The sequence below is a fragment of the Anolis sagrei genome, chromosome 2 (assembly GCF_037176765.1).
Source record: "Anolis sagrei isolate rAnoSag1 chromosome 2, rAnoSag1.mat, whole genome shotgun sequence".
NCBI lineage: Eukaryota > Metazoa > Chordata > Lepidosauria > Squamata > Dactyloidae > Anolis > Anolis sagrei.
In genome coordinates this window covers 94343417-94465312 of record NC_090022.1, presented here as the reverse complement: position 1 = coordinate 94465312, position 121896 = coordinate 94343417, and the positions used below count along the sequence as shown (strand labels likewise).

At 39.2% G+C, this 121896-nt stretch overlaps 1 protein-coding gene across 1 annotated transcript; it reads right to left on the bottom strand.

The window, feature by feature from the left end:
- Positions 1–505: 505 nt before the first annotated feature.
- On the bottom strand, positions 506–71623 carry PDLIM4 (PDZ and LIM domain 4). The gene is made up of 7 exons (XM_060765233.2): positions 71325–71623; positions 52995–53146; positions 38937–39021; positions 6956–7134; positions 5014–5171; positions 2992–3112; positions 506–2072 (listed from the first exon to the last, which is right to left on the bottom strand). Exons 1-7 carry the CDS (start codon positions 71415–71417, stop codon positions 1868–1870), a joined length of 993 nt encoding a protein of 330 aa, XP_060621216.2. The 5' UTR covers positions 71418–71623; the 3' UTR covers positions 506–1867.
- Between the last annotated feature and the right edge of the window lie 50273 nt (positions 71624–121896).

The following is a 121896-nucleotide window of genomic DNA, read 5'->3' as shown; positions in this document are numbered from 1 at the left end:
TTTTGGGGCCCAAAGTATGGATTGTCATATGACCCACAGATAAGTTGAGAGTAAAACTTAGAGGCACGTAACTAACAAATATTTTCTTCTCCCTCAAAAAAGGCATAGAGATGCCATACTTAAGGAGAAGGAGAGCATCCGTTTACATGAGGAACACCCTACCTTTGTTAGGGATCCACCAAGGCAGTGACAAAAGGCATAGGAAAAACAAATCTTGACCTTTGTTAGGGATCCACCAAGGCAGTGACAAAAGGCATAGGAAAAACAAATCTTGACCTTTGTTAGGGATCCACCAAACCAGCATTGTCATCATCTGTTTCCAACACTGACAAATGGAAAAGTTGACCCAGGTTTTTTTTTATTTGATCCCCCCTCCTCAAAAAGTCATATATAAAATATACACAATAAGGGAAATTGTCTTAAAACTTGTTAAGGAAAAGAAATCATTTTTTCGTTTCATCCTAGGTTGAATGTAGATGTGCGGCACAAAGTTGGATACTCTAAATCAGTTTTAAATGTAACGAGAAGTTGTTTATTGAATGTATTTATGATTGGCGTCTAAAACCTTTTTGTTCCAAGGAAAGAAAAGAAATTCAGGTGCTTACATGATTAAGTACCAAAGCAAGAGATGTCAAGATATTTCAGAGAAAAGAGAGAGAAATCCAAATATTAGCATTCTGTGATATATCTTTTTTTTTGTTTTGTTATACATGTACATTCAGAGCATATCAGTGGCTTACATATTTACAGTATACCAGGGATGGAAATTGTAAAGGCCTCCAGATATTCTTGGACTGCAATCCTTAGCAACCTTAGGTAATACAGGTTGTGTATTTCTGTTTAACAACATCTAGAGGGCTGCACAATTTTAATTCTTGCATGAATTTGTCAAGCTTGTTTTGTTCAACAATTAAGGTGACATCTTTTGAGATTTGTGTTGCATGACCTGGAAAGAAACCAGGGATCAATATCATATTCTGTTATGATCTCCAGGTTATTCATTGCTATCAATTGGTGGGAAGGGAGTACCCATAGGACATCCAATAATGGCTATTCATTACCCAAGAATGAATGAATGGTTGGATCACTATTGTGGAATGAATCCTAATGGAAATCTCTGCGGCTTGATAAAATGATAGAATATGAATGCTTATTATTAGGTGGAGGATGTAGTGGTGCCAGAAAACTGAAAGAGGGACTTTCTTAAAGTACTGTACAAAATGTAACAAAAAGTCAATGACTGTAAAAAAAAAAAACACATTCAAAAGACTTTACTTATAATCTTATGAGGAATTTCACCAGATTTAACTGGCTAGCTATAGCCAGCTATGCAATTAAAATGTCACTAAACGTGACCTCAAAGTTTTATCATCCTGGAGGCCACAAGGCAATATTTATGGGATACCTATATTACTGAGAAGAAGGAGGGAATGCAATGCTTTAAAATGTCAATTTTGTTTCTTAAAGTGCTTTGTTTCTTGTGAGCTTTTCAACAGTTTTTTAAAACTTTTTTTAAACAGGACAGAAAAAAAGAATACTGGTGGTATATGAAACAATGTTTTAAAAACTATATTTACACAAGTTTTGGACTGGGCTACAAAAGAAAATATCTGCGGTTTTAAAAAAATACTCTAACAACAACACAGTAACCCAAAAGCAAAGTGTCAAAAGGAAAAAAAAAACCCTTTTCAGAGGCTTTCAGCACTATTCCCTTGCGATTCCAAGTGTAAACCATTTTATCTCTGGAAAGACATTTGACTAAGGCTTGAGTAATCAGCGTTGATTACAGCCATACTTTTCAAACAGAGCCTGCGCCTGTGGGTGGGTGTGCCACCTTTTGACCTCTCTGGGAAATTCGAGCATTTATTTAGACGAGTTCAACTTTAGCATTGGGATAAACAGCTACCACATCATATCCTTCTGGTGGCTTAACCCTTTCCTTGGCATGTGTTTCACAGTACAGCTGTCCCTCAATGAAGAAGTAGCCCCTTTGCTTCAGGTTGAGGCCGCAGTCGTCACACATGAAGCATTCTGGATGGTAGAGCTTGTCACGGGCTTTCACTATTGTGCCACTATCAGAATGCAGGAAAGAAAATGAGATTAGCAATGTAAATATTGAAACAGCATTAACATATATTGAAAGTTATATTAGCTTGCATTTTATAAGTTCACACTGCTACACCACTCCCCCCTGCTCACCTGCCTCATCTAAGATGATTTAAAGTGATCTAGAATTCAATACTTTTTAGAAAACCAACAAAAGCACCTCCCCATTCTTTCAAATGCATTTTCTTTTTCTAATACAACAGAGTCTCGCTTATCCAACATAAATGGGTCAGCAGAATGTTGGATAAGTGAAAATGTTAGATAATAAGGAGGGATTAAGGAAAATCCTATTACATGTCAAATTGCGTTATGATTTTATAAATTAAGCACCAAAACATCATGTTTTACAACAAACCAACAGAAAAAGCAGTTCAATATACAGTAATGTGATGTAGTAATTACTGTATTTACTAATTTAGCACCAAAACATTGCAATGCATTGAAACAGCTGTGGATCTGGGCGGGAGGCAGACTGTGTTGGATAATACAGAATGGTGGATGAGTGAAGGTTGGATAAGCCAGGCTCTACTGTACAAGGAATTATATAAATTATGGAGCTGTGCTACACTGAAGCTCAGCACAAACAAGTCCTGTGCCATTCCAAATATCTTGGAATAAACATTAGAAGCAATATGTCATTTAAATAACAAAGAAATTCTTTCTTATATGGGGTGGGCAAGAAACTAGATGAATATCAAAAGCTTGGGAAACACACATCACAAATGTGTTCCTACCACTGCATTTTTACAATGCATGTTGTATTGTCTTATACAATATACACAGATTGTACAGTAGAAGATCAAACATCACGTGTTCATTATGTAGCTTTGCCAAAGAGTATACAATATTAAACTTTAAGGCTCTTGAGAAGCTCAATGTACTTACACGATTCCATTGCCACATCTGGTGCACTCAGGGAGCATCTGTAAGCCAGACATAGCTCCACCCAGTTTAGAAACTGGAGATTTAACATGTCTTGGACTTGCCAGTCTGTCATGCTTTTCACCTGCCAAGAATTCAAGGCAATATTTTAAAGTTATATACTTAAGACATGTGGAATGTTCCTAACATGCAAAACTCTGATCTGATGAAATTACTATATTCTTACATTCGACAGCTAAAGGTAGGTATCACATGAATTTCCCCCTTCAGTGCCATTGGAATGGTGAGCAAATTTTAAAGCCATACTCATTGGAAAAAAGCTTAAAATCTTTTGCTGCATAAGGCAAGTAAAGCCGAGCAATAACACTACTAAAGTGCATTTTTACTGCTTAGGTGATTAATTTGTTTTACTGTATGTCATGACTCTGAAAGACCTCACATAGTCTGTAACATAAGCAGGCAGCATGTTTGAAGCTAGCTCTCTGTAGTTAGGAAAAAAATTGAGAACGGGGAAAAAGGGAAAACAATGAAATTATATACAATGATTTTAGTACTCACATAAATTTACCCTTCAGCACCTTCATCCTGATCTGTAAATGCAGGTTGGCTATCATATTCCAAACATTTTAGTGAAGGAATTGTTCTGGGAATTCTGTTTTCATAACATTCTTGCTTGGATACCTGTTCAGGCTGATGATAACCAACTTGTATTGGACAGGGGAACTAAATTCAAGAACTCTTTCCCTGAAGGGTTTAGGCCCTGCCAAAATAGCCAACATCAACTATGTGATCAATGGATGAATGTGTAAAATGCACACTACTCTATATATCTCTTTCTGTACTGAGCTTTAAGACCCCAACGACCACACAACCATTAGATAGTAGGGTAGATTTTTCCAATATATCAGGGAAGGTTTAATGAAAGTGCTTCTGTTACAGCTATTACTTTAGTGAAGGCACACACAAGAGCTTAAAAAGTGTAACTGGAAACAAGAGTTTTATGAGTGTTTTTCTGTTCTTTTTTGTGTGTGCATGCCTCGCAACCTGTATTTATATCCCTCAATTAAGCAAGAATATGACTTTGTAAAGAAGATAAAACAATCCCAAACATTCTTTGCTTTATAGTTTTTGTAGGGTCATCTTTCACAACTGAAGGGCACTAACCAAGGTAAGCTATGTTTCCTTACAAATCCAGTGTCCCCGGAGGGAATCCTTATTTAGAGACACAGGATGCTTCTGAGTGTTAAAACAAAGAGACTAGAACAGCAAGCATTGGGTAGACCACTGTGCAATTCCAGTTTAAAACAGTAGCAGCACATAGCTTAACTCTAGGTCATCAAGCTGCCATTTTCATAATCTGAATGGGGTACTCTTTAAGTAAAATTTAAGAAATGAACACAGATCTTCCTGTACCTAAAAGATTAGATAATAAGGAGATAATGATCCAGTAGCAAGGATAGCTCCAAGGAAGAAGTTAATCTGACAGAGGTTTGAGGTGAACAGAGGTGTCCAGCCTCTCCCCTTCATAAACTCTATTCTTGCTTGCAAAGTATGACTTGAAATGTCTTTGACTGGAAGGAAAATCTTCTCAACAGGGTAGAAACCATGCTAATCTTTTAGGTACAGGAAGATCTGTGTTCATTTCTTAAATTTTACTTAAAGAGTACCCCATTCAGATTATGAAAATGGCAGCTTGATGACCTAGAGTCTCTACCCTGTTGCACTGGAGCAGGAGATACTTCAGCCTTTGGTGAACCAGCTCAGACAAAGCACTCTGTTAGGGTCCTCTCCATGGGTTTCTGTCCATTATCCTCAAGTTTAGTGTAATTCCAATGCAATCCAGGCTCTAAATTGTATTTATTGATCTATGAGAACAATTCAAATGGTCTTTGTTTCAGCCCTACTGGCCTAGATTTGATTTATTTTTGAATGGAATTTGACTTTCTATTTATGGTACATAACTGTAAACAATTTTGAGTTTTAAAAAAGAGAAATATTTTGATATAATTTTTATATATTCCTTACCATTCTCTCCAGCTTCCAACATGCCCTGCAGATATCGGAAAGATCCTGACTGTTTAGGTTCTGAAACTGGTCTTTCATAATCTTGCAGCATTTTGTAAACATCAGAGTCCAGGTCAATTCCATTTCTGCTTCTTGGTAGGGATCTTAAAGGGTCAGCACTGCATAGAGCAAAGGAAGGTCAAAACACTATTGAATAAAGAGGAACAAATCTAGATTTCATAAAAAAGAAAATCCTCCATGATAATAAAAAAATTCCAGAACTTTTTGTTTAGTTCGACAACTGCTGTTTGCCCATAAATGAACCTTACTTTCTTCATACATGTTTTTGTTAGTTTCATGTAGAGCATTTGCCAACAGTATCAAAGGCAGGTGTCTATTCAAAAATGCAACTTCTTTATTTAACTCAGCCTTGATTCAGAAATTTAGTATTGCCATCTGCATGACAGTGATCGAGAGAGAACCACACTGCAAATGCCTGGGACTATACAAATAGTCTGTGTACCATGAAAACTGTTGTGTAACTCAAGATTTTCCATTTTTCTGATTTTCAATTTCCCGATACACACAAGAGGTTGTGTGGTGCTACATGTGCAGGTTACAAATGATTATAGTTGGTTTAAATATACTGTCATGTAAAGCATGTTACAAGACACAAATGACAGAAATGGATTGTACAGATTGAATCATTTCCTGCCTTGAGCCTAAATAGTAACTGATTACAAAAATGTGCATCGTTGGTTGTATCTGAAAGACCCTCCCTAGGCCTGCTTTTAAAAAAATGCATCTGGAGACTATCCAAGTCTGGTACAGGAAAAAGCAATAACATTACAGCACCTTAACGACTAAGCAGATTTTATTTGGTATAAGCACTTTGCAGAAAGTATCTGATAAAACAGACGTTTTGCAGAAATGTGTGTAAAAAATAGTCTAAGGACCCACAAAATATTTAGTGTTTAAATTATGTAAGACAACGATAATGTGAATTTACTTTAAAGTTTTTTTGCATCTTGTTTTCAGTTGTTCTTTATGTAGACTTATACACAAACATGTGAATGTTAGGGTGACGTACCTTAGCTGTATAAACTATTTTACCAAAATATGCTATTTTAGTTTTTTCACAAGTTACACAGAGATACACCCCACCCCAAATTTTCCAATATTTATATCCCACCTTTTTTCCAGCATGGGAAATATTAGCAGAAATTGCCTTTATTTGGGATACCAGTTCAAAACTACTGATAACATCATAGGTCTCTAGAACATAATGTGTCCAGAGGAGAGTGACCAAAATGATAAAAGGTCTGGAGAACAAGCCCTATGAGGAGCGGCTTAAGGAGCTGGGCATGTTTAGCCTGAAGAAGAGAAGGCTGAGAGGGGATATGATAGCCATGTATAAATATGTGAGAGGAAGCCACAGGGAGGAGGGAGCAAGCTTGTTTTCTGCTTCCCTGGAGACTAGGACGCGGAACAATGGCTTCAAACTACAAGAGAGGAGATTCCATCTGAACATGAGGAAGAACTTTCTGACTGTGAGAGCCGTTCAGCGGTGGAACTCTCTGCCCCGGAGTGTGGTGGAGGCTCCTTCTTTGGAGGCTTTTAAACAGAGGCTGGATGGCCATCTGTCAGGAGTGATTTGAATGCAATATTCCTGCTTCTTGGCAGGGGGTTGGACTGGATGGCCCATGAGGTCTCTTCCAACTCTTTGATTCTATGATTCTATGATTCTATGATAAGCCGTCTCTTGTCTTAGGCTCTTCAAAATAGTTATCATATTTGGAATTTGTGTGCACATCTGTATGCATGAGTTTTTTTTTGTTACAAAAACATAACTGGGGAAAGTATTTAACTCCCTTGCTGATAATGTATTCCTTCCCCCCAACCCCACATTGAAGAGGTATTTGCAAAAGCATACCCACTGTCATGTCTGGCTTAGTTCTCCTACCTTTGAGGAGGTGTGATATGGAGACTACTCATCTGTGAAGGTAAACTGGGATCTGCATTGTTATTTGTATATAGCTGTGTTGGATTGTTATACTGCACGTTTGATATCTGTCTGTTGTCTGTTGGACTTCCTCCAGGTGAAAAGGTTGGGGTTCTTCGGTTTACAACAGGCCCATTATCCTAAATAGAGACAGAAACATAGGTTTGGTAGCATAGTTTGATCAATTCCAATATTAAGCAACTTCTCACATTGAATGGCAACCCTGTATCTATAGTTTGTGTGCATCATGTCAGCTGCTAAAATTCTTTCATTCCATAACAGATATCCTGCCTACTGGAAGATAAGGAACCAGGACAGAAAGATTTGTTGTATGGGAAAGAATGTAAATATATATTTGAGGCATAGAGAACTGTGTTAGGTGAATTTTTGCTGCTGCCTGCTGCATTCATTTGTTATGATGATTAAAAATTAACAGTTTAAATCCTTTAAATTGATTAAATACATATTCAAAGCTAAAACCACAGCACCCCTTGACTTGGTTGAAATAAATATTGAAATGTTTAAATGTAAAATATTTTCTGGATACTTGAATTATGATACCAAATCTAAACAGGAATAGCTAGGATTCATAAACCATGGGAAACAACATTCTTATGAATTAATGCTGATGTGGTACTCTAAGCATGCAAACAAGATACTGGGGATAGGATCCTGTTGGTGAATTACTATGGCATAAATCAGACTAAGCACCATTTCAGCTTGTTTTGGGGGTTTCTGTGAAGAATTCTTTACTGACAAATAATCAAAATTCCCCCTAAATCAATTTCTTTAAGAAACACGGTCCCATACAACAAAGCATTTCCATGTCTTTGGAGAGTGGGTGGATTGGCAGAGACACTGGCTGTGTTGCAACAGGCATCAGCAGAAACTTCCTGGGTCCTTGGGATTTCTCTGTAGTGCATCCAGGCTCCAATGACACAGCATTGATACTATTGCAGGGGCAATATCATTTAAAAGGGGGACCCTGAAAGTCAAGGAAGGAAGTCCATAGGCAAGTTTACAGTTGAACATTGAGAAAACAAAAATAATGATGACATATCATTAACATAATTTAAAAGAACACAGTGAAGACATAGGGCATAGTGAAAGATTTCTTATAACTTGGTGCAGCCATAAATCAAAATGGAACTGCAGTCAAGAAATCAGAAGACTGGGATTTGGAAGGGCAGCTATAAAGGAACTAGATAAGTTTCTCAAGTATAATGATATTTAATTGAATACCAAGGTCAGAATTGTCCATGCCACTATATTTCCAATGTCTATGTATGGTTGTGAAAGCTAGAAAGTGAAGAAAGCTGATAAGAAGAGAACCAACTGCTAGACATAAGTTCTGTGGATAATATAGACTGCTAAAAAGACATATAAACATGTGTAATGCAGATCAAGTCTGACAATGTAACTGTTGAGATGTATGTAACTTTATGTGTCGTAATATTTACCAAGGAATGCCATTTTATTATGAGGGAGAAAATCTCTGGTATCTTTTGAGCACCTTCTCAGGGAAGAGATTATTTGGGAATGTGTGGGAAGTGAAGTACAAAGCTAGGTAGCTTGATAGAGACCATCCAAATTGTGAAACCCCAAAACATTTTAGGAAGGACCTCTATTGTCCTATAGCACTTTGTTGATCTCTTTTTCTATATACTATTATATCATAGACATCAAGAGATAGCATCTCTTGTGCCCATTGTTTCATGCTCAATGTGTCTGAAACTGCCCAACATTTAAGAATAAGACAGCTGGCCAAATCTTAGATAGGTTACAAAATGTCAACATTCCAGTCCAAAATGTCAATAGCCTCTCCCAAAATCAGCTGCTTGGTGCTAAGGAAAAACACAGGCTGTTTTCTGAAACAGTTGAACATAATTGCATTAGTAATACTAAATGGATTCCAATGTACTAGAGTTCTGAACTATCCAACATTGCTTTCCATTAACTACTTCCCTGTATTCTTTATTTGTGTCTTCAGCCTTTACTCCTGTTCTAAACATGACTGCAAGAAACAGATCTATATCTTAGGGAATCACTGAACTTGTCCAGTTGAAATGTGAACTACAATGCATTTCCTGTAAATTGTGACATAAATTATGACTTTATGAATCAATTACTATAATATATGCAATGTAGTTCTGCAGCTTCCCTATTTGCAGGCTAAATAGCAGATTTTGAAGTTTAAAATCTGCCCACGAATTTTCCTGGCATTTAATATCTACATCAAGGATTACCACAAATCCCACCCAGGTTAGCCTCTGAGGTCTTCTGTCGCGGTCCCTTCTTCTGCCCACCTTCTTGGAGGAAAAAACCCCCCACGTTTTTTATCAGTTCCTGAATCCTACTATTGCATCTTCTGTATTTTGATGTTGGTTTTCCTGGTAGTCATCGTTTATAGTGTTGTTATATTTTTGAATCTGAGATGTGATTTTTTTATTATGTTCTGATTGGAAACAGTATCAGGGCAAAAAGTGTTCCTCAGATCTAGGGAACCAGATGAGAATAGCAAGAAAATATTTGGTCCATGAAAGTGTTCTCTTTTTTCTCCTGTTTGCATTTTGCTCTTTTTGTACTTTCTAAGAAAATTTCCTTTATCTTTTTAACATGCAATTCTTTTGAATCTGAGTATTTCATAAAGCTACTGTAATATTTAATTGGCTATTCAATTATTGGTCCCCAGTCCTTGGAAATACGGATGTCAATCAAGTCTCCAGTGTAACATATTTTCTTGACACCTTTATTATGATACCAAACCCAAATGGGAACAGCTAGGATTCATAAACAATGGGAAACTCAGTATTTTTATGAATCAATGTTGATGTGGTACTCTAAGCATAAAATAAGACAGTTAGGCTGGTGAATTACTATCACATAAATCAGACTAACAGTATTTTAGCTTGTTTTGTGGTTGCTGTGAATAATTCTTCAATGACAAATAGCCAAATCCCCCCAAACCCATTTCTTTAAGCAATACTGTCCCACAAAACACAGCATTTCCATGTCTTTAGAGAATGGGTGGATCAGCACAGACACTGGAAGTGTTGCAACAGGCATCAACATCTATAAAACTATAGTTAGATCCTCAGTCTTAAGGATTAATTAATCAGACATCTATAAAATCTCAGCTGAGGTTTTCTAAAAAGGAAAGGACTATCCTTTAAAGATTAGTTTTGGTCTTATGTCTTGATCACTTTATTTCATTTCGAATTGAATGCAACATCTTTGTTTGCAAAAATGTAGCAAAACTACATACCCCACTCACACACCTAATGTGTATTCCTTAAACAGATAATATAAGTATTGATGAGCCTAGAAAAGACAACCTTTGCACAACTAGACACAATTTTAGCAGGATCACATGCCATTCCACATAGCTCTTGACGAAACTGATTATTTGATCCTCTTCAAACTGGATCTGGCCTGGAAGAGAAGCCAATCCTAGATGAGATTAACTGATTTTGAAGACACCTAGCTTGGGTATACCCTTGGAGTCATCACTATCCAGGGAAAGTTGGGTTAGAAGAATGACAAACAGTATCCTCTAATAGCTCAAGCTTCTATACTAGTGGCAGCAAAGACACAAGCTAAAACAACAGTAATAATAAATATCAAGCATTACACTAGGCCTTTTAAAATCCCTAGGTAGAAAAATGGCAGGCTGGTGTCCAGGGATAGCAGGCTCACTGGGGTGGTGTTTTCCCCTATCCATTGGATGGCCCTTGACTTACCCACTTGTCATATCAAAACCCATCATTTTAGCCTCCAATTCTGCCAAATGAGCTTGACATATACAAAAGTATATATGGCATTGTAATTGACTTATGGCCAGAGCTAACCAGGCCAATGAATAGGGAAGATCTTTCCACTGGTGCTGGCAGAGGGTGGATAAAGACACATTTAGATCCTTATCGCCCCTACCCCCACCCTTATTCAGCTTTACTTATATCTGGAAAGCTGAATGGCAGAGCAGGTGATCCAAAACCTAGAGTACCATTAAGTTGTTGGTGCAACTTCTCCCAATTTGTTTCATAGGAAGGTACTCGGCATGGGACAACAACAACACAAAAGCCCAGAAAAACTGCCTGTTGCCCTAGCTCAGGCATGGGCAAACTTGTGCCCTCAGGGTGTTTTGGACTTCAGCTCCCACAATTCCTAACAGTGGATAGGCTGTTAGGAATTGTGGGAGTTGAAGTCCAAAACACCCAGAGGGCCCAAGTTTGCCCATGCCTGCCCCAGCTGGTGTGAGCAGATAGTTCATCTCTTGGTCATCCAGTGCTCTATTTCATCACAGGAAAGTTTATACAGTAGATAATATGAGTTTTTCCTGTAACTGTGCATGTTTCTAATTCTAGACTGTAGAGGTTACAAAAGAATTGAAGCTTTCTACCTTTGGCAACTCATAAAGGAAGATAAAAGTAAATGTATCTTATAGCAGTAGTAACACTGGCAACAACTAAATCATTACATCAAAAAGCTGAGTTAAATGCTATATCTGGAGACTTGTTTTATATTGCCTGCTGCACTGGAAGCTACTGGATTTCCTTTCAATAAATCGTTTCATTAAGTTCTATGTCCCATAAGTTTTACATGTGTTTTGCAGCATCTAGCTTCAAAATGCTGTCGGTTTCCAAGAGGGAAGAAAAAAATTTGGCACACAATTGCGTTGCCTTATTTTTGCTTAAATTGAAAAAAGATTTGGGTGTAGAAATGCAATTTCCTTTGTAATTAGTATTAGTGAAAGCATTTGCCATTTTATTACAGGATAATAATCTTTAGGAAAGAAGTAAAAACAACAAATTAGTGAAGTAAGAAAAGGGATGTCTCAGTACATCCAGAAATATAGGTAAATGGAAGACACCTTTCTCTCTCTTGAGTTTTTTTTTTACTGTAAGCCTGTGTACTAGGCCTGGGTGGTTTCGTTCGTTAATTTTGTAATTCATTCAATATTCGTTAATTTTAGCAATTACAAAACGATTACAAAACTTATTTTTAAACCCGGAAGTGTTTTTAAATATCGAAACAGCATGCGCCAAATATTTTTGTATTTCCGTCCATTTCGGAAATACGTAAGATGGCTACTGGCTAGATGCTTGCTGGGAGCTCCGGGAGCCAATCAAGTAAGCTGTTGTGGAACACTTTATTTTGCCAGGGGCGCCGAGAGTGAGGGAAGCTATCAGAGGCCAGAGGGACCCTGCTGCTGGTGGTATCGTCGAAGCATGCTGCTCCTCCTCCTCCCATCCTCCTCCTTCTCCGTCTCCAGCAGCAGCAGCAGCAGGGTCCCTCTTCCTCCCCGCCCCCACCGAGCGGCGCAGCCTGCTGCTCTTGCCCCGCCCCTGTGGATGGCCCTTCCACTGCTGGCGCGCCCTGTCACTCCAGGCTTGACAGGGAGCCAGGGGCGGGGACAGCTCAGCTGGCCACCACCCCGCCAGTCTCCCTGGTCATGGGGCCTTCCGTTCCCCCCCCCCCCCCAATCCTCCGACCCTTTCTCTTCCTCCTCCTCCTCCTCAGGCCGCGCCGCTCGGAGATGCCGAGGGCGAGGGGGGAGGAAGAGGAGGAGGAGCGGCAGGCCCGGTTATCAGGGAGACTGGTGGGGTGGTGGCCAGCTGAGCTGTCCCTGCCCCCGGCTCCATCTCAAGCTTGGAGTGACTGGGCAGCGGCAGCAGGAAGGGGCATCCATGGGGGCGGGGCAAGAGCAGCCGGGGGCGACCTCTCCCGCCGACCTCCTCCTCACTCCACTCCCAGCCACCCACTCACCGTGAGTATATGGCAGTGCAGAGGGAGGTTTAGGGCAATCTGCACTGCACAACTACATGATCCAGAATACGAATGGCAGGGGGATGTACAAAAACAAAAAAAAAACCCAGAGTTGATTGGATTATCACAGGGCCCTTCCAGGCAGAACTTATATCCCAGGATCTGATCCCAGGTGTTCAGTTTATCCCAGATTAAAAATTAAAAATTAAATTTAAAAAATATTGAAAAAATATTGGAAAAAAAGGGCGCCATCTTTACAAAATGTTTTGTAAATATTAACGAAATTTCGTAAATACCGAACTTTTTTAAGGGAAAATTTTGTTATTATTTTAAATATCGAAACAAAAAAAAAACCCCAAATACAAATCGATTTTAAAAACAAATTGTTCCGTTGTTACCCAGGCCTACTGTGTACATTTACTAGAAACAAGCCTCAGTAAATTCAATGGGAATTCCTTCTTCATTAACTTGAAGAGAATTGGACCCCTCTAGTTAAACCTTACTGTAGTCAATGGTACATCATACTGTATATACACAATGTGCTTACTTGTAACCATAGTTCTTTGAGTTCTTTGAGTAGTTTTCTTTGAATGCTACTCACCAATGGGTTAATTGAGTTTGTGCAGTGCAATTCAGAACCCCCTAGAGCTCTAAAAGATACTTTTTGGTGATAGCCCCACCCACCATTCCAATGGTATATAATGAGCAAGTGCCACCATTGCCTTGGTTTGAGTTCTGCTATGGCAGAAACATAACTGTAAATGTGTGAGGCATGGCAAGTTAGGAAAGTGTGTGTGTGTTCTGAATTCACAGAATATCAACTCAAAGAACTACAGTTACAGGTAAGGAACCCATGCTTCTTCTTCATGGTTTTTGTGAATGCACACCACTACCAAACAGGAGGAGTGCGACATGCAGGATTGGTCAAGAAGAATGAGAGACAAGAACGTCAAATAACAAGATCTTTACTGACCAAACCTAGACATGAAAAGTTCTAAAGAAAGCCTTTCAATATAAATAAAGGCTTTACCGCTCTTTCCTGAACTTAAAGTATCAGCAAGTAAACATTTCACTTTTGAATATCAAAAATAACGTCTTAATCAAATGAAAATGAGCAGCACCAACTGTCTTCATGGGTAAGAATCAACATTAAAACAATAGGACAAATTATACACAACTATAGTATGTGAAGTGCCACATTATTTATTTATTTATTTATTCACGCCATTTCTATCCTGCCTTTCTTCACCCGGAAGGGGACTCAAAGCAGCTAGAAAGGCATACACTGTAGCATAAAATGCTACAACTATCAAACAGTCATCTGAGAAAAGGGCAGTACCTAGAGGTAAATGACGAGGTTGTAGAACCTGACACAGCCCCATAAGGAACATTACTTAAAGTTACAAACACTGAATGGCATACAACAGTAAACAGCAGTCAGGCAGCGCAGGAGAACAAAACAGCCCAACCAAAGGCAGTGTGTCTATTAGCTGCTGAGTCCACTCTATTGTGAACTCTTTAGGTGTCTAATGGAACAGAGTCCATTAGATGGAGGTAAAAGGACTTGACATCTAGAGAATACAACTTTCTCTCAAGAAGGGAATGGGAAGAAGGTAGGTGACACAACATCCATAAAAAACATGCCATAAAACAGCCAAAGGGATGCTGGAACATGGAACAAAATGCATCATCTTGCAAAACAGAGCCACAACAACAAGGATAGTAATGTGGATGGAGGAGCAAGGAAGATGCATGATAAAGTCTATGGAGACCATTGACTAAGGCCAAGATGGGATAGGCAAGGGCTGCAGCAAACCCGCAGGCTTTCTGGATGATTTTTTTTTGTCTCAATGAAAAACAAGGCAGGTGTGAACAAAGCATTCCACCACAGGTTACACACATAGCCACCAAAACTCCCAAGACTTCAAGTACAAACCATCATGTTCAGCTAGTTGACTATCATGACATAACCACAACACCTTCTCCTGGCAAGGCCCTGCCAGAAAATACCATTGATCTTTCTGGAACAAAAGCCTGTTCATAACTGGATAGGGGTAGGACACCCCCTCCCACATACAGGTCTGAAGAACTATTGTGAGTACCTTGACCAGCTTGCCTGCTTTTGCTTGAAGACTGTTATACTATGTTTACATTATATGTGTTTACATTATGCACATGGCAGAGAAAAAAGTTTCAATGTGAATGTCAAAGCTTATGCCCTTCCTCTTCCAATGAAAGAGAACCAACATTCCACAGGGTTTTTACTACAACAAGGACCCACCTTAAAGGCAACGACAAGAAGCAGATGCAAGAAGCAATCTCACAACATTACCCCCTTGCCCAAACTGGTAGTCCCTTCTTGTATGTATGGTGCAAGGTATTAAGTAGCAAGAGGAATGCAGGGCAGCAGAATGGTCGTGACCATTTTTAATAAGGGCTTACTATATAGGTCTCTGCAGAGAGAGTGGTGGCCATTTTTAATTAGAGCAAAGAGCTTCTATAGTGCTCTATTACCTTATCCAAGGAGTGGATGCTGGGGGCTGGCTGGTGGTATGGTGGTGTTTAGGGAGGCCTATTTTAGTAAAGGTTTTACTACCATCTTTTTTCACCAGGTTGTAACCTTGCTTTATTGTTCGCCACCCTCCATACCCACTTGACTAGTTCACTTCTGGGTCCTTTTGATGCATGAAAAGCATTGACTCTTATGTATTTGGCAGCTCCCAGTTTTCTAAGGAGCATGTCTTGGTTCTTGGGCTATACAAATTACAATGTTTCCAGTAATACAAAACAAAGTGGACATAGTTCCTTGGACAAGTATCTATACACTCAGTATCCAGTTCAGAACCCAAGGAAACCACAACCACAAAGGGTTTATATCAAGATGATGTATCTATGAGAATTTTTAGAACATGAAGCCTAAAATGTGTTCCAAATATGAGGAATAATGAATGAAAAAAAAATCAAGGAGAAGGGAATTTTGGCTCCAATCATATCTTTTAGCCTCAAGAATTTTTGTTATTAACATAAAACAGCTCATTTCCTTAAAATGGAAAGTCCTAAATCAAGAAACGGAAAATGCCACTATGGTAAAGTTCGGGTTTGTACCCCTTTTATTTAATATTTTTAAAGATGATGAAAAGTGTTCTGTTGTGCGCTGGGCCTGTAACAGCTGTCTTTTCTATAGGACATATACTTTAAGCCCAGCAGGAAGCCAGGGGGCCTCAAAGAGAGGTTCTCAGGGATTTTTCTGATGTGATGGTCTTTAGAGTCTTTAATGATACAACAACGTCTTTATTATGGAACAAACAATAAATCTTCAATGGTTCAAACAACACTTCAAGGCTTTCTTAATCTAGCCCTCAATGGGCTGGTACCTGTCTTTAATGAACTGTACTTTCTCTGTAAGAAAACCCTTTTTAATCTCTCCTAGGCTGTCTATTATCTATCCCTCATCGGTGTGGAACCTACTACTGATTCCAAATGCGTCTGGGTATCGAGTAGACCTACCAGCCGAAGCTTGAAGATATTTCAGCTGGAGTTCCGTGGATCTGTAATGCTGTTCTCCCTTTGAGAATTCTTAGAAAACTTCAGGGCTGTTCCCTCTGATGCTGTGAGGCTGAGAGGCTATGAGCTCTCAGCCAGAGCTTTTGGGACCTTTCTCCTAGAATTTCTGTTTCCGTATCCCTGGATATTATTGAGAAAGGAAGCTTTTCTACGAGACGAGCTGGTCTACATCCTATAGCTTAGCTACCTTGTGTGAGACTGCCCAAAAATGGCTCCTTTCCCTCCCAGAGCCCAGAACAAGGGGCGGAACCAAAGCTTAATTATGATGGACAGGAGCCCTGCCCTATGACTGCAAAACAGATAACAGAAAGAAAATAAAGTTGGAGCTCCTGGTACCAGCACAAAAAGTTTCCTATAATTCAGACACAGCAACTGTCATAAGACAGAGACGTAAGCTTTGCTTTACTATTAATAGTTAATCTTTTAAAAATATTTATCATCAGCACTCCACTGGGTGCTAATATACAATACACATTAGCAGACATTGTGACATAGTTACTCAGCAGGAAGAACAAGAAAGAAAAGGCACAGAGGAAAAAAGGGTTTATGACAACAGAAGAAACAAAGAGGAATAGGACAGGGTTAACTATTGTCCCCAAAGAAGAACATAATCTGGTTCTTATTATGTTGTGAAACATAACCCAGAGGAATGTGTGTTTCGCTTTTATTAGAATATTTAGAGTTTTACAATGAACTCTGACCCACTTGGATAAAAGACGTAAATATAGGTTTAATACTCAGTTCTTGTGGGTTTTTTCGGGCTATATGGCCATGTTCTAGAGGCATTTCTCCTGACGTTTCGCCTGCATCTATGGCAAGCATCCTCAGAGGGTCTGGTTGCAATTAGTACAATGGGTTTATATATCTGTGGAATGGTTGGGGTGGGGCAAGGAGCTCTTCCCTGCTGCAGTTAGGTGTGAATGTTAGCTAATCACCTTCATTAGCATTTGAAGGCCTGCCTGAGTCTGGGAAAATCTGTTGCTGGGAGTTGTTAATCTGTGCCTGGTTTCTTCCTCTCTGATGTTTAGCTGTTAAAATTTTAGAGTTTTTTAAAACTGGTAGCCAGATTTTGTTCATTTTCATGGTCTCTTCCTTTCTGTTGAAATTGTCCACATGCTTGTGGATTTCAATGGCTTCTCTGTGTAGTCTGACATGGTGGTTGTTGGTGTGGTCCAGCATTTCTGTGTTCTCAAATAATATGCTGTGTCCAGGCTGGTTCATCAGGTGCTCTGCTATGGCTGACTTCTCTGGTTGAAGTAGTCTGCAGTGCCTTTCATGTTCCTTGATGCGTGTCTGGGCGCTGCGTTTGGTGGTCCCTATGTAGACTTGTCCACAGCTGCATGGTATACGGTAGACTCCTGCAGAGGTGAGAGGATCCCTCTTGTCCTTTGCTGAACGTAGCATTTGTTGGATTTTCTTGGTGGGTTTGTAGATTGTTTGTATGTTGTGTTTCCTCATCAGCTTCCCTATGCGGTCAGTGGTTCCCTTGATGTATGGCAGGAACACTTTTCCTCGGGGTTTAATAGGTTTAATAATCCCTAGGATTCCTAATTAACATATGCAACCTGATCTTTAAAGCATTTGCAAAGAAGTTTTAGTAATAATTCCGAGTCTCACAATAAAGGGAAGATATGTACTCTTTAAAAATACTGCAAAGTAGTAGAAAACATTTCATCTTATGTACTGTGAGAATGATTTACCATGTCTTATGGTCTTATTTAATGTAGAATCGACATAAGCATAATAACATTAAAGTTTAAAAATGTTTGACACAGAAAGATGGGAGTGGAAGATTGTCAGTCTAAGGGGAATCCTTCTGGAGTCATTATTTCAAAAGATCTTATGTCATGGATTTGCATATAAATCCTTTTTGTTTTGGCAATTGGAAATACTTCATAGTTTTATTACCAACAGTGAGATTTGAAGGCTGCCCACATTATGTCTGTTTTTGCTTTCTCACCACATTTCTAAATTCTTTTGATGGTGTCAGTTATGTTCCCCATGCTCAGAAGGATTAATACTAAGTATTAAAACTATTTGGAATAATAAATAGCACCTTTTTCTGCTCCACCTTTATATACAGTGCATTAGCTTTAGCAAGTGCAACAATAATTTGAACTTTTTTCTGTTTTCTTGTCCATTGCTATTTTAGGCTTCCTGTTTCCATTTCTTTCTCGCTGTCTCTTCTAAACAGAAAAAAGGCTTTATCTGTTTACTTTGAGGCAATAGTCACTAGAATCTAATGACTGCTTGTCTTGAATCTACTGTCTCTAAAGCTAGAGCTATACAAAACCATTTGGCTGAATGAAAAATGACTGAAATCTGAAGAATGTATTTAACAAACAATGGCTTTCCTCATTCTCCAACCCATCTAAATTTGGTCCGAGCTATTCTTCTAAAGGATCAGTAAGCTGTAAACATTGTTTTCAGACTTTATGCCTTTCCTCTGAGTCCTTCCAAAAGTTGGCATGATGTGGAATGAAAAGGGCTTGGGTGGCATACAGCTGCTCCATGTTTTTTCTGCCGACCTCATCAGATGGGGTATTTTTCAGTGGAATATGCTGGTTCACCTTCCCTTGTGCAATGGACTCTTCTGGCTCTCAAAACACATTATTGAGCTACTTCCGACAAGGCTACATTGCAAAAGGAAGGTGAACTGGCTTATGCCACCATCACAGCAACACAGGAGGCTTCATAGAGATTGACGGCGGGAAGCTGGGAGGCGGATGCTTCCCCCTCATGGGATGAGGTAGGGAGAAAGCCAGGTGAGACAGGGTGTGGGGTGACAGGCACCGCCAGATTCGCCATGATGTGTGGCGATTCCAAAGGCCAGTATGATGAGGTCCTAAGTGTGTACAAACATTGATAGTGGGTTGATGCCTTTGGGGGCTACAACTTCCTCCACATATTACATCAACTTCCACTCTCATTTCAAACCTCTTTCCCTCTGTCTTAAGTCGACTGATAGTTGGGATAATATTGTAGTTGTTGCTCTCACAACACACTGCTTCTTCTATAAGCCTGGGGAAACATAGTTATTGTATCCATCACAGTTTTTAAACAGTATGTCTGTGATCAACAAGTTATTCTGAGAGGCAAACAGAGAGACAGACTTGAAGAAACGTTGGGACACCATTATATAGGAGGTAATAATTTTCATTTTGCATTACAAATTTTTGATCTTATTCAAATTGCACAATGACAAAAGTTAATTGAATCAATCTCTTGTTTGGATAACTGTCAAATTAAATAAAAGAAGAATAAACTCCCAGTCCAGGAAAGTATGGTGCAATTCAACTTTCCATGAGAGCATTCACTGTGTACATTTCTAGTCAGAAAAAATAAATCCCTGCAAGAGACAAAGCTCAGGAAAGAAATTTACAATAATGTGAGCTGAGTCAGGGATTATATACACTCCTTATTCGCTTTTACAGAGATGAATTAAAACTGTATAGGCTTTCCCCCAGGCACACATGAAATACTCCAAATTAAAACAATGTTTATATGATCCTTGAAACAAAGCAAAAAACAAAAACAAAAAAACAAGAAAAGGTAATTTACATTTGATTGACCACCATGCTCTCAAAATGAAATGTATTTCAGTTGTGTAATTCTTTAAATGGAAAAATTACCAACAGGCAAAAGTCAACTCACAATTTAGAGCCAAAAATGAAATGTCCAATAACCAGAGGCAGAAGCTAACTAGATATAAATTACTTGCAATTAATTTGCTTTAGTACTAACTAGGTCACAACTAATTTGCACTATGTTAGTAATGCAGTAAAGGATAATTTCATTTAAATTTAAACTCCTATTTAAATTATTTTAAAGTTACTCTTATAGTAAGGCATTCTGGTGTTTAAAAAATTGGAACATAACGATAAAAAAAAAATTCAAATTGCAAACAGTTGCTTTCAGAAGAAACTTTCCAAACAACCATCTATAGCCTTCTGTCATTAAGGCTCCTTTTGTTGGTCTTTGTCTTGATTCACAGCCTTCTCAAATCCGGTGCTCTGCAGATGTGTTGGACTTCAACTCCCATCAGTATGTCCAGCTATAGTTCAGCATGTCTCCAGAGCATCAAATTGGAAAAAGTTGTTTTTCATAACTGTATTCTTTACATTTTGCCATCTGTGGCCATTTTCATTTTCACATGGAAAATGAAAATGGAGCCTCAAGGTGTATTTACAGAACTTTGAACTGCAAAGCCAGATATATCAGAAACACACACACACACACACACACACACACACACACACACACACACAGTGGAAGTTATATCTTGGCTGACAGATTTGATTTGGGATATTGGGATTTCCTTGTTTAGGCGGGTGTGAAAGTTATAAAATACATTTTTCAGTCATCTATGGTTTCACCAATGAAATTAAAACCTGCTTTGTGTTGTCATTCAGCAGCTCAATTATAACAGAAGTATAGTGTGTTCCTGCACAATTTCAATTTCATGTAATCAGGATATTAGCAAGCCTGGTAAAAATCTGAAAAGAAGCAATACTGTGGCTGCTTTTTCAAAAGACTGACTTTGTGGTAAAGATGTATCAAAATATGAAAGCATTATGAAACTAGCTGATCTCAATCTTTCCTTTCAAGCCAGATTTTTAAAAATATAAATATGAATTTTAGCCACAGTTTACTGTACAGAAAAATGATGCAGCCTTTCCTGGTAAGGAATTACCCATGGTTTGCAGTGGTCATGGGAACAGCTGAGCCCATGCTGAATTCATCCATGGTTTTTCTGCCAAATCAATCACATCACTCTGCTGCCAAGCATTGAATTCACCATTAAAAATTGTAGTGGAATGTGCCTGGTGGCATGGCATAAACCAATCTGGACAAAATTCAATGTGTGTCAAATGTATGTACACTACTGCCCAATGACTGTCCAAGATGACAATTACTTGTAGTAATTGTGGGTTTGCAGATAGTTATGCAGTAGTTCTAGCATTCAGTGAAGCCCTTTATGAAATATCCTGATACGACTTTTTTGTGTGTCAGGAATAACTTGAGTGTGAGTCACTTCTGGTATGAAATAATTGGCTGTCTGCAAGGATGTTGCCCTGAGGACACCCAAATGTTTTACCATCCTGTGGGAGGCTTCTCTCATGTCCCTGCATAAGAAGCTAGAGCGGACAGATGGCAGCTGACCCTGCTCCCCGGATTTGAACCGCTGATCTTTCAGTCAGCAGTCCTGCCGGCACAAGGGGGGGGGGGTTTCCTTCCTGATATGATGCATGTATGTGATAAATCAGCAATATTTTGAATGAACTTTCTGAGAAAAAACATTGTATAAACAAGAACTGCTACCATACTTGAGAGGATCACTCACACAACTTATTAAAAAGAATGCAGAAAAACAAAACTGATACTAGTTTATTCAATTCCCCAAAGAAGCCTAGCTTGAACCCCTAACCCTATTTGGACCATTGTTGCAGCTGGTAAAGCTAGACTAAATTACTTTTTATCTCTAAAAAATATCACTTGGATGCTAATATTACGAATAGTGTTGTAAACTGCCTTAATGTGTAGTCTACAAGAATGTTAATTGCCGATTCTATTAAATTTAATGGGTTGATCATGTTATATGAATGAGCCACAGGAAACTGCAGATTAGAGGCAAAACACAACCATTCATTTCTTATTTAAAACTAACCACAGTTCCTTGTTGCTTCTGAACTTCAGAAACTGTAGTTTGTTTACACTACAGTATGAACAAACCAACAACTGAAACCATACATTCCAGATATATAAACCCCCACTTGCCTAGTTTCCAACAGACCTCACAACCTCTGAGGATGCCTGCCATAGATGTAGGTGAAACATCAGGAGAGAATGCTTCTGGAACATTGCCACACAGCCCAGAAAACACACAACAACCCAAATTGAAACCATAGTTTGATTCTGGCTTGCTTTTCTTCAACATGATTCAAACTAGCCCTGGTTTCTGGAGTTTGGGTATCATGCAGAACTGTAGTCAGTTGAAAACCAAAAGTGATGCCTTAAACACAGAAGTTAGTTAATGGAAAAAATCATTTCATATTATGTCCAAGTGGTGACGTAATGTGCCAATGAGCAATGGTAGAGGTGGTCACCTAAAAAGCAACTATATGAACATAGCTCCAGTAAATAAGCCATTTGCATGGAGCCACTTATCATATGTCTTGGATAATTTTAATCATACAAGCAAGTTTCTGTGATGGGTTTGTAGAATTGAACCAGATAATACTTCCTGAAAATTGTTACATTCTACATAGCTGAATATAGGTGAACTGAGATCCTGAATGTTGGAGAGAAAAGTAATGTTTCTTACAGTAACACTTTTTGCCAAACAATTTTATTACCCTCTTTATTTTTTGAAAGCATCCCAATTGTTTGGCATTAGAAATATTTTCCTTACAATAAAATGAGACAGGTTCTTTCGTGTCTAGCTGTTGGCACCTTGGGTGTTTGAAGATTAAGCTTGGCATGTTTTCAAACAACAGTGAATATTTAGGTTCATTTTTGTTGGGAACATGCTGTCTGAGGAATGGTGACTGTTGGTCAAAGATATGCAGAGCTTTCAAGCAAGTGCTCGATCCAGCAAAAAAGCATAGTTTCAGCTGGGGCTTTCTTTTCTACACAGTCTTAATAATTAAGGTATATCAAATTCTTCACTACAGTAAAGGTGCTTGTAGTTATGGTTTCAGTATTTATTTATTTATTTATCGTGTCATCTGCAACCAGAACATTGTACAGGGTTAGTCAAAATGCATAGGCCAATAAGCCATTCAATTGAATGGCAGATTGGCCTATGCATTTTGACTAACCCTGTATTACATTTCTAACAGAACAAAACAAACAAACAGATAAAAAAACACATACACAAATTTTGCAAACTTGGTAGCTGATTAAATGTCCTTTGACCAGTATCTGGCCACTTGGAGTGCCTCTGGTGTTGCCGCAAGAAGGTCCTCCATCGTGCATGTGGCAGGGTTCAGGTTGCATTGCAGCAGGTGGTCAGTGGTTTGCTCTTCTCCACACTCGCATGTCGTGGATTCAACTTTGTATCCCCATTTCTCAAGGTTGGCTCTGCATCTTGTGGTGCCAGAGCGCAGTCTGTTCAGTGCCTTCCAAGTCGCCCAGTCTTCTGTGTGCACAGGGGGGAGTCTCTCATCTGGTATCACCCACGGATTGAGGTGCTGGGCTTGAGCCTGCCACTTTTGAACTCTCGCTTGCTGAGGTGTTCCAGCGAGTGTCTCTGTAGATCTAAGAAAACTATTTCTTGATTTAAGTCATTGACGTGCTGGCTGATACCCAGTGTGAGAAATATACAGACATTTATAATGGAAGGGCAAAAACCAACTTTTTCAGTAAAGATGTTTAGTTTACCACCTGGAATGTCACAGTTCTTCACTTTTGCTTTAAACAAATCTGGTGCATTTATTGGATGTACTTTGAATTTTACTCTCTAGGCAATCCCATACCCTAGAGCAGTGGTTCTCAACGTGTGGGTCCCCAGATCATAGAATCATAGAATCATAGAATCAAAGAGTTGGAAGAGACCTCATGGGCCATCCAGTCCAACCCCCTGCCAAGAAGCAGGAATATTGCATTCAATGTTGCTTTGGCCTTCAACTCCCAGAAATTCTAACAACTGGTAAACCGGCTGGGATTTCTGGGAGTTGTAGGCCAAAGCACCTGGGGACCCACACGTTGAGAACCACTGCTCTAGAGGCACTTTGTTGAGGTGATCTGGACATATCATGGCAAAACATGGTGAATGGATTGCTCTGTGGTATGGCACATGACAAGTCTTTTAGCAGCTGTCCTGGCTTCTGGTTCCCACTCCCTCCCCAGGCTGGTTCTTATTTAAATAAGTTAGGCCCAGGATATTTGAAATATAATCTTCTTTCACATGAACCTGCCCATAATTTAAGATTTACACCAGAGACTCTGATGTACGTTGCATTGTTAAGAGAGCCTTGGTTGGTGGGATTACAGCATCGGCCCAAAAAGGTGGAACTATCCTTTCTAGGATGTTGGATTGCCTTAAACTTCATTTAAGTTTAGGTTAGCCAATAAAGTGTTTTGTTCTTGTATTTTAGCATTAGTGTATTTAAATATCTGATTCCCAAACATGGATTTTTCTGATATTGTTTAAAAACTTCTGTCAAAATATTCAAATTGTAAGCTACCTTATATGTACGGTTTGTGCTGAAAACTTTGTCATACTATATCTAGCTCTGAAAAAACCTCTTGCTAAACAGTTTTCTGTTATATGCAAATTGGAATAGTCTGATTGCCACAAAAAGCCAGGTTTAACAACTTTAAACAGTGCTTGAAAATGTACTACATTCTACATTCAATGTACTACATTCTAATTGCTATTGCACAACCCCTAATGCCACACCGGTGTAAAGCTCTCAACATCATAACAATTTTGCTGAACACAGAAATGAAAGGATCTGGTTTTCACAACAATGTTGAAAAGGCAAGTATTTAGTGGCCTCAAGACATAAAATGTATGAAAAATGTTCGTTTTCATAATAACAATAGGACTGTTTCTTCCACAATAACCTCAACAATTGATTACCCATTGGCAGGCATCTCTTACATCTGGAACAGAAGGTGGAAATGTCAGAACAACATTATGAAATCCAGGCAAATCTGTAGTGTGTTAGCTCTTAAATGCATGGTGTCCTGCCAAATACTGCATGCCTTGCAAACACTGTCTGGTTATCCTTTCCAGGAACATGACATGCCAAGTCATACTGAAGACAAATACCAAAAAACAAAACAGTAGCTGTTCCATGGCTGTACTTTCAACATCTATTTACCAACAGATCTTTTTGTCTTGAAGGCAATTTTCATGTCACCAGGAGATTTCAAAAAATTCTTGCCTTTTGAATGGTGGCATCCATTTATACTTGTTGGCTGCAACAACTATCATGAGAGGGCAGTTTTAGGTGTAGATGAATACTAGTGGTAAATCAATCCCTCTTTCCCTTCCTAAAGTAGATTGCCAGAAAGTCCTGTTTCAACAGATAATTCTATTTTCTTTTATGACCTTCTCATTGGCAACGGATACTTTGCTGGGGTTCGGTTTTGGTTTCAGACTTTTAGCATGTAATATCTATTATATCTTTTCTTCACTATCTAGTTCTGGCTTCAGTTCTGTAAGAACTTTTTGTACAGCACAATACCATGCACATATACCTAATATACGAGATATATAAATGCAGCATTCTGTGCTCTATTTACTATTCATCTGGCTCCTCAAACGTGTCGGCATAAAAATATTCAGGTGTAATCTATTAAATGCAAGTTTCATCCATGGATAAGTACTTCTTAAAATGCAATAAAATGCATATTAAATGAATCTGAATATTGTGTTAATTTACTAAACTGCACTGTCATCTCTTACTAAAAAGGAAATTGTTTTAAAAAGTTTTTGGCCTCTATCTTTATTGTGATTGAATGGAATGTCACCAATGGCTAATAACTGTCATGCTGAGTGCAACTGTGAAGCTGAAAAATCTCAGTGTTTACCTTGTGCGTGAAATAGTGTTTTCATATTGTAGTACAAGGTCTTATTAAGTGTTCAATGCAACTGTATCTTATTCCGCAAGAATACAAACAACATTAATAAGTAATTTGCTAACTTGTTATTTGTCTTGATTCAAAAATAAACCATCTCTGTTTACACTTAACATTCTTTTGAACTTTCCTGCCTCTGTGAGGTACAGTACACAGTGTTTATTGAAAATCCTAACATATTGCTATGTGCAACTGTGGTGGCTATGTGTTTAACATAAATGAAGATACATGAGGATGCCTGCTATAGATGCAGGCGAATCGTCAGGAGAGAATGCTTCTGTAACAAGGCCATACAGCCCAGAAAACACACAACAACCCAGAGGAGAAAACTTCACCAGGGTATCTTTGCTCTTTATAACATACTCATCAGTTTCTGAAACTTGCACCAATAACTGCTATGTTCAAAAACTAATTTATGGTACTTTTAAATATCCTATAAGGTAGAGGTAAGAATAACACAGCCCTCCAGGCATTGCCAAACTGCAAACAGCAAGAGCCTAGCCAACATAAGCAACCATCAAATTAGTCCACCAACATTTGGAGGGCTGCATGATATCCACTCCTTCTGCTAGGAGACAAACTCAATACATTCTTGCAATTAATCTATAATGCACACATCTCAGTCTATACATGGTGTATCTTTGCACTGACACATGAGTGATGAGGTTAAAGAAACTGAATCAGAATGCAACCTTGCTAAAGTATGCACTTCCCAGTTTCACTCTTCTTAACGGTGATAGTTATTTGACATTAAGTTGGCTGATTAAAGGGAAACTATTACATAACCATAATTTGGTATATAATGGAAATTCACAGTTATTATAGTTGCATAACTGAAAAACCAAGTTCCATGAGATTCAGCTGTCCCATCATTACTTTATTTTGCTTCTCACTTCAAACTAAGCTTTTGGTTTAACAGAACCGAACAGCTGATAATTAAGTATGGTCAAATATAATTGAGTTGGTTAGGGAATGATCTGATTCACTGAGATCAGGAAATCAAGCTGCTTATAATGTCACTGTCACCAAGCCCACAGCATAGGAACAGGCTTACTCTCTCTACTCTCTGTAGACATGCACTTTAGGGATACTCCAGTCTTCTGGGGTATTAGTGTAGTGTACCAAGCCCTTTCAGGATCTCTCTTCCAAAACTGCAAAGGAGATGGCAGAATCTTTTGTAGGAATACTTTCCTCTCCACTTCAGTTACATATCTATTTATGATATGTAAGATAAGATTTCTCTTATCTGGAAATATAAAATACCCCAAAACCAGAAACCTGCCAGATGACCACTTCTGGCTTTGGGGAAAGGGGCTTAGTCACACACCCAGTACCTATTAATGGCAGAACACAGTGTGGACAGCATCCTGGAAATAGCCCACAAAGGTGAACATGAAGCAACCTCATTAGCTGTCACCTGTATCCAGCTCAGAAAGAATAAAAAGACTCATGGGGGGGGGGGGCATTGGGCAAACTTTACTTTTCCTTCCTGGCAACTTTTCTAAATGGGCAGGAAGTATGGTATGCTGAGAGCCATAGAAGTGTTTGAAATGTCTGGTTTTTACAGGTTCCTTGTTTTAGTGGAGTCATCTGCCAGTTCTTCCTCTCCTGTTTTCTCCTCTTGAGAAAAACTCAGATGATTTGGAATATCTGACTAGCCCTCCCTCCCCACCCCTCATTCCCTATGTATATGCAACTATAAGCACCTTCTAAAATCTAAAATCCAAAAGGCGACTCCACCTGTATATCCAAGTAACAACGTAATGCTCACTGTAGTAAAATAAAGATATACCATTTCTGGTACAAGAATAATAAACATCAGATACAATTTTCCAGTAACCCCAATGGGTTCATCGACTTTAGTGGAGTTTGGATGGTATTTTTTCTAGTTTCATCTTTAATAACCCACCATTATACTCCCTCCTTTGTCTTTGGAATAAGCAGAATCATTTGTATGATTTATCATTCCTAAGGATCAAAAAAAAATATCAAGGTTTTAGGGTGCCATTTTTTATTCAGCAATTTGATCTGCAGAAATTAGATGCCTCCAGAATAGTAATGCCACTGAATGTTGGGAAGGGAAAAACAGTGAACAAATTCCTTCCATTCATAACTGATTTGCATAACAGTAGCTGTTAGGCTTTTGCATGTTGTTTCTACAATAAAATCAGCCTTCAAACAGAGCCGCAGTTCCTGTCTGATTAGGAATCTAAAATTGTGCCAAGGTGTTGTGTCATCCTTCATTTTCTCAAAAGCACAACTTTCAAAGTTTCTGATACACTCCAGTTATTTTGGTTGGAATTGTATGCCTTCTTGATATTTCATAGCTCTGATAAAGATTTGTTGCTACTGTTATTAAAGTTTCATCTTAATTTATATTTCTCTGCAGGGTTTCCTTTGCTTTCTGGCTTGCTTGAGGGGAGAGGGAATAGTTCATGTTAGAAAACAAACATTATTTTCATACAAAAAGGGCATCAACATTTTAAAGAAAATTCCATGTAGACTAACTTATATTTTGTTAGGAAAGTAATAAATGAATTTTACATTAATTTACTTATAACAAGGGGGGATTTTTCTGTTTCTTATGTCCAAGCTACATATATCCCTAAAAACATCAATACAAGGGTACCAGCTATTAGATAGCAACATTTATGTCCATGTCTATATCGTTTGCTATTAACACTCTCTCTGCCCCAGTGGACCAAGTGCAGGCAGTCCTCGAGTTACAAACATCCAATTAATGACTCATGGGGTGAGACAACAGGAAGTGAAAGAAATCTTCCCCTAGGAAAGGAAATTCACTTCTGAAATAATAATAATGAGGAAAAGGGTCTCAACCGAAGCTTTACCACCAATCCTTAGTTCCGCAACAAGCCAATTTTTTCAAAATTCAGTTATCACAGGGATGCAAAATGAGGCGAAATTTTCTGAACAGGGCACAGACAGCAAAACAAACACCGCAGGGGTGTTAACCCTTCCCTATGCAAACACAAGCTTTTATTTATTTTGAATTAGTATGTTCCGACTTACATACAAATTCAAACTTAAGAACAAACCTATAGAATCCATCTCATTTGTAACATGGGGACTGTCTGTAGTGCCAGCATTTCCCAGTTCCAAACTGATGAGAAACTCAAGGGCAATGCTATATTAATGTGTTTCCTTTCAATGAGGGAGCACTTGAGACATACATTGAATTTGCAATGCCTATATTATTCACACCTATATCATATTATTCATATGCCTATATTATATTATTCACAAAAATTCCTGCAGAAAACATGGGACTGAATAGTTTGCTGATCTATCCCTACATTTCCCAAGGGTCATTCTAGAGATGGTGTAATCTGTCAAGTTTGGTTGAATTCAGTATTTTTTTCCAGCGATACTGTTGCATTTTTGCAACATTGTGTACATTTTCATGTGCAAAATTCCTAATATATGTTTGTACCCATGTTCTCGAATATATGAATTTTTTTTTGCAAGGGACTCCCATTAATTTCATGCATTTTGTTTTGCTCACTTCCCTTAATATGCCTATTTCTATTTTTTTAATTGGAGAACTGTATTGCAAAAGGTCATGCAAAGGAACCTGCTTTTAGTACACTACCACTTATCCACATTTAGGGTGATTTTTCAGCAGCAAAGACAGAATCAGTCTGTGTGTTCATTTCTGTGTGATGCTTTCACAGAACAGCCTCATCGTGTTGTCCTAATTGAATCAGCACAACAATTGCAAGTGGCCACACAAGTTTGCAGATAGTCAGCCCTCAAGGTCCTATGAGGAATATTGTAAAACTAATTATATATTTAAAACCTTGCTTTAAAAAAATGTTAGTCACACATGAAACCAATTACGCTCAGCAAAGCAGAATGGAACAGATGTTAGAGTAAATAAGCCTCCTGATGTAGCACTATAAGTGCTTGTTTTCATTTGAAATTCAAGAATAATTGGGCTTGCTAGGTTTTCACAAGTGAAGCAGGAATTTGTTTTTAAAACAGTTTTGCCATATCTCCTAGAGAACATCACAGCTTCCTTACAACTTGTTAATTTCTTAGCTTCTACGGTACCTTAAGAATACTGGGCTTGAAAGCATTATTTAACATGTTATTTCAGAATTAAAAATTATTTCCTCTTGATGTTATGCTAAAATATGGGTGTGATATGGATTAAAAAATCTTACATTTCATGTATTGTTGAAGGCTTTCATGGCCAGAATCACTGGGTTGTTGTAGGTTTTTTCAGGCTATATGGCCATTGTCTAGAGGCATTCTCTCCTGATGTTTCGCCTGCATCTATGGCAAGCATCCAACAGACCTCACAACCTCTGAGGATGCTTGCCATAGATGCAGGCGAAATGTCAGGAGAGAATGCTTCTAGAACATGGCCATATAGCCCGAAAAACCTACAACAATCCATTTTACGTTTCGTTGTGTTTCCATTAAGTGAATGTTGTGTAATATGGAGGAAGCATGGCTAAATGATATGTTAGACTTCTGAATGACACTAATGGTATAATTACTGTCATGTATAAATTCAAAAGGGCAACTGAAAGACTCTACACTTGTGGGTGGCCTGGTTGTTATTCCAGTCAACAAAAGACCATTGTTATTCCAACAGGAATTCAAAGTTTTGTGGGCTTTATAGAAATACATCTAAGCTCCATACACTGTTTTGGGGGGCTTCCTGCTAAAGCTGTAACCAAGAACCTTCTGTATGGTATGATCACGGATCTCTGACCACACAAAGCCTAAGGCTGAATTCATCAAAACAAAAAACCAAAAGGCTCTGTTCATTATCATTTGAGGATTGGAATCAATCCAATTACTTTACTGTGAAATGTTTAGCCGTGTATTGTCAAACAGTTTCAGCCTTGTGGATTTTCGGGAAGCTGCCAAAGCCTGGTTTGCACCAGACTTTTCTCTCTCCCCGCCCCCCAATAATCAGGAATTTGCAACTACTGTCAATTAACAAGAGCAGAGTCTGACCTCGCAGTCTGAAACACAAGTTTCCAATATCTGCTGTGCCAGCAAGCTGTCAAACCTGGCCGTATGCAAGTGGTCAAGAAACCAAACATCCCATTCTTTCATTAACACCATATGGTAGTATTTTGACTAAAACTCTATATGAGACAAAGCATGGAGGAATTTGTACTAACGAATATCCTTTTTATTGGCATGTGGCATTATTTATACTACAGCAATTTGGCTTTGGCATGGACACAGATTTATTTTTTAAATGGGCATATAAAACATGTAGAAAAACTAATTGTAAAAGTTCAAAACACCTAAGTTACATTATTACATATTAGGTAGGAGGACAGGATGGCTGAGACTAAGTAATTTTTCCTGAGTCCTAAAATGCTGAGTTGAGAAGTTTGTTCTTTTAGGACTCATAGGAAAACTGAAGCAACTGCTGTGCAACCTCACCAGCCTGCTCAAGCTGTAATCAGCTTCCACGTGTTGATGTACTGAAGCCAAACTCTAAACCAGGGGTCCTCAAACTAAGGCACGAGGGCCGGATACGGCCCTCCAAGGTTATTTACCCGGCCCTCGCTCAGGTTCAACCTAAGTCTGAAACAACTTGAAGGCACAACAACAACAACAACAGCAATCCTATCTCATCAGCCAAAAGCAGGCCCACACTTCCCATTGAAATACTAATAAGTTTATATTTGTTAAAATTGCTCTTCATTTTAATTATTGCATTGTTTTTAAGGATTTTTTGCACTACAAATAAGATATGTGCAGTGTGCATAGGAATTCATTCGTGTTTTTTTCAAATTATAATCTGGCCCTCCAACAGTTTAAGGGACTGTGACCTGGCCCTCTGTTTAAAAAGTTTGAAAACCCCTGCTCTAAACTATATATGCAATATATTGCAAAAAGCTCTTCAAGAGCAAAATGGAAACATTTCAGAAATCTTTGGAGACAGTGACCTTAAAATAGATGCCACATAATTAACAACATGACTATTCATATTGCTAAGGTTTGGAAAAATAATAATGAATTCAAGTTTGGAAAAGGATAAAAATAATACAGTTGTGGGTGGAGGAAATGGCTATGTCTGGAGTCGTAAAAAAGAACAAGCAAGCAGTAAATTCTTTGGCATGAAGAACTGACAAGTACTGAGTGTATTTCATCACATAATAGCCACCACTGAATAATAGTCACACTTCCATTTCTTTGGTGCTAAAGCTGTATTTTTGTTTTCCTTGCATAATAGTTGTACCCCCATTTGAGGCTGATTTTCCCTCCCTCTCTTCTTTCTCAGAAAGCAAGGCAGTTTAAAAACTATAGAATGGAAGTCTCTGAAGCTCCAATCTTCTTCCCTCCCTCCTTCTTTCGAGGCAGTTTACAAAACCTGGAATGGAGTTCTTTGTTGGAAGGAAAAAGGAAGCAATATCCAAGTTCCAGAGGCCTCCATTTCAGGTTTTTAAAACTGCCTTGCCTCAGAGGAAGGAGAAAGTAGAGAAGAGTGGAGCTACAGAGACCTCCATTTTATAGATTTTAACCAGCCTTGCCTTGAGAGAAAGAAGAGAGGGAGGGAAAATCGGCCAAAAATAGCTCTGCAGTTTAAAAAAAAATAAATTAACACAAACTGAGCTGTTTTCTTGAGGCTGGATCATCCCTCCTCTTTTTGGAGGTAAGGCATTTTATTTATTTTTTAAAACCCAAGCAGAAACTGGAGAATCAGAGGCAGATTCCCCACCTCCTTGCATGGTAGTGACACACCCCATTCTTTCTTTTTTTAAAAAAAAAAAAAGGGGGGGGGAGTATCACTATTATGCAATGAAATATGGTATTTGCTTATATGCAAAAGGAAAACAACCAGTGGAAATAGAATGAATAAAAATGGTGGGTGGCTATAGTGCAAAGCAGGTAAATAGGAACACCTAACCACAGTACTTTAAGTGAATTTACATCTCCATACTGAAGATATTTGCAACACTTGGAGAATGAGGTCCTTGAAGACTGGAAGTAAGCAAATGTTGCATAATGATACTCCAGACTAACACAGCTACGCCTTTGAACACAAGACTTTGGTTGATTTAGTACTCTGAACATTTTGCAATTAAAACCACAAAAAAGAAGAAAAAAATATAAAGAAACATGGGGGGGAAAGAGAGATGGACAATAACTAATTTGGGTTTTTGTGAGTTTTCTGGGCTGTATGGCCATGTTCCAGAAGCATTCTCTCCTGACATTTCACCCACATGGCAGGCATCCGCAAAGGTTGTGCTGTCTGCTAGAAGCTAGGGAAGTGGAGTTTATATATCTATGGAATGTCCAGGGTGGGAGAAAGAACTCTTGTCTATTTGAGGCAAGTATGAATGATGCCTGCCATAGATGTGGGTGAAACGTCAGAAGAGAATGCTTCTGGAACATGGTCATACAGCCCAGAAAACTCACAGCAACCCAGTGATTCCAGCCATGAAAGCTTTCGAGAACACATAACTGATTTGTCAGCTTGTCAATAACACCTGGAAAGGTCCACAGTATGTAATTGGTCTAGGAACACTTGGAAGAAAATAAAGTAATTACTAAGAGGCACCATGACTTTGTCAAAAAGACAGCAAAACTAAATGATAACTATTACACACACCCTGGTAACCTATTGTGAGGATTTCATAATCTTGCAGCATTGTGGTGAGCAGTATCTGCATTTTCAGAAATACGAGTAAGGAAAAATACAGGAGTAACCAGTAACTAGGTCTTGGGTGCAAAATCAGGTAACTGTATCTTCATGTATATTCCTAATTTACTACTATTTGCATCAGAATGCAATAAAACCCTGATCAGCCCCAAACAACCCATATTTTCACCTAAAATGTCAGTTTGGCCAGATGCTTTAGAGGAAATTTATAATGCTCCAGGGTGGCTTCTTTTATTGGCTGATTAACCTAGGTTACAGTGTGTGTGATCTCATTATTTATGCAATACTGATCACTCTACACAACTTCAATGAACCATGTCTTATTACTTACTTGCTATACAAAATCACTGTCAGTTAGTTTTCATTTAGACTTTGATCTTATGGTTGCACCACTGCTAAACCTAGTTAAAGACTGCGGAATACGTAACTGTGGTTTCATGAAACTTTTGTGTAACATAAGCAAACCTTTTCAAAATGCTTCCTATAGTAAAACTAACAGATGTTTGCAACATTTCCAAGGAAGGAAATGTATCTTAAAATGGTAAGAATAATGCTTCTACATTGAGACCAAATGGGACAATTTTGGCTAGTCAATTCTGCAACTAATTTTTAAAAGATACTGCTAGGACTTTAAATGGCCCTTTACAGCACTGAGCAAGGCATTGTAGCTTTAATTGGTCATTATGTACAAAGGTTAAATCAACATACTATGAGATGAACACAGTAGCCTCATTCATCTCCACCTCTGCTTCAGTTGGTTTGCCTCACATAGAGAGCAATGAATTTGAACAAGAGAGATTGCTGCATGATTGATTACACTTTCCATGTGATTGAAAACCCTGATGCTTTTTTGATTCCCAGTTGCGTGAGGAATATCCGCACATAGAGGAAACTTTCTCTATTCAGACGTATTGTTCTTCACATGGGGAGAGTGGCAGCACAAGAGATGTAAGGGATGCTGTTCACAAACTCCCATCTTCATCTGCTGAGTCAACACACATAATGTGAGAGTAAAGTTTATTCCCATCTGCCATGAGGATTGAAAATGGGAACAGCATTCCCCCTCCTTCAGTCTGTTGAGATCCCTGTTCTTCAAGAATTTGTGCAGATGATCAACAGTGGCTCTGAGATTACACCTGCAAATTCCTTTTGCATTTTTGATACATTTTTTCCAACTGTAGAAGTTGTCATAGGTATGACAGAATCCTTAGGCAAACATGATATTACTTCTTGTTATAGTTCAGCCTTTGATTGTGCCTGCACCTGATCTCTCTGGGGATTCAGGACTTTCTGGGCCTGTTACTCAACCTGTTGATACAAGAGATACTGGGCCTGTTAGTCAGCTTGTTGGCACAGGGGATTCTGGGTCTCCAAGTCTGCAGGAAAGTCTGCAGGAGCAGCTAGAGATTTTAGAGACTGAAAATGAGTGGTCTCTGTCCACATTCCAACAGAAGAGGATGATAGAGAAAATCCAGGTGGTTGGACTAATTAGCAATCAAATAGAAGATTTATGTTTCGTCAACATAGACTTTCACATGAAAAAGTCCAAAGGTCAAATAGCTTGTAAGCAAGGAAGTCTGTATCAGTTTCCCAAGGGAAAAGGAACACTTTTCTCTCAATGTTAGCTAAGCCAACTGAATCTTCGAACACAAAAAACTGCAGATTGCAAATCACAATTTCTATATTACAGGAAATTCTTCATCGAATGTAATGTGGGAATGTGGGCTCATTACAGAAGTCCTCTCACTACAGAGCCTAAGCTATTCAGAGGAATTGGATCCAAAGGCTATAGATAAAGACAGGCATTGACAACAGAGCCAAAAGCTACTAACTAGAATTGCTTTCAAGCATCATAGATAAGAATAACACCCAAAGGAGTGTAATAACGAAACAAGGGAAATAACCCGGGAGACCTTGTTGTCTTACTGTTACCTGTCTTACCTGACGTTATACATTGATGAAGAATCTTCTGCAACATAGAAATTGTTATTTTGGAAGCTGAAAATTCATTGTATTCTAAAAATATTGACAAGCAACCTTTCATTTAACAATAATTGCGTTACTACTCCTGAGGTCATGAACTAATGAAGAATCTCCTGGAATATAGAAATTGTCATTTTGGAAACTATAGATTCATTGTGTTTACAGAATATTGACAAGCAATCTTTCAAATAATTACTAATCAGTGTGTTACTGTTCCCACGTTACATTCGATGAAGAATTTCCTGTAATATAGAAATTGTGATTTGCAATCTGCAGTTTTTTGTGTTTGTTGTTATAGATATTTCTGCATGTTACACAACTGAATCTTCAGTTAGTGGAAGCAATGTTGGAGACTGAGGACAGAATTCCTGTCAAGTCAAGGGATTTTCTAGTGCCATGTTCATGTTTTCCTGTTTGTTCCTGTTTCCAGTGTTGAGGACTAATATGAATGTTATATTTTGGACTTATTCTGCTCTTGTATTCATGTTTTCTGGATGCTACTCATGTACCTTGTTTTTGTGGATTATCTCTGGTTTTTAAACTTTGATTCCTGATATTATTTTGCTGAATTGCTTTTTATATATTCTTCAATAAACTGCTTGCTATTTTACCTTGAACTGGTGCGTGTGTTTAGTGCCTTGGAGTACAACACTTCTGATATGAGTGTAGTCATACTGACCTTATCCCATTGTTAGCTTCAACTAGATTGGAGTCATTGAATCAATTAAATTTACTTCTATAAAGTATTTAGATATTCTGGCATCAAACTACTCAGGGTTTGATGCCCAAATATTTATTCATAATAGTGGTTCCCAACTATTTTGACCAGGGACCACTTTGACCAGGGGCCACTTTGACCAGAGACCACTCTCCATCATAAGTACCAAAAGGGTTAGGAGTCAGTTTTTGGTCAACTTTAGATTCAGTTTGGGGTGCTGATTCAGCAAATTGCATTGGATAGACCGCATCAGCTCTAGTTTCTGATACAGAACATATGCCATGGTCAGTGACAGGGAAGGAGTGGCAGGCGGCGTGAAAGGAGAGGAAATAAAATAAAGAGGAAGGAGGCTTGTGGACCAGATTTTCATTCCAGCAGCCCACTAGTGGTCTGTGACCCACAGGTTAAGAACCACTGACTTATAAGAACAAATCAAGCCTTCTGGGACAAAAATAATGGCTAAAATTGCCAAATGCTTATCAAAGACAGGTTATGTGTAGAGCGCATTCATCCAAACTAAATTAGGGGGTCTCAGGCCAGGGATCGCTGTAGCCATGTCCACTTTGCAAGAAAGTGGTGGAACTCAAAGTGTTCAAAACAGGCCACTCCTGGATACAACAGCCAGCTGCCTGACTATCCAGGAGCACTGTTCAGTCCAGAAACAAAGCCAAAGGTCTGAATCTGTTCCTTCAGAGGAAGTGCAACCTGATTCAGAACAGCTGTGCTCACCAATTCCATATTAGCCTGTCTACCTTTCTGAATCCACTTCTCATGTTTTCCCAACAGGATCGTTAACTCAATCCCACGAACATAGCAGAGGAACTGCAAGAAACTCCCTGTTCTCCCAATGTATGAACTAAGGCTGGATCTAACCTGCCCTATATCCCAGGATCTGATGTCAAATTATCTTCTTATTTCAGATTATATGATAGTGTAGACTCAGACCACTTCCACAAAGCTGAATAAAATCCCACATTATCTACTTTGAACTGGAATATATGGCAGCGTGGAATCAGATAACCCAGCTCAAAGCAGATAGTGTGGGATTTTTGCCTTGATATTCTGGGTTATATGGTTGTGTGGAAGGGCCCTCATATAATCCAGTTGAAAGCAGATAATCTGGGATCGGATCCTGGGATAAAGGGCAGTGTAGTTCTAGCCTAGCAAAGAGCAAGGAGATAGGTATAGAGTATCTTCACCTGCTATTCTCCTGACATTGCGGTATCATTTATTCTGTGCTTCTTTTCCAGAACTACCAAAATATACACAATGAGCCACAGGAATTTGGCACATAAACAAAAGAAACTAACTCTGAATGGCAAGTGCATTGTGCCACACCTGTAATCTAGCACTTGGAATATCTTAAATGGATTATGTTGTGAAATTCCTGCCACTGTGTGGAGAGTCTGTTACTCGAGAATGGGGGCAATCATCCACATGAAGCTCCTTCAGATGTCATCAACCATGAAATGTTTATATCAGTCCTTTGGCACATCAATAAAGCACAGACATTGTACTTGAAATAAGAGGGTAAATGTGTGTCCAAAGTCTACAATTTTGCTTTGTTTCTTCAGAATTCCTATAGATATGTAACAGAGGACTATGATTCAATGTATATTGTATGGAGATGTTAATAGCCCAATTAAATAGCAAGTACCAAATTAGAACTGTGAAGTTTTGGGTTCTGCCTTTTCCTCTCCTTTGCTTTAGTTCCCCCTGTTCATAGGTTTTCCAAATAGTTTAGGTACCTTCCTTTGCATTAGTTATGGGTGGAGCTTAACATCTCTCCAGACGCCAGCCTTAATTGGTCTATTCTATTTCCCTGTATAGAGCTCTCTGGCTGGACTCCTCCTCTTTCTGCAGCAGAGTTACTGTGACTTAGGCTTGGGATTGTCTGGTAACCCTAGGCTTAGCAATAAAAAAACAGGCATTCTTAGCACCTGCATTCAGAAGTACTTTTATACCACCAGTCCAAAGGACAACAGAAGCTTATGATCAGCTTATGCTTCGCAAGAAAAAAGATTGAGAAAGTTTATAACCATCACATTGCACCAAAGGCAGGAAACTTTCAAAGACTCCAGAGAGATGACTGCAACCAGCAAAATCTTCTTTTGTAATGTATTGTTTTGTAATGTATTGTTACGTTATGATAGTCCCGGGTGGAGTTAATCCTTTATTTATGTTAACAGTAAACCCGTTCGGTTATCTTTACACCTTGCCTAAAATGCCTCTCTGTGTTAAAGGGTCTTAATCTTAACAGAAGGTATTCTGCTAGCCCCCAAGTAAAGCCAGACACTATAGTTTCCTCATAGGCTCAGGCATGCCATCACAAGAACAGTGTATGTAGAATTCTGAAAATCTTCTCTTGGGTATGAAGCTTTGTAGAAGCTACTAAATTAGTGGCCTACTTTAGAGTTGCTAAACCAATTCTTATGTAAGTTCCATTGATTTAACTGGTTTAACTGGTTTACTCTAAGTGGAACGAACAAATGGATTGATGCCATATGTATTGAAGATTGAAAAGTACTGCAAAATACAGTAAAAGTAGCTGTTTTTCAAAGCTGGCATTATGTATCATATCTTTTTGTGTTGTGAAATGAGGTGACTTTCTTTTGTAATCTTATAAAATAGCTAATTTGGTATGATATAGGAAGGATACATACCTGGGATTCTGGTTCTACATTGACCCGATATGCTTGTGCCTTTCCATCTTCTAAAATATTAGGGGACCAAACTTTGTTTTCAGACCTGCAATGAGAAATGGCTGTAAATATAAATAATACAACAACATAACTTGTTTCTTGCCTTCAGCTAATTTTGAATCTGACACATAAAAACAAATTTAAGATGGTTTAAAAAGTGTGTGTGTGTGTAAGGGTACCAGTGAAATACTATTTATTTCAGAACACATTCATACTGTATAATAATATGATTGAGATATGTCTTTATTTTTATTTTCTAAATTGCTTCTTAAAACATTTCTCTAATAGTTTTAGGGACAGAATGGCAGAAAACTAGGAACCAGCACACAAGATAATTACAGCCTTCAGCCTTTCCTTTCTGGAGAGAGAAGGGGGATCTGTTTGCCTTTACAAAGCAGGCTTTTGTGTCAGGCTACATAATTACATAATACTAATTGTGCTCATATTTCTTTAACAATTGTCATCTCAAGCATAACACTGCCATCTTGATACGCTAATACAGGTATGGACACCCTGGCATTTCCTTAGTTATTTAAAGTCTTACAGAGTGTCCTATGGCTGGTAATCTTTTAACCGCAATTCAGACATTGCAAAAAATAATAATGATAGGCTTTCCCTCCTTTGCTTTTCCATCACTGCATGCAAGAATAGCTGGTGTTCACTGTTGGGACTGAGGCCAGGGTCATGATAGATGCAGCCACACACTTGCTGCAAGCAGAGCCAAAAGGTCACCACAGACAGAGTTAGCTAGTCTAGTTTTCTACACATCTTCCTCAGTTTCAAAAGCCTTCTACACTGTGACCAAAATAACTGTAGTGGGTTTGGGGTTTTGTTTTGGGAAAAAACCCCCACAAAAAAACAAAAAAAAAACCAGTCCACAGCAGCAACCCACTGCAAAATGAGATATTGGAAAATTAAATGTCTGCAAAGCAGTTTGTGTGTTCAGTAAAGGATCTGCAGAGTGACACAAATCACACTTTTGGAACCACATTTTTCTGTTCTGTGAAAGAGATATAAGTTGGCCACATTCCACCCTTGGAAGTATTACTAACAAATGCTTGTACTTCTGTTCCTCTAGAGGCAGTTCTCACTAGTGATTTATCTCTCTGGATAAGCAGAGACCAAGGAGCTAGTCCACAAGCGTCCAAGAATTTTGCAAAGCATGTGGAGGCTGCACCAATTAATTAAAAGGGTATAAGATTTGTTTTTTATTACCATTATTGTATTTTATGAAAAGAAGGTGAGGATTCAAATATATGAGAGGTATTGGTGGATTTTATACTTTTTTCTAGTTTAATAATCACCAGGGAGAATGGAAGCTATTTTTATCTTTCTTTTTCTCCTTTTCTTTCCCCTATTTCTATTTATAATTCTTCTTTCTTTTCTTTTTTCTTTCTACGTACTGTTATTGTGCTATTTTATATACTTAGAATTAAAAACCAGTTAATTGCCAATACGCAGACAAGGAAAATCATTTTATCCTAAAGGTTGTTATAATACAAACTAATAAATCCTTCCACAACTGCATGAAAATGCTCCTCTTTTTAGTCATTCACAATCCTGGTTTTTCTGTGCTTGGAAGCAGTTCTACTTCGAGCAAGGAAAAGTTCAAACAAAGGCTTTTAGACTTTGGTTTTAGAGCCAGAACTGAGGTATTGTTGGAATTTAGATGACTTGCTTTCTCCCTATTAACCTTTTTGCTTGGAGACATTGAAAAACAAACTGATTCAGAGGGGACAAAGAAAGCTACAATAGAGAAAGAGTGCAGTGCTTCCGAGAGGGATTACTGTACAGCTGTCTGAAATAGGCAGCAGTGAGCCAAATCCTGATCTCAGTTTGACTGCTCAGCTCTGGGTAAATTATTCCCAATTCACAACAGCATGGAAAACACACACACAAAGAAGCACTCTCTGGAGAACAACCATGACAATTCTTCCAACTAGACTCATCTGAATCACTAGAGAAATGCATGACTTAAGCTGAATTCTATTCTACAGTGCAGACCAACTCTTCCAGGTCCATTGGTTGTTAATGAAAACAGGCAAAATGAAATGAATGAAAACAGGCAGAAAAAGCTTCTGCCCATTTCAGTAGTCTGTACTGAAAGTAGTGATGATGAAAGTACTGTACTAAAAGTGGTGTGATACATCCACTTCATCACACTATTTTATATACTTGGAATTTATATACTAGAGAAAAAATCCACTCAAAATCTGGTTTCTGCCTCCTGCAGAATTCTGGAGTTTGTAGTTTAGAGAGGGGCCTTTAACAGCCTCACTAAACTACAAACCCCATGTGGTGAAGTGTGAATTTTAATCTACAGTTATGTATAATTATAGATAGGTGTTTAAAAGGGTAAGTATATAGAATAGCATAACTGGGGGAATGGTAGCCAGCTTAGCTCACTCTGAGCTGGGTTGCCATGGAAAAAGGGGCGGAGCCAACTGCCACTTGGCAGGGCAGCCATTTTAAAACAGTTAGTCTGTAGTCAGCGAACTACAGGGAAGGCTGGTTCTGCTGTGTTGAGAATCAGGAGGGTTTAGTCTTTTAGCCTGTGAGGTTTAGATAGGTCAAGTTGACTTATTTAGGTTATTGGTTAGTATATGAGTAAAAAGGGCGAGAGAACCCTAATAAGAATCTTTACTGAAACAGAAATAACATAAGGAAAGAATAAGCTTGTACCTGAAGTAATCTGTTAAAGAAAGAAACATATTTTAAAGGAAAATAAGTTTAAAACCCGTTTAATGGAAGGAACAGTACTCTCAAGAGTTATTTTATGAAATGTTATAAATGTAACCACTGAAGAAATGTGCTTCTGAGAGTTAAGAAACATTGAAACCATCAAGCTTCTTCCATACTTCAATAAACGTGTTACAGTTTCTTCTAAAGTCAAGTCTCTGTTATAAATACTTTCAAGTTAAGCCAAGCTACACATTGAAGAAAGCACAAATCAATATTACAAGTTATTAGTTGTGTTATCAATTTAGTAAGTCCTTACAAAATGGTGGCTCCTTTACAAATCATTACAAATTGGTGGCCTCTTTGCACCCCAGAATTCTGCAGGAGGCAGAAACCGGATATGAAGTGGATTTTTTCTCTCTAGTATGATTAGAAAACAATGGGCAAATATGTAATCCTGTATGTTAATATTTAAGGCCTTCAACCTATACAGCCCCAATTGCACAAATTAGTATAGAAGATAGTCACAGAAATAGTAAAGCTGTGAAGAATAAAACCAGCCCTTATGTCTAATAGGACTGACAGAGAACAGGCTTTGTTTCCCCCACTCCCATCAGCACCCCCACATAGAGCTTTGCTCAATGTCTTTCTGGTTTGCTTCCCTGTATCAGAATATCAAGCTGAAATATGCCTGAAAGGGAATCCCTGTTTCAGTGTTTGTAAAACTATTTATGCTGCATGTAACCCCCCCCCCCCTCCACAAAAAAACCACCAAAAATCCTCTACAGATTCTTACAAGCTTAATGCTCAACATACTAGGTCTCCATCTTTTCAATTTCATGTACTAATTATGGGTGGGCAAATATTTTCAGATGAGTTCAAAGTTGTCCAATAAAATATGAGTTTCTATAGAAATTATTATCTTCTGTTAAGTCTATTGTGTTCCTTTAATGTTAGTTACAAAGTAAGAATGAAAGTAATGCAGCTGGGATCACCCCGCTCCTTTAATAGAATGGGAGATGCATTATCATTCTTTGTATAAAGAATGCAAGAGTCTCCTTGCTGGGTGAGACTCTTGTATTCTTTACAAGAGTCTCATCCAGTCCAAAATATCTGGAGTACTCCTCCAGATGTTTTGGACTTCAGCTCTCACCATTCCTAACAGCTGGCTGGGATTTCTGGAAGCTGAAGTCCAAAACATCTGGAGGAGCACAGTTTGAGAAACACTGCTCTAGTCCAACAGTTTGCATAGCAACCAACATATTGCCTCTGTGAAGCCCACCTGCAGGACATGAGTGTGATACCACTCCCATTAGAAGCAGTCCTAAACAAATACGTTCTTGATGTTGTTTACTATCAAGTATCCTTTAGTTTATGGCAACAGTGTGAATGAGATACTTCAAACATCCTAGGTCATGATTGTCCTGCTCAAGTCTTGGAAACTCAAGGCTGTGGCTTTTTTGATGAAGTCTATCCCTCTGTAGTGCAGTCTTCCTTTTTTCTTCTTCTGCCTTTCACTTTTCCCAGCATCATTTTTTCCAATGAGTCATGTTAGGGCATGCTGGGCAGAATCTCTATGGCAGTTATGAACATGTAATATAGAGTTATACACTCACTGCTGTTACGCATTCACAATCCCTATACAGCTCCTAGGCAATCCTACTCGGACAATGAGGGATCACCTGAGTAAGTAAGTAAGTAGCTCCTAGTTTAAGGGCTACATAGATACGGTGAAAGTCCCCCAAGTAAATGATGTGCACTTCTCTTTGGAAAGCACACTGTATCGCCTTTACATTCTCCCTTGATCCTGAAGGCCCTTAAGCACTAACATATTCTACCTTTTAGGGGAACATCTTAGTAATTCCTCATAAATTACAGCAATAACCACAGATGATTCACTCCTATAAACTGGCAGCATTTGAAGACGGCAAGGATTTTCCACTACCTCGTATCTAAACAAATGGGGAACTGTCTTATTCTTCTCATTAAACACACTTGGTGAAGAGTCTCACATGGGCTAATTCTTCTTCCTTGTAGTCAGCGGGTGTTTTGATCAGTCCTACCGGATCCAGGAGGCTTGTCTTACCTTCCTTGGGACTGGAAAATAAACTAAAGAGCTTTGGAAGGAGAATTCTCCCTTTCACTCTCCAAAGCTCTGTAGTTTCATTATCTAGCCTCAGGAAGGTGTGGCAAGCTTCATGGCTCCAACAGAGGTTTTTCCTTTGTTTTTAAGAGCTAAACATGGGACAGGAAGGGAAGGTTGTAGGGACCACCTCCTGATATTGCAAATGATGATCCCAAGAGACAGTCACTACTGCCTCCATGCCTGCAAAAGTCTAGATTTTTCAGTAGGATCTTGACCTTTTGCAGTATCTTTTAAATCTGGAATAAACCTGAATAATCAGGTTTATTCCAAGTCGAAACAGATTCATCTGAAATGTCATCTGGATGCCTCAGGTTAATTTGTTTCCTAGTCTACATTATGTGGCTGTGTTGATGGCCTCATACCCTTTGATTTCCCATGCCAGTCATTGGTTAAAAGCAGCAGTCCAGGACAATTGGACTTTACTAGTAATATACTATAATATAATATATTATATATACATATAATATTTATAATATTATAATGTAATACAATATAATATAATAATACTAATAATAATACAATATTATAATTATATATTTTATATTACATGTAATATTACTAATATTACAATATAATGGTATAGTACAATATAATAATATATAATACTGATATTGTGCTTTGCTAGTAATATAATATATTGTATGTATCTTGTAAGCCGCTCTGAGTCCCCTTTGGGGTGAGAAGGGCAGCATATAAATGTCGTAAATAAATAAATAAATAAATAAATTGCCACCTCGGGCTCAAGAAGCTTAAGAATTACCATTTCCCACTTAAGGCTACCTGCATACTACAAGCGTCCTTAGAAACTATTCTCTGAAGTCTCGTTCATTCTGCCTCATATTAAATATGCGTCAAATTGTTTCTAGAAACAGAGCTTTTAAAAGTTAGGTCGCAGGTAAGTGGTCCTGTCTCCCGCTTTCCCACTCCCTACAAGATTGCTTTGAGATGACTGCTGTTTGTTTTGCTGCCAGATCCTTTTATTTCTCCAGTCATCTTACATTTGTCATTCTTAATACTATTTTATACTTGCTTTTTCATGGGTCAAATTTTAAACTTATTTTAGTGAATCTTTGTAATTTTTTGTTGGAGTGAATAGCAGGACATATGAATAAATCAAATCAAATGTTATTCCATGGAACTCTATGAAAATATTAACTTTTAAAATTATAACACTCTAATATCAAATCAAACCCTTTCATACTCTTTTAATGGAGATGTGGAAAATTCTGTCAGTCTGTGATGATTCCAACTGAACTTTCCAAGTAAATAAAAAAAAGGCATGGGCTGAACACAACCTAAGAACTTATTTTGCATAATAGAATGTAAATAGTGCATTGAATAAAGAGCATTAGATGGGAAAACAATTGCCAGAAGAAGAGAGATGTCCAATGTGTCGTTTCTCTTGTCATGACCATTAATCACATTTGCCATAGCCGGGCATCCATAGAACCTTATTTGGCAAAGAACGAGCAGCACAAAATTCCACGGGGATTCACTCATCAGATACACAGAGAAACAAAATCATAAACAACTTGACTATTTCAATCGACCTTCAGAAGCTATTCCTTCCCTCTCATTTCTTCTTAAGCCCCAAGTAAATGGAAAATAGCAAAAGTGGACTGCTTTATTTAAATGCAAGGGTTTTTGTTACACATCTCCTTCCCCCCTCTTCTTACTGGTGGAAAATACAGAGAAAATAAAACATGTCAAGGACATAAACAGGAAAGCAGACACATTATTCGTTGATAGGAATGCATGAGTGTGTGAAAACAGAGTGTCTCAAAATTACAGGAACTACTTGTCCTCACTATGAAGAATGACTTGTCATTTCCCTCCCCACAACTATGTAGGATTTTAGAAGTTTTACTTTTATTCAAACTAAAATGTTTGGTACGTAAACAGTGAAAATCCAAGGATGAATTAAACTATCCTGCCCTATGCCAGCTGCAGATATGATTTACAGAATTGGTCTTTAAAAAGCATACATGAACTGAAGATTAAAACTTGAAACATCATAAAGATGCTCCTAGTTGTTGACATAGCCCTAAGCAGTTCATGGCCAAGTAATGTGAGAGACAATCTTCCTCCATATTATGTTTCAACACTCTGAAGGGGAAGGCCCTCTTATCACACTGAAACTTTATAAAGTTTGTTCATATGAGCTGCAGAGGAAGGCTTCCTCAACTTTCCTGTTCATTAATGTGAAGTGATCTCCATACACTACAGAGATCAAGATGGCATCCGAACTAGTATTTTGCATTCCATTGTATTTCACCTGATTGTATTGTATCCTTTGGTTCTAAACACTGTAATACTATAAACAACTTTGATATTTTAAAAAAAACTTAAATGTGTCAGTAAACTTATAAATAGATAAAGGAAGTGTTCTCATACTCCCAACTCTTATTAGTCCTTAATATGTCAAATTTAATTGAAAGCCTTTAAAAGCTAGCCAACAAAATAAGAGAATGTTCAAAATTAAGAGGAAGTAAGTACTTGAACTATCTGTTAAGGACATCCATTAGGTTATTTAAAGCTGTAGCACAGACAAGATCACCAATGGGCCTTTAAATGGAATCACTTAATTTAAATGACAGTTAATACTTCAAAGAGAGCATTAAAGGCCATGGGATATGTATTTATCCAACCCTCAGAGTTTGCACATTAGACAGTACTAGATCCTTACTTTTACTTTTCATTTAAAGATAGATATACTTTATGCAAGCTGGTCAGTGTTTATGGCTATGGGCCTTAAAGAACTGTAAACAATGTTATTAAATTGTAACAGTCACAGCACGCTTATACCACATAAAATTCGAACAATTGAATGACTGTTCAGTCAAAATGCAAAGTCGCAATGTTATATAATGAAAGAAGACTTAAGAACCCAGACAATTAAAGTTAATGCATGGTAATTATTTGATTGTTGTACACCACCATACAGCATTTTTTGAAATTTAAAGCACTTAAACAATTTAAGCATTTACTTGAGTCTAATGAACCACTGAATGTAATGCACACCTCAATTTTTACAACCCTGAAACCAAAAAGGGTATTTGCTGATGAATGTAATGCACAGCAACAAAAGGTACACTCTTTGTAATATGTCCATTACAATTGCTGCCTGCCTAGAATCCCTTCTTTAAACATAAAACTGTTAGAACACCAAACCTTCCAGCAATGGAAAAGAAAACCTTGGGGGGCATCTATGCTATAGAATTAATCCACTTTCATTGCCTTGGTTCAATGCTATGGGGTCATGGGGGATGAGGGCCAACCAAGGCTTAATCCAAACAAGACAGAAGTCCCCCTGGTCAGTCATGAGGTTGAGTGGCATAGAGTGGCAACCTGTGCTCGACGTGGTTACACTCCCCCTGAGGACCCAGGTCTGCAGTCTGGGGGTTCTCCTGGATTCATTGTTGATGCTTGAAGCTCATGTGTCAGTGGTGACTTGGAGGGACTTTACACAGTTAAAAGTGGTGCACTGGCTGCGACCGTACCTCGAAAAGCCTGACTTGACCACGGTGGCCCATGCCTTAGTTACATCTAGCATGTAATCAGTTTCAACCTAGCACTTTACGGGACTCATATTAATTACAGTTTATTTTGATATCTGGAGCCACTGCTGCGTTTTATTGGATCTTTTAAGTCAGTAGGAGGTTTATATGTTGTTTTATGTAATTTGTTTATGTGGACTTTATTGTGTTATTTTGCTTATGTGCTTGTATTTTATATGTTTGTACTATTGAGTGCTTTTGTGAGTCGACCCGAGTCCCTTCGGTGAGATGGTGGCGGGATATAAATAAAGATGATGGTGATGATTATAGTTTTACAAGGTCTTGAGCCTTCTCTGCCAAAGAATGCCAATGACTCACCAAACTATAAATCCTAGGATATCATAGCATTGAGCCATGACCGTTAAATTAGAGATGAGGTCCCTCAGATAGGAGCTCCAGATGGTGCTGAAGCATCTTCCCCTTTTGCTTTGGCTCAGCACTAAGATTACCCTATTATGCGACTCTAATGTGCACCCTAATTTTGACAAGGTAATTTAGCTTTAAAAAGGTGAGCAATAGTTTGAGTAAATACGATATTTTATATAAGAAAATTGTGTAAGGCATGCTGAGTTTATACAAGGGTTTGCATATGGGAGGTCTAGATTCATTATCACAAGAGTAACTTCCTGATTAAATTGGCTTCACTTTTCTTTCAAAAAGTAATGCTGTGAAAAGATGACTCATGTTCAGTCACAAAATAAGTCTGGATCTGGCTTGAGCAGTGACTAATTTTTTTTGGCCAGACAGAATGACTTGGAACTCTACCTATTGCTTAGGGCAGAGCAGAGGATATAAAAAACCATGTCACCCAGATGTTTAATATGGTCCAGGCTAAAAACAGAATTATTATGGTAGTTGCTTTGCTTACTGAGTAAAATAAACAATTTGGGTTTTTCCCATTAGGAGACTTTGCTTCTTTTTTTAAGGCAGTTGTTAAAATTTGGAGGTGGATATATTTCAGATTTAAATAGTGCAGAACTGTTTATTTTAATAGAGAAGTAAGCATTTATAAATTTATACTGAAACCTGAATGGGCCAAAATGCCATGTGTCTTCTAGTGAGGTTAGAAGAAGCTGGAGAGCAGTCAAAATTCCAAGGAGAGATATAGTTCAGTTCATTAGCGTGAACTGATTTTGCTCTTAGGCAGAGTGAGGCAGTTGTCTCGGGGGAGAAGGGAGGACTGAACTATATGTATCCTGGATACTGTTTTATGCTTCTTAGTCTTCCCTGCTTCTCTCAGATACAATGAAGAACACATTCCCGTTAACAAATGTGAACATTACAGTGAACTATGCCAATCTGCTTAGCTTCTGTGCAGGGCACAATGGGCCAATTGTCCCTTTTCTCCAGATATGTTCAGAGCATTAGAGAATAAAATATCTGAATTTAAAGTAAATTTATCATCACATAGTTTTTAAAATGAGGGGAAAACTATTTTTTCAAACTGTTTACAGGCACTCTTCCCTCTAATCCTGTGCCATATTTTTCCTCCTGCAATATGCCTGGATCAGATAATCAAAGATTGTCATGTTGATACTAAAGGCAATAGAGCTATTCAAATATGGCTACACAGTGATATTAAGGTACATTATTATTATTATTCGGATAGTTCAATCCAGTTCACATTGTGCATCCTTATTATGGATGCCACTCAGAATAATATGATGTGGACATTTTTTGTCTAAAGAGCACCTAGAGGACACCCACATCAAGATACACATTCTAAAATACAAACACTCATGTGGACCATTGTTTCCATCTAGAGCCCAGTTGTTATTCATTATCTCCCAAATAATGGGAGGCATATTTGACTCATTCCCTCAGGTCAGTGTAGTGTTGATCAAAAGAGAAGAATTCTTCTTTGGCCACAGTAGAGTTTATTCTGGCGGAGAAATGTGCTCATGAAAGATATATGAAAACATATGTGGTGTTGAAAGCATGACATTGTGTTGTCTCTGAAGAAAATGATCCTGTCAAATTTCAGCTATCCGAAAACTTCTGTGTAAATAGCACTGAATACCTGGTTGTCACAGATCATGAGAATGATACCGTTAGGAAGGGAACCTCAAGGGCAATTTAACTACGGTAGTACTCCAATCCAAGAATCAAGTGATGTAGAAAGTATGATAATGTCTATATTTTAAAACATTATTTTCTATTGTTCAGAATGTTCATTGTACTATTCATAATCTATTATTCTCTAGGCCTTTGCCGCATGTCCCTAAGGCAAACAAACATTTGGCTCCAGCATTTGTCACAGATTCCCCTGGACCCATAGGCTACATACATTTAGGTTCTTGCTGTGAAACTTTCATATTTGGCTACAGTTTGAAGGATTCATTTGATTTCCTTATTTATGTAATGATCAACAGGTTTCCCATGACAAAATTTCTCTTGGCAACTTCTAAGGAAAAATAGCAAAATTTTGCATTAATTTAAAAAAGTTAAAGCTGGGCTTTAGCACAGCTGGTTAAGGGCCAAGCTTTAGCACAGCTGATTAATCACGAGCAGCTATAGATCTTACCAATCAAAAGGTTGGCAGTTCGAAGCCCGAGTCATGGTGAGCACCCAACCCTCAGCCTGCTTACTGTCCACCTAAGCAGTTCGAAAACAGCTGTGAGCTGTGAGTAGAGAAATTAGGCCCTGCTTAAGCGAGGAGGTATTTTATGGCACCATAAAGGAAATACCAGAAAATGCCAGCAAGCAAAGGAAGGAGGAAGTCAGTGATCAAGGGCTCTTCATCATAGAAGATGGTGTGACAGCACACTCCTGTGGCCAGAACTGAGCAGAACCTCTACGATGCCAAAGTTGGGAAAAATGCCTACATAACACCTCTATCTGTTTATTTATTTATTTACTATATTTGTATACCTGTTGTCTGTCCTGCCTGTTGAACGGCATTAAATGTTTGCCGTGTATGTGTTCTGTGATGCACCGTGAGTCCCCTTTGGGGCGAGAAGGTCAGAATATAAATGGTGTAAATAAATAAAAAAATAAATAAATAAACAAAAACATATAAATTTGCAAGGATGGATCTGGGCACATATGAGGTACATGTGGCCCTTTGAGGGGTCCAGTGTGGCCTTTTGGATCTCTGCTGACACTCTGAGCCCATAGCTCTTCTGTTTTCACCTCTCATTTGAAGCTGAAAAACTTCAAAATAATTACAATCCAAGAGAGATTGGCTTTGTTCTTGTCTGAACAATTCCTCCCATCCTGTCAATACCCCTAAAGGCAAACGGGAGTGATATGATATTAGTGGGAACCTAAATCCTTAATCCTACACTGTTTTAAATTGTAACATGCATGTTTTAAGTAACTGCATAGTACAGACAGAATCCCTTACCCCCGACCTCTCCCATTATGTACATATTTCAGGAAAATATGTGTTCCTGGGCGGCAGGGTAATGGTGGTGGTGGGATTGGGGGAAATACTGGTATTTTGACTGCTAATTTTGAAGATTGTATGCTTCTATGTATTATATAATAAACATTTTTTAAAAAACTTTAGACCGCAAAAAAACCCTCCACAAAATTAACTGGGTGCCTTTTTCTAGCATAGGATACTTGAGTCACATGGCTGTTTGGACCTAAAGGAGATAAGAACTGAATGCATTGTGTTACTAGGGTTGGGAACAGGGGCCGTATCTATATTCCAAGTACCTTGGTGCCCAAACACAAGCACTATACTGTAAACTGTATCTGCTGTCCTTCCCTTGCCCTGTCCTTGCCTTCGATGCCTTTCCTGGAGTTTCAATGCTGGCAGTTACCTCAGATAACACACAAATAAGCAGCAGGCACAATGGGGTGGGTTATGAAGGTCAGAGAACAGTGGCAAGGAACAGATCCAAAATTGTTTTCAGAAACTGTTCTGAACTGCTGGGGAGAAGCTATGAAATACAATAGTACCCATTCCATGGGTTCACTTTCTGCAGTTTCAGTTATTTGTGGCCAGCTGTGCTCCAAAATATTACTGGTTTGGTGTTCAGTATTATTGGTGGTTTCAATCATCCATGGGGTGCCTTGGAATATATTACCTACAGATAAGGGGAGAGGGCTACTCTATTACCTAATAAATAATTGAAATGCTTTAGCAACAAAATTTCATTTGATATGTGTTTTCTGCTACAGATTTATGAACTGTTATTTAGGCCAAGACAGATTCTTATAAACACTTCTATGCCAATTAAGCTACTTTGCCTGGAATGCTAATTATAGAAATCTTTTGTGCAATGTCTTCTATTACAGTCTGTATATGGTCAGCTCCCATGAAAAATGGATGGAAAGCTTCTGATTGACATAAATGGATATAGTGAGGCCCTTTTTTGGATTCCACGTAAGTTACTCCTCCATGTATGGAAGACTAAAAGCTCTCGCTTGATTTGATGTACTTCTGTGGAATTTTTATAGCTTTATGCAGAATGGGATTATGCCAGAATTTCACTCTCTGGTCAAAAATCCTTTAATAATGCAACCTGGGAAATGTCAAGTTACAGGTCAACTTCTGAAGATGTTCTTTAAAGTGCTCACAGCTTCTTTAAATCAGCACAAGCCATTTCCTATCTTGGAATTTGCTGTATTTTATTTTCGCTATGCATGACTTAATACACTGGAGCATGGTTATAAAGTGTTTTTTTTAATATACTAAAGTAATACATTGAATACCAAATATTTCTTGAAGTCTAAACCTTTTTTGTAAGATAAGAATATGCAATTAATCAGTAGTTATTTGTATTTGAAAACCCAGTTTTAGCTTAGACTGGAAGTCTTAATAGGCAGGTTTGGAAGTGTTAAAGATAAAATTAGTCTTACAAAAATAGTTCATTTTTTGCAGGATTATAAAAATAATTTGAAACAGAATTAGTTCTCTCAAAGCAAAAAAACAGCTAAAGCATGTGAATACTTTACTTTATTTGGAATCTTCTCTAAAAAATGAAACAAAGGCATCATCATGATTTGTTAACAACAGATGTAAATTGCAAATCTCATTCCCACCAGAATATCCAGTAATTTTGGTACCTTAATAATGCTATCAGTGTCAACCTCCATCGGCTTTAAAATCTATGTACATTGGCCCCCAAGGTCTCGCACATATTACATATGTGCCGATATACATTATTTACATATGTCATTAAGATTTATTTACAGGCTTTCCTCTGCTACAATTTCTAAAGAGTCTTGTCTTTCTTTAAATGGAAGTACACTTATTTACACAGCACATGTTAAATTGTGAGTTTCACTGCCACAAAGCTTGGCTGACTTTAAAATGGTATAGGATGAATAAGTGGTGGCTGAGACCACCAAAAGTTGTTAATTAAGATCATTATGTATTTCAAGATCAAAGGCAGACTGGCCTCTATATATTACGTTTTGGTGAACATGACATAACGTACAGTTGCACTTGTCCCATGGGCAAATATTGGTCATGATGCAAACATAATGCTTGATTAAATAGGCCTCTAGTCTGATCCCACTCTTTTGTTATTACCTTATGTTTTTATGTTCATAACCTGTATGGGAAAACATGTTTACAGCCAATACATTATGTCTCAAAGCACATTTTCAGTATACATAGTTTGATGAATCTCTGTACAGACCTAGTTCATCAGCACAAAAAAAGCAAATGAAATTAGTTACCTGTTTACAGAAAGTGTTAACTGATCCAGACAAGCCTTGATCTTGTTTTGTGCTTCTAAATGTGTCATATTTTCTGTGCTCTCTCCATTAATTGACAGAATGACATCACCTGGGCAAAGGTTGGCAAGAGCAGCTTTACTTCCAGGATTAATCTGCAAGAAAGAGAGAGAGAGAGAAGAAGAAGAAAGTAAGTAACTGGATAATATTTTACTAGTGAGAGACTTGGATTATTTCCTCCTCACAAGATCTGTTCATGGAAAAAACCCATCAGTGAGAAGTGACTTCACTATTATACTTTTCTGGTTTGGGGGAGACAATGAAGTAAAGCAGTTATTAGAAACATTCTGTTTTTTAAAGATCCTATGAGCCAAGACCTTGGAACAGAGATTGTCAACATCTACATTTCACCAAGAAAACTGTTGGCTCATTTAGGTTGCTCTCCAGCGCATAAGAGTTCAGGTGCATGGGGTTATCTCTTTCTTTGAAAAGTGCTGCCAATAATATGAACATCTCTCATAACTGTCTTGGCTTAAACCATTCATTTTGGGGGTTAGAAGCTAGCAGTAGATTTGAAACTTGGTGCACAATCCTACATAAAACTATTTGGAATCTAGATTCTCAATGTGTCACACTTCAATGTAAAATAGTTAAGTACTAAGGTGCTTTGCTGCATTTGGTGATGTCAGTGTATTGGGCATGTTTATCAGAGCAGAATTGACAAAGTCAGACTACTATTGTTCTGGCGGCACAGGTTTAGAGTTTCATATGACAGATGAGGTGATTTTTTTTCTTTTTCTTTATATTTGCAATACATGTATCAAAAGTAAATAAGAACAAGGACTCTCATTATCCAAAGGTACCCATTCTGAAATTCACCCTAGGGAAATAATGCTCTTATGCAAGTAAAATAAAAATAAAAAATAAAAAACTGACACGCATAAAAATATTATATATCTGTTTTCTCTTCATCTTCTACCCAATTTTAAGAAGATGCCTCAAATCCATTCTAGCTGTCAAAACCTAAGTTTTCTGTAAAGGTTTCAGTAGAGTAAAGCAAAGGATGCCAGAAACCCAGAAGATTACAGGATGGATCTGAGAGGGTTTGCCCATGATCAAGGAAGGGGCAAAGAATAGTTGTCCCTCTGCATTTGTGGTTTTGAAATTTGTGGATTTGATTATTTACACATTTGATTAAAACTTCCTTTCTAGGAATTTCTAGGTCCTCCAGCATGACTCTGTGGTCAACTTGCAATGGAAGTTGGAAGGCCTAGAAATGCGTTGTCTCGGGTTTTTAAAAAAAGTAATTAAAATATTTTTATTGAGATTTACATAATTACAATAGACAAAAGACACAAAAATAGCAATTTTATTCATAGTGTTTTGCTTTCACAGGAGCCCTGTGTCCCAATCCCAGTGAATGTGGAGGGCTGAATGTATATGATTACAATACTGTGCATAGGTCCAATGTTTCCACATAAATCTTGATTTTGAGCTTTAGAACTTGCCTACTGAAATAATAAGTAGTATGGTATAATCATTTCACAATCTTTCAGTAAATGAGTTTATGGAGGGGGCGTGGGAGAAGAGAGCAAGTAGAATAATGCAGTATTTATTTTTTCCAGAGTGACTTATCACATTTTTCATTCAACATTTCTTCTCCCTTCCTGTCAAATGCACAAGGAAACTTCCCAACCCTGTGGGGAGTGAGTGTCCCTCTTTATTCAGGCAGTGGAGTTGAACGGATTAAGATTCATACAATGCATCCTCATTCCCCAGTGACTAATATGGTCTCTGGTGCTGGGCAGACAAACTTCTGCCAGCGTAGTATTTATTTGTACTCTCTTGCCCACACGCAACTCCAGGGCTGGTTGAATAACTCCCACAGAATTCTGGTAACCAATAGTTTTAGACTGGGACAGGGATGTGCTACCAGGGAGATGATAAACTGGCCTCCCTAATCCTGTGCACCCAGCATTCAGATGAACAGTGTACAAATGTTCGAAATGTTTTTATATTTCCTGATTACAGTTTGCAGGCTGTTGATCCAGCAGTGATATCTTTGATAACTGCACTGTTGAATTAAAGCAGGTTGATACCACTTTAATTGGCAATATTATGGAATCACCAAAGTTGTAGTTCTGTGAGAACTTTAGCTTCCTCTGCCGAAGAGTGCTCGTGCCTCCTCAAACTACAAATCCCAGGATTCCATAGCACTGAGTCATTGCAAAGTGGCGTTAATTCTACAGCGTAGATGCATCCTATGACAAAACCAAATTAATCCCAGTCCTTTAGCCCAGTTGTTCTCAAACCTTTGGGACTTAGGATTTTATACTTCAGCTTCTAGAGGCCAATTTGGGGGACTGAAATAGAAAAAAATTGGAGGCCCAATGTTTAAGAGTCACTGTTTTAGATCAAAGTTCGGCTGTAAAGGCACTTTGACCTTGGAAAGCCTCAGTTTTGATTTCCAGGTTTCACCATTTCATAACATAGTTGGGATCAGTTCCTTAAAATCAAGGAGCAAATGAGAAATTTCTACATACAATTAAAAGGAGCAGTCAACACTGTAGCAACTGCTCTAATAGCTTCCTGCAGAGGTGTTATCTTTCCCAGCAGCTTTCCCTGACTGATGTTCAAATTACCTGTCACTTCTCAGTCATGCATGAAATATCGCACTGTTCATTAAATCCCTGGAGCTCCAACTCTCCCCCCACTGTTTTTGTATTAATGCCAAAAATCTTGCAAAACTTGTAACTCCCTTTGAGGAAAGCTAATGACACATCCTGGTAACATCTGTAATTTGACTTAAAAGAGAAAAAGAAAGATGTTACTTTACAAAATGAAACAATTGTTTCCTTATAATCACAACCCCCTGTTTATAATGATGTAATATGAGATCAATGGCCAATAAATGTGTACAGAATTTAATCCAAATGTTACTGACTAGTTTCGTCAACATCTATTCAGAGCATCTGTTCTTGTTTCCACACACTGTCATAAGAAGATAAACCAAGATGAAGTTATCTAATGAGAGGGTCCTCTCATGTTTTGGTTAATGATGCCTGTTGCTTTAAGAGATAATTTTTGTTGCAATGATGATTCCATTTCTCAAGGGATGAGCAGCTCTGTTAAAAGAACCACTATGTCCGCTGATATTTCTTTTCATGCAAATAAGGGCATACTGATAAATATGAATCAGAAAGGACAGAACTTTCCTCATTCTATGTGTTTATTATCACTGTATAACATCTATGTATTGGACAATTTTCAATAATAAAAAAGAATTGTCTGAGTGGGGGCTCTTAAGTAGCTTGTCTTTTGGGGGGAGGCCCTGTTTGCTATCGACCCACCATCGCAATTGTGGTTGGTGGGGACAAGAGACAGGGCCTTCTCTGTGGTGGCCCCTCGGCTATGGAATTCCCTTCTAAGTGAAACCAGACCCACTCCTTTCCTCCTGACCTCCCGGAAAAAGGTGAAATCCTGGCTGTGGGATCAGGCCTTTGTGGACTACACCGACATGATGATAGAGCTATGGTTTAATGGACTCTGATGGACTTGAATGGACTGTGTGTAGGGCGACGATTTAATTCTGGTGATTGTTCTTATGTTTTCCTGTTTTTATGATATTTTTATAATGTTTTATACTGTTTTTATCTAAGATGTATATTTATGCTTTTTTTGTCAGCCGCGCTGAGTCCCTCTGCAGAGGTCGAGATAGGATGGAATATAAATGTCCGAAATAAATAAATAAATATTGTTTTTCTGTGCAAAGCAGTGGTTCTCAACCTGTGGGTCCCCAGATGTTTTGGCCTTCAACTCCCAGAAATCCTAACAGCTGGTAAAGTGGCTAGGATTTCTGGGAGTTGTAGGCCAAAACATCTGGGGCCCCGTAGGTTGAAAAGCACAGGTGTAAAGCTTTACAAGGAGCCCCAACAGCTCTCATTATGTATTGCTATGCACACTGAGGTTTGCGATTTCACTGCCTTCCTCCATCCATGGCTCTTGGCCGAGGCTTTTGATTTTTTAGGGAAACAAACTGGATGATCATATGATAAAGCAAAACATGCAATGAAGTCCCTCTCTCCATGTTCAGTAGATTAGTAAACTATCTGACTAACATTCATAAATGATGGTGGGCTACCACAGTTCTGTCCTCCAAACCATGGCACACTAATAGGATTACTTCATATATCAGTAATGGGGCACTGGGAGACCAGAGTTCAGATGCCTGCTTGGCCATGGAAATCCATGGGTGACCTTAGACAAGTCATACTCTCTTCGTCTGGAAGGAAGGCAAGGACAAACTTGTTCTGATCAAGTTCTGCCAAGAAAGATTCACCATAAGTCAGAAGTCTTGGAAAGGAGGATAAAAATAGTCATGGTAGCTGTCATATGGGGAAGATGCCAAATATGAATGGAAAAGGGAGACCCTCAACAAAACACTGCAATGTAGTATGCGTCTAGTGTTGCTTAATGCAATTATATACTTGTTGTGTAAAGAAACACTTGGAGAAAACTGCTTTATAAATCCCAAATGGTTCAATAAACGTTTTAAGTTAAAAAATTATCCCACGGTTTGTTTGAGTGGAGGTATTGTGTCAAAGCAAGATTGCCTTTAAGCAAGATCGAGCCATTGGGTTTTATTAAAATAATATAGGACTGAATTGTTTGATAGGTAATATATTGACCACAACCAGCTATTGCTAGTTATTTTGGAAAAGAACAGATGAGCTGCTTTGGCATTCATGCAAGTTAACTCCCTTAAGAAACAAAGAGAAAGTATTTAAATCTTTCAGAGGAGGACTTCAGCTGGCCTTCGTACACAATAATGGATGACGTGACTCAGCACAGGACAATCTGGATGCTCCAACCTGTTTATTATGTCTAGACTAAAAAAACTTTCCAAACTTCAAAGTGGTCTATTCTGTTTTTGTAGAGAATTGAGTAAAGCAGCCGTGTTTAAGAGACAATGGTACTCCCACTTTCAACACAGGATCTCAGGGCTGAAAGAGTTACCAGGCAGTATTCTAACTAGTTCTTTGTTGCTTATACATAAGTTTCTGCCATAAAGGACCCAGGGCAGACAAAGCCTTGTGTTCAGTCCCGACACTTTATTTAGTTCCAACTTCAGCATGCTGTTAACTCCTTTGCTTGTATTCCAGGAAGACCTTGACTTTCAGTATTGGCTGCATCACCTAAAGAACAGAAACCTTCTTGTGTGTTTTCCTGAAAGTCTCCCAGGGTTTGTCTGGCAAACCCTTGTAATCTGCTATGACATTAACTTTCTGTGTTTGTGCTCCCCCATTCACCCCACATTGCATTTAGAAACTTCTAAGGTATGCTGTCCAACTGTGCTGTCAAAGTGGTCACTACCCTCAAATACTCAAGGAACTTTAGCTTTATATGCAAAGTGCGCAACCCTAGTATTTTGGTTGCTTGGAAATGCAGAAGGCTTTTGCCTTATAATACTAGCATATCTGTTAAGAAATGGTGGCTTTAATGATTATGCTTCTACTTAGAGTGACAATCTTGGAAACCATCTTGGGACCCAAGCAAGTGATCCAGTTCTAGTAAGAAAGGGGATGATTGATCCCCTTTCTCAACCATACTCCAAAATGTGGTTTTCCAAGGGGAGTAAATACTGCTGGTGAACCACTGACTTATCCGAAGTGCACACTGTAGTAGGAATTGATAGCATTACAAAAACTAGCAAACAAACAAAACCCAACCACATCAATTCCTTTTAAAATTGATGAAATAGGTACAATGCGAATGTGTGAGAGAAGGAAGTACATGAGTTCATGGAATGGCCTATAAGGATAGGGACCAATGGGGTAAGGGACCGAAAGAGAAAACCAGCTACTTACCATATCCAGTTATCTGTATGATAATTTATCACAACGCTTAGTGTCATATGACAAGAAAATTATGTGACACATAGCAGGCCAGTACAGGCAACCAACAGGGATGAGTTCATTTAAGAATGTTCATCACTAAACAACTAGGCGACTCATCATAAAGGCCAGGAGAAGCGTGGCATCTGGGAGAAAAGAAAGGGGCAGTGGGGTGAATCTATTGCCCTGCGCACAGCTCCCTCTTGGTGATGCTTTCCCCATCACATGGGGACGTCGGCACCATCCCGGTGAGGCCCCGTGCTTACTTCATTGGAAGGATGTTGGCATCCTACCAACATTCCATCTTATTTGCTAACTTTATTTTCTTCTTTCTCCAGGAACTAGTCTTAAATGAGTCAGATACAATCTCATTATCTATGGTACCGGCTTCCATACTAATTCATTTGTTTTTGTTTTTATTGTTTGTTTTTTTAAAAAAGAATTCTACTATTTCCCTGTAAAATACAGAATGTAACCTAGAATCATATTTTGTCAAAATCGGTGGACTTCTATCATTTATAAATGACACACGAACTAAAAAAAAAAAATCATTTCCAGTGATTATTGCTAGCTCTATTACCTAATGATCCAACTGTGCTTCCTCCAATAGCTCATTTGGCTTCTCTGTCTCTTTATGAGCTCACTTTGGTTTTGAACTGGCAGAAGAAAGAGAAGCCTTTCCTGAGCTGGAACTAGTAGTTCCTTACTCTGATGATGATCATAGGAATTATGAGGCAATTCCAAGATTAGCAACATCATTTATCTTTTCTCCTCAAGCAATGCCTAAGCGTACAAATGAGATGGGACATCATCATGGTGAGTTTCTTCAAACTAGTCAAACATGGACTGAGGCACTCTCATCATCATGAAATTAAGATGTATATTTTGTGCCGAAAATTGGAAGTGGGGATGTGGAGGCAGAGAGAGAAGGAAGTACAAGAGTTCATGGAATCTACACAACTTCCATAATGTTAGATATGAAAAAGTTATCTACTGCCTAGGCAAGCCTGAGAATTATACTCCGAAGAAGTAAAAGTCCCAATCTCTCACCAATCTCTGTCCAGGACCGAGGAGCAGCCCTGGGTTGAGGAGTCATTAGCAAAGTTGCTTCTTTGCTAATGGAGGGTCACTTCCTATATTAGTGGATCCTACATGTTGGCTCCTATATGGGTGAATCTCACTGATCTTACCCGGTGGCTGAGGCCACTTTGTTTGGCACAGGGTGGCCTAGAGCCACCACTGTAATGCTTCACAATAGCCTTACTGCAACACCACTCTGTAAGGAAATTATGCTGATTGAAGTGCTGCTTTCATGCTATTTTTCAGAAGGGGCCAAAGCCAGGTGTCATGACTGTGTGAAGTCTTAAATTCCATTGAGTTAATTTGTTTGCTAATTGTATTTTTAAATGTATCTTCATCCTGCTGGATTCAATGACAGCATTTAAATGTGAAAAGACGGAAATATGCATTCTAGTCCAACAAATAAAGCTAATGTCTATGCCTAATTTAATTAAGAAAATCTTCTACCTCATTTCCTAATCAACAAGAGAAGCCTTACATTACTAGGAACTTTCATCACAAAACACACACACACACACACACACACACACACACACGTATACATCAAAAAATATAAGCATATTGACATTCCTTAGGTATTTTATACCAGGCTGTTAGGTGTTATGTTAATCTAGTGTTAGTGCAGTTTCTACAATTAACTTCCTCTCTTGCACAACAAAAAGTTTAATACAGCCAGTGACCCATTTTTCAACCATTATTGTTTTGTTTAAGTAGCTATATGCATAACAGCGGGACTGATCTGATTACCAGGTTATTACATTTATTTATTTCAAGCACAACCCTGTCTTACCAAATATGGCTATTATGAACTGACAACCTGATCTTGTTGCCCTTTCATATATTCCAGAGAAAATATATTAGCCTCATCAGGATTTCTATTCCAAAAGGTTTTCATTTATTCTGCTAAATGACAAAACAGGCTGCTTTTTAAAAGGTTCAGAATATGCACCTTGCTGTTTACATGCATTTCCACAGTAACCATGAGCACCTGTGTCAGGAGAACAATAGCTCCAACATGGTTTCAAAAACACTGACGTCATTACACCAACATTGTGAAAGTGCTGTAAATCCCAGCCATTAGGATAGATTTTGTGTTTGTGTAACTACACTAAGAAAGACTGCAAATGTTTAGGGTGTGAGAATTTACTTTCTCAAGTATCAATGTCATATCTTGAATGTAGGGGACAACATGAATAATGTCTTCTACCTGATTTCCTGTCCTGAATGGTCAGGGCATCCAATTTATTGAAATCATTTGTTTTCACACATAAAGGTATTTCACCAAAAGGCAGGATCCAATTACTGTTACGCAGAGAAAATAACACCTTCTAATACACATTCTTTGGTTAGAAACTCCATTCATGCTGCATCACATAATTAAACATTAATGAGCTAGCACTAGTAAAAAAGGAAAGAAAAAAACCCCTTAGATCCATGTTTCTCAACCTGGGGGTCAGGCTCCTTGGGGGGGGGGGGTCACGAGGGGTGTGTCAGAGGGGTCACCAAAGAACATCAGAAAACACAGTATTTTCTGTTAGTAATGGGGATTCTGTGTGGGAGGTTTAGCCCAATTCTATTGTTTGTGGGGTTCAGAATGCTCTTTGATTGTAGGTAAACTATAAATCCCAGCAACTACAACTCCAAAATGTCAAGGTCTATTTTCCCCAAATTCCACCAGTGTTCAAATTTGGGAATATTGAGTATTCATGCCAAGTTTGGTCTAGATCCATCATTGTCTGGAGTCCACAGTGCTCTATGGATGTAGGTGAACTACAACTCCAAAACCCAAGGTCAATGCTCACTGAACCCTTCCAGTATTTTCTGTTGATCATGGGAGTTCTGTGTGGGAAGTTTGGTCCAATTCCATTGTTGGTGGGGTTTAGAATGCTCTTTGATTGTAGGTGAACTATAAATCCCAGCAACTACAACTCCCAAATGATAAAATCACACCCCCCCCCCCCAACCCACCAGTATTCAAATGTGGGCGTATTCGGTATTTGTGCCAAATTTTGTCCAGTGAATGAAAATGTATTCTGTATATCAGATAGTTGCATTACGATTCATAACAGTAGTAAAATTAGTTATAAAATAGCAATGAAAAAAATTTTGTGGCTGGGGGTCACCACAACATGAGAAATTGTATTAAAGGGTTATGGCATTAGGAAGGTTGAGAAGCACTGCCTTAGATTTATGCAAAGCCTATCCCAGTGGTTCTCAACCTGTGGGTCCCCAGATGTTTTGGCCTTCAACTCCCAGAAACCCTAACAGCTATTAAGCTGGCTGGGATTTCTGGGAGATGTAGGCCAAGACACCTGGGGACCCACAGGCTGAGAACCACGGGCCTATCCCTTTCCCTTCTCTGTGTCTCCAGGAAGAGGAGACTGGAAGCATTGGTTTCTATTTTCAACAATAAATAGCATGTCATTATGTTTGAATTAGGTTACACTGTGTTTAGTGCTAACAACAGTTTGATTGATATGAGCCAAATTCCAACAACACTAACTACAATTCAGGATTCTGACATAATGAACTGTGGTTAGTTAAAAACAGAAATTGATACTTTTGACCTCACCCTTGTGACCACCCTGGGGAACAAGAAGGGAGAAGCACACAAATTAAAGGGCCATACACATACAGTCCTTGGTAATCATAGTTTAGTGTCATGTGTGAATTAGGATACACAGTGGGCTTGCTGTGTCTTTCAAATATGACAAAAGGGGGATGGTCATACCCCACATTATTAAATGATAGTGGTTTCAGTATATCCACATTCCTGTTACTGCAATGCGATAATATAGGACCTAATCATCTACAACTCCGGCTACACTATTATTTTCTTCATACTGCTTAATTTATACAATAGGTTTATTTCCAAACAAAAAGCATTCTGCTTCCACAGACACTGTAAGGCACAATAGCACATATTCAAAGCTAACACGTTTAAAATGAATGTAAACAGGCAATGCACATTATTTGAAAGGATATGGGTTCTATCATGACTAAAATACATGATCACAAATGAATACCCTATGAAGTCTTGGCTCTGCTTTCTCCTCTGCTTTAGTTTCCCCTATGAAGTCTTGGCTCTGCCTTCTCCTCTCTCTGCTTTAGTTTCCCCTGTTTATATGCCTTCCCTTGTATTAGTTTTTGGGTGGAGCTTAAACTCCCCCAGAGGCCAGTCATAGTTGGTCTATTCCATTTCCCTGTATTAGAACTCTCTTGCTGGACTCCTCCTTTTTTCTACAGTCACTAGAGGCTTGGGACATTGTCTGGAAATCCTAGGCCGAAGCAATCCAAACAGGCATTCTCAGCACCTGCTACATTTAGCAGTATTTTTATACCAGCAGTCTGAAGGACAACAGAAGCTTTTGACCAGCCTAAGCTTCACAGGAAAGAAGATTAAGACAGTTTATAAGAAACAATGTGTAATCTATCACTTTGCATCAGAGGCATTAGTTTCCAGAAAGATAACGGCAACCAGCAACATCTCCCTTTGTAATGTATTAAGTTATCTTATGATAGTCCTGGGTGGAGTTATATATCTTGTTTCAGTAAACTCACTTGGTTATCTTTTCACCTTGCCTCAAAGTTCCTCTGTCTGCTAGGGGTCTTAATCTTAACAGTAGGTATATAGATAGCTCCCTAGTAAAGCAAGACAATATAGTTTTCCCAAGAGCTCGGGCATGCCATCACATACCCCTAAACAACACCCACAACATTTCTTTCAGCCATGTTATTCATGTAATGCAAACTGTAGCAATGAATTGGTTAATGCATCTTCATAATACTGATGTTTGAAATTTTCCAAGCTGTGTCAACGTTCAAAACATATTGTTGAGAATTTTTCCACAGGTTCATATCTTTGACCATCTCCTTCCCTGCTTTTAATTTACACTCACAAACTATATTGGTATGGAAATATATGACTGTAACATTTTATAATACTAAAAACCTTTGGCACATGTTCCCATATTTTTAAAGTGCTGCATATGTGATAGAGTTATTCAGTTACTGTCTTTATAGTTACAGGTGTGTTTGTGTGTGTGTGTGTATTTCTTTCTTTCTTTCAGTGTTAGGTTGATTTGTGTGAAATTTATTTATAATCACATTGATTTACAAATCCATTTTTTTTAAAAAAGCTGTAAAACCTGTGGGTGGACAAGTGACTTCATATCATATATAGCTTACATCTCTAGCACTGTAAACAACCATAAGAACATAATTTGTTGATGGAAGGAAGTATAACTTTTAAAGACTATATAAATTGAAACCTAAGTCTGAATTACAATAAAATGTTTAATCTCTTCCCTTTTAGATTTCATTAATCAGAACAATATTACACAGGCAGCTTTAATTATGTGAAAAGGCAATATGAATTTTGAAGACAACCACTCCTAATCTCCACCAACATGACACAAACTTGGAATGTCCCCTTATGAACACCTACCTGAAAATAAGGATCACTGTACATTGCAAGATTAAGTTATCTGTGGGATTGAATTGAAAGATGCCAGAGAACTGATTTAAGTAACTATCTGATATTTCTCTGAAGCAAAGAAATTCCCTCAAGATCAAAAGGTAGCAAGGGGAGTAAAGAATCTAAAATAAACAGAATGCATTGATGTCAAAATGCCAATTGCTTTCCACTGGCTCATCTATTATGTGCTTACTTAACAATGTCTGTATTTTACTCACTCCTCATCAGTCTCTCTGTGTGTGAGTGTGTGTGTGCTGACTTATGGCAATCTCATGAATTTCATTGGGTTTTCTAAGGCAGGAGATATTCAGAGGTGGTTTTGTCAGTTCCTTCCTTTGAAATTCAGCCGACAACACCTAGCATTTGTTGATGGTCTCCCATCCAAGGAAACTAAGTGTGGACTGACCTTGCTTAGCTTCCAAGATCAGATGGGATCTGGTGCCTTTAATATATTTAGGTGCGTTGCCATATATTTGTTACCTGCCACTATAGTATCTGAATTATTCACTGCCTCATAAAACAATGAGACTTTTAAAAAATCTACATTAAATAGCTTTATAGCTAAATATATTCACACTAAATTTTAAAACTAAAATACTGTAAAGAAATTGCAAGTTTGTCTGTTTTTATCATTTTCTTTTACGATTTCAGCTGTAATTTCCATTTACTGCAGTGGATTGTTCTGCACAGTTACAGAGTAAGGCTACATATGAGAAAACACCTTTTAACAGCTGTTTCTCCTTGAAAACTCTGTGACAGCTTTATGAACCATTAACATATCTATCTCAAGTACAAATGGCTATGAAAGTAATATAAACAAAGCATGTTGTCCATTTAACTTCAAAGGGGAAGGAAAAAAAGCTCAGGCCTTTAAGATATTGAAGTACCCAAAGTTCACAAACTTTTCTTATCAAAAAGACAAAGAAGATCCGTTCTCTTATACATCAAATGATGAAATAAATTCATAATACAAAACAAAATGGAACTATCCAAGTATAACAGAATCATGATTGATAGCTCCTTAAGTGTACAAAGTTTGGTATTTTTATGCCAAAATAGACTTGATTTTGTTTTTAAATGCCCATTCTAAATTATTACTTTAATACTGAATGAAAAATCAAACAGGGAAACTCTCATAAGACTTCCTTGAAGGAAAAGAATAACTTTAAGCATTTACAGTCCCCATATATATGTCTACATAAACTCCTTGGGCTTTAATGATACTTGCTTCCATGAATGCGTGTCCAGATCTACAGCCATAGGGTAGTTTCATGGTGGAGTTAAATTACTACACCATGATACAAGTTTTGTATTAAGGAGTGTGTAAGCACACAGTGTGCTCAGATCTGTTCCCAATCCTATTGCTAAAACTTCAGTTACAGACAAAACAAAAAAGGGTTTCAAAAGTATTGCTACAGGGAGAATCTGGTCTCATGCTGAAATGTTGCCATCCAGGTTATCGTATGTCGTTTGCTTGGTCTTTCCAGAATAATCATAGCAACACCCTTTTTTTGCTATGTTAGAAATCTTGACTTATTTTCTTTCTCATAGAAAGAGAAATACTGTCACTTTCATATTTAAAACCTTTTTGTGTGCACTTTGAAAGATTATTTGCTAGTAAAGTTTACTCTGGACCCTGCAAATTGAAACCAATAAAATCACAACAAAATTTGTTTTGAGGGTGCAATTGATAAAACTAGATTATTAAGTGTTACAGCAGATGTCAAGGCCTATCCGTATTGTCCATACACTACAAGCGAAGGAGGATGACTTATTTAGCTACTCAGTAATGCAAGGCTGCAACCTTCCTAAATTCCCAAAGGAGTATTTCCTCCATGCTAGAAGATGCTTAGGATGGATGATTTGCCAGGCCTTGGTGATCAACTGATTAATAGAGCGGGTCACCCATTTTGAAACTATGGTGACCTGGAATATAACTTGTCTTCTGACCTTTGTACCTCTTTGTTCCAAGTGTACTGGCATCAGCTTTTGCTGTTTTTAAGGGTATAATTTACTTCCTCCCAGCACTGTGGACCCCAGCAAATGGAAACTTTATGATAAATCACGGTGGCTAATGGGAGTTATTTCAAACTTTGAGAAGCTGGTTTGTACTTTATGCTTCTATTTGAACAGGCTCCTTCATGAATTTTTTCCTAGCACTGTAAATGTGCAACCCAGCAGAATTGTCTGCTGTGCTCTTCATTTCAGCACTGGTCTTGCTTGTCTCAAGCAGGCATGCTTAGGAATGTACACATGGTTGCCATGATAAATGAAACTATGCTCAGTGGTCATTATCTTCCTGTAATATCCCAGCTCAAGATATAAACAGCTACCAAAGACGGTGACAGCTTAATGGAAAGCTTAACTGAAATTCTATGTTCATAGGCTGAAGCTCCGGCCAACCAATAGGAGACAGTTATTGTCTTTACATCAGCTATTGGATTTCAAGTGTGTCTGGTTGGCTTTTGTTGGAAACAGAATAGTGAACTCATGCTTTGATCTGGCAATACAAATGGTGTTGCTGTTATTTATATAATACTTTTTATGAGGTTTGCAGTCAGATGTTGCTGGTTATAGCTGCAGCTTTTGTCCCTTTTCCCAGGAAAAATTATTTCCCATCAAAATCTATATGTTCTGTTTCAACTGGCTGCCTCTTTCATGCAGGCATATTCAAGGATGCCACCCAAAACTGGCTTCTAGAGAGAGCCAGGAAAAGAAGGGGGAATCATATTAAATAACAATGCTGCAAAATAAGATGGACTTTTGCTGCTCTTATCCATTCTTGTCTTTCCATGCAAAATACAGACCTGACATGGTGTTTGTTTCCTGTTTTATAGTTCAAAGGGTGATGCAGGTGGGTAAACACAGCTGCTCCCGTTGAGCCTCGTTGGTCCCTTATCTTGTGTATATAAGAAAGTGGTAAATGAATGGTGTGTGAGTAGAATGGATGGGAATGAGAAGCTGGAAGGGGAAAGGGGAAACTACACTTTTACAGGCAGCTCTATTTGTACATATTACATTTCAAACCTTGAAAATATTTGCAGTGTTTTGATTTGACATTTATATTTATACACCAAGCATGTTTACTTAGAGCTAAGTCTAACAATGCTCAATAGGATCTACTTTCAAGTGTGTATAAAGCTGCAGTCATGGTGTGATTTCATGAAAACATTCACAGATGTTCCCTAGTATCTAAATATGTGCTCCCCATTACAGGAAACTCCATCTTTTGAAGTAAGCATTTCAAAAATTCCCAGAGAGAAAGACATATTGCCAGTTGTCAGACTCCTCCTGGAAGCAGCTGGCTCAGTTCTTTTGCTAAGTATGGTCCTATGGCATGCTTGCTTATTTAATGAAACACAAGTGTATCTGTATCCACATCTGAGGTACTGGAGAGAGAGAGAGTGCATGCCATGCACGGAAGATTTCCCTGTAATTTAGTACCATTTTCACTGAGTCAATCCAGAGCTCTCATGCCTAGCAAACTTTCATTATCAGATATAAAGAAGGTTTTCAGGGCAGAAACTCTGAAGTATATCAGAATACTAAAAACGTATGCAAGAACTGTACCAGCCTCACTAAATGTGAGACCTTTTGGCATAAGAACATAAGAAGTCTTGGCTGTTTAGTGTCAGGTGTACAGAACCAGATAAGTTTTCATCAGCAAAATTATAGAATCAGAGTTGGAAGAAACCTCGTGGACCATCCAGTCCAACCCCCTGCCAAGAAGCAGGAAAATCGCATTCAAAGCACCCCTGACAGATGGCCATCCAGCCTCTGTTTAAACGCCGCCAAAGGAGGAGCCCCCAACACACTCCAGTGCGGGGGCAGAGAGTTCCACTCCTGAACAGCTCCCACAGTCAGGAAGTTCTTCCTAATGTTCAGGTGGAATCTCCTTTCCTGTAGTTTGAAGCCATTGTTCCACGTCCAGGGCAGCAGAAAATATTAAAATACGTTATCACTTACGCTCATTTCTACTTTCACCAAAACAGAGTCATGCTTTCTTTGTAACCTTTCAGGAAATAAAATATTATGGTCATTAGTGTATCTGATTCAAGCCCCTTGTAGATTGATAGAATCATAGAGTTGGAAGAAACCATAAGGGCCATTCAGTCCAGTGTCATTCTGTCATGCAGGAACACAAAATCAATGCACTCCTGACAGATGGCCATCCAGTCTCTGCTTTAAAATCTCCAGAGAGGGAGGCTCCACCCAGAGGCGGCTCTAGGTAATTTTCAATGGTAAGCAAACAGTATTTTGGCGCCCCCACCCAACCAATCACTGATACATATTTTCTGTTTCTCGTGGGAGTTTTGTGTGCCATTTTTGGTTCGATTCCATCATTGGTGGAGTTCAGAATGCTCTTTGATTTTAGGTGAACTATACATCCCAGTAACTACAACTCGCATATGTCAAGGTCTATTTTCCCCCAAGAGCGCCTCAAGAGTGCCCCTGGGCAAAATGAACTATACTGCAAATGCTTAATGGGTTGAGCCACCCCTGGCTCCACCACCCTCTGAGGTAGCATATTTCATTGCCAAACAGCTCTTACCATCAGAAAGTTCTTTCAAATGTTTAGGCGGAATTTCTGATGATGATCTCATAAATTTCAAAGACTATTCTGAGTTGGTTTTGCCAGTCCCTTCCTTTGAATCATGGATCACACTAGAGAATGCGTCCACTTTAAATCTGGTTTCTGCCTCCTGCAGAATTCTGGGGTTTGTAGTTCAGGGAGGAGCCTTTAACAGCCTCACTAAACTACAAACCCCAGAATTCTGCAGGAGGCAGAAACCAGATTTTAAGTGGATTCATTCTCTAGTGTGATGAAGTAGTATGACACCTGGTATTCTCTGATGGTCTCTCATTCAAGCACTAACCAGGGGGGACCCTAGATCATCCCAGAACTGGTGCCTTTAGGGTATTTACACATTACTTATTCATTTATTACAAACATTTCATTTCACTTGTTATTGATATTAAGATAACCATATGTTTTCTTAATAACTGTACAGTTGGATTGCAAATGTGTTTCCCAGAAGTCCTCCAGTGTTGAGACTGCTTAAACACAGCAGCCTGTGCTTCTAGCACTGGGGTTGCATCACTGCCACTGTGGTCAGCAGTCCCTGGCAAATGCAGACCCACACTTAACGCTATCACATCTCTCACAGTATATATCAAAATTGCTTCCAAAGAAAGAGACACAGCTATTAGAGAGTATAAAGTGGTTCCTTTATAATCCCATTAGTTCCTTGAGAGACATTCCTGGGAGAACCGCAGACCATGAAACGCCTTCTTCCCAGAGTTCTCCCAAATACCAAAACCCAGGGCCCTTCCACATTGCCCTGTATCCCAGAATATCAAGGCAGAAAACCCCTCAATATCTGCATTGGACTGGGTAGGACTCAGATAATGTGGGATTTCCTGCCTTGTTATTCTGGGATATAGGGCTGTGTGGAGCCCCCCCCCCCCCCCCCCCCCCCGTTTCTCTGCGGGTTTTAAGCAAACTGTTCAGCTCCACCGCCTCCCTGAGCGGATTTCATTGAGCCTATAAAAGAACCCAGTGCGCGGTTAAACTATAACCCGCTCTTTCCCAGCCGCGCAGCAACGCGTCTTTCGGTTTTTTGAAAGCTACTCGTTTCCAGGCCGGGCTCCAAACAAATCAGTAACTACCCGGTTTAGTTCAGGCCAATCCCTGAGGGCGGCAGCGGGCTGGTGCTTCTCCCATTGTGCCTTCCAAGTCGACAGAGAGAGAGAGAGAGAGAGAGAGAGAAAGGGAGAGGGAGGCAGAACTCTAGTTTGAACTCTCCTGGCCACTGTGTGTGAGAAAGGGAGAGAAAAAGAGGGAGAGGAGAACCGCCCCCCTCAACAGACCCCTGCCTTTTGAGCAGAGTTTCTCAACCTGGGGGTCGGGACCCCTGGGAGAGGTCACGAGAGGGTGTCAGAGGGGTCGCCAAAGACCATCACAAAACACAGTATTTTCTGTTGGTCATGGGGTTCTGTGTGGGAAGTTTGGCCCAATTCTATCGTTGGTGAGGTTCAGAATGCTCTTTGATTGTCGGTGAACTGTAAATCCCAGCAACTACAACGCCACAATGTCAAAGTCTATTTTCCCCAAACTCCACCAGTGCTCACATTTGGGCATATTGAGTATCCATGCCAAGTTTGGTCCAGATCCATCATTATTTGAGTCCATAGTACTCTTTGGATGTAGGTGAACTACAACTCCTAAACTCAAGGTTAATGCCCATCAAACCTTTCCAGCATTTTCTGTTGGTCATGGGAGATCTGTGTGCCAAGTTTGGTTCAATTCCATCGCTGGTGGAGTTCAGAATGCTCTTCCTTTGTAGGTGAGCTAGAAATCCCAGCAACTACAACTCCCAAATGACAAAATCAGTCCCCCCCCTCTCCTAACCCCACAAGTATTCAAAGTTGGGCGTATCGGGTGCTTGTGCCAAATTGTGTCCAGTGAATGCTTGCATATCCGATATTTACATGACGATTCACAACAGGAGCAACATTACAGTTCTGGAGTAGCAACAAAACTAACTTTATGGTTGGGGGTCACCCTGGGCAACTACTCTGTGGTCGCGGCATTCGGAAGGTTGAGGGGCACTGCCTTTGAGGGTGGCAACCAATTCAGGCAGCAGCCCTCCCGCCTTTGGCCACCCCTCTCTGCAGAGACTCCCAGACAGTTGAACGTGAGGCGCGCAACAAGTCGCCTCCTCCTGGCCTGCCGGGCAAAGGGACCCCAGGTTGGCCCAGGCGGAGGGGGAGAGGGAGAGCCAGGTGGGGAGAGGGAGGGGGTGGCTCCCCTCGCGCCCCCCTCCCTCCCTCCCCACGCCGCGGTGTTGGGATGGGCGCGCGCCCTGCCCTTACCCTTACCCTGGAGATGGTGAGCGGGGCGCTGAAGTCCTTTCCCCCGACCAGGCGGAACCCCCAAGGCGAGGGGCCGCGCAGGACCACCGTCTGCGGCATGGCGGGGCCAGGGAAAGGGGGCTGGAGGGGGTCCGCCAAGCGGGGGCTGTGCGCTTCCTCCTCTTCCTCCTCCTCCTCTGCTCGCCTCTCCCCAACTCGGCCGCTTTCTAATCCACTTAAAGCGCCTGCGAATCTCCGGTCCGGCCTGACGTCTCTCTCTCTCTCTGTCTCTCTCGGTTCCCCCTCAGAGGCAGAGAGAGAGGGAGAGAAGGAGAGGAGGAGGAGGAGGAGGAGGAGGGAAAGGCGGGCCCCTCGCGCTCAGGGCCGGGAGGAAAGGAAGGAGGGAGAGAGGGCGGACGGGCAACTCCTCCGTGGCCCTCCTGGCCGGGAAGGAGGTTAGGAAGCAGGCATGGACCAACTTGGGGATCCCCCCTAAAAGTGTTTTCAACTCCACCATTCCTAACAGCCTCCTCAGCCCCCTTCCTTTTCTCCTTTTTTTGCTTAAGCGGCTGAGAAGAGAAAAGGAAGGGGCCTCAGGCTGTTAGGGGTTGAAGGGCCATCTCTGCGGTGGGCCCCCGGCTATGGAACTCCCTCCCTGGCGAAATTAGGTCTCCCCCCCCTCCCTCCTGCCCTTCAGGAAGCAGCTAAAATCCTGGCTCTGGAATCAGGCATTCACAGATTGATGGATGACCCGGTATTGACTAAGAGTTGATGGAGAACAACAGTTGGATTGAGTTGGATGATATTTTTAACTTAATGAATTGCTTTTTATATGTATTTTAAAACTTATTTGTTGCGTATGTTGTTTTATGATATTTATTGTATAGAATCATAGAATCATAGAAGAGTTGGAAGAGACCTCATGGGCCATCCAGTCCAACCCCCTGCTAAGAAGCAGGAATATTGCATTCAAATCACCCCTGACAGATGGCCATCCAGCCTCTGCTTAAAAGCTTCCAAAGAAGGAGCCTCCACCACACTCCAGGGCAGAGAGCATTGGATTTTTGCTGTTGGCCATTCTGAGTCCCTCCACAGAGGTAGATAGGAACAGGACACAAAAGTTCCAAATAAATAAATAAGTCCAAAACTCCTGGAGGGAGGGCCCAAGTTTGCCCATCTATATAAATAAAAATGCAGTGTTAGTTTGTGGGAATAATCTAACCCAAAACCACTGGATGAATTGACACCAAATTTGGACATAATACACCTATCTGGCCAACGACTAAAAACTCATAAAAAACTGAAAAACACAGCAGAAGAGACTTAAAAAGCCAAAAAATATACAAAAATACAGCGCATGCATAAAACCACATATATATACGCAAACACACATATATACACATATACACACACACATAAAACACATATACACAGACTGGGCCGCAGCAACGCATGGCAGGAACAGTTAGTGTCTGATATAAAGACACTATAAAGAACTATACTGCGAAGGGGGCAGGGAATGGGGGACTCTTTTCAATTCTGTGGCTGTTTTTGATATATTTCAGGATGCTGAAAAGGCAATAAAACTCATGCCACACACAGTGCTTCCACACATGCCGTTATTACTAATTTTGACACTAATTTCTCCCAGGCACAATTGACGATAACACACACACACACAAAGTCAACTCCAGTATGGGATGGAGTGAATCCCAGGTCCACTTTGGACTAGGAACACAGACAAATCTAGAGCAGTGGTTCTCAACCTGTGGATCCTCAGATGTTTTGGCCTTCAACTCCCAGAAATCCTAACAGCTGGTAAATTGGCTGGGATTTCTGGGAGATGTAGGCCACATCTTTTGCTGTGATTCTTCTCATCTCATGCGAATTAGAGTGGCCTCCTTTTAATCATTTGGGCTTCTAGTCCAAGCAGGCAGAGATGCAGAGATGGAGTAGGTAGGCTGATGTGAGGCAACAACATCCTGTCCCTGAGCCACCCTGAGCTTCTTTGCAGCACTTTGAATGAAGCTTCAATGGACCCAAAGGTGAGAACACTGATCTAGAGTAAAGGAGATCTGGGCTTTCTCTAGAAGACAAGGTGACTCCTGGGCCTCCTGCTTTGGATATGGCTTGAGGAGCAGAAAAGATACTCATGCTCAGTAAAGCATAAAGCAGCAGGAAATGAAGAAGATTCCACTATAGACCCCTGAAACCATGGGGAAACTATGTAAAGATGCTTTTTGCAGACTTTAGTCCTGTGTTCAACACAATTCTACCACATAGACTGGTGTCTAAAGTTATGGATCTGGGATTGCAATACTCAATTTGTTCTTGGATTATGGACTTCTTGTGTGGATATTCCCAGAGGGTTAGATTAGGTAATCATACCCCTTCAGTTCTCACTCTCAACACTGGAACGTCACAGGGATGTGTGTTGAGTACTCTGCTTTATACTTTGTACACATATGATTGCATCCCCATCCACCATAGCAATATTATTACCAAATTCACAGATGATACAACAATGGTGGGATTTATCTGCCTATCAGGATGAAATAGATCAGCTGCTTTTGTGGTGCAGGGACAATAACTTGGTTCTTAACATCAATAAGACCAAGGAACCCATCATGGACTACAGAGTGAATAGACCAGAAATCCAACCCTTGGTCATAAAGGGAAACCAAGTGGAGCAGGTGACCAGTTTTAAGTTCCTGGATGTTAAGGAGGATCTGACCTGAGGAACTCATATGGCAGCATTGGTTAAGAGGGCCCAATAGATATTTTAATATCTGTGAATCCTAAGGAAACAATAACTGAGTGAAAAACTTCTGGTGATATTTTGCTGCTGTGCTATAGAGAGTGTCCTAACCTATTGCATCTGTGCATGGTTTGGTAACTTCAAAGTGATAGATAGGAACCAAAGGGTCACCACTTCTGCACAGTCATTGGTTGCCTTCTCTCTTTGGAAGAACTTTATAAGTCCCACAGTCTTAAGAAAGCTCAGAGTATTCCTAAGGATCCATCTCACCAAGCATATTCTCTTTTTGAATTGTTACCATCTGGCAGATGGCACAAAGTGGCACATGTTTACTGAAGTCCTAGTTGGGTTTTCTAATTTTCGCGAGAGCAGTTTCCCATCTCAATTATGTGTGTGCATAATTATGCTCCTGTAATATCCTGGGGGGTGGGGGGGGGAGCAATGGGGAGTTGGGTGATTCCCCAGACTCACTTCCCACTCTTAGCCCAAATTGTTGCCTTCGAAAGGGGCTTGTGAGCTGTATGAAGAACTAGTTTTCCCTCTCAATTATGCATGTGCATTGAAGGGGCAGGGTCACGAGGACACATCATCAACAGATTCATCAAAATATCGGAAAATAGCAGGACAGGACCATTGTTATCCTGGATCTATGAGAAATAGTAGGGATTTCTCATTTAGCTCTTGGGAGAAAGGAAAGTGAAGCTACTCGTGGAAATGTTTGCAGTGTTTTCCTACAAGGAGAAGGGACAGGGGGAGAATTTAAAAAATGATGTCCCAGCTAAAAAGCCCTGGGCAGAAAAGTTCTACTACAGACTTGAATGTGAACATGGATATCATCTCTGACCTTATTTGGCCCATGAAGGGCAACAGGAAGAGACATTTGTGTGCTTTCAAGTCATTTCTGATTTATGGCAACCCTAAAGTATTGCAGCTCATAGTGTGTGATTTGCTCAAGGTCACCCAACTGGTTTCAATGGTTCAGCAGGGAATTGAATCCTCATCTCCAGAGTCATAATCCAGCTCTCAAACCACCACACCAGCTCTCTATCTCTAATTGCCTGATGAATTTGTTTTCTATACCAAGAGTAACAATAAGCAGAAAGTAATCCTTGAATATTTGTGAATGTGCTTTCATTTGCTCTGACTCCTAGCAGTCCATGCCTCCACAAAAACCTCTTAGAACATAAGGCCTAACTGGTGTGTTTGAACCTCTGCACTTTTGTGTTGAGAAACATAACATTGGATTAACATAGCAGCACTTCTGCAAAACTCTGGATACACACTCTGTGAAATGTATAGATTTCTATTTTTTTTGGGGGGGGCGGTGTGACTTGGCTTCCATTTACAGTTTGCTCTTGCCATTATTTCTTTATTGTTGGGCTGAATAATAATGACATTAGCTAGTATTGTTTTATTTGTGATAATCGGCTATAAAGTGTTTCTAAATTCCAAAGTTTCTCCTGAGTCCATTGATTTAAAATTTTTGTTTCTTCTATTGTGTTTCTCCTTCTCTCTTTCTCTCCATGTAATTGGTTCCCATGATTAATTGGGTCCACACAGAGGCAGCATGGCATAGCAGTCTGAGCATTGGAGTACGACTCTGGAAACCAGGATTTAATCCTTTCTCAGCCATGGAAACCCACTGAGTAACCATGGGCGAGTCACCCTGTCTGAATAAATTTTGCCAAGAAACACCAGTGCTCTCCAGCTTAGATCACTTTCCAATAAATGCAAAATAGACAATAGACTTTTTTCGTGTGTCAGGAGTGACTTGAGAAACTGCAATTTGCTTCTGGTGTGATTGAATTGGTTGTCTGCAAAGACATTGCCCAGGGGATGCCCGCATGTTTTACCATCCTGTGGGAGGTTTCTCTCATGTCTCCACATGGGAAGCTGGAGCTGACAGACAGGAGCTCACCCCGCTCCCCAGATTCGAACCGCTGATCTTTTGGTCAACAGTCCTGCCGGCAGAAGGGTTTAATCCATCGCACCACTGGGGACTCCTTAAATCCGAAGTCAAAGGTTGTAATGCTAGTCATTGCCTGCAATGTGTCTGGATTTCTAAACCATGTTCTCTAACATTTTAGAGAGGAAAACATGAACATGTTGTAAGTTGCAACCTTCCAGTGCTAATATCAAGGATCAATATTTCACTCTCCTCTTCTATCATCCTGTGTGCACAATGTTACACATTACTGAAGATTGTTCTTCACTTAGTGTTTAAATTTGTTTGCACAGGTTGATTTAAAAGCTCAAGTAGCTGTTTATTCTATTATCAGTATTAGTGTAAGAGGAAAACATAGGAGGCTCTGACTGAAATCCCCTTAGAGCACTGAAGGCATGGCATTGGGCCAGCTATGATCCAAGGTCCCTATCTTGTGCATCATATAATGTTAATTAGAGACAGGGTGCCTCTACTGCTTCAACTGGAGGTCAGATTTCCAGAGGATAGTAGAGATGCAGCTTGGATTGCAATTTTATGTGCAGTAAGGATAGTAGGCAGTAAGTATAATAGGGCGGACTTAATTATCTTTAAGCCTCTTACAAAGGGAGCTGGCAATGTATTGTTGATGCTCCATTGTCTTGATATGAGATGGGAGGGAAGAGTGCTTCCTAACTGGCCAGCTGGCCTTAGGCTGGTGCATGGCAGGCACAAGCACTTGGTTAGATAGACCAGACTGCCTTTGAACCACAGTATTTAGCTAATACTTTTTTATTTTAAAAAAACCCGGGAGGTAGTGACAGGCATGAGAACTGGAATGCATTAGCTTCGTGTGCAAGCAGCAACACGTGCTGATGAGTTTGTCTCTCATTCGACTGTGTGGTGACGGCACATCTATGGTGAACCTGCTGAATAGGATTCATCCAACTGCAACAGCACCCATTCTTCACCTTTTGCTTCTTCTCCCTAATTTCATCACTGCTGGTGCAGCCAAAGCAATAGGCTTTTGTCTGGATACTAAACACACACACTAAAGGTGGGATACTTCATGGGGAGGTCTACTTTCTCTCCTTTCTTCAATTCCACCTTTTTATCCAGTCTCTGTGTAATTGTACAGCTGAACTGCTATGAACTCACAGATGAAACTTATTCAGGTAAACAAAAATATAAGTCTAATTGAGAGGGAGAAAGTGGGATACAAATACTATCAATATATAAAATGATAGTGACACGGGCACCCAGATTTAAATTTTTTGAAGTCTAAAGTGTGACTCCCAGTTAGCTGCTGGCATAGCCCAGTTTGGAGAGGTTACCGATACTGGCTTTGAACAGAAGTGCCAGGAGGAGAACAGGTAGTGGATAACATAATTTAGCTGAAAAAGGGGGTCCTAGTTTTACCTAAATCTGTCACTTGAAGCAAGGCCATGTTGCCTCATGAGATGCCCAAACCTACAATCTACATTCATTGACTGATTCATAGATTGCTTTTGCTTGACCAGATAAATTGTATCTAACATAGCAGGATGTTATGGGTTTTTGAACAGTTGGTTAGAGGAGAGTTGTGTTTAATCAGGGAAGTATACATTCCTGAGACAACGCTGTATTATTTAAAAATATGGATATTTTTTCCAGGTGGCAATGGGATGGTACATCCTGTCAAATTCTGGGGAAGAGATGAAATGAGCCCAACAGTTGACAAACTGTGCTCTGCATGCTTTTATACATGTTCATAAGACTATTTATGTGAGGAGCATGCATGTTCCCATGTCTGTTTTGCAGTTCAAACAACTTATACAATAGTAAAATCATGTACATTCCCAACCTCAAAATAAAGACCACAATGACCTTCTCCTGAACTGTTCCGCTGTGTTATATAGCTGTCCAATCTCTTGGCACTTTTAGCTGTAATTAACAGCAATCATGGAAGTATCCTGCACTGAAAATGATGAAAAGGAAATCCATTAGCATTCCTGTGCGGTGGAAAATCCCTCATTTTCCAGTAAAGGCAGAGACAGGAAAGTTGCCCTTGAAGGAAGTCTAAACTGAACTGACTTTGTTTTAAACAAAGTCAGAGAGGAAGGAAATCCATTTAACAAAAATCTGCTATTGAAAACTTGTTTAAACACAGGTGATCAATACTGGTCTGTCTTCTTATCTGCCCAGTTCCTTTTTTTATCATAGCATCTGAATATTTTCAGCCCAGTAGTATGTGAACTGGCAGATAATGTTGTAACACAGTTTCTAAATGTACACAGCAAAGGCATTGTGAAGCCTCAGAATCATTTTAAGAGCCCATGTGATTTTGAAATGTCAGCTGAACTTCCTCACATTTTCATCCCACAGATAAAAGACATTAGTCAAGCTTAGTTTCCTCTGAAGTCAATGGGGATGATTCCAAGCAGAGGTTACCTATGGTTGCCTGTCAAAACCATGTGCAGCTATCCAGCCTTTCCCTCCTCAAAGGATTTATTTCAGTAACGATGCATGTGTGGAGGAACTGATAAGAAAACACAGTTTTGAAGACCATGTTAAATTCCACAGACAAGACAAAGCAACTGCACAATAAAGCCCAACCTGAAAGCACTGGGGATTTAAAATCAAGACTAATTTTCCCATTCATTCCAATACAACTGTCTTGATTTAGGTTGGGGTGGGTTAATTTTTTGCTTCATTTAATGTTTGTTAAGAACTTTCCAAAATATGTGAATTTATTCACAAATTTGAAAAAAATGAGATTTAAAAAAATATGAATGTGGGAGAAAGCAAAACTGACATAGTTACCAAGACAAGCAGGGTCCTTTCATATTACACATTTTTAGCACAATGTTCCACTTTAATTGCCATGGCAACAGCCTATAGAATCCTGGTGCTTGTAGTTGGGCTCCACTAAAGCTCTTTGGCTGAGGATCCTAAAAGGCCCTCCCCTTAAACTGCTAATCCCAGACCTCTATAGGGTGTTGCCATGGCAGTTAAAAGTGGGATCATAGCACTATAGATAGATAGATAGATAGATAGATAGATAGATAGATACGTTTTATTGATTGGCCTATTGGCCGTATCAAAACATTTAACACATAACACATTTAACACATAACACATTTAACACATAGTCATACAACATACAACGCTCGGTATAAGAGAGGTTAAAATAAAAGAGGTTAAAATAAACAAACTGTTGGCAGATCCCGTTCAGGTCAAATATCTGTGTCACCTCCACAGTTTACCCCAATTGATTCATAGCACTATAGGGTGTGATGTGAAAGGGCTGCTCAAGTGAGAGCTTTATTACTAAACATTTGTTTTTTGATGCCTGCATATTCAGTCATATTTATGGCAATGAGTTAGGCTTACCATCTTTTTTTTCTGAAAGGCATCTCATCTAAAACAATGGCATGGCAAGCATTTCGTGTCAGGACAGAAGTTCATACACCTCCATACCAAGCCTGACCTCCTATTGATTCAGGGCCCCTCTACCTAATAGCATGGAGAGTCTGCTCACAATTCACCTTTCCTATGCACAGCACAATTGATTATTGATGCTGCACAGAAAATGTCATATGCATACAAGTGGTCCTACTTTCAAAAATTCATCCAATCAACCAAACTTGACTCTCTCTCTACCCCAATCTGGGTCATCCTGAATTTCCTAGTTCACCTGTCAAAAAGGGGTCTTTCATTATCATCCCTCAAATGTTACCTGTCTGCAATATCCTGCCATAGACACAAGATGGGCAGCTCCTCTTGTTTTTCAGACCCATTGATATACCTTGAAAATGGCTTTCTTTGTTGAATTGGGCCAATGCAAAAGGCTGGGAGCTTTGCTCTGTTTATTTTCAGTATGAACTCACCCAACTTTGTAAAACATTATTCTTAAATGTAATGCAAAAACCTTGAGACTAATAATTCTTGAATAACTGTGAAAGCAAATGAGACTGGTTTTTTTTCCATCTCTAGATCCACTCTGTCGCTATTTTAAACATTAATAAGTTACTTCAGTTAGCTGTAGTCCTTTACCTTTCACTGAAATGGAAGGAAAGCAGATCCTCTTTTGATATTTTCAGCTTGTTAGTAAAGTGGTGTTTCAATTGCCTTTTCCAGCTCCATCCATTTTTTTTCCAGTTTGGAGGAAGATGCCAGTTTTGTAAAGAAGTGACTATGTTTTGTGGCTTCTGGAGTATGGTAATATATAAAATGTGCAGTGTCTGAAGCTTTTTTTGAGTCAGTTCTTTCCACTGGCAGACGATCTGACTTTCATTACTGTGGTTTTGAAAGCAACTCACTCGCTGACGTGGGGTACCATATAATAAACTGTCAGACATATTCAGAATAAAACAGCAAAGAAGAAATTAGAAGTCTTCCATACACAAAACCGAGATCATGAAGATTGGGTTAAGAGGCAGTTTAATTAAAAATCTCTTTCAGCTGTTATTATAATCTGAAGGATTCGGTGGGATTATAATCAATTCCCCATCAGACTTCCTCAAGACTGTAATTACTATCACAGGCAAAAGTCTGTTTATTTGCTTGAATCCAGGAGGATAATAAACGTTGTTCATGATTGCTTTCAAGGAAAATGAAACCTGTGTGGCAGTCATGGAGGTCTGCCAGTGGGATGGTGTCCTGAGTTTTAGTCTGAAGCTTATCCAAAGTGCTGCCAAACTTTTTCTTTTGCTTAGACAGCTCTTATAAAGTGTAGACTAAAATCTGGAATGGATTCAATAATCCACATATAGAGGCCAGCAGCTACTACTTAGCATATCCTTATGATATTAGAGTGGATCCCTTTTTGGGAATATATCTGAGGATACAATAAAAATTCCTCAAGTGATGGCACACGGGGAGACAGAGGTACCATAAAACACAGGGAAGTATTAGTGTAATTCTATATTGCACGCATGGTGTAAATCCTCAGCAGAGAATATTGAGCAGAAAGGGTGCAGTTACAGGGAGACAAACCAGTTCCCATTTAGTCTGGTCTGCTTGGTACAATCATTTCCTTAATTATAGTATTTCCTTCTCCAGAACAGCCTTTATGAAGGGCATGCAATCCATTAAAAGGATGCACAAGTAATAAAAAAACTTGAGTCTCCTTTGAAAAACAATGCTTGCCTTTCTTGAGAAACAGGCCACAGCATTTGAAATTACAGGCTTTCAAAGATTTCTTTTACATAAATGCAATTAGCATGCTTTCAATTTAGTCCCATTAGTTTGGGTGTAAAAACCTCAAATAACATTTCTACACTTAACCACATGTTTTTATTAGTCACTAAAGGGGTGAGTAAAATTCTGTCTATCCTGCATTTCATATTTGAGTATTTCATCAATGGCTTCACTAGTACTTGATCCCTTTTTTGTTTTCTGGACCCCTTTCTTTTAAAATACTTCCAACTATTTATCTAAATGGGCTATTTCACCCTTCATTTAAGCACAATTGCCACTTCTCTGCTCATCTGAGGCTTGTGTTCAATACAAAAACAAACTTAAATGTCTATTTTAAGACACACAGTTTCTAGTTGCCTCCCAGGTGTTGAAATAAAGGCTTTCTTTTTCTCAGGTGAAAGGCTCAAGGTTGCTCTTTAACTAGCATTTTAGCTATTTCCTCTATTGATAACTGTTCAGTACAGCAGTCCAAACTGACAGCTGATGTCTTAAAAGTAAGGCCCAATTACCTTGCCAGTGATACTTCCATATATTTACAGTGTTCATTCATCAGCCCTATAGGTTTGGAAGTCGGCTACAAAGTGTGAGGCAACAGACTAAGCTCTGAGGTTAATCAAGATTAACTGATTTTGTAATGTTTTGGAAATGGTTGCTACATCATTTGGTACACATAAGTGTAGCTCAGTGGTATGAGGAATTAAAACAACTCTTGCAGGTACCATTAGTCTTGACCTTATAAATCTGTCCCTACCCAACTATGGAGTATTAGGGCAGAGAGAAGCAAAGGAAACTTCTTTCTTACCTTGCAAAGCTTGCTGGGTATTGCTGGTTCTTCCACCAAAGCTATTGCTCAAATACATGCATGGGCAAACTTCGGCCTTACCTGCTGTTAGGATTTGTTGGGGTTGAAGTCCAAAAACATCTAGAGGGCTGAAGTTTGCCCATGCCTGCTCAAGTAGGTTGCTGAGTTTTGAGGAGGATTTTTGAAGAAGCAGAAGCAGAAATTGGAGCAGTCAAGGCTGGTGGAATTATTTATTCATGATAGGTTGCCCTATAATAAAGTATACTACAAGGCAACAGATATACTAAAAGGCATGAATGAGCAACATGAGGCCTCATGGATACTTGCAATTTTGGCCCTAGTTTCACATGTTAGATACATTAGATTCCCCACAAAAATGAAGTTGCAAATCCAGTTCAAGTCAGTACAGAGGCAAAATAGACGTAGTTAGTATCCACTTGTTAGAATTACAGCCAGCCCTGTATCCATGGATTCTGCACCTGCAGATTCAGCTATTTATAACTTGAAAATATTTTTTAAATCCAAAAAGGAAAGTTTTTATTTTGCCATTTTACAAAGTGAACACCATTTTACTACATTATTGCATACAATGGGACTTGGTTATTCATGGATTTTGGTATCTATAGGGATTCCTGGAACCAAACCGAAGCGAGTACCAAGGGCCCACTGTATGATTACTGTCATTGTCATATCTACTTTTCCCCAAATATATGGTGATTTTAGTATCATTAATGGGCACTGTTTAAAGGAAACAAGCCATTAAAAGCAGGTATGGAAAAAATATTTTTTGAAGTTTTTTTTGCTTGTACCATATTGCCATTTATTAAAATGAGTATTTGAAAAAGTGTTTAAAACTGATCTGTTTGAATTTTCTAATGATGATGTACATTACATAAAGTATGAAGATTCCTTTCCAGCCAGAGAAGTATTTTTAATTTGAGATGCATCCTTCTTTCAAATGACATGCTCTGTAGTTGATGCTTAATATTTCATCCTTTGTGATACCATAAAGAACCTTACAACATTACCAGGTAGGTGCTAAAAAATAGGATAAAATATTTTCATACAGAGCTTTAAGACAATAAAAACGTCCCTGAAATCTCATGGGAGGCTACTGGTCTGGCAACCTTATATGGAGGATCAAATCATCTCCAGGATCATACTTTGCCAACCCTCACCTCAAAAAGCACATGGCAAGATCACCAGTCCTGATTATGATATTATCATTTCTAAGCTGCTTTATCTCAAAAGAGATCCAAAGTGGCTCATTAAAACAATACATCAAAGGTCACCAAGCCTCGCCCAGGGCACCCAGGGGTACCAACGCTGCCACTGGTGTTCCCATTGCCATTGTAATGTTGCACAATAATTCTGTCGTGAACTGTGTCATTTCTCATTGCACCTGTCCAAACCTGACATAAGCTGCTTCTTTAGGGTTTGGTACAGGATTGCTCAGGGCCAAGGGATATGGCTTAAATCCAACATTATACTGACAGCAACAGGATGATTAAACTTTGTTTTCTCCAGCTCTTGAAGAACTTAAAGGCCTGGAGGAGGTTCTAGTCCTTGACAGCAGGTTTTGGGCAGGCATGGAGCCTCATTGAGAAGGGAGATCGCTCTCTCCCCGACTTTTGTTGGATTTTGCTGTTCTATCACTCAAGGTCCAGCACTAGATCCTTCCCATTATCTTTTTTAAAATCACTAATAAACAATGATACATTAGAAGTAATGGGACTGGAAAACATTTGCTACCATCTTTAATAAATGCACTCTCTCCCTCTCTCCCTCTCTCTCTCTCACACACACAAAAGTATATGCCCCCCCTCTCTTTAGTATTTCATAAATTCCCTTGTAAAGTGATACCCACTGAGGTGTACCAGTGCTTGTTATAGTGGTTATACTCAGAGGTTCCAGCTGAATGAGTTTTCTGAAAGAGCTCTTATTGCACTCAGATGTAATGTGGCAAACATTAAACACCAAACACCATTTAATTTTATCTCTCGAGAGTTAAAACACTCTGCTTGTGAGCCAAAGGGAAACAGGGAATGGGGATATGTTTTTATAGCCCCCTGCCTTAAGCTGGGCTATTGGCACAGCAGGGCGATTTCTCTTCCTCCACTGTAACTGTAGTTTTTGAGTATTATCAGGTATTGTGGCAAACTTAATCAGAAAGGATTATTTAAATAAGAGAATAATTTCCATAGCTGAAAATATTTGAGTGAAAAATAATTGGAAGAGCCAAACCTGAAACATAGACATTTATTTGAAATCTTAAATTGTGAATATGACTTTACTCAATTCAGGAGTATTACATTTACACATTAGTTACTAAATTTGATACATATATGAAAGATTGTACAACAGATAAAGTAAAGGTAAAGGTTTATCATGAGGTTTACTGGAAATTAAGTCCAATGATGTCTGAAAGATCACTTGATTGAAAGACCAGGCATAAATGTATATTCAACCTGACTCAAAAGAAAGGGGTGAAACATGAGGGTTGTGTCTTCTTGATTGTAAGGTATTGATACTTGCCATCTTCTTTCTGCAAAAAGTCTTCAACAAAACTTATTTTACCTGGTCAGGATGAAGTAATGGAAGTCTCAACCCTGGAGTGTGGTGGAGGCTCCTTCTTTGGAGGTTTTTAAACAGAGGCTGGATGACCATCTGTGCTTTGAAGATGATTTTCCTGCTTCTTGGCAGGGGTTGGACTGGAAGGTTCACGAGGTCTCTTTCAATTCAATGATTCTATGGATCTAAGTAGGGGTAACACAGCAATGGATTCCCCTCTGCATATTAAATGAGCTGTCCAAGGTGCTAGACTTATTGTGTGTACTGTTTAGATGTCAGCTCAGCAGCACTCTAAGTTTTGAGATGTGGACTAAAACACAGAAAAGATACATTGCTCCACTGTCATGGAAATTACTAGCTGCCATTCTAGGTCTCATTATACATAAGTATGTAGTCTTCAATAGAGAACTGGTGAGGTGGCTTGGGATGTCTCCACATTTGGACTGTAACACTGGAATACTAATATTCAAATCTGTGCTCAGCTTTGGCTATGGGTGAGCTGGGAAAGTCATATTTCATCAGCTTTAGAGAAAAGTCATGGAAAATCTTTGAATAAATCTTAAAACATGAGCACTACACATTGGAGTCAACTCAAAGGCACTTATTTATTTATTTATTTCTGGTATTTCTACCCATTCCTTCTCAACCCCTGAAGAGGGACTCAGGACAGTTTACATTTGGCAACAATTTGATGGCATGATGCCACTACATATAACAATGCAATATAACAACAATTAAAACAATAAATTGAACATTAATTAAAACAATGAAAACAGTATTCATCCACACACTCATCCACACAGTCATTTCAAAAATCCACCTAAAAATGGGAAATAAATGACCTAAAATAGAAATGTCATCCCCCCCCCCCAAAAAAAGATTAATGAGAAAAGTGACACATTTTAATTTATTACATAAGAAAAGTGGGGATATTATCATTAATAAATTACTTCCAAGTTCTAGTTTTTAAAAAGAATGGTAAAAACATATGACTACATGATCAACACTGAATGGATCCATGCCATACTAACTTACTCTCCAGCAGATATGCAACACAGAAAGAATACAAAGCAGTAGGGAGAAGAAGCAAATACATGTGCATACTAAAGACTTGGTTCTTATGGCTGTTGAGTGGATCTGAAGAGTGCTTTAGTTTGTGAATGAACCTGATCCATGCATCTCAGAATAATGTTGTGATTGGAATGATTATTCAAATGTTACAATGCTATTCTTGCCTCAAGAAGCATATCCAAATACATTTTAAAATATGTTTTTTAAAAGGGAAACATATGTTAATAATGTACATTTTGAGACAAAATAGTTCAGAAATGTTTATATCTACACTTCAAAGTGTTTTGTGTGTTTGTTTTTAAAACCATAGATTAAAGCAGATTTGTGACAGAACAAGTTGCTAAATGAGCCATGCAAAACAAACATGTCGTGGATGTTGCCAAGTTGTCCTTAATTTGAGCCTCTCGTCTTCTTCACCACTTTCTTCTCTGCAGCCTTTTTCCAATGTTTCTTTCATCTATGGATAGGCTCGCTTCTGCTGTGGAGAAAAGATCTTGATGAGCAATTATAAGATGAGCAACATGACCAGTTTTCTTCCTCTATACACCTTTTCCCTATTTTCCCCATGTCTCTTGCTTTTTAATGCTATTTTGTGATTGGGTTTGTTGCTTCCACATCATGTCACCCATGGCATAACTCCTTCTGTTTATCACAAAGATGGAGAATTTTCAAGACAATGGCTAGTCATGTTCATTGGAGACAGCATTCTGATCGGCAAGGTTTTAATTTTTTAGTAAGATAGCTCTCTCCCCACAAGGAACACACAAGTACAGATCTTTGCCTACAAGGGACAGGAAAATTGCCACCTTGTCTCTATGGCTGATATCACACTAGAGCTTAATGAGTAGGCAAAGAGTATGCACCCAATCTGAAATCCTGTGGTTGCCTTCTGCAGAATTCTGGGGCTTGTAGTTTAGTGGAGAGCCTTTAAACCGCTCTGCCAGAGAGTTCCTGGGTCTCAGTAAACTACAAACCCCAGAATTCTACAGGAGGCAACCACAGGATTTAAGATAGGATGCATATTCTTTGCCTACTTTTTCAGCTCTAGTGTGATAATTGAATCAAATCCTCTTGGTTTGTATATGGGAACATAAAACTGCCAAAGTTGTTTCACCCAACATAGATAATTTGAAGCTTGTTTTATTGTTAGGTACCTTACATTAGCTTAGCAATGGTTCTCAACCTGTAGGTTCCCAGATGTTTGGCCTTCAACTCCCAGAAATCCTAACAGCTGGTAAAATTGCTGGGCTTTCTGGGAGTTGTAGGCCAAAACACCTGGACACCTGCAGGTTGAGAACCACTGGTTTAGGCAGATAGTGTAAGGATTTGAACATTGGATGACAGCTCTGAAGACCAGGATTTGATTCCCTGCTTTGCCATAAAAACCCACTGTGTGACCTTGAGTAAGTTACAAACTTTCAGGCTCAGAAAACCCTTTAGGTTTTCCTTAGAGTCACCATAAATAGGAAGTGACTTGTAAGACACACCATAACAAGTTTACAAAAAGACCCAGTTACAATAATGCAGATAGGGACTTCCAGGGCAGTGAAAAACCGCTAAATCCAACAATGGTCCTACTCACATAGTCAAATGAATGGAACTGGTTAGTTACAGCCAATTTAAACCTGATTAATATCAATGGGTCTTCTCTAGGTGAAAGTTGGATGTTCATTGGATGTTTAGTTCTCCAGATTTTATTAGGCCACAATTCTAATCAACCATAGGATAACCAATCATAAGGACTGCAACTCCCATCAGTCCTCATGATTGTTTATCTTATGGTTGATGAGAATTAACATGTGGAGGACAAGAAGATTGTTTTGGTCCATTTTTCCAAAGTAATTGAACAGATCAGCAGATAGTATTCAATTATTCAAAAGCCTAGGATTTTAGTTTAGCTTAGTTTGATTTTGAATGGAAGATGGAGCATCCTTCTTCTCTTTGAACAAAATTTTTTCATTTATTTCTCAGTTATTATTCCACTCCCCAATTATATTTCCCAAACTTACAATAACTTTTGATTGCTTTAGCAGATACTGCCCAGATCTTGTTGCTATTGTCCCTAAATACCAGCGATCGAGTTCCAAAGATAGCAGCTTGACAATAATTCATTTCGAAGGAATAACCTGACAACAATTCTTTAAAATTATGGCACATTTGCAAAAGGGTTTGTGGAATGGTTTTGTTTTTAAAAACCCTTCTTGTTTGGCTGATTTCCAAGCAAGACTGAACCCTAAGGCAGGATGTATTTTGGATTTGAAAAAGATCACTTAATTTATAGGCTTGGCTTTTGCAGAAGTTTGGAGATATTTTGTCTTTTGAAAATTTCTTGGAACAATCCCACATGAAGGGAGTCATGGTTTCAAACTGTATACATTTGTGTTTTCAAAGCAATGCATTTATAAAATGTCATAATTTATGTAAGATTTATATATAGCAAATGCCAAACAGTAATGTAAAACATTTTATAACTTTAAGTAAATTTCTGCCACTTAAGAATTTTTATGCTGTAAATCATCACTTGCAGGTGTTAGCACAGGTTGCAATGGCAGAACAGGTTGACATACACAGAGCCTGAAAAATTACTTTTTTCCCTATAATGCTTCCAATAATTCCACATGCTAGGTGATTTTGAAGAATGGTTGCATGACTAGAATAGATCCCCCCTCCCCAGATAAAAATGCTGGGATTCAGCCAGTTTAGATTGGGCCAGTTTAGAAGGTCACAATGGGCCTTCCGGTGGCACAGTGGGTTCAACCAAAAGGTCAGTGGTTCAAATCCGGGGAGCGGGACGAGCTCCTGCTGTTAGGCCCACTCCAGAGGGAAGGATTTTTTTTTGTCTTGTCAGGAGCATCCTGTTGTGAGAGAATTGGCCGTCTGCAAGGACGTTGCCCAGGGGATGCCCTGATGATTTTGATGTTTTATCATCCTTGTGGGAGGCTTCTCTCATGTACCGCATGAGGAGCTAGAGCTGATAGAGGGAGCTCATTTGCCTCTCCCCGGATTCGAACCTGCGACCTGACGGTCTTCAGTCCTGCCAGCACAGGGCTTTAACCCACTGCGCCACTGGGGGCTCCGGAAGGTAATGTAGTCCATGTAGTCATGCCATCCACATAACCTTGGAGGCATCTCTTTGGCTTATAAATGAAGATGAGCACCTTGCCCAGAGTTGGACATGACTAGATTTAATGTCAAAGGAAACTTTTAGCTTTACTTTAGATGGTCCCAACAACACATGAGACTCCAAACAGGGCATCAGATTTTGTTCACGATATGTCTGAATTGAGCACTTTCAGTATTTCACCTCTCTTCAACTGTAAAGTTGCACCAATTTGCCATTCTGTAGTCCAAATTTCCACACACTTTCATAATTCCACATTCTTGCAGTACTAAAGTTTCTTAATATTTGTTATCATTTTAATTTTTGTGCAATTGTGAAATTTAAGCATTAAAAACCAAAAAGGGTATCCAGTCCAGCTGCAATGCCAGTTTGCCTGACCCATGTAATAAAATTTTGTATGTCAGCAAAGGCAAGTAACATTCTAGGCCACCCTGGGAATCATGAAAACAGGACACAACACTTCCAACCCAGCCTGAAGAATTAACAATAAACATGAAGCATTCTGCTGTTCCCCTCTGTCGTACATGTAATCAAAAATGTTACAGAGCTCACGAAGTCATTTGTTGCAGGTAGCAGCCCGTCACAGTAACAAATTATTTCCAAGTTCTGTAATAAACGTATTGGACACATATTTGATAAAGGAGGCAACATCTATCTTTCCATCTTTGCTATCAGTTACAGCTGAAAACCTCAAGAAAATGAAATATTAGGGAATGAATTAACCCAAGGGGGGAAAAAATATGTGGTCTCACCTAGTCTTGACTTGACAAACAGCAATAATTCACATTTTTGAATTTAAGAAATGCCTTTGCGTTCAGGCATTTAAACAGTGCACCCATAAGTCAACTGGACAAAAATATAATGAAGACAAAGAGCACAGGTGATCAAATATATTTGCACTTACCTTTCTGCCTATACACCCACACTTTTAAAAAACCCAAAAAGTACCAGGGAAGTGTGTGACTATTCGGAAAATTTAAATCTTTTAAATAAAAAAGGTAGAGTGGTACACTATTAAATATGTTTTCCTTGACAGTTGTTGCTAAGGTATTCTTTGACAAATTGCTTAAACATCTGATATAGTTGTCAGTGTTTTTCAATTTGCAGTATTTAGAGAAAAGGCTGAAGAATTCCATTAAAAATTCACAAATTTTATCGAATATCATTAGAAAAAACTAATCCTCTCCAAATGCTTTCCTTAATGCTTGGTTGTAATCCAAGACCAGGGTTACCTGGGTGCCTGTAAAAGCTTTGCATATTTGCGAGTTTCACTGTGAGCACAATTCCCCTGACAGAATTGCAGAATGAGGAACAGCATGGCAGGTCAACAAGGCTGATAAATGAAACCTTATAAAGCAACTGAACACATATTTACTTGCCGCCTCTCCTAGGATTTTCTTGGTAAGATTTATTCCAAGGTTGGCCACTGCCTTCCTCTAAGACTGAGATGTAGTAATGTTTTCAGGGTCTCCCAGTGAGTTCCCATAGCTGAGTTGGGATTCAAACCATGGGATTCAAACCATGGTCTTCAATGGCTCACTTTGAGAGTGGTGGAAAGCAGTCATTCTGATACAATTCCTGAACTCCACAGACCAGAAAGAAATTAAGATGACACACATTACAAAAGATAAGCTTTGAAATATGTGGTCATATGTTGGGTTTAAGAATTGCCAGGAGTCTTCAAAGCCGTAGTGTGCATGAATAATCAACCCCAAGGAAGAGGCATCCGTGGAGTTCCAAAAATTTGCAACAGAGATGCAAAGTTGGGACTTCTTCCTCTCAGTGGGCAAGATTTTGGCAGAGCACCCACCTCAACTGCTCTAGTTATGGAGATTGTAGAAAGTAAGGGGAGAACTGGAGACCTCAGGCGGTTTCTTCAGTGCCCTGTCTTTAATAAAGCTTATATTCAGTATAAGCCTGTGTTCTTTTGGAATCTCCCTAAACTGGGACCACTTGTATGGAAATTAGTTGGTTTACTTTATTTTTAAATAGGCTGTATAAAATACTTTTCTAACAATGGTGGCTTTAATTGGCCAGTACGCATCCTGATTGGAGAATCTGGGTCAGTTCCATTTTTCCATGGTTTATAATGAGCCAGAACATTGAAATGAATGAAGTTTACATAAAGAGATGAGGCCCATTCACTTTATCCTACTTTCAACATCATGACCATATGCCATAGGATAGTGGGAGGGGCAATTAAAACTTTTGCCCAGAATTCAGAGGTGCCTTCCTAAACTACAAAGCCCAGAATATAAGATTTTGTCATGGCAGTTAAAGTGGTGGCTGTTAAACAAAATATATCGATCAATTGGACACCTGGTGCTTTGACACCACTGCCTATAAATCTCCCAGCAGCTTTCCAGTGCCTCTGCTGCTTGCAAACTACCTTCCCTGGTAACTGAGAGCAATTTTTAGAATGCATGTTTTCCTAATTTTTTGACTGGCTACAATTAACTCCTATGTTTTACTCACTGTGCTGCTATCTGGATTGCTGACTTGTTATAATGACTCCAGAATTGGCTAATGACACCTTTTGTTTAGTCCATCATGTTGTATAACATGTGGCTGGCCCAGACTGACTTAACTACTAGAAAGTTCTTACACAGTAGAACCCTAAATCCTGGTTCATTTTCTGATTGAATCATACAACAACCATAGTGCTATAAGTTTGAACTGTATGAAGCCCCTAGGATGGACTATTTATGCCAATTGGGTGTGTGGGAGGGGAAGAGAGGGTGAAGATATGGAAGCAGTAACCACACCATAAGTTAGACTGAGTTATAAATGGTAACAATGCTTGTCAATGACAGAGATTGATAGGGCACAATGGAAGGCACTAGAAATCAGGTAGCTTGGATCCTGACTAACATGATATTGTAGTCCCAATTCAGTATTAATGTTGATGGGAGTGGCAAAGGTCTCCTCCCACAGTACTCAGATCCATCACAGATGCAGTCATAATGGCTTGCCAGACCTATTTCTCAGGGGATGATCTCAATCCATAGCAAGGAAATTAGCAATTAAAGTTAGAGAAGTCAATAGCAGTAACACAGAAGTTCAGACTGGTTTTCCATATTCCCTTCCATCACGTTTCATGCCTTCTTATGTCACAGGTACAGCTGGGAAGCCCCAGGCAAGGCAAGGGATCCAGAACTTGCAGATGTTTTCACTTTAAGAATACAAGAGCACCTCTCTAGTCTATCATTCTCTTCACTTCATGGCCAGTGGAAAGCCCACAAACAGAATGAGTATTACTACATCTGCCATCACATTCCCCAGGCAATTGTGTTGGGATCTTATTGTTTTTTCATGCTGAACTGAGAAACTGAATAGCTCTTCAAAATATTAAGATGTTGTTGAAAGCTCACATTGCTTTAAGTACACTTCAATGATACATCTATACAAATTTAGAAAAGGCTTGGTTAATTGGTGTGGCCTCAGACCAGAATTCCCACTCTCACTTCTGCTTAATTATGATAATTTTCTCCACAGTGCAACAGATCAGTAAGATGATAGATGTGTTTGCTCTGTTGGTGTAACAATCTTTTGCAAAGGTCTTTGAACCAATGGTTCACTCCCATTTACAAAATTGTTGTCATCCTTCAATTTGCAGTCACCTAGAATACTTAACTGACAAATCTGGTGAAGATTTGAGCAAGTCTGAATGAATGTAATTGCAGGATGAAGAACCACCATGGGAAAGTCAGTTTGGGACAAATAAGAACATTGCAAAGGAGGGCAAAAGCAAACCTTCTCTCAACAAATCTTGTCCAGAAAACTCTGCAACAGGTTTTTTATAGAGTTAATGCTAAAAAAAGAAAATGGGTTCCCTTGTTTTAGAGTTGCCAGATAAATCAGAAATTACTCGAAGACACACAACAGCAACATAATTGCTTGAAGAAATTATGCAGCTACTAAAGAATATCACCCTCCACCAAACAAATGTCACTTTTAAAGATGACTGTGTAATTGTGCGAGTGAGTGGATTTTCTGGTAAAAATTACTCTTATTATGGGATTTGACAGATCTGAGTTCTGTGAGAAACAGTGGTTGGGTGAATACATTCAAAAATCCAAACATGATGATGATGATGATACGGTTCCAGCCCGACTTACCTGTCCAAACTTATCTCCCTCTACGGCCTGCCTTGTAGCTTAAGATAGTCTGGGGAGGCCCTGCTCTTGGTCCCGCCAGCTGTATTATTCAAGCAATGGTCAATTACACCACCCTCAGAGTTTTCACTGTTCTGCAATTTCAGGTATGTTTTCAAGGCCCTTCTGTGCCCTGTGATTAAAGAAATACAGAACATAGATGCAGGCACTTGAGTACTCATACATATATTTTGGGGATCATTCATGCATTCATTAGTAGTGATCAGCAACAGAAGAAATCAACACATTGTGCAGCCAGATGTGAATCCCATTGAATTCAGTGAGACCTACTCCCAGGGAAGTGGATATTTGAATACAGCCAATAGGCAAAAGCAAGTGTTGTTTTCCATTTGCAGGATGAAATTTCTTCTCTTTTCTGTAGAAGTACCCCATTCCCAGATCTGCTCTGAAGTGTCTTCCATGTTTCTGGAGCAGACTTTCGGGGTACATGGGGCCTCCACGGGTGACAGTTGTTCAGTCAGAGGTAATGTTTAATGGACATGGACAACCCCACCCCCGGCATTTTATGATTCTCTATTCACTACCTTTCTAATCCAACTGCCACCACTATAAATTAACTATCCCTCCTTCATGTCTGCTTTATAGCTTTTATTAGTTTCAATCTGTATCATATTGATTTTATTTATTTATTTATTTTATTTATTTACTGCACTTGTAGACCGCCGTTCTCAGCCCTAGGGCGACTCACGGCGGTGTACAACATATAAAAAACAATTTACAATAAAGGCAATATCACAAACCACAATAACAACATCACTATTGATAATTTCAACTAGAGTAGACCCATTGAATAAATAAGATGTACTTATGTACTACCATTTAATAGTTGCTTCAATGACTTTAATGTTAGTGTTACCAGTAGGACACAGTTGTTCCATGGCCATCTTAATACTTCCACATGAGGAATGCACCAGAAGTAAATCCTACTGAATTGGATTTGGGGAATTGTTTTTGGTGGTCACTCAGTGTTTTGTTCTGATGGTTTTGGGGAGATGAGATCTGTGAAAAAAGCAGATTGGATGGTAGGATAACGATGTTCATGAGCCTCTGGACTGAATCATCACCATGGATTTCAGTCTGGAAGCCTTTCATAGTAATGAAATCAGAAGGTGGAAAAGTGTAATTAAGTGCTATTTTCCATTTTGGCATGGATTTAAAGAAATTTAATTTGTAACACATTCATTTCCTTGTGTATACATTCCCTTTTACCCTTCCTCGTTTGAAGTTGGATTATGGGTTTTTAGACACATGCCAATCCTGAAAATGACAGCATGTTTAATATTTTAAGGTGAGAATTGTTCATACTTTAGAAGAGCTGCTAGAATACAAAGAGTTCTGTCTGTCATTAAACCAGAGACTTATGCCTTGGAGAATTCTCAACTTTTCGATCATTTCTCAGTTGAGACAGAAGAGGAAAGTCTTAGGTTTATCCAGCTGTAATGTCATTCCCTGGAGCCTGATATAAATCTAATATTTTAAGTATTTTATATTTGGCTTTTGTGCATAGAGATTTTCTAAAACGAGACTGTTAAAATATAATGTTTCAGCATTGCACTACACCTTCAGGGACCCCAATAGGTAAGCAATTTCTTTTAATGCATAAATAACCAACACTTGGGCCTCGTCCTCACAAATGGTAAATGAGGTGGCAAATCTGTGTCTCAACTGCGTCACTTCAGCCTCCAGATGAGAGAATTTAGGTGTCAGAATGTTCATCTATGAGAAAACTCCCTAACTGATACTTTATCTATTAATGTATCCGCCGACTTCATGTATAAGTTGAGGATCAGTTCTGGGGCCAAAATTATGGATTTTGATTTGACCTAGGTATAAGTCAAGAGTAATTCTGCACATAGAAGAAAGTCCCCAGGCCACCACTTTTCCCTACCCAGGCATTAAAGTCAGTGTTTCTTTTAGGTTTTCCTGGGATGGACTAATCTCTTGCCTTTCGTCACTCTACTTGGAGAAGAGGATGATCCCTTTTTTGAGTTGAGGTATTTAAATTAACTTGTACATAAGTCAACCCAGATTTTTGGGATGGATTTTTGACTAAAAATGCTAGACTTACACATGAATATATACTGTAATTAGAAGACTACAGTTTGAATCTTTCCCCATATTTGTTGCCATTTTATTTTTTCTGGGCACAAGGGTTTTCTTTGTTGGTTGGTTTGTTTTGGGGGATTAAATTATGTAACTGAAGACCTGCAGTCTTGAATAAGTTTAAACATTCATTCGGTGTTGTGAGAACATAGGTTTATAGATTCATTAAGCTTATTTATTTATAGATTCATTGGCTTATATATCTTTTTAAAAATGTATTGTGTATGGCTTTAGCTACCTGATTCCAAATGTCAAAAGTCAGGACATGAGATGGATGACCATCTCAGAAGATGGGCTGAACAGCAGGGAACAAGACAGTTCCCTCCATTTCCCCCCACTTTCCTCCCACTCATGGCATGAGGTTGATATGCTATTTAATAAATAAATAAATGATTGCTTCAGATCTGAGTCTTCCCGTATCTATGGCCCTTCTACCCTACATGGCTACATTTCTATTAATCCAGTTTAACAGACATTGTTCCATCCTCTGCAATCCTGAGGTTAGAAATTTAAAGGAAGAGGCCTCAAACTCTTCAGATAGGGAGGTGTTCTGGTGCCTCTAATCAAACTACAAATCCCAGTATTTCACAGGCTCCCAAGGTATCATTTAATGAGTGAGACCAGCCTAGACAATTTTCAGCCTGAGGTGGATCAGCAAATAGCATTACATCTTCTCTGACAAAATGCATAATGCCAAGGCGAACCAAGTTATGTTGGCACCTGAGGCACAAAACAGAATCCCACAATTGCTCAGTCTCCCTGGCAGCATTAAATAACATTAAATAACTAGCAATTTGCTGACTTTTCATTACAGCAAAATACAAAAGGAAAAAGTGTTGCCTGAGGTGGCCTAATTGTAGCGCAGGCCTGGATTTGGCTTCATACAATCATGTGTTGGATCCCTGAAACAAGAAAAACATTAATTTCATTTGTGACACTGTGGAATCGTTTCAGTAAAATAAGATGGGCACATACTGTCTAATATTTCACATATGCAAACTGGGACATGTGTCCAAACAGTACCAGGGAGAACTAACGAATATCAGGAATGGATGGGAAAATCTTCGGCCCTTCCAGATAGTACATTTATTGCAGTATCTACCACAAAAAAGGAGGGGCTGTTTGGACTGTTCCGAATTAATTTGCTACAAACCAGGAAAACCTTGGTTTGTAGTGAATTAATTAGATAGTGGGTTTATTCCGCGCCTTCTTGGAAAGTGCAGGATAAACCCAAGATTTCTGGATCTGGATTGCAGAATACTGCAGTCTAGACAGTATTCCCACAGTTTTTCGGGCTAAAATAGCAACACCCCCCCCCCCGCTTTCCTGGCATTTCATTTGTACATGTTGGCAGAGATGCATGAAGCCTGTAATGTTTTCCATTATTTTTCAAAGAGGTCTGGGGGCTTCAGGGGAGGGACACCCAATCCAGAAAGCCCACGGTTTCTGGGGTGGATGTTTTTAAAAGGCAGATTCTCCTGGGATAAAGGCCTGCCTTGATCTGCCCTAGGAGAATGAGAGAACAAGCCAAGAGCCAAAACCAAAGGATCACCAGAAACATAGGGAAACATTTGGACTCAGGTAGACTTTACTTCTCAAGTAGAGTTCCTCTATAAATAATAATAATAATAATAATAATAATAATAATAATAAAACTTTATATATATTCCACTCTATCTCCCCAAAGGGACTCAGGGCTGATTCCAAACATACAAGGCAAACATTCAATGTCCGAGTACAACAATACATCCATACTAACAAAATTTATACAACCCAACATATAAATACGAATTATAACTTAACAAACAAAAATTAAATAAAAAGCACAGCCTGTTATAACAGACATAAGGCAAGACATCATCTCTGGGAGTTTTAGCAAATTCTGCCTACTCAGGAAGAACCAGAAAACAGTTTAGGAGAAGTCCCTAAAGAAGAATGTGCATGGAGAAACTGTAGTGACACAGCCTGCCACACGGGGGAAGAGCTCAGCATTTCCTGCTGAAACACTTTAGAAATGAAAATTGACCCCAGATCATCTCCACTGAGAAAGAACCTGGGTTTGAGGCTTCTATGTTTATTTTTGTTTTGCAGGGCAGGAATCTGCTTATAGATATCAGCCTGATTACTACAATCTCTTGGTTGTTTAACTAAGGTCCCCTCTACACTGACCTTTTAATGCAGTTCAAAGCAAACGATAACATATTTTTAATCATTAAAATATAGAATACAGCATATGGTTACTAGGAAACATTGTGTTTTCTAATGGCTTACAAATGGTAAGATGGGAAGGTGTTACAGAGATCAAGCAAACACTAGTAATGTTGTGTCTCATAAAATGGCAAGCTCGAATGAGTTAGCTATTTAATTCATCTTGCCGGCTTTGAAGATTAATGTTTCAACATAGCTTTAATGTTCGTCTAAAGATTCTTTATTCCCCACCCCCTGCTTTTTAGGAATGCTTATGTCAATAAATCATCAGCCTTAATGTTTCTTGGTAGAATCAAAAATTTGTAACCTATTTCGTCATTACTGGCATCCAAACGCTGCAACATCAAACAACCTGGCAACTTTCCATTTTTGCAAGGGGTCTTGCACTCCCCCTGGAGTATCCAAAGGCCATTCCAATAAACTAGCATCATAATTATTAATGACACTTAGCTTCATTGTATAACTTTGGCAGTAATCAATTTTGCTGCTTACAAAAAGAGAGGAAAATACAAATATATAATACCAGTGAATAGTAGTCCCTTTTTATTATTTGAAAGTAAGACTGAACATATTTGCTGAATGATATTGCTGAGTTTATTCATCCCAAGGTATTTGTCTAAGGGTAGATTTTTTATTATATCACGGAGTGAGGCTATTTTTAGAGAATGAACTGGGCTCTAATACATTTATTATATTACATGAACTCCATTAAGCGTAACACACATTAGTCCCAAGAAAGAAAGAATCTGGAAGATGTGCCCTAAATGAAAGGTCACCACCTCTAGCAAGTGATACTCTGTTTTTGCTGTACCAACAGCTAACATATTATCTAGTTTTACCATCCTTTACCATGAAATTGAAGGAATGGATGAATTCTAGAAGCTTCTTCACCGCTGCTCCCTTGATATTCTCCTTTCCTTCTCTTCTAATGGATGTCTATGGAGATTGTGCATACATGGATGCATCTTTGTATTTGTGTATAAGCCTCTTGTGCTGAAGTGGGCTACTCTGACATATCACAGTAGTTCCCAACCTTTGGGCTTCCGGGTGTTTTGGACTTCAACTCCCAGAAATCCCAGCCATCTTACCAGCTGTTAGGAATTGTGGGAACTAAAGTCCAAAACACCTGGAGGCTCAAGGTTGGGAACTACTGTATTTATACCTCAGCAGCACTCAGGAGAGCTTCAGTCCTTGTATCCCTCATCTCTGCCCAAAAACTTACCTGAGGCAGCATTGTATCCTCTGGATTTCTTACCAAATGTTCAGATGTTGGAATGTTCTGCTATGGCTTCACTCCAACTTGGAGTTCTGGAGATGCTGCTATTCCTGTTGTCTTGTCCTCCTCTGCTGTGGAGCTATTTTTGATCTCTGATATAGACATGTTTCCCCTTTTGCCAAGTCTTATCTTTTACTCCTTTCTCACGCCACTAAAATGCACTTTTTCTGACCTAAATCCTCATTCAGTTCACAGTCTCAGGCCTTACAGGCGTCTAGGACAATGCTACTTGAAGTGATGGCCCTGAACCACACCACTGGCGCTGATCCCTGGAATGTTTCCAAGGAAAGTAGTAATAGTTTTAGCCAATGGACACACAAATGTGCAGGTTCCTGGCATATTGGCAAAACACCAGACTCCTCTTTATAAGATAGCTTAAGAAGTGCACACAAAAACCACCAATAACTAGCTGTAATTTTTATTCTGTGCATGCATATGACATTATTAACCACCACAAGACATATTTTCGATAACATCTGGGTGAGAAATCTGAGATTCTAAAATTACTGGAAATGGTAAATAGCATTCTAGTTTTAAAATCACAGCTGGAATGTGATATATTCAAGGCACAGAAGCCCAGGCCTGGTTAGGGTTTGAATTGAACTCTTCTTAATACATCCATTTAAGGAGTTTGTTTCTATCAAGATGGATATTGCATTACTTTCTGACTGTTATAAATGAGAGGAAATATTTATGGTGATCCAATCAACTTATGATGTCCATTTCAAACCATAATAATTTCTAAGTGCTGGATTTATTGTTTCTCTCTTTATACAGTTTTCCAGCTGTGAAACTACTTAAAGGATCAAATTCTTTCTCAAATTAGAGTGACTTTGCTGGATTCACTGAAACTGTAACTGTCCTGCATGATATTTTGCCTTTTAAACAATTGTTGTTATAGAATTAGTTGTGGTTTCTATATAGCTATTTCTACAGCAAAAGCGGAACCAGGGGGTGCCTCAGAGTGGAAATGTGCACTCTTGAGAAAACAGATTAATGCCCCTCCTCCTCCTCCCCTCCACCACCCTCCCTCAAAACCCCAAAGTGGTATTCCCCTCAACAAAACTGCATCCTTAAGAACAGCATAGGAAATGATACTGGAGACTGCAGATGGATGGGAATTTGCAAGGAAACATTTCCTTATCCTCAATGGAGTCCTACTCCTCACCACAATGATGCTTTTCCAGCTGGGCTATGGAAAGTGTGATATGCATGGGAAGAATGATGTCAAGGAAAGTTAACCCATATGTACCTTGTTGTTCCACTGATTTGTGCTTTCCACAGCCTGAAAAACAACTGTTTGGTGGGCCAGGGGCATATAATTGTGTTGTGCCATAGTTTGAATGTCGTTGTCTCTGTGACAATTGTATAGTATATCTTGGTGTATGCCAAGGAAACGTTTTCCAGGGCTATACATGCCCACTGCTAGTCTAGTTCTGAAACACCATTGATTTTGACCATACCCATCAGAATGGCAATACTTCACACAGCCTTTGGAGGACAAAGGTTGCCCACATATGAATTATGATAGTATTAAGGATTTCCTCTTCTCCCATTCAAACGCAGGTATAGTATTTCATACATTCTCCAACTACAGCAAAAGCGACCTATGACCAAATCACGTGGAACTTTTTTGTTGTTATGTGCCTTCAAGTCATTTCCAGTGTATGTGCATTTTAAGGCAAACCTGTCACAGGGGTTTACCTTGGCAAGATTTGTTCAAAAGGAGTTTGGGATTGCCTTTCTCTGACACTGAAGAAGTGTGACTTGCCCAAGACCTCGAGTAGGTTTCCACTGCTAAGTTGGCATTCTGTCCCTGACCCCCATTGATTTAGTCTAACATTCAGATCACTACACCTGGCTGACTCCTTGTGTTCCTGAAAATAAATCTCCCACAGTAGCAACAAGGAGCTTGCATTGGCCAGAAACTCCAAGTGCAGGTAAGATCCCCACCAAGGAGACCAATGGGGAAAGTTGCAGCAGCATTCCCATGCCTTACACAAAATTAGAAGACTGAAACAAATGGTGAAAGCATTTCCATTCAAGTACAGCAGTAAGTCTTTGGGTTCCCTGGATGGGGAGCCTCAGTTATTAGTGAAATAAAAAGAGATCAAACTGTAGAAAATATTGAGTTCACTGCTTTGAATACTGGCTGTATCAGTGGAAGGGAAAGTGGTGAGTGCTCTGTCCTCTGAGATGCTCTATTGCTAAGAACAGAAGCATCTCAGGTAATGAAAAGCAAACATTTCCTTTCACCTATTGCCACGATACAGAGATGAGACAAAAACATGGACATAGCTCCTTGGTGCAACTCCCTTGTTGCTTAAGTTTACCTCTTTAGGGTATTTCTCTCTCTTCAGTTTCAAATTCAAGAGAGAACACCCATGTGTTTGCATTATGAAATTTTCCTATAAATAAATAAATAAATAGAAAACACTGGTGATTTTGGATTGTTATTGTGCCCATGATTCCAATGTCTGGTGACCTGTCATGGCATTTTCTTGGGCTGAGAGTGTGTGGCCCATTCAAGGTCACCCAGTGGGTTTCCCCAGCTGAGCAAGGAGTCCTGGTCTCCAGAGTTGTAGTCCAGTGTCCATATCACTACTACACCACGGTGGTATTTTTAGATCTTATTAAATCAAAATCAACGTGGTACAAAAAATGGATGGCAATGTCTTTATTTTCCTTGCAAACCTTATGCAAACTGCTAAAGAAAGCCTTGAAATCACCTACAGTGGTCTAGCCTCCTTTTTCTTTGTTTTGGAAGCAAGTACTCTTCCTAGACCACCATTGGGTCGGAGTTATCAGGGCATTCAGCCATATGTATCCCAGACGCTATTGAATGTTTGCCATAGGTTCTTCTGTACATCTGGAATGGTTTATATTATAGCAATGTGTTAGTCCGGTGGGAGGTAGGGCGCACTCTCATGCGTGTGGACCTTTGAACTTTCAGCTCTGTGTAAATGCTGCACGAGCTTCCTAAAATACTTTGTAGCAATTACAACCGAGTATCATGTCTCACTGCCATTATTACTTTATGGTTGAGTCATCTGCTTCTCTGGGCCTGTCTTTCTTCGTTCCCATTCTGCTGGAAAGCTTTTCTTTTTTTTAAAGCTGACTTCATCAGATTTTTCAGCCTAAGTAGAGGTGCCATTTCAGATAGAAAGGCCAAAGAGTCTTCTAGTGGAGGAGGAGGAAGAGTAAGTTCCATGAGACTTATTTCTCGTTGCTTCCATAATTAATTGACAAATACAAGTGTATTTTGTTTTATCATATCAAACTGCAATATGTGTTAGTTTTAGAAAGAGATATGGGAGGCTTAATGAAGCTTTACTACATAATGAGAAAGTGTCTATGAAAGCTAAGACTCAGCTAAAAAACGTTTTGAAGAATATTTGAATAAAGGAACCGGTATTAGAATGGTTTGGGATGCTAGCAAAACCTTCATGGGTGTTTTTTAACATAACAAAATGCAAATGTGAAGAGAAAAGAGAGAGAGAGAGAGAGAAAAATAAAACTGGTTCAGGATGAAATTAAGGATAAAGAGAAAATGTTACAAAAGAAGTCAACAAATAAGAACTTGAGTAATGAGATTAAACAGCTACAAAAACCTTTCTCAATGACTACAGTTTCAGAGATCAAAAAGGTATGTTAGACAGAAGCATTTTTATTTGGCCAATAAGCTGGGATGATAGCTTGCTTGCTGGTTACAGAAAAAAAGACATGATAACAACAACAACAACAACAACAACAACAACAACAACAACTTAATTTTTATATCCCGCCTCCATCACCCCAAAGGGACTCAGGGCAGCTTACATGGGGCCAAGCCCAACAGAGCAGTTAAAACATAACACATTAAAATGCATATCAACAACAAAAACCATATAAAGAAATAAAAAACAACAACATTAAACAGTATATAAAACATACATCAAAACCAACAACCAATAGTAAAGCTCAGTGTCTCATTGTGGGTGGGCAAACTGTTGCCACAATACTGGAGGATAGAGCTAATGTGTAAAGTGCAAATATCATATAGCAGCGTTGAGGACAAGAATGATTTACCATTAAGGATTTGGATCAATCGTAAAGTGCTTGAGGACAAGATTTTTTGGGGGGGGGGGGGGAGGCGTTCTAGCTGGGAAGAAGCAAATATTAAATATTAGCATTGGAAAGAAGGAAGTTACCAACCAGAACAAGATTAAATCGGTTTTCCACAACTGCTACTCTTCTCTCTATAGAACTATAGATTCATCTAAAGTTTCCTTGGAAAAATATTAGAAAAACAAAATCCTCTCTATACTTCATGAAGAACAAAGTAAAGGACTAGGTTCATTTATTTATTTCAGACATTTATATCCTGTCCTTCTCACCCCAGAGGGGGACTCAAGGTGGTTTACAATCGTCAACAATTAGATGCTAACAACAATAATAAAAACACAGTTAAACATTAATTAAAACATTATCATAAGTTAAAAAGACCATTTAAAAAAGACAAATCCAAATCTTTAACTAACTGTAAGAAAGATTGGGGTCAATTTATTGTGTTCCTCCAGCAAAGATGGAGCCAAATCTCCCTCGCTAGTTTTTTGGACTAGAAGTGGGTTACTATGTGGGGAAAGGATGTACCAATGGTTACTTTTAACTAAATGGGTGTAGAAAACGGAGATAATATGACCACCAGACAGGGAATGTAAACCTCTTAGTTATTGTTTCTATGATGTAGTAGTAGTCTTCTAGAAAAAGTATTTTTAGTCTTTTGTTGATGATGTTAGGTTTTTTTGTTTTTGTTTTTTTGTTTGTAGGTTTTGTTTTAATCTCTTTTAATAAAAATTAATCATGAAAAAGAAAGAGATATGAGATGTATTCGCATTATAGAATTAATGCAGTTTGACATCATTTTAACTGCCATGACTCAATATTATGGAATCCTTGGATCTGTAGTTTTGTGAGGCACTAGCACTCTTTGAGAGAGAAGGCCAAAGACTTTTAAAATATGGAATACACTTATGTAATAAATGTTTATTTTCAAAGCCTCCGAGATGCCACTCACACATAGTCTTCTAGTTTAGACCACATTAATTCTTGTTAATGTGCCTGTGCAACTTTATTTCCAGTTCAAAATATTTTAAGTTCCATAAAGCTCTTTGCAATTGAACTACACTTAGATCATAAGGGGGGAAAGTGTCTCCATTTGAAATTTGATTTGTAAGTTCTGCACATAATTTAGTTTATTGTTTCATAGCTATTGGGTAGCAACAGAGCATCTTTATATCTTTCTCAAATACAGTGCATGTATGGAGGATTAATACGATGTGCTTTAAATGTCATTTTCAGGTGTATGTGTTTGTATTCTGCTCATCTCAAATTTGTGGATAGTCAAGAACTCTGTGGAGCATATTGTGGAAATCCATCCTTGAAGCCATAAAAGTATGAATTCAAACCACTAGTTTTTAATGAGACCATTTTTTTACAGAACAGGGTCAGTTTAAAATGCAGCCTCTGGCTATTGTCTGTCTACCACTGCAACCTGGATTTTCAATTAAAGCCTCAGAAGTCAGAAGCAAGCAAAGTGTCAATCACAGAATTCAGGCAGAAAAGAAGAGTCCTTTTTCTCCCATTACTTAAAGTTTAGGAGATATGGTCTGAGACTATCATCATGTTTTGAATTTCCGTAACACTGTTCCACATTACTGACTACCACTAGGCATATAAAATCATGTGGCATGATGATATCATATAAAAAACACTATTAGCTAACCATTATGGAGTTAGTGTCATTTCCTTTTGTGATCCGAGGATGCCAAACCAAGAAACAAAGGAATTCTGCTACTTATCACTTTAAGAAACTGAAATCAAACTACAAGATTGTTGAACTATTTTTCTCATAATATTCTCTGCATAGTTTTGCAAATGAAGCAGTCATGGTCATATTAGTCTAGCCCAATGGTTCTCAACCTGTGGGTCCCTTATGTTTTTGTCTTCAGCTCCCTACTGGCTTGGATTTCTAGGAATTGTAGGCTAAAACACCTGGGGACCTACAGGTTAAGAACTGTTACGCAGTGACGTGTTTTGCCCAGCGACCCAACGCTCAAAGTCCAAAATGCAAAAGACACTCAGACCAGAGTAAAAAAATGAACAGAAAAATCTTTACTCAGCAGAGATGAAAACATAAACTGGCAATGTTGCATACAAAAATCAGGCAGTGCAACAAACTTACATCGTCTTTGTAAGAAACACAAAATAAGGCATCTTCATTTTACAGCAAATGAGAGATCAAAATAAACCTTGAATAAATGCTATTTCACCATAGCCTCCTTCAGAGTAGCTTCTCCAAACTACTCCCCAGAGCAAAGCCTTTGTGCATAGGTCTCCTCAGAGAAAAGGCTCTCCAGAAGTTCTCCTTCAGCATCTCCTGCTAGAACTCCATGCTGGTACTCAAGAATGTATTCAAAGAAATTCAAACAGATATAGCCCCTTGGGTGTGGTTCAAGCTTGCTGGTTGCCCTACTTTACCAGCTGCACATAATAATTACACACAATAAGGTTTTTCTTTACACACACACACTTGGTCCTGCAAGGACTTATCACAACAAGAACCACTGGGCCTTTGTCAGGTTCATCTACTTGACTTGGCGAAGAAGCCTAACGTACAAGAATCAGAGGGTCAGCAACATGGACCCTGGGGTAAAAGCTTGTTATATTTTGAAAACTGAAAACATTGTTTTATGTTTGAGGTTTTACATCTACAAAATAAACTAAATAGATGTAACCTCAATTTCATACAGGACATTTTATGCACGTGGATGTGTCTTCAAGAAAAAAGCTGGGCCATTTCAATTTACAAATCTATAAGTAAAATCATAAAGTGTTGTAGTATATTTATCCTTTGCTTCTAAATAGAGATATTTTGAATGACTTATTCTACAGACAGTTTGCCAATTGAAAATATTTGTGCACATATTTTATATTTTTTATAAGCCACATTGAGGTATAAGTAAAGCAATACAATGCAATCCAATTCAATACAATTATTTATAACTCCTTGCTGTTGGTTCAGGATCACACTGAAAAAATTGCTCAAATTCTCTTTCAGATTTTCCTGGGCTGCTCACATGGCTTCTGGATTCATTTTGCTCCACCCTAGCATTAAAGAAAACATGTCCACACAACTCTCAAATAGAAGACAATTTGCTCCAGTCTGTTTTTCCCTGGTTGCTGCAGCTGGGAGGTTTGGCATTGTACTTTCTCAAATGTTTCCCAAAAATGAGCATGTTTTTTTTTCTCTTTAAGACATTTGGGAACTGTCATCTAAATTAGCTTCTGCCTCCTTGACCATAAACTAGCATCTCTCAAGTGCTCATTTTCTATGGCTCAATTCCCACCCCAGTGTAAATTTCATATGCTCCAACTGTCCCAGTTTGGCAGGAACAGTTCCATCTGTGACCCTACTTTTTCAGCTTCTTTTAAAGTACCCCAGTTTTTCTCTTCTCCTTTCACTTTTCCCCTTTGTTCTCAGGTTACTTCAGAATTCAAAGCATAAAAGTAAAAAAAAAGTTGTGCCTAGGAACTCAGCAAGAGGACAAAGATAGAAGGGATGGAATCTTTCCCTTTCCAGAAGACTCAGCAACAGTAGCCTCTCTACTTATGCATTACAAAGCTGTTTAAACAAAAAGTCTAATCTTTATCTCTCTCCCACCACCACACTCTTGATGTTGCTTTGCCCATCTTCATTAGTAAAATGTTGGAGGATTTGAAATAGGTAGACTATGTGAACTTTTTCCAGTTAACTGGGTTGCTGTGAGTTTTCCAGGCTCACAGCAACCTAGTGATTCTAGCCATGAAAGCCTTTGACAACAAATCTTCGTTAAACTTGGATGAAGTGCTGGATTCTGGAAGTACTGAAAGTGCGTACTGATTGTGTATGTGTGCCTCCAAGTCACCCGCTGATTTATGACAAGACCATGAATTTCATAGGGTTTTCTTAGGCATGGAATAATAGTTTCTCTGTAATATAGCCTACAGCACTAGATACTTGTTAACACTCTTCAATTTAAGTAGAAACAAGGACTGACCCTGCTCCCAAGATCAGAAAGAATCGGGTGCCTTCAGAGATGGTTAATTATTTCTTTTGTCATACCCAAAGCATCCATCTCCGAAGGTAAAATTAAACCACACTTACTTAGAAGTTATGACTGACATTTAGAAAGTAACAATCACTCATAAATAGCAGAACATGATTTGTTCTTTTTTTAAAAAAAGCTTCTGTTGATTCATCAGATAAAAATGAACTGCTGAACTTCCTCTCTTGTGCTGGATTTGACTGATGGGATTTGCAGCCCAATACATCTGGAGGGCATCACATTGCAAAACACTAGCTTTGGCTCAATGCAGCATCACACTGCAAAAATGGGGGTGAGAAACCTGGCCAGGATGTTAATAGCCATGGCTGTCCTCCTTCAGATGCACATGATCACACAGATTCCTGTTTTATGCTGAATTCCCAAAAGGTCTGGGTCTGGATGGAGTCTGAGGACAAAGCGTTTTCAACTTTAAAAAAGAAGATTTTATACTCCATATCATTGTGCTCCTTGGTTATTGCCATTTGGTTCTTCTCGTTCACAGTTTTTCTGAAGCATTTTAGGGACATTTTAACTGGACTGCATAAAGGAGAAGGTATTTCTACTAAATAAATTATCACACAAAAACGAAAGCCTCACTTTGTCCTAAAAAGGATCAAGGGAAAGATATGACTTCTAGAGGACATTTGAGTGTCCGTGATCTCCTATGGGACCAATGTTATTCCCCAGCCTATTACCATTGCCTACTCAATTTATAGTGTACTAACTCCCACTTGTCCTCAAAGAAACATATATAATGTATACAAATCATGCCCAGGATCTGTTCAAATTATGCTGTAGTGCCAGAATTTACCTACTACTTTGCTTTGCATTTATCTTCTGGCTCAAAGCAAATCGTGAGACACAAGCTAGAGCAGGCACGGGCAAACTATGGCCCTGCAGGTGTTTTGGACATCAACTCCCAGAAATCCCAGCCAGTTTACCCAGCCAGTAAAGAATTGTGGGAGTTAAGTTCAAAACACCTGGAGGGTTGCAGTTTGCCAATGCCTGAGCTTGAATAAGTGCTCCTTAACCCACCTCCTGATGCAAGTGAGAAAGAATAATACCCTCATTTCACCTTAATTTTGATCAAACCCTGAAACCAATGGATGATCCTTGGGGATGTCATTAAGCATTATGGCCCAACCAAATTTCCATGTTCTGTTCTGGGGTTTTCATTTTAAGGATATAATCATGTTGGAGCAGATTCAGTGAACAAGGGTAACAAGGATAATAAAAAGTATGGAGAACAACACATATGAAGAAAAGTTGAAGGAGCAGAACATGTGCAACTTGGTGAAGAGAAGACTGAGGGGTAACATGACTGTATTCTAAATACCATAACTGCTGTCAGAGGGCAGCAGGCTTGAGGGTAAAATCAGATCTAATGGTAGCAAGTAGATTTTGATTGAACATTAGAAGGAACTTCTTGACATAAGAGTGGTTTGGAAATTGAGACCAAATAACTTAATGAGTTCTGGAGTTTTTTTCTCTGAAAATTTTCAAACAGAGGCTGGACAGCTGCCTGTTGGGGATGTTCCAGCTCAGGGCTGCACAGCCTGTGGCTCTCCAGGTGTTTGGGACTCCAACTTCCAGAAGCCTTAGCCAACTTGTCCAATGGTCAGGAATTCTAGGAGCCCAGAACACCTGGAGGGCCACAGGTTATGCAGGCCTACTCTAGCTACATTTATTGCATTGTGCAGAGGGTTTGATCCAACAGCCCATGAGGTCCCTTTCAAATCTGATTCTACGACTCCATAACTCTATTTCCATAGCCAGGTGGGAATTTGAACCATGGTCTCCAGATTCATAATCCAATGCTCAAACCACAATTGGCTCTCAATGAAAGCATCTTTACTAGCAAGCAAAAGGCAGCCAGGGAGGGGACAACCTACATGGTGCTTGAGGTTCTGCAATATTGGCAGAGCTTTTGTCTTGTGGCCTTCAACTGTGTTCCACTCAAGGTGTGTAGTGTGTGGTGGGTGCATGGGGTTCCAAGAAAAAGATCTCTGCTTCTGATCTTAGGGAATGGGAGCAAGATCTCTGCTTCTGATCTTAGGGAATGAGAGCATTGGTGTGGGAGGAGGCACAGAAACCAATTCAAACTTGTCCAGGAATTTCCCCACTGACTCATAGTTGTGCTGCACAAAATGAATGATTAATAACATTGAGTTCAATACATTTTGAGGACTCGGTGATGAAATAGGGAGCTTCATACTGCATTCTTGTAATTAGCTTGAATAAGGTTTTTCTAAATATCGTGTTTCAGTATATAATATGAAACACTACAAGACTCAGAAAGCAAAATTGTTCCAAATTCAGTTACCGTCTTTCCTGTATCTCCCCATTTCCCTCAGCAATCATGTTTCCTGAAACAATGCGGTGTGGTTTGAATTTGGGTCCCATCTCTTGCCCATGCTGGATAGGGTACGTATCTCATAATTTGTGATCTGCTTTACAAGCTCCATTTTAGTTTTAATTCATAAAGAAAAACACCTGGTGTTCTGTAATCCTGTTGTGGATTCATAAACTAAAGTTATGGATTCAAAGCTGCTCCACATACACTAAGAGTCCTCCTTGCAGTGAGATACGGTGGGATAGAAATACAGTAAATAAATAAATAACACCACGTAGTTGCAACCTTACTGAAATAATAAATGCACTCCAGGACTTTCTTTACCAGTCAGCAGCTGCACTAGGAAATGGAGGTCTGTTCAACTGGTGACCAGAGTAAGGAAGAATGATATTTACACCTCTTCCCAACAGCAAGTGAGTTTGTAGAATTAATGAAGTTTGACAACATTGTTACTGCCATGGCTCAGTGCTATGGAATCATGGGAGTCATAGTTTCACAAGGTCCTTAGCCTTCTCTACCAGAGGGTTGAGGCCTCATTACCTACAACTCCTGTGATTCCATAGCATTGAACCATGGCAGCTAAAGTAGTGTCAACTGCATTAATTCTACAGTGTACATGCACCCTAGGGAAATCAGGACCCCATATGCAATGCCCTGTGTCAACCTAGCTCATTGTTGGGAGTACACACAGACCCCTTATAAGATGCCATATAATCCAGATTATCAAAGCAGATAACCCACATTATGTGCTTTGAACTGGGTTATATGAGTCTACACTGCCATATAATCCTGTTCAACACAGATAATCTAGATTTTATATGTCATTGTAGAAGGGGTCCCCCGACTTTCTGTGCCCCAATTGTCAGATGAACAGATCAACTCTCAGCGCAATTGCTTCCTGGTAATGTAAGTTTGGGGAATCAAGCCAGGAGACGTTATTTAGTTTTGCATGTGTAACTAGGTAGGCAATTTAGACTATGAACCAACAATTTTAGAAATTACTGATTTTCTTGTTTTAGATAGTGTGGACTCATTAAGTCATTGGTCTGCACTTTCATGACAGAGAAATCCTGTACTTATCTTCAGTGAGGTTTACTCCCGGTCACAGCCTGAATATGTTTTACAGTTGAAGATGACCTTGAGGCTTGAAACTTGCATGAGTTTGTTCCATTAAAAAGTACTACACAGCCAGCTTTGAGTCTCCCCATTATAAGCAGCTACATCAGTATTCTATCAGGATAAAAAGCTTCCAAGGCGAAATCTAAAGTTACAAAGCACAGAAACATTAATTTGAAGTCGGAATTACAGAAAAATTGGCGTCACACAAATATCTGGCTAAAGGACCTTCTGGGAGATAGATAGATAGATAGATAGATAGATAGATAGATAGATAGATAGATAGATAGATAGATAGGCAGGCAGGCAGGCAGGCAGGCAGGCAGGCAGGCAGGCAGGCAGGCAGATATTAGATCATCACTGCTAATGCAGTGGCTACTACATGGTTTATAGATCTTTTGAAGGCAGTAGAACATGAACCTAGGAAAAACAGGTATTTAAAGGAATATATTAGAGACTAGCCATCCCCTGCCATGTGTTGCTGTGGCCCAGTCTGTGTATATGTGTTTTTTGTGTGTATATATTTGTGTATATGTGTATATATGTGTGTTTGCGTGTATATATGTGGTTTCCACATGCATTGTAATGTATTTTTTGCTTTTTGGCTTTTTAAGTCTCTTCTGCTGTGTTTTTCAGTGTTTTATGAGTGATGGTCACTCGTTTGCGTGTATATATGTGGTTTGTGCATGCGTTGTAATGTTTTTTCTTTTGCTTTTTAAGTCTCTTCCGCTGTGTTTTTCAGTGTTTTTATGAGTGATGGTCACTCGTTGGCCTGGTACATGCATTGTGTCCAAATTTGGTGTCAATTCATCCAGTGGTTTTTGAGTTATGTTAATCCTATGAACGAAGATTACATTTTAATTTATATAGATAGCAAGGTGCTTGTTTAATATTTGGATTTACTATATCTTCTCAGGAACATGCCATGAAATTAGTCTTTTCATCTCTACCTAACTGTGGAAGTCACACTGTGAATCCTCATTAGAACAGGCACTGGTCAATCTTTGAAGGGGAGACTATCAGATTTGTTCCTTTGTTTCAATGCACAAATAAAGCCATGGAAACTTTAGATGTTTAGAAATGTACCCTGAAGTACATATGTAGTGAATAATAGTAGTCAAATGCTTTTTTATGTTTGTCAATTGAAAGAGGTCTACTGGGCTTTGGATGAGATGTGCATCTCTCCTTATCTCTGCTCTGAGGAAATAGATTTTAAGTGGGGAAAGAATAATAATTTAAATTTATTTTGACATTATTTCTCCCACACGTAGAAGCTTGGAAACATTACTGTTATCCCTCCCAGAAGCCCCTGCCCCCCCCCCCCCCCAACCATGGCTAATGATTGTGTTGGTTGAGGGATTCTGGGAGATACAATCCAAGAAGTAATTTTCCAATCTCTGATTTAAGGTCTGTTTGTTAGAGGCCTAGCCCCACCATGGTAGCCTGAGAAGAAGATCCTGATGTTCCGCATAAACAAAGGGTGTTGTGGTGCTTGGGAGACTGAATTTGCACACGTGCTCCAGCTGTTTGAAAGGCTTACAGAGCACTCTCTAAGCAACACTGTTTTCAAGTGGAAACACCACTGTTTATTCCATGCACGAACACCCCCGTGCCCTGGCAAAGTTCCCAGGAATGTTAATGGGATTTTTCTGCACTTAGAGGACAAGAACTTCACTTGGGAATGGGTCATTAGGATTCTGCTCCTCAGATGATAATAATGTATTACCTTCATGGGCTCCAGGCTCAATGCAAATTTTGCATGAGTCCTTCTCTTGAGTGTAAACATTTTGTCGTATAACTACAACCAGGAAGTTTAATATCCTCAGACAATTAAATAAAAGTATCTGAACACAGGCTATTCTCTCAATTGTTCTCAATCTGGGTCTTTTAGTTCATTTTATTCCTTAGTTCAACACACAGTTCCAAACATTAGCAAGTTCTTCTGGTAGATGTCTCAAAGACAGAACATGATTTTACAGTGATTTGGTGTAAGAGCCGTAGCAAACTAGGATTTTGCGAGAGCAAACTAAGCCAGCACGAGCGATGCTTCCCTAGCAAGGAAAAACAGGCACACTAGCAAGAGAGAGAGCAGCCTGGGGAAAAAAGGTGGGGCGCCGTAGCAAACTACTGGAAGCGAGAGCGAGCTTGTGCTCAAGCTCACTCTGAAGCCCCGCCTTTTTCCCCCCGAGGCTGCTCTCTCTCTTGCTAGTGTGCCTGTTTTCCCTTGCTAGGGAAGCGATGCGAGTGTACTCTCGCAGTTGGCAGAATTCAACTGTGAGCGTACGCTCGCATCCCTGCCCTCTGCAATGGAAAACAGGCACGCTAGCAAGAGAGAGAGCAGCCTCGGGGGGAAAAAAGGCGGGGCTTCGGAGCAAGCCCGAGCGCAAACTTCCTGTAGTTTGCTGCGGCACGAGTGTATGCTCGCAACGCTGCCCTAGCAAAGGGAAATAGGCGGAGAAAGAGGCGGAGCATCGCTCGTGCTGGCTTAGTTTGCTCTCGCAAAATCCTAGTTTGCTACGGCTCTAAGACACCAATTAGGCAAAGTCTGGAGAAACGGCCTTCTTTGGAAAATCAATCATAAATAAAGATGGGAAGGCCATCTAAATTGATTTAACTGCCATGGCTAAATACTATAGAACCCTGGCAATTGTAGTTGTACAAAGTATTTTGTCATATCTGCCAATGAGTGCTGGTACCTTATGAAACTACAAAACCCAGAATTGTATAGCATTGAACCATGACAGCTAAAGTGATTTCATACTGCATTCCCTGTATAGTATAGATTAGTGGTTCTCAACCGTGGGTCCCCAGATGTTTTGGCCTACAACTCCCAGAAATCCCAGCAAATTTACCAGCTGTTAGTATTTCTGGAAGTTGAAGGCCTAAACATCTGGAGACTCACAGGTTGAGAAACACTGATATAGATGCATCCTGAGTGAAAGTACAGAAAGCGAACTTCCCTTTGGCTTGGGGCCCTTCTACACATGGCTAAAATCCCTGAACTAACCAGGTGAAAAGGCAGGTGGCTAAATGATGTTTAGCCAAAGTATGGGTGGAATCGGGTTAACAGCTGAAAAGCACATGTTAAAAAAGTACACTTAAAACCCAATTCGTCTGAAAAATATGTACCTTCATATTTTTGCAGTCATGCAAAACACATGCTTTCCTTCCCTTCCCTGTGGACTGTGCACTTTTCAAAAGTCTGAAACAGCTGATGAACTGATCGAGCTGCCAAAACATGGAGCCATAGACACACAGGTGGCTCAAGGGAAGCACAAGTGCAAAGCAGTTAGAATGCGCTGAAAGTCTTTCTTCAAAACTTTATAATACTAGACAGGTTGAATTTAGAGTTGGGTGAAGAGAGAGATAAGAAATCTCCTTGTGTGTACACAATAAGATATTCATATAAAGGAGTGCATTAAAAAAAACTTCTGCCAGATGTCCCCCGTTCACCCTCTATATTGATTTCCTGTTTCTTGGCAGGGGGTTGGATGGGATGGCCCGCAAGGTCTCTTCCAACTCAATGATTCTGTGATTCACTACAAAGGATGGCTGTGAGGTCAGTGTGGATCTGCTGTCAAGTCCTGGGACTTTTTGCCTTAGTTTTAAAATGTGCATTTTGGCATTGTCTGGAAGCACCCTTTCTCTGGCTTCCTTCTCTTCAGCTCCCTTTCCTTTTCAATTATGTAGCATGACATTAATGTCTTTTTTTTAATTGTTTTACTGGTTTTTCCCACTCCCACCCTCCCCTCCTTGTACATGCCATTTATACATCAAACTACAGGCATGACATTAATGTCAAGGTGCCCTTTTACACTACACAGTTAGAGGGCTATCAGTCCATTTTAGTGCCATGCAACTTGTACCTTATGGGAATCGTCCATTGATATCATCAATCAGAGAGCTCTTCTGATGCTGCTGACCAAACTACAAACTTATGGGATTCAGCCATGGCCATTAAAGTGCTGTCTTGGTGCCATGCCTGTGTAGTGTGGAAGGCTCCATTTTCAAACTGCATTATATGGCAGTGGGGCCAAAGTTGAGGACACTGGCAAAAGCTAACAAGGGACAGCAATAGTCAAAAGAAAGGAAGTCAAAGGTGGCCCCACCTCTTCATTCACCAAAGATGCTCTTTAGTCACAAACAATTGTTGCAAAGAAGCAATCTTTGCAGATTCACATTCATTTATATCCCACTTTATCTCCCCAAAGGGGACTCAAAGCAGCTTGACACAAAAATATTAGTATACAAATATGCAACCATTAAAACAGGATGAAATGCAAACAGAATAAATAATATCATAGTTAACATCCATCAAAACGTATTCAAAGTTAAAAACCACAGCACCCTCTGACAAGATCTTAAACACCCCCATCTTTAAAAGTCTGCCTGAATAGAAAGGTTTTAGACTGCTACCAGAAGGACAGCCAGGAAGGGGCCATTCTGGCTTCCCTGTGGAAAAGGGAGCTCCAGAGTCGAGGGGCAGCCACTGAGAAGGCCCTCTCTCTTGTTCCCACTAAACGGGCTTGAGGTGGGGGTGGGCCTGAGAGAATGTTAAATACAACCTGAGGCAACAAACCTAAAAGAAACATCTTGAGTCTGCTTACAATAGTGTTAAGAAGGCTGAAAGAAAATGTGGTTTTAGGCGGCTACACTATACTGTTGCTTAGATTTGTTTAAGATTATAAGTGCGTGGCATGTCTCTTACCAGGTTCCTGGAGATGAAATTAGACGTGCATAAGGAAACAGATGTTCAGCTGGGGCAAGCCACTTTGAAAGCCAGTGTGTAGCTATGTTAATTTATATTAATGGAAAACATGATCCGGGAATTACGCAGAATGACAGGAATGTTCCAACTGGAAAGTGGAGACAATGTAAAGACATCAACACCCCATGTTACATATACCCAATAGAAAGGAATAATCTAGCTGCTTCGTGAGAGGAAGTAAGGTAACTATGAATTCTACTTTTTAGAGGGCAACCTTCCATTTGAAGGGCTTTCTGAGAATCCTATTTGAAGGATTTCTCTCTTATTAAGAAACTGTAAGAAAAGAGATAATTGGCTCATTCACAGTTAATACCTTGATTGAGGAAGTACTGGTATTTTGGTTATGTGGTTTGAGTCTTCACTATTCTGGTGAAAAGTATTGTATTTCTCCAAAAATATTAGTATTTTTCTCTCTCAGTGTACTGTACTTCTATTTATAAAAACTGGAATATTCCAGTTTTGTGCAAATGTACCCTACCCCTTTTGTTTGGTAAGGGATGAAAGACTGAGACCAATTTTACTGACCCTGTGTTTTATAAATTAAATGTATTTTGAATCCCATATTTTATGCTGCTTTTCATAGAGTAGCTGCAAAGTGACTTAACAATAAAAGCATTGAAACACCATAAAATATAACAAGACCAAAGCATGAGCTAAAATTAGAATGAGAGATAAAAGGGACAATGGAGCCAGCAAATAAAAAAGGAGACACAACTAAAAGGAGTAGATGAGCCAGATTATCATGAAAAGTTTCTTGAAGCATGCAAAGACATGAAGATAACATGTCCTCACAAGCTAATGGATAAGAGAATCCAATTTAGATGAAAGTTTGGTTGATTATTTAAAGCTGGACGCTAAGGATGACTATTAGAAATGTTTTCCCTTTCTCTGAAGAAATGTGTTTACAAACGGGGAATGCTTCTTGATTTATCTACATCACCTTTTTTATCATGTCAGAGGAGAATTGGAGTTCCTTCTGGTGTGAGAGAACTGGCCGTCTGCAGGGACACTGTCCATGGGACTGCCGGATGTGTTACCATTCTGTGGGAGGCTTGTCTCATGTCCCCACAGGGGAAGCTGGAGCTGACAGATGGGAGTTCACTCCGTCTTGCGGATTCGAACCAAGTCTTCAGGTCAGCAATTCAACCGGTACAATGGTTTAACCCATTGTGCCACCGTGGCTTGCCAAAAGTATGGTTTACATCTGCAGCACAGAATGCATTTGCACAGTTTAGCCGTGAGACTCTATCTAGACAGAGACAGCCTGGCCTGAATGCAACATGCTCCAGTAACCTTGATGTTTGGCAACTGTAGCCTTGAAGATGTTTTCAAAACAGATCTGCATGTGGTGACTAGATTGGGATTAAGCATTATCTTCCTAATTGCCCAGTGATGAACTGGTTGCACTGACTGCCAGTAGTCAAACTGTTACTTTTGATTTTTTAAACCATTTACAACTTAGGAACAGAATTTTTGAATGATCTTAAATAGAGGGCCAATTTTGGATGACCTGCAGGCTGAGTTGTGACAGCTGGCTCCTAAGGATAGGTTTTTACACTTGGATTTTTCATGTCCAAAATGGTAAATGACAACTCCCCAAAATCTTGGGGGGTGGGGTGGATTTGGCATTGATGTATAATAACCTCACATACCATGTTCTGAAACAGAAAGAACATTTTTAGAAAGGAGTGACCAGAGTTACAGTTATATTCACATATTAAATTGCACTTTCAGAAATGAATGAGGTGAATAATTTTAGTGTATTGGAGAGAATTGGAGAAGGCAAACTGGAAGGGAGCTTTGTGAACCTTCTCCCAGAACCATGCTTTGGCCACTTGTGACTAAATAGATGAGTCTTTTTGGCAGACTATCTGAGAAACAGAACACAAAAAGAAAAGCAATTGAAAGGAGAGGGGAGTAGACCCAGGAATTAGTGGCAAAATTATGTAGCTACATTTTATGTGTATTAACTTTGCTGCAGATGCAGGCCAATGCATACAAGACAGGTTGATGTCCCCCTCTGAGCAATGCTTTTCCTAGGGGAAGGGGCTACAATCTTCCTATGTCTGTCCTGAGAAGGAAAAGGATGTGGGTGGTATTCCCCAGATGCATTTAAAAATGTTATTGTGGGTTTTTTTAAAGAAATGTAAACTGTTCTAGGATATTTTTATTTTTTTAAACAATTTAGTAGCACAGATTGTGAGCACATCATAAAGGCTCCGTCATCTGAAGGTACATTCTGCAGAGTCAGACAATATACATATGTTGCTAATGTATGTGGCAGGTATCCAGCACAATGAAGGCTGAAGCAGAAGAACCAAAATGCAAAGCGTGGGAATGAGGTTGGGAATGGCAAAGTTACCTTGTTTATTTTTGCTGATGTGAACCATCTGACTTGCCACAATACTAGAACACATGCTTTCTGAAAGAAATAGATGTTAACATGGATCAAATCTGATTATTGTGTGAAACAACCACAGCACTGCTTCCATGCTAGCAGTTTTGGCAGACTGGTTCATTTGGTATGGGGATGAGGACACACAATATGGTTTCAGCTGCTCTGAGCTATCTGGCATATTGTCATGAGGTCTCAGGAGAACATTCTCTACCACAGTTTCGCAAAAAGCAAAAGAACACCTCCATTAAAAGATCATCCAAACCAGGGGTCCACAAACTTTTTAAACAGAGGGCCAGGTCACAATCCCTCAGACTGTTGGCGGGCCGGATTATAATCGAAAAAATCATGCACACTTCAAATATCTTATTTGTAGTGCAAAAAACATTTTAAAACAATACAATTTTAACAAATATAAACTTATTAGTATTTCAATGGAAAGTGTGGCCCTGCTTTTGGCTGATGAGATAGGATTGTTGTTGTTATTGTGTGCTTTCAAGTAGTTTCATACTTAGCTTGACCCAGAGCGAGGGCCGGGTAAATGACCTTGGAGGGCCGCATCCGGCCCCCGGGCCTTAGTTTGAGGACCCCTGATCCAAACCCTGACCTTTTAACCTCAGCATATTTTTCACAACAAAACCATAATTGGAAAAGTACCGAAGAACATGCATTCTGAAGGACTATTATTTCCTGACTCTAGTTGTCAACTTTGTGTATGTTCTTTCATGTTTTGAATTACTTCAGCTCCAAGTAGACAGCTATATGAATAGATGCAGACTTCAACACAGAGGGATTCAGGGCTTGTGAAATCCCCCAAATCCCAAAATGTGAAAATGCTGTTGGACTAGAAAATTCATTTATGACAGATGATGGTTTCTGTTTGGCTGCCAGCCAGTTTCCATATTAAATGCATTTGCTGTGCTGAATAACCATGCTTGATGATAGGATTGCAATGGTCAAGGGCCAGTTCAATTGCCATTGGTTCTACTCAGATTTCAACATTACTATCTGAAAATTCCCCCTGGTATATGGCCTGGTATATTTTCCTGGTATATGGCCTGGAATGCCATGGCCGGATATATTCAACAGCTATCCCTGAAGCTATTTAAGATAGGAATCAGGAGATAGAAGAGTCTTCCATTGGTTTAATATCACCTGACCAGCCTGGAGCTCCAGGTGGCACAGTGGGTCAAACCCCTGTGCCGGCAGGACTGAAGACCGACAGATTGAGGTTCGAATCCGGGGAGAGCATGGATGAGCTCCCTCTATCAGCTCCAGCTCCCCATGCGGGGACATGAGAGAAGCCTCCCACAAGGGTGGTAAAACATCAAAAAGCATCCAGGCATCCCCTGGGCAATGTCCTTGCAGACAGCCAATTCTCTCACACCAGAAGTGACTTGCAGTTTCTCAAGTTGCTCCTGACATGACCAACCCCCCCCCCCCCAAAAAACCAAAAACTGACCAGCCAATTGCTTCCAAGATCTACATTATGTTTCAACAAGCTTTCAACCACAGTTAGGTGCCTTTAATAAACATGTGAGGGCCCATAGATTTCACCAAGCATTTTACATGGCTAAGATAGACTATTGTTGTTTTATATATGCAGGTATTGCTGTATTTTATTGATTTAAACCAAGTGGTTTTATGAACTGAGATATTTATGTTGGCTGTTACTGTTTTATCTTAGTTTATGTGTTGCACGTTTGAGTGCCTCTGGGAGATGGTGGCAGGGTATAAATAATAATAATAATAATAATAATAATAATAATAATAATTATTATTATTATTATTATTATGTGAGCAGAGTTTAAGGAGGTTCCATTTTGGAACAATTATTCCTAGAACCTTAAAGCCAGAAAAAGTGCTCATAGCCCCTGGAGAATTCTGGGAATAGTCCCCCAAAGGCAGCATTCCCATGCTCTGCATTACATGGCCCCATATCATACACATGACTGATGCACTGAATGGCAATGTTATACAATTGAAAATGCAAACTGATGCACCACTGAATCTGTAACCAAACTTGCAACCAAATGAATGATATCATCAATTTCAGTAGGATGATGAAGTGCAATAGCCAGAACCAGACAAAATATTCAGTCTGAACCGTTAGTATTGCTCAGAATGCACAAATGCCTGATTAGGAACTGCTAGAAACAGAGAATTGTAAATGCACCTAAACACCTAAAGGCATGACTTTAAATGATGATTTTCCTTTATGGGGAAAACAGGAATTATACATAATTTCCTGTCACTGCTAAGCAAGGCACAATCAGTTTGAGGTGACTGCGGCATGTGTAGCCTGAAAAATGCCCATATCTGGTGCTGGCCATTGAAAGTGAGGTGTAATAATGAATAATGGCAGGCAATATACTTATACATGCTTTTTTGATTTCTTTCTCTAGCCGAGCAGTTCTTAAATTTGTCTCTACGAAGTATACTGGTTCAGTATTTGGGCTTTCAGTTGAGTCCTGCCAGCCATTTGTACTGGGTAAGGATCCCAGAAAGTTAGCATCCTAGAAATCCTTTTTATACTCCAGCATTTGAGATGCAGAGACACAGGCACAATTGTCTCCTCACAGACAGGGTGACATAGGTTTCCATCCTGAAGCAGAATGGAAATTACATGAGCAGATGGAAACAAACAATAATAGCCCCGTGTCTGTTGCTGTGGGAACTGTTATTCCTCACCAAAAATATTAAAGGGTTATAGTGAAGAAGGATAACATCCTCTGCAGACCACATGGCAAACTGAGATCTTGAAAAACGGAGTACAGTCTTTAAATCTGAATGAGTAATTACTGTTTCCATCACTTGCTTCTTTCACTTAATTCATTCTGACCTTTTAATATAAATTGCTCCTCTCATCAACTTCTGGCATGTCTTTGGCCTGCAGTCTGCATAATTATTGATGCCCTTCAATTTACTAGATGGGCTGCCACATTCAATTTATTTGGTCTTTTTATAGTATTTCTTGTCTGGCTTTCCCCAAAACAGAATGCATAACAGCTACTTGATAAAAACAAAGGCAAAAAAGGGTGTTTTTTGTGCATGGTATCTTTTTAGGGCATGGTGGAATCTCTGAGGTCCTCCAGATGTTGTTCAGTTGGAACTCGCAATAGGCCTAGTCAACACTCCCAATTGTGAGGACTGCTAGGAGTTGTAATCCAAAAATGTTTGGAGGGCCACATGATTCCCAGTCTTGTGCTATGGCTTCCCCAGATGTGGTTCTTAATCTGTGTGATACCTCTGTTTGCCATAATGGTCAGATGCCCAGATTGCATCTCATTCAGCAGTGAATCTTTGTAAATTACCCTGGGTATGTCACTTAACTGTGAATTTAACTTGGTGCGTCAATAATGTGCATTTGTGGGTTTTGTTAAAAGGAAAGGTCAGATATAAATATAATAAATAATCATCTTTAAGGGAGAATGATCACATAAGGAGATGTGCTTACCCTTGCTATGGCAGCCTAAGTTTTTATACACCATGTGAAGAAAATATATAGATAATTTAAATATTTTTTTAAATGTAGGGGTATTGGTATTGTCGATAAATTAAAACACAAAATCCACAATGGCTACTGTAATAATACCCTTATTTAACCAACCAAAAGGCACAAAATCTGATGTGTCAATAATGTGTGTTTGTGAGGTTTTTTTGAAGGAAAGTTTGGATATAAATATAAAAAATAATCATTTTTAAGGGAGAGTCATCACATAAGAAGGCATGCTTACCCCTTGCTATGTCAGCCTGGGTCCTTACACACCATGTGAAGAAAATAGATAATATTAGATAATATTAATTTTTAAAAAATGCAGGAATATTGGTATTGTCGATAAATGAAAACTCAAAATCCACAAAGCAACTGTAATAATACCCATGATTGGCCAACCAAAAGGCACAAAATTGATCACACTAGCTTTTGAAGCCCAGTTTCATTTGTTGTACCATCAAAACCCACTCCAATGGAAGCTTTAATACAGGATGTCCTAGAAGTTGATAAATAATGATTAACATCATAAATAATAAATAAAATGTACAGTTAAATCAAGAGGTGTTTTATGAAGAACTGGCAGCAAGTTCCATTGGAGAACTTACAGTGCAAAAGAAAAGGTCTTCCTAAATGTTATTTTAGTTGAAACCCTTAAGGTCTGTATCAACTGTCAGGGGTTCAAATCTGCTTGAAATTCCCTGTTGTATAACAGGGAATTTGGCTCCTGTTAGGGAGCCAAATACCTTCCTGCTGTGAAGTGGTCTCCTCTGGAACAAAAGCAACATGTAGACACAAAGCTGTTCATTCCAACTGGAGGAGCCCCTAGTGGTGCAATGGATTAAACCCTTGTGCTGACAGGACTGCTGACCCAAAGGTTGGCAGTTTGAATCCAGGGAGCGGGGTGAGCTCCCGCCTGTTAGCTTCAGCTTCTCATGCAAGGACATGGGAGAGGCCTCTCATGGGACAGTAAACATCTGGGCATCCCTTGAGCAATGTCCTTGCAGATGACCAATTCTCACACCAGAAGTGACTTGCAGTTTCTCAAATCGCTCCTGATACACACACACACACACACACACACACACAAATCCAACTGGAAGGCTTTTCTCTCTTTCTCCCTCTTTCCCCTTCTCCCTGTTTTGCTCTACTCAATTTAAT

What these genes read in the sequence shown, in the direction of transcription:
- PDLIM4 (XM_060765233.2), bottom strand. Translation starts at nt 71,417, where the DNA reads ATGCCGCAGACGGTGGTCCTGCGCGGCCCCTCGCCTTGGGGGTTCCGC. An exon ending in CCCCGCTCACCATCTCCAGG is followed by an intron (nt 53,147 to 71,324) that starts GTAAGGGTAAGG and finishes TCTTTCTTGCAG; the next exon opens with ATTAATCCTGGAAGTAAAGC. An exon ending in GTTGGAAGCTGGAGAGAATG is followed by an intron (nt 3,113 to 5,013) that starts GTAAGGAATATA and finishes AATTCTTGGCAG; the next exon opens with GTGAAAAGCATGACAGACTG.